The 137,347-nt window shown below is 48.9% G+C and overlaps 8 protein-coding genes across 22 annotated transcripts; 1 reads left to right on the top strand and 7 right to left on the bottom strand.

Annotated features, from left to right (window-relative positions):
• Nucleotides 1–15,009: 15,009 nt before the first annotated feature.
• On the bottom strand, nucleotides 15,010–19,242 carry TIMM17B (translocase of inner mitochondrial membrane 17B). The gene is made up of 6 exons (XM_019714351.3): nucleotides 19,087–19,242; nucleotides 18,150–18,249; nucleotides 16,643–16,706; nucleotides 15,693–15,821; nucleotides 15,500–15,610; nucleotides 15,010–15,383 (listed from the first exon to the last, which is right to left on the bottom strand). The coding sequence occupies exons 1-6, from the start codon at nucleotides 19,110–19,112 to the stop codon at nucleotides 15,295–15,297; spliced, it is 519 nt and encodes a 172-aa protein (XP_019569910.1). The 5' UTR covers nucleotides 19,113–19,242; the 3' UTR covers nucleotides 15,010–15,294.
• A 61-nt stretch (nucleotides 19,243–19,303) lies between these two features.
• Nucleotides 19,304–22,998, top strand: PQBP1 (polyglutamine binding protein 1). Of its 7 annotated transcripts, none has more exons than XM_019714349.3 (7): nucleotides 19,304–19,441; nucleotides 19,852–19,936; nucleotides 21,407–21,518; nucleotides 21,741–21,856; nucleotides 22,051–22,341; nucleotides 22,573–22,636; nucleotides 22,801–22,998. In XM_019714349.3, the coding sequence occupies exons 2-7, from the start codon at nucleotides 19,870–19,872 to the stop codon at nucleotides 22,955–22,957; spliced, it is 807 nt and encodes a 268-aa protein (XP_019569908.1). In that variant the 5' UTR covers nucleotides 19,304–19,441; nucleotides 19,852–19,869; the 3' UTR covers nucleotides 22,958–22,998. The 7 variants fall into 7 exon arrangements, with proteins under 7 accessions (XP_019569908.1, XP_019569909.1, XP_019569904.1 ...); XM_019714350.3 differs by having other exon boundaries at nucleotides 21,744–21,856; XM_019714345.3 differs by lacking the exon at nucleotides 19,304–19,441 and adding an exon at nucleotides 19,508–19,660.
• Nucleotides 22,999–23,050: 52 nt separating this feature from the next.
• On the bottom strand, nucleotides 23,051–30,804 carry SLC35A2 (solute carrier family 35 member A2). Of its 2 annotated transcripts, none has more exons than XM_019714356.3 (5): nucleotides 30,664–30,804; nucleotides 28,993–29,175; nucleotides 26,296–26,447; nucleotides 24,656–25,398; nucleotides 23,051–23,358 (listed from the first exon to the last, which is right to left on the bottom strand). In XM_019714356.3, the coding sequence occupies exons 1-5, from the start codon at nucleotides 30,758–30,760 to the stop codon at nucleotides 23,331–23,333; spliced, it is 1,203 nt and encodes a 400-aa protein (XP_019569915.1). In that variant the 5' UTR covers nucleotides 30,761–30,804; the 3' UTR covers nucleotides 23,051–23,330. The 2 variants fall into 2 exon arrangements, with proteins under 2 accessions (XP_019569915.1, XP_088651399.1); XM_088795273.1 differs by lacking the exon at nucleotides 23,051–23,358 and adding an exon at nucleotides 23,511–23,586.
• A 1,216-nt stretch (nucleotides 30,805–32,020) lies between these two features.
• Nucleotides 32,021–37,306, bottom strand: PIM2 (Pim-2 proto-oncogene, serine/threonine kinase). Of its 2 annotated transcripts, XM_019714268.3 has the most exons (6): nucleotides 37,041–37,276; nucleotides 36,798–36,907; nucleotides 36,055–36,105; nucleotides 33,864–34,236; nucleotides 33,190–33,366; nucleotides 32,021–33,094 (listed from the first exon to the last, which is right to left on the bottom strand). In XM_019714268.3, exons 1-6 carry the CDS (start codon nucleotides 37,099–37,101, stop codon nucleotides 32,931–32,933), a joined length of 936 nt encoding a protein of 311 aa, XP_019569827.1. In that variant the 5' UTR covers nucleotides 37,102–37,276; the 3' UTR covers nucleotides 32,021–32,930. The 2 variants fall into 2 exon arrangements, with proteins under 2 accessions (XP_019569827.1, XP_088651401.1); XM_088795275.1 differs by lacking the exon at nucleotides 36,055–36,105 and having other exon boundaries at nucleotides 37,041–37,306.
• A 3,166-nt stretch (nucleotides 37,307–40,472) lies between these two features.
• On the bottom strand, nucleotides 40,473–66,693 carry OTUD5 (OTU deubiquitinase 5). Of its 2 annotated transcripts, none has more exons than XM_019714285.3 (10): nucleotides 66,367–66,693; nucleotides 65,321–66,185; nucleotides 55,279–55,372; nucleotides 47,789–47,853; nucleotides 47,548–47,704; nucleotides 47,301–47,449; nucleotides 43,759–43,962; nucleotides 42,077–42,278; nucleotides 41,875–41,988; nucleotides 40,473–41,570 (listed from the first exon to the last, which is right to left on the bottom strand). In XM_019714285.3, exons 2-10 carry the CDS (start codon nucleotides 65,912–65,914, stop codon nucleotides 41,449–41,451), a joined length of 1,701 nt encoding a protein of 566 aa, XP_019569844.1. In that variant the 5' UTR covers nucleotides 65,915–66,185; nucleotides 66,367–66,693; the 3' UTR covers nucleotides 40,473–41,448. The 2 variants fall into 2 exon arrangements, with proteins under 2 accessions (XP_019569844.1, XP_019569843.1); XM_019714284.3 differs by having other exon boundaries at nucleotides 66,288–66,693.
• Nucleotides 66,694–71,742: 5,049 nt separating this feature from the next.
• On the bottom strand, nucleotides 71,743–77,549 carry KCND1 (potassium voltage-gated channel subfamily D member 1). The gene is made up of 6 exons (XM_019714359.3): nucleotides 76,138–77,549; nucleotides 74,263–74,425; nucleotides 74,073–74,156; nucleotides 73,887–73,985; nucleotides 73,361–73,611; nucleotides 71,743–72,111 (listed from the first exon to the last, which is right to left on the bottom strand). Exons 1-6 carry the CDS (start codon nucleotides 77,256–77,258, stop codon nucleotides 71,880–71,882), a joined length of 1,950 nt encoding a protein of 649 aa, XP_019569918.2. The 5' UTR covers nucleotides 77,259–77,549; the 3' UTR covers nucleotides 71,743–71,879.
• Nucleotides 77,550–80,817: 3,268 nt separating this feature from the next.
• On the bottom strand, nucleotides 80,818–101,702 carry GRIPAP1 (GRIP1 associated protein 1). Of its 2 annotated transcripts, XM_019714297.3 has the most exons (26): nucleotides 101,624–101,702; nucleotides 99,459–99,525; nucleotides 99,256–99,317; nucleotides 98,245–98,271; nucleotides 97,318–97,425; nucleotides 94,448–94,598; nucleotides 93,434–93,618; nucleotides 93,188–93,235; nucleotides 92,265–92,296; nucleotides 92,110–92,157; nucleotides 91,870–91,969; nucleotides 90,492–90,569; nucleotides 90,190–90,282; nucleotides 89,319–89,453; nucleotides 88,200–88,295; nucleotides 87,722–87,934; nucleotides 87,475–87,588; nucleotides 86,591–86,668; nucleotides 86,394–86,489; nucleotides 86,214–86,270; nucleotides 86,011–86,110; nucleotides 84,321–84,451; nucleotides 83,084–83,206; nucleotides 82,859–82,952; nucleotides 81,894–82,048; nucleotides 80,818–81,049 (listed from the first exon to the last, which is right to left on the bottom strand). In XM_019714297.3, exons 1-26 carry the CDS (start codon nucleotides 101,663–101,665, stop codon nucleotides 80,957–80,959), a joined length of 2,526 nt encoding a protein of 841 aa, XP_019569856.3. In that variant the 5' UTR covers nucleotides 101,666–101,702; the 3' UTR covers nucleotides 80,818–80,956. The 2 variants fall into 2 exon arrangements, 1 of the variants encoding a protein (XP_019569856.3); XR_016020095.1 differs by having other exon boundaries at nucleotides 81,894–82,952.
• A 17,495-nt stretch (nucleotides 101,703–119,197) lies between these two features.
• TFE3 (transcription factor binding to IGHM enhancer 3) lies at nucleotides 119,198–130,660 on the bottom strand. Of its 5 annotated transcripts, none has more exons than XM_074323831.2 (10): nucleotides 130,286–130,660; nucleotides 127,864–127,977; nucleotides 126,598–126,833; nucleotides 125,764–126,009; nucleotides 125,577–125,681; nucleotides 124,061–124,181; nucleotides 123,682–123,738; nucleotides 123,440–123,515; nucleotides 122,328–122,475; nucleotides 119,198–121,843 (listed from the first exon to the last, which is right to left on the bottom strand). In XM_074323831.2, the coding sequence occupies exons 3-10, from the start codon at nucleotides 126,811–126,813 to the stop codon at nucleotides 121,400–121,402; spliced, it is 1,413 nt and encodes a 470-aa protein (XP_074179932.2). In that variant the 5' UTR covers nucleotides 126,814–126,833; nucleotides 127,864–127,977; nucleotides 130,286–130,660; the 3' UTR covers nucleotides 119,198–121,399. The 5 variants fall into 5 exon arrangements, with proteins under 5 accessions (XP_074179932.2, XP_019569871.3, XP_019569872.3 ...); XM_019714312.3 differs by having other exon boundaries at nucleotides 126,598–126,898; XM_019714313.3 differs by having other exon boundaries at nucleotides 123,682–123,765; nucleotides 130,286–130,640.
• Nucleotides 130,661–137,347: the final 6,687 nt, after the last annotated feature.

Consider the following 137,347-nt stretch of genomic DNA (forward strand, 5'->3'; position numbering starts at 1 on the left):
GGCCCTGCCGCACTGGATTTATTTGTTTTGTTTGTTTTCCTGGGAATAAGTTTCCCCGGGGAATTTGATCATCTGATCAGATATGTATTATTACTTGGTAAAATTGTTTTCTAGCTTCCTACCACATGCTCCTATGGTCTGTCCATTTGTATAGTATGAGTCTTATATTTAGTTACAAAGTTGAGTGATATTTTGCAGCAAAAGGAAAAGTCTACGGGGAGAGAATGAGCATCGCGGTGATTCATTTATTCTGAGCTGGCCCTGGGGTCTGAGGAGTTCAGATGTTCTCCTCAGATCAACATCCTTTGGACAAACATGCGATGGCCCACCGTTAGAAAACCTTATGCGAAAGCAGGGTCTCAAAGAGACAGTGTTCATAGCAGCGTTCTTCACAATAGCTAAAATGTAGAAGCGATCCAAGTTGCCTATTAGCCGATGAATGAACAAGCAAAACGTGATATATACATATAATGAAATACTATTCAGCTTTGAAAGGAAGGAAATTCTGACACATGCTACATCATGGATGAACCTTGAGGATGTTATGCAAAATGAAATAAGCAAGTTACAAAAAGACATATACAGTTGGTCCTTGAACAACATGGCTTTGAACTGAATGGGTCCACTTATACACAGATGTTTTTCAATAAATACGTACAGTACTATAAATCTATTTTTCCTTATGATTTTGCTAACACTTTCTTTTCTCCAGACTATTTATTGTAAGAATACAGTATATAATACATGGAACATACAAAATATGTGTTAATCAACTGTTTATGTTATCAGTAAGGCTACAGGTCAACAGTAGGCTATTAGTAGTTAAGTTTGGGGGGGAGTCAAAAGTTACATGCAGATGTTTGACTGTGTGGGGGTTAGCTCACTTAACCCCCATGTTGTTTAAGGGTTAACTCTACTGTATGAATCCACTTATATGAGGTATGTAGAGTAGTCAAATTCATAGAGATAGAAAGTAGAATGGTGGGTGTCAGAGGCTGGGAGGAGGGGAGAATGGGGAGTTAATGTGAAGGAGAATATGTCTCTGTGAGTCCCCAAATGATGTAGGGCACTTGTGAGTGAGTGAGTGCCGGGATCCTGTCTCGTGAGATCGAAGAATGGAAACACGGACCCAGGAGAGGCAAAGAGTTTTACAAAGAGGATAGTTTATTGAAAGCAAAGGGTCAGAGCTCCCGAGAGGGAGGGGGTCTCGAATGGGGGTGCCCCATGACTGAGGCAAAAGCTCTTACTTTTTCATACCTTCCCTTGTCTGTTTGGGGAAGGGGAGCTGGCACCTTTTAATGAAATTCGTCTACCAGGTTTGTTCTGCTCGCCCATCCTAAAGGAATTAGCAAAGTAACCCACTCTTATCTATCAGATCTGCTCTGTTTGTCAGGCCAAAAGGAATTTTATGATTAACCTCAACGCATTGTTACATTTTGTCCTGGAGAGAAGAAGTGATTTGAAAACCTGGAGTTTCAGGATTTGGCTGTCTTTGTTTATTCCATCAGGGACCTCCCTGTCTACCCAACGACATGCTAGCTAACCTGTCTCAATTGTTTAATGAGTACTGAGTTTTAGTTTTACAAGGTGTAACAGTTTTGGGTGGTGGTGATAGTCGAACCACATTATGAATGTATTTAATACCACTGAACTGTACACTTACAAATGGTTAAGATGGTAAATTTTACGTTATGTGTATTTTGCCATAATAACATTGGAAAAAAAACATATGTGAATTTCTTCCTCAATCTTGTTTCTGTGTCCCTGAGAATTGCTGTTTCATTTCATCTGCCCAGAATCAGGAGGTTTTTTTATTTCTGGCCTACAGTCAGTGACAATTAGCCTTTGGACAAAATCTGAAGACAAAGTTACACAAGCAGCACCCTTAGAGGACACTGTAGTTCTCACGGGATCCTCTGTTTAAAACTGTGCCTCTTCCAGGCCAAGTACCCGCTCCCTTCATGTTTTCTCACTGTAATGGCAGCACATATGAGGTGTGACAATTAAGTTTGTGAATTCATCCTAGAAAAAGTGCTCCATACCTCATTGCTGAATATCACTATGGTCACCTTCGAAGTACTCCCCTTGGGAAGCTATGCACCCACACCAGTGCCTAGTCCACCCTTCAAAGCAATTTTGGATCTCTTTTTCTGGAATGGCCATCAGAGCTGTAGTCGTATTATCCTTGATGTCCTGAATGTCATCAAAATGTCTTCCTTTCAGTATTTTCTTTATTTCTGGGTAAAGAAAGAAGTCATTGGGGGCCAGATCAGGTGAGTAGGGAGGGTGTTCCAATACAGTTATTTGATTACTGGCTAAAAACTCCCTTACAGACAGTGCCGTGTGAGCTGGTGCATTATGGTGATGAGATAGCCATGAATTGTTGGTAAAAGGTTCAGATTGTCAACTTTTTCATGCAGGCTTTTCAGCACTTTCAAATAGTAAACTTGGTTAACTGTTCATCCAGTTTGTACAAATTCATAATGAATAATCCCTCTGATATAAAAAAAGGTTAGCAACATTGTTGCAACAAGTTCTTGAACTTAATTTTCAGACCTCATATGTTTATCTCTCTAACTGGTATAATTTCATCAGGGAAATTTTGGAATTGAAGTGACCACTTTGGAAAACATTTGCCATGGACAAGATGATTCATTTGAGAGATGCTTTAGAACAAAAAAGGGCAAGAATCCACATGAAAATGTTAGATAGGACAAGGGTCTCAAGGTCTGGGTGGTTCTTACTAAGTGCTATTCTTGCTAAATGTTAAAATGCAGCACGGTATTTTGCAGACTCTGCCGTAACAGGATGAGCTTGACCTGAATCCAACTGGGTAAGTATAGCCAAGAGCAACGAAGAAATCAACACGTAATTAACCAAATAGTGTATACAAGCAATGCAAAACCTCCCTTGAGGAGACAGAGCTTTGGATGTTAATCCTTTGTCTCCTTTACTTGCTGCAAGTAAATAAAACTACCTAATGAAACCACATCTAGTTCTTGAATAGAATTCTCCAGCAGGATCCCCTTCAGTTCTATAACAAATAGATTGTTTTATATATCTAAAAGGAAAAGATCATTTTGTTTAACAGAGACACCGTCCTCTTCATTTCTGTATTTGGGGATTAAGAAGTACTAACTTGTTAATAGTATACCTTGATAAAATTGTCAAGGGCCTGAATTATTGTTTAAATCAGCTATAATGACTCTCTTTTGAGTATGTTTATATCAAATTGTTTTCCTGCAGCCACAATTCTTTCCCTCTCCTTTCACAGGAAACATAACCAGACTTTTACAGTGGTAATTTCATGTTCATCTGAAGCCACTACAGAAACCCTTATCAAAATGGACAATAAATAAAGGAATTTCAATATAGTTTGCCATTACTTGAGCTAGTCATGAGAAGAGTGGAAATTAGCAAAAATGCTTCATGATATTAGCCACAATAGCAGAGATAAATTGGCCTCGATACTGAACCAACACTGATGGGGTAATTTTAAAGATCTTGCTGAGATGATCCTTGCATGTCATACCTCCAATGACACAATCATGGCAAAGACTGTAAAGGCAGGACGTGGACAGGGACCAAAGACTCAAGGCTTTTTTGAACACCTCCAAAGGGGCTATGAACACGTTCTGGTTGCGGCTTCTTTTTCAGGTGTGTTGAGTTTCTCCTGAACTGATACGAGAAATTGCTTGCTTGTGTATTCCTGACTGGGGTATCTCAACATATCTCTCCAGTAACAGGGACATGCCCTGCACTTACTTAAATAACTCTGTTATTTAAAGATTCTGTGAAGTTTTAACCCTCAGAAACTCTACAGACATTATCATCCATGATCTAGAGAAAAAGTAGAGAGACTAAATAGAATTCTAAAAGTAAAGTCCACAAACTTCTGAGAAACCCTCAAACTTCCAGGGACTAAGTGTTGCCATCAGCCTTAATGGCAAGCAGATCTAACCCCTCTGGGGACCACCTCTAGTTAGTTACTTCTGAGTTAATAACAGATGACTCCACGGTGTTTTGTAATTTCACTTTGAATCCTAGAGTCTACCGTTACAAGCTGATGTGATTTAATGCTACTGGAGACTCAGATGATTCCTCCAGCCATCTGCATTTCCAAAGTATCCACCTAAACAAAGTCTGCGTGATAAAAGGGAAAACCGCTCTGGGGTCGCAATAGAGAAGACCTTAACAGGCCTCCACCTGAGGATTCTTAGGAATTATCCAGAAGCTTATGACTGCAGAGGAGGACAACTTCTGCCCAAGACCGCCAAACAAGATTAATTTTCTGATAAAGTCAATAATATTGTAATAACTATGTATAGTGTCAGATGGGTACTAGACTCATGGGGGTGATCACTTTGTGAGGTGGATAAATGTCTAATCACTAAGTTGTACACCTGAAACCAATATAATATTGTATGTCAACTGTAATTGAAACATAAATTTAAAAATTAATTTTCTGATTCTGTAGCACCCCATTTTTCTTTGTATTTCATTATTAATTTCAACTATTCAACTACTTTGACATCCTCTAGTAACCAACTGAAATATCTCTCAGTAAGCTCTCCTTATTCTCACCCCATTACTTTTGATCTCCTATGGTCTCCATCTGTCATTTAAGAAAAAAAACCTCTCTTGAGTGTTTTCTCAGACCATGGCTATTACTGAATTTGATTGCTAAACCTCTCTCTCTCTCTCTCTCTCTCTCTCTCTCTCTCTCTCTCAACACACACCCCTACTTGAAACTGACAAAAATTTAATATAACTGTTTTTTCAAATACCTCAGAAGGTAGCTTTGTTTCTGTAGGTTCCTTCTGGTGCTTACATTTTCCTCATAAATTAATCCCAAACTTTGATCTTGTAAAAGTTGGACATTGGCCTTACAGACTGTTTTTGCTGAGGTCATTACAACTAAATCAGCATGACCTACCCCATCAGGAATGGGAGCTAACATTGGGGCAGTTTGCTGTCTCAGAGACACTCCAGCCTTTTTTGCTGCTACTCTTTAACTCCACTCAAGAAATATATCCTGGGCTGGCCTGGTGGCTCGGGTGGTTGGAACACCCTGCTCCTAACACAGAGGTCGCAGGTTCGATTCCCACATGGGCCAGTGAGCTGCGCTCTCTACAGTGAACAACAGCTCTCCCTGGAGCTGGGCTGCCGTGAGCAGCCGCAGCTGCCCTGGGTCTCAGCGAGAGCTGCCGCGGGAGGCGGAAGAAAGGAGGAAAAAATAATTAAATTAAAAAAAATATGTCCCCCTGTGGAATACAAAGTCTTTTTCATGCTGCGATAAATGACACATCTGGTCCCAATACAGTGTGTGCTCTCCGAGGGTACATGAGGCTTAACCTACCTGCTGTACCCTTACCCTGTGTATTCAGGATAATTGTTCCGGACATTCAGATATTTAAGACTAGGTTTCTCTTGTGGGTCATTTTCCCTGAGGATTTCCAGAGAACTCCAAAAATGAGACAAGCACAGGCTCCTGAAAAGAACTCCCAGTAGAGGTAGCTCTTATGTGAGCTGCAATTCCCACAGTGGGGATAATACAACTGGAAAGGTGGCCCCAAACTTGTCTCTGAGTTTAGTAGATGTCCCAAATAACAGCTTCTACTCTAGAAGTCCAACACACCAGTTTACATTTATATTCATTACATTTAAATTCATTAGAATTGTCATGAGCAACGTCATAACCCTTGATTGCTTTGGCCAGCCAAGGGGGAGTTTATGCTTTGGCAAACCCTTCGTGATGCAGTTATATAAATACTACAGGTCAAGTGGAACAATTTCTGATGAAGCTAAAAGAAAAAGCCATCTGGCTCTCTCCAAGAGACCAGTTGGACTTTGGGACGTTTCTATGGTCTGGGTTTGGTCATCTAGGCCCGTGTCTCCAGGGTTTATTAAAAAGACCAATCATCATCGTTTCTGGTAACTGCCTGTGGTGCATTTAAATGCCACTGCACAGCCCTTGTTACATCAGAGGAGTCAACAACTCACCCTGCAACAGAAGGAGCAGGAGAGACTAGCCCTCGTCCTATAACAGACAACTTTCTCTGAGCCACCTCCTGATTGGCAAAACCTCAGCAATGGCTGAGATCAGAATATGCAGATTCGCATCCCATGGTCTGACTTCATCTGACTATAATCAGGAGTCTGACTCCATTTTTTTCATGGTTGACTGGCGATAGCTTTTTTTTTTTTAAAGATTTTATTGGGGAAGGGGAACAGGACTTTATGGGGGAACAGTGTGTACTGTCAGGACTTTTTTCCAAGTCAAGTTGTTGTCCTTTCAGTCTTAGTTGTGGAGGGTGCCATTCAGCTCCAGGTCCAGTTGCCATTTTCTAGTTGCAGGGGGCACAGCCCACCATCCCTTGTGGGAGTCGAACCAGCAACCTTGTGGTTGAGAGGACGCGCTCCAACCAATTGAGCCATCCAGGAGCTCAGCGGCAGCTCAGCTCAAGGTGCCATGTTCAATCTCTTAGTTGCAGGGGGCGCTGCCCACCATCCCTTGCAGGACTCGAGGAATTGAACTGGCAACCTTGTGGTTGAGAGCCCACTGGCCCATGTGGGAATCGAACCGGCAGCTTTCGGAGTTAGGAGCATGGAGCTCTAACCGCCTGAGCCACTGGGCCGGCCCCTGGCCATAGCTTTTAAGCTTCGCCCCCTCCCTCTTACCCTCTCCCACACATCTGGGCAAACTGTAAGAAAGTCTGGGTTGCTCCCTCCTTTGGCACCAGCAGGAAGTTCAAACCACCCAGCTCTGGTTGTGTGTGGGACCCCTCACCCCAGCCCCACCCCCTAACCACAATAAAATCCCAAACCAGTCTCCTTTCCCTGCTATCTCCAGAAAGCCTCATTATATAATAAACCTTTTCATATCTTCTTGGTTGGCTGTGTGGCATCATCAGGCTTAACATCCGATCTAAATTTTGCATGTGGGGGATTCATTCGCCTCTGCAGGGTGATCTCAACACTGACCTTGGACAAAAGGGATACCGAGCAAGAGAAATGCAGTCCCTGACGTCCAAGAGCTGGCCTGCTGCTATGACCTTGGTGTTACATGGGGCTGGCTTGGCACTTCCAGTTGAACATGAACAATTCCACAAAAAAACAACATCAGACAAGGCCACTCTGACTGTGATGGATCAAGATGAAAACCAGACCACTCTGTCAAGTCTGGGCATAGACAAAATCATGAACATTGTCCAAACTATAAAATGACCAAACATCCCTCTGTCCTGTCTAACATGACTGATTGCTGCTTCCTTACTACTTACTGCTTCATTCCTTCTTCCTTCTAGAGATATAAATGACTGTGATACTCCATCATAGAATTACCCGCTTTCTGACAGCAGTCAGATCCAGAGCAAAGTTCTGCTTCTTTAACCCTCCGTGAGATCATCTAACACAAACTTACATCCTGTCGTGTCTTTTCTGAACCCCCTCTTACTGAGTGGTCCCAGGGTTCACCATGATGTGCTTTCTCCCTTGTTGCAATGAGCTAATAAATCCAACTTTGTTCAACTACTGCTGTGTTTCTGGTGGCCTTTGGCTGAAGCCCATTGACATTATTTATTTAGAAATCTCAAGAGAATCATATGAAAAACTTTTAGATCTAATAAGAGAAGCAAGCAACGTGACCCGAAATAAGATCTAATGAGGAATTGAATAGTCTTCCTTTATAGACACTTAAAATTCAAAAACATAATAGAAAAGTATATTGTTCATCATGGTAACAAAATTCATCAGCTTTCTGTGAATACATTGAGCAAGAAAAATACAAGCTCTATACATTTTTACAGAAGAAAAGAAAAAGTGACCTGAATAAATGGGGAGACATATAATGTTCCAGGCATGAAGAATCAACATTGGATAAATGTGTCCCCAAATTAATATATAAACTCAATTTAACACCAGCAGGATTCTTTTTATTCTTCTAAATTATGAAATATTTCAAACGCACAATAATCTGTAGAAGAGAATAATATAACGAACACCTGGGAACTCTTCTCCCAACAGATCTCAACATTTTGTCATTTGCCTCAAGTTTCTTCTTTAAGAAACAAAGTGTTTCAGCTCCAGCTGAAACCTACCAGACTCTATACTTCCTTCTTCTGACATAACTGAAATTCTGAATTTATTATCGATCATTCCCTTGCATGTTTTTGTGATTTTATTATGTAATTAGGAATCCATAAACTGCATGTGTTGTTTGCATGTTTTTAAAAACTTGTTTAAAACAAACATCACACTCTACATAGCAGTCCTCAACTTTCTTCTGTCTCAGCCTTGTAGATTTGGGGATTATCCATGTTGATACCCGTGGCTCTAATTCATATTGAAGTCCTTAGTGAGGTATGATTTACATACAGAAAAGTGCACGTCAGAAGGGTACAATCTAAATGTTTGCAAACTGAATACCCATGTAACCAGCAACCAGCTCAAGAAACAGAACATGACCAGTACGAGACCTAGTGTGCCTGCTTTGTGCCTTCCAGTCACTGCCCTCTGTCCCCCCCAGGGTAACCACCACCCTGACTTATAACAGCATAGTTTCATTTAGCCTGATTTCTATGATTTGTATGAAGACAATCATATAGTGTGCATCCTTACAGTGGGAAATTCATGCACATGGAATTATAGTTGTTCATCTTCAATGGTGTTAAGTCAGATCCTGAGGTTTTACCCTATGCACAAGCTAAGAAGTTAGCCTGCTGCAGTTTTACACACACACACGACACAAGACCCGTGTGTCAGAAAAACAGACCATTTATTATTCCTCATAGCAAACAACAGCAGCAGCCAGAGCAATACCTTGCATTGGTTCCTCATGCCCCATTTTGCATGAGGCCAGGTGTTTCTCTCACAGGCAGTGGGTTGTACTACGGGAGAGAAACCTGAAATTAGGAGGCTGAGCTTTTATGAAGATGCTGACACATCTGGCTGTCCTCCCCTCCATAGAGGATTACTAGGATTACTACTTACTCTGGAATGTAAACAATCTCCTGGTTGCGGGATGGGAGGACCATTTCTAGGTTTATTATCTCTAAATCTCTCTAGAGGGATACACTATCTCTAATTTCCAAAATTGCTTTTCAAACATGTCTTTTGCTCAGAAGGCCTGGACCATGCGGGAACATGAGAAATCTGTGGAAACCTATCTCTAACATATTGCTCTATAGTATTTCATCGTGTGACTACACCACAACTTATTGGTCCATTCTTTGGTTGGTGTGCATTTCGGTAGTTTTAAATTTGGGACTATTATGAATAAAACTGCTATAAACATTGCTGTACCTGTTTTTGGTTAATATTTGTACACATTTCTGTTAGGTACATAGCTAGAGATGGCATCATTGGGTGATAAATGTACATATATACAGCTTTAGTAGATACTGCCAAACAGTTCTCCAAAATGACTGTTGTCCCCATTACACTTCCATAAGCTGTGAATGAGCCAGTTTGTTTCTAGAATTCCTTAACAACACTTGGTATTATCAGATTTTTAAAAATTTGCCCATCTGATTGATATGAAATAGTATTTTGTTATCTTAATACACAGCTCCCTGACTTACCATAAACATATTTTCATCTATTATTGGCCATTTGGGTTTCCTATTTTGTAAAAAACATTTTCCTTATCCTTTACTCTTATTGTTTTGGGTTGCTTGTCTTTTTCTTATTGTTTTGTAGGAACTCTTTATAGATATATACTGTAGTTATTCACCATTTGTCAATTATATGTGTTTTGAGGCTATGTCTTTTGGGGTAGACATGTCTTTATGATGGTCTAGGAAGATAGGCCTCATAAAACCCTCAAGCTCCCATTATGGCTGGGGAGAGCAAGCAATAGTTCCTATTGCTCTGGAGGGCACAGATTTAACCAAGAGAGTCAGACCAGGAGGTAACATAGCCAACTTGAGGGATAAAGCAGGAGCATAAGGCATGGGTCAACACCTGAGGACCACACAGGACCTGGCACATCTCAGAAGACGCCTGTGTGAAGAAATGACCTCCCCAAGGACAGCCCATTCTCCCCATGTCTTATCTAAGTCCCCAGAAGTCAGACTCCAGCCTGGGGAAAACGGGTGTGCAGAGAGCCTGTGTGGACTGAAATTATTAAGGAAATGGTGTTCAGTGGTGTCCTAAAGGAATTGAGATTTCCTTTCCCCTCCTACTTTCGTCTCCCCCCCCACACACACACACTGTGGTATAAACTGTTGTTTCTCAGTCTGGTTGTATAGGACACAGCTCCATGGCCCATGCTGGTATTATGCACCTTGCGCTCCCCCTGGCCGAGGCAGTCGGTCGCCAGTCGTCCATGGGCCGCTCACAGCAGCTCATGGCAGCTCTCACCGGCTCCCAGCCGCTCACGATGGCTGCTGGCCAGCGGCCGCTCATGGCAGCGCACAGCAGCCCACAGCAGCTCATGCCAACCTCCTGGTACTCACGGCAGCCCAGCTCCAGGGAGAGCGGTTGTTCACAATCTTAGCTGTAGAGGGCGCAGCTCACTGCCTCATGTGGGAATCAAGCCGGAGATAGTATGGAGCTCCAACCACCTGAGACACCGGGCTGGCCCGAGATTTCCTTTTGTAGAAGGAAAACATGATAATTATTTCACTGAATTTAAAACAAGAAATCCTCTTTGGCCCCTATATTTCACATTTTGCAATAAAAATTTAGTTCCATAACCTAATTGTTTTTTTCTTTCTAATGCTCACTAAATAAAATTTCAGAGCTCAGCCTTGTAATTGCCTTCATAATTAACTAAAGGAATCTAATGAAGAAAGGAGATGCCCCCTCTCTGTGGGCTGTGGAGGGAGAGCTTCCGTTCTGCATCATAAAGATAGTTCATGGGGGGCAGTTTGCTCAGTGGTTAGAGCGTGGTGCTCATAACACCAAGGTGGCTGGTTCGAGTCCCACATGGGCCAGTGAGCTGCACCCTCTATAACTAGATTGAAAACAATGACTTGACTTGGAACTGAGCTGCGGCCTCCATAGCTAAATTGAAAAACAATGACTTGACATGGAACTGATGGGTCCTGGAAAAACACAGTTCCCCAATATTCCCTCTCCCCCAAAAAGATAGTTCACATCATCTAATTTGGTGAGGTATTCAAGTGAGAAACGTTGTCTTGATTTCCTGTAGAAACACGGAGCTCTGTGTGAATGCCCAGCATCACTGCCAACTTGATCTCCATTATGATAAATCCGTCCTTGAAATGATTACTTTAACAAAGGAATCTCAGACATTGGGGCTACAGCCTGTGAAAACTTCTCAATGATACCTGTAATCATGAAATTATGTTGCAAATGACATCTCTGCAACTCTAAGCACTATACATAAGGATATAAAGCCAAGCTTTGTCACTTTCAGGCAGTATAACCATGGGCAAGTTGCTTCACCTCTTTGTGCTTTTGGTTTCCTCATATATACAGAGGGTGACAAAAAAAAGTATACACATTTTAAGAAAGGAAAACTGTATTAAAATTATAACTCAATCTATACCGATAACAAAAGATGACTACAAGTCACATTTGACTTCTGCAATTACAAGAGGTGCTCCAAGTGGTTACCATCAGCGTCCAGACATTTCTGATGACAACGTACTGCTTGAGCAACATTGACCAAAGTGTCCACGTGTATACATTTTTTGGCACTCCCGTATAATGAGGGTAACAAAAGGAAGATTTCTCTGTCACCTCAGAAGTGATCATTGGCACATCCTCCCTCTTCCACCTGCTTGCAGGCAATCTGATGACCCTTCAGATTTCCCAGAGATGGCCCCCATTGGTCAGCTCTGGAGGTTGGCCCTAAATTTGCTCCTTGAGATGGTTCCAAGTACCCAACATCAGAGAATGGATCTCTGAAGGTGTATGTCCAGGGGAGGTGGCCCTCCCACCCACCTCGATGACCTGGGGTGGTAGGGGTGGGGATGTCAGAGCTGTCCTGCTCAGTCTCCAACTGCTACTAAGAGAACAGAGGACATAAAAACACTCAGATCAGCAACCTTCTGACTCAGGGTAAGGTGTATGCACCCAACTCTCTTTTCTCTTTCTCTCTCCCTGTCTCTGCTCGACTCTCATGTCTCTGTCTTTCTTTTCCCGTTTTTTTTCTTTTGCTATCTGCCTCTCTGACTCTCCCCATCTCCATCTCTATCTCCCCGCTTTCATTCTTTTCCCTTCTTTGTTTGTACTGCTTTTTCTCTTCCTTAGTATCTCTCTCTGCATCTCTCTCTTCTTTGATGTCATTGTAAACTCAGACTTCTTTCTTTTGACGTGTCTTTCTCTCTGCCTGTGTTTGATTTCCCCTCTCATCCTCTTAGGGCCTCTGCCTGAGGAAATGGATAGGGTTATTCCCTCACCCCACTGTCCGGGCTGGAGCCCCTGTTCTACCCTAATTCTGTCCACCTCTGTAACCCTCCTCATCCACCAAATATGCCCACCTCTCGCCACGTGGACAGGTGGATGGCAAAGCCAGAGGCCACAGGGAGAGCCACCAGCCGGGGAGATCAAAGGAGAGAAATGGAGAAGGACTGAGATCAAGACAGACTGAGGAGGCTCAGGCCAGGCAGAAGCAGGGAAGAAGACAGGAAGGGAGAAACTGAGAGCAGTTGAAATCCTTGTTGGAAGCAGATGGAATTAGAGATGAGAGTGAGAGTGAGAGAGGATGCAAGGATGCAGGTCGGCATCTCTTTGCCTGAGGCCTCTCAGCTGGTGTGTAAGTGGGCAGGCAGCCTGAGGAGGCCTGGCCTGACGGCCCTCAGGCAGTGCAGCCCGGCCAGCTCACAACTACACTGCCATCTCGCCTTCTCTACTGCGTCTGCCTCCATCTGACGCAATTCTTCTTGCATCCCTACCTGTATTTCTGACCCTCACACAGCATCTTGTTTCTTACTGTCTCTGCCCTGTCTCCTTGCCTCTGTGTCTCTTCATTTATCCTGTTTGTCTCTTTCTACGTCTCCATTAGTAGCTCTGTCTCCCTCTGTACATGTCTCTCAGTTTCCATTTCTCTCTTCATTTCTGTTTCTGCCTCACTCCTGCCTTCTCCCGGTCTCCGCAATCCCTGCCCCAGGAAACCACCCGGGGTCTGAGCCCGCATCCTCTCCTTTTGGTAAGAGAATAGAGCCCGCCCTTCGGTGAGGGGGCGGGGCCGGAGGACCAAGTTCCAGCGCGGGAGACCTGAACCACGCCGGGCGCCCCAGCCACCACTAGCAGCCGGGTGACCCCACAGACACCAGGCTTAACACGGAGCCTTACCCCATTGCTCGACACCTCTCACCGGAAGCCCAGAGCCTCGGGTTCTAAACCCAGTGTTGGCCGCGCCCTCCTCCCCTTGTCCCGCCGGTCAGAGGCCTTAGAAGTTAGAACGTAAGGACCTGCACATCACCATGAATCACTTCATGGTCCGGCGGGTTCAACCGTCTTCCAGACTTAGGATGCTGAACCGAGTTGCAGGGACAGGAGAGGAGCAGAACGCCTGGGGTTTGGAGGTACCTGAGGGGCGGAGCCTGAACCTAGGAAAGGGCGGTGCCTGAAGATGCAAAGAGGTCTAATGGCTACTGAGGGAGGTGAGGCTGCAGAGCTAAGGGACCTGTGCAGGTGGAGCCCATTTAGAGGGGAGCAGGGAGATAAAGTAGGGCCTATGGGCCTCTGAGGAACTGGGTCGATACAGTATAACGGAGGCAGGGCCTGCAGAAGTCTTAATGGGAAGGGCTGAGGGGCGGAGCCTGAAGGCGCTAGTGTCTGGGAATCACAGCAGCCTGAAGCGGGTGGAGCCTGTGGACTATTGGAAGGGAAAGACTTGGAGGAGCCAAACGGAACGGTGTTTGACAGGAGCAGGGTGGGATCTGGAAATTCGGGGGGAGGGGGGATGAGGCCTGGAGGTTAGGAAGGGTGGGCCTTAGATGTACAGAAGGGACTGGACCCAAGGAAGTGGCCCAGAAACACAAGGGTTGCAGCTTGGGATACCCTGGGACAGGCCTGGGTGTGGAGCGGAGTTTGAGGCTGGAGTCCTGCAAAGGCATTGAGAGCTGTGTGCACGGTGTCTGCTACCCCCACCCTGTCCTTCCCAGAGCCTTCACTCGGGTCGTTGGGCTCCACCTGGCATTGAGTCAATCCAGCAGGCAGTGTTGCTGTTCTGCTACCTCTGAGGACCACCAGATCCCGCTGAAGTCTTGGGAGGCCCTGGGACTCAGCATTTGCACCCCCCAGAAAGCGACTTTGTGTAAGAGAGGGCATTTCCACCTCTGTGCCATAGCTTGCACAAAAGGGCCAGTTTTTGTCTCCCATGAGGCCATTTGCACTGGAGCACTTGCACCCAGTGGAGACAATGTTTGCCCCATACATGTAGGGGTCCACACGGAAGAGAGAGCATTTGAGGCCGATGTCCATCCACAAAAATCACTTTCCCGTAATTCCCCCACCCCAGAATGAAAACTCATTTCTGGTTATTTTGTGGTTGCCCTTAAAAAAATACAATGCTGAACATCACAGAGGAGAAGTATCTCTGTGGTGCAGGAGACTGATGCAGGGCACCTTCTTCAAAGAAGCCTGGTCTCCCTGACCCCTACTTTCATCCCAGGTCCATGGGGAGGCCACACGGAGGAGGATTATCTTCATACCAGTAGAGTGACCGGTATCCAGAATGAGAGAGTGCATTCTGAGGTCAGATTTCCTAGCGTTGGCAATGGGGACTTTGGGGGAGGAATCAGGGGTGCGACATGCAGAACCACCCTGTCCACCCCAACAATCCTGTGTTCCCCCATTTCTTTCCCAAGCCTGTGCCTCTGTCTGCTTATGATTCATCACTTGGCCCTCAGACACACTTATTCATGTACCTATTCTCATCCTGATTCATTCCCTTTCCTGCTCATTCATCCCACATTACTAGATCCCACTCTCTGTGGGACTCCAAATCCTAGGTTTCTGAGTCCCTGATGCGGGCTCTGCCCCTTGTCTTAAGGAGAGGCTCCCATAGCTGGCTCAAGGAGTACATCCATAGGCATTTCAAAACTGGCTTTAAATACTCATCAGGGTGCCAAAGGAAGGGGCTGGGGTGAGATACATATGAATGTGGGGCTGGGGTGCCCTGAGAGAAGGGGACCCGTCCATCAGGGCAGCTGGGGTGCCCCACGCCCACCCTGGGACAAGGGAGCAGAGAGAGAAGAGAGGCCCTCTCCGGGGGGTCCCAGGGCCAACTGGGAGCCAGCCCTCCCTTCGAGGTAGATCATCGGGGAGGGAACCTAGGAGGCGCTCCCATGGTGGTGGCGACAGGCGGTCACTTCCTCAGTGATACTGCTGATAGCTGGGGTAGCCTGGGGCCTGGGTACTCTCCTTAGGGGGCAGCTGGCTGGGGTCCTCCAGGAACGGGGGTGCTGAAAAGGAAAGAATCAGGTACAGGTAAGCAGAGGTGGCTAGGCAGAGGATTTCCCTTGTCCCTGACCAGTGTCGCCAGGTACTCACTGCCAGGTACTCACTGCCAGGTACTCACCGTTGCGGAACTGCTGGGCAGTGTAGCGAGTGAGGAGGATGCCAACACCCTCGATGAGCGCCAACAGGATGCCCCCCATCATTGCTGAGCCCACCATGGCCAATGGGCCACCTGGAAGAGTGAGGAGGCAGGGAGAGGTGAGGGCCGGCAGAACAGGGTGGAGGGGGCTAGGGCCAGGGCTGGGGGTACTCACTGCGGGCAGCCAGCACAGCCCCAGTCAACGCTCCACTGGTGATGGAGTTCCAGGGATCTTCCTTGCCCCGCAGCCGCACCAGGCCGCAGTCGATGGTGGAGAACAGGCCCCCCCACACCGCAAAGCTACCTACAGGGGGACAGAGGCCTAATTAGTGTCCTAGGGAAATCCCAAGAATCCACAGCTCAGAGACTGGGGACTCCCAAGTCCTGAAGGCTATGGCAAAAAGGAAAAAAAAAAAGGGAGAAAACCCAGATACAAAGGGAGAGAGCAAACTCCTAGGGGATATTCCCCACATCTGTCCCTATGGTAGCTCCTCTTCAAGCTGTCTCTTCTTCTTAGGGAGGTGAAAGTGTTTACACTCCCTTCTTCTTCATAGGAAGGTGACAAGTGTTTATAAGCACATTTACCTTCCATATGGCTTTTAACTTTGATCTTCATAACTACCACATAGAGTTGGAGTTCTGATCTTGGTTTCAGCAAGAAGGTAACAGGTTAGGAAAGCCAGTTAACAATGATAGTTAAAATGTTTACTGAGGCCTTACTTATTGTGTGCCAGGACCTGACCTAGGCACTGCTTGTTATTTGACTTCTGAAATTTTAAATTAGTTAGTATTATTAAAGTGCTTAGCAGAGCAACCGGCACTCAGTAAGTGCTACGTAAATTACATACATTACAAAATGACTGGGGTGGTTACTACTATCGTCATTCCCGTTACAGATGAGGTTCGGAGAGATTAGAGTCCAAGGTCACAAATCAGGGAAGAGCCCGAGTCTAGACTTAAAACTCCAGAACTCGGCCATATTAAATTGTTGGGAAACATTACTCCCCGAGGAAGTCCCAGGCAGAGTTGGGGCTCAAACCTGGACCCCCAACTTGTGGTCTAGACCCAAAGGAGTGACCACTGCCAACTTTGCCATCACATCTCCTGTCTCCCCAAGCTTCTCACCTCCAATCTGGGGGGCTCGGATCCTCACAGCGTTGACACTACCTCTCAATCGGTGCTGAATCCCCTAGGGAACGTGAGGAGGAAGGGTGTCAGAGGAGGGCTGAGGCCACTGGCAGACAGGGCCTTTAGCTTTGCAGAGGAAAGGGGGTGGGAGTCCTGTTAGGAGTATCAGAGGTAGAGATGTAGAGCAGTGGCCAAGAACTAGGGAGCTGGTTATTATCCCAACCTAGGTGTTCTCAGAGCTGGGTTGAGTTTCCATCCATCAAAGACTGAGCCCCTATGGGCCAGGTACCATGCTGCATGCAGGGACACAGCAGTGAACAAGGTAGACCTGGCCCCTGCCCTCTCAGAGTTCCCATTACAGTGGGAGAGACAGATCCTGAGTAAGGGTACAGATAAACAAGACAACTTCAGACAGCAATACATACCCTAGAGGAAATAGGATGAAGAGATATGATAGCAGCTGAGGGGTAAGGAAAGATCTCTTTAATGAGGGGTCATTTGTGCTGAGACCTTGAGGATGAGAGAAACTTGGGCAAAGATACAGGAAAGAGTGGTAGGAGTTGAGGGGAGGGACAGGGCCAGATATATAAATTGCAGAGACCCTGGCAAATGGGTGGCATTCAAAATGACACTTGCTGAGCTCTCCCAGGAGGGGGTGTCAGAGAAGGAGACAGAACTGATTATGTTAAATTAAAAGCATTTTCTTAACTTTAAGGCTGTCCTGCTTCTGCCAGTTAAACTGTTACTTCCCTCTATCCAGGTTTCTGACCCAGAATCTGCCTGTAGGTAAAATTCATCTAGCTTTACACACACATATATGACTTGGTGATATGGATGGAAAGGGAGCTCTGAAATAAATCTAATGGAACGTAACCTCAATGGGTGATCTCACTGATCAGGGCTGTAGCTTCCCTAGTAAAAGGTTATCTCTGCATTAAGCAAGCACTGTCCGTTGTTTATCTAGGATAACACACCTTTGAAATGTCTCTTTTTCAGACCCCTGAGGAAGTGTAACCACCCACAAGAGAATAATCTTGTTAACTATCCTGTAATCCAATCATAGAGATTTCCCTGCCTTGCTTTCTCCCACATTCATGTAATCTTTATATTCCCCACTAACTCCAAATGTATAAAATTGAAAACTGTCATTCTGGGAAGCATTTTTCTGTCTGTTGAGATCTTGCTTCCAGACGTATTCTCTGTTGGGCTCAAATAAACTCTCATACATTTTTTTCTACGGGTTTGGACGTTCTTATGTCGACAGTGATGACTGTTTTCACAGCACAGCATTTCCAGAGGCACTCCAGTTGAGGGGTGAGGGACAGTGGACATGTTTGCAGTTCCCCAAAACCCCAGATCCGGGAGCCAGGCCAGGCACACAGTAAGTGAGCAGGCACCAGAATGATTAAGTGTATGTGACTGGCAGCTCCCAGCAGTTTTCAGAGCAGTACCCTGTGCTGGCAGGGCAGGATCCCCACACCACCCAGAGAAGGCCAGGACTCACGACGGGGGCATTTCTGAAGCCCTTGATGGCCTGGAAGACTCCACCACCGATGACACCCATAGTGAAGGCTCCACCGCAGTCATCGACAATTCGCCATGGGCTGCAAGTGTGAAGGGGAGGATGGGGTTAATGTGAGCCCTCCTATGCTATGTCACGTGGATTCTTTCAACTGGGAGGAACCACGTCACCCAAATGGGAAGTAGCACTTCAGAGAATAGATTATCCCCCCCCATTTAAGCAAGAAATAGTGCAAAAAGGGGAAAATTAGTCTTTGCCCTCTCCGCCCCTTCCCTCTGCAGCCAACCAAGGAATCAGTCAACACTTTACTATCAAAGATTAAATGAATCGATGCACGCAGAGTTGGCACTTTATAATAATCCCTCATAAGTGTTAACTGTGTTAACTAGCTAGTATTATTAAAGCAGGACGGGTCGCACCCCGCTTCTCCGACAACGAACACGTCGAAGCAAGCCCCGCCCGCTTCCCTCTCTTTTAACCACGCACAACTGGGAAAAACCAAGAGCAGACTGTGGGGAGGATCCAGCACCTCCTCCTTGCTCACAATAGGCTCATCCAGGCCCCGCCCCCCTCACTAAAGGGAGCTGGGAAAAACCACGCATGGTAGCTCTGGGGATTTCCGCTCAACACCTCATCACCCCCCCGGCGGAAATGGATTCGACCAGTGTGTCTATTTTCGTTAACAAAGGCGCTGAGAGATACGGACACGGGAAACGTGGAGTTGTTCTCCAGGCACACGGTTGTGGTCCCTTTTAACGGAGCCCAAGTGGGAGGGAACAAATGGAGGAGAGAAGGAGACAACTAAACGTCTCCCGATTCTGGGCTGTGGCGCTCTGGGGCCGGTGCCTCCCCCGCCCGCCTCCCACAGCTGGCCGTGATGCCGCAGCGACACTCCCGAGGCCTGTGCCCATCGCCGTACCAGGGCTCCCGAGCGTACTCCTCCATGGCGCCAGCGTCCGGCCCGTGCAATCTGCCTAAACCCAGGCTAGGCCACGCCCACACCGTAAACGCACACAGAGCCGAGCTTTACACCTATCCCAGAACTAGATTGGGTTGCTGCGCCGTAGGTCAGGCCAATGACGCACTCTCATTGGCTACCCAGGTTGCGTCATCTGTTCACCGCGGCGTACTCTCCCAGTTAGTTCAAGTCTCAGGGAGAGAGTAGCTGTTTCTGTTCTTTGGGAGAAGAGAATAGTGACATCCTGGTGATCGTAGCAGCGAGGACAGTGAGGCGGCCAGTCTGACAGCCTTCTGCTACCCGCGTGACTGTATTGGTAATGTCCGGGAGCATGCATTTTTTGGAGCTGAGGGAGGTGCTCCACTGTTCACCCCCATCCCAGCGCTTTGGTTCCGCCCACCCAGCAGTCTTTGGGGGATGTTGGGTGCACCCATTTCTGGGGCGCAGGGAAGTCGCTTTCGGCTCCTTCAGCAGTAGTTGGAATCTGGGCCTGGGAGAGGAACTGGGTGGTGGAGCATCGGTCCTGGAGAGGAGGGTTGGTGAGGGTTTGGGTGATTTTTCTACCTATCTCTTCCACCTTTTAGCGCAGCTTCCTTCTGCCCAGCTACTGATGGAGGTGGAGAGGTGGGAGTCCAGATGAGTACATGCTGCCGGGACGCGCTTGGTTATAGGATCCAGATTCGAATTTTCACCTGAGTTGTTCTGGTCTTGTCCTTCTGTCCCTAGGTCTGTTTGTTACTCACTATGCCGCTGCCCGTTGCGCTGCAGACCCGGTTGGCCAAGAGAGGCATTCTCAAACATCTGGAGCCCGGTGAGAGAGCTAAAGAGCAGATGCCAGGCTTGACAGACACTTTGTTGTTGATACTGCCACTTGATAGCCAGCATGGGCCCACTGTGCACCAAGCAGTGGAGTGGGGGGAGGGGCCGCAGGGGAGATAGACATCTCATCCTTAATATTGACAAGTAGGCCCCACATACCTATTTGGGCCTACTGTATGCCAGGTTCAATCTATCCATCAATCCATGAAGTGATTACAAAGTGTCTAATAGTAAGGATAGCTGTCACCTACTACAGTCTTCTGTGCACTGAGGACAGTGGCGGATGTCAATAATGTATTATTTACCATACGGATAGATAACATTTTTCAGACCTACTGTGGTGCCAGGTATTATGCTGGTGATGTATATGTTATTGTTCACCATATCGATAGCTGGCATGTATTTTGGCGTACACATTATGGTTAACAGTGTAAAATAATGATAGGATCTATCATTTAGGCCTACTTGCTGCTGCTGCTGCTATTTATACTTTATTGTCAATGATAGTAAAAGCAGGCATCTATTTGGGGCTATAGTGTGCCAGGAAAATACATCTTATTTCTACCTTAATGAAAAGTGACATTATAAGCCTAATGTATGCTGGGCAGAAATCTTGTGGTTAATGTTACTAATGATTATTGATATTTAAGCCTATTGGGTGCTAGGCCCTGTGCTGATGGTATTTATTTTATTAACAATACCAATGAATTTGTACGCTTGCAATCTATGTAACTTTACTAACAATTGTCACCCCAATAAACTTTAATAAAAAAAACACAACATACCGATGATTATAGCTGACCTCTTTGGGGCCTACAGTATGACTGCTGTTGCTGACATATAAATTTCAGTGTTAGTTATATCCACAGCTGAAATCTGTGATAGGCCTACTGAGAGGGCCGGGTACTGAGCTGACAATATATACCTTTTTTGTTCTATTGATATTAACCGACAACTGTATGCATCAGGCCTCGGGAACTGAATAGATTCAGAGCAGTGTTGGGATAAATTCCTTGCTATCCAAATTCTTGTTACTCAAAATACAGGAGTCCGAAATCCCACATTTGCCAAGCTTGGGAGCTTCCGGACTTATTTCAGATAAACCCCTTGCTGTTGAAACTCATTTTATCCAAATAGATTTGGATAGTGTGCTGTTACGTACTCCCTGAACTCAGAAACTGAATGACTATGGATACATGTTTTGATGAATCCCTATCTAAACCCTTCAACTAGATAGACTTGGGTAACAGTATCTCTTATCTGAACCCAGGAACGGGACAGATTTAGGTGCACATTAAGTCTACTGTTCAGATGCTTGGAGTTGGAGTATGAGCAATATGTGCCACGGCCAGTGAGATCTGGCACACACACGTGTGTCCGTGTGAATGCACGTCTTTCCAGACGAGAACAGTAGGATGAGAATCCCTGACCCTTACTGCTCTCCTCCTCCCCGTCCTGGCAGAACCGGAGGAAGAGATCATTGCCGAGGACTATGACGACGATCCGGTGGACTACGAGGCCACCCGGTTGGAGGGCCTGCCACCAAGCTGGTATAAGGTGTTCGACCCTTCCTGGTGAGCTTGGGGACCTGGGGGAGAGGAGAAGCTAACTGCTGACTTCACCTTTCCTGTGCTGTCTCTGGCACTGGGGTGAATGGAGGGGCATGGGAAGATATCTGGGGGTTCTCCCTGGGGGATGCTGACATGGGGCAGATATAGGTAGAGATTGGGGAGCAGGAGTTGAGGAGACCAGGAGAGGATATCTGTGCTGACACTCCTTCCTTCCTCACTGCCAAGCAGCGGGCTCCCTTACTACTGGAATGTGGACACAGACCTCGTGTCCTGGCTCTCCCCACATGATCCCAACTCCGTCGTTACCAAATCTTCCAAGAAGCTCAGGAGCAGTAATGCAGGTGAGTGGGCAGGTCCAAGGATGCCTCGAGTGCTTCCAGCAGTTCTCAGAGAGGGCTCAGTAAATGACAGTGGTTCCAGAGGGGCAGGTGAGACTGTCAGGCCCAGCCCCAAGCAGGAGAGGCTGTCAAAAGCAGAAGCTACTGGGTTCAGGGGTGGGAGGAGGAAGGTCACTTCAAGGTTCTTATGTCCCCAGACACTGAGGAGAAGTTGGACCGGAGCCATGAGAAATTGGACAGGAGCCACGAGAAATTGGACAGGAGCCACGAGAAGTCGGACCGGGGCCACGAGAAGTCGGACCGGGTCCATGAGAAGTCGGACAGAGACCGAGAGCGTGGCTATGACAAGGTGGACAGAGAGCGAGAGCGAGAGCGGGACCGGGAGCGGGACCGAGACCGTGGGTATGACAAGGTGGACCGGGAAGAGGGCAAAGATCGGCGCCACCATCGCCGGGAGGAGCTGGCTCCCTACCCCAAGAGCAAGAAGGGTAAGCTGAGCAGAGTCGGGACTGGGGTGAGGCAGTAAGGCGCGGGGGGCGCATGGTATACGGAAGCCCTCACTTCCTTTTATGCAAGTGCCTGAATCTGCATGGCCTGGTGGAAGGTGCTGTGGCCGTGGCAGCTGTGGGCTCCATATCTTCCTGGGGTGGGGGAAGCTCGGTGGTCAGGGGCTCGTTGTGCCTCCATTGAAGACCTTGTTCTGCCACCTCCCTCCACAGTTGCAAGCCGGAAGGATGATGAGTTAGATCCCATGGACCCCAGCTCATACTCGGATGCACCCCGGTAAGTGACACACTCCCTCGCAAGCCCTTTTCTTTCCTCGACTCACTGCACCAGTGACCATTCCTTTCTTCCCATCCCTTTCCCCCGCTTGTCAGTTGTTTGCTGGGTGGGGGGTACCTACCACATCCTACATTCCCACCCCCTGACTCTCTGTCACCCCCCAGGGGCACGTGGTCAACAGGACTCCCCAAGCGGAATGAGGCGAAGACTGGTGCCGACACGACAGCTGCAGGACCCCTCTTCCAGCAGCGCCCCTACCCATCCCCAGGGGCTGTGCTCCGGGCCAATGCTGAGGCTTCCCGAACCAAGCAGCAAGACTGAACCCCTGTGCGTTTCTAATAAAAGATTCTCGTGGATCTCAAGGCCAGAGTGCTTCCTTCTTTCACAGTTTTGAGGTTTCCCAACCCAAGGCGGCAAGATGCAAAACACATTTTATTTGCAAAAACTCACCTAAGAAATACTGTGAGGGCGGCAGGGACCTGGGGGCGGCACGGGCTGGAGGCCGAGGTGGGTCCTTGATGGGGCCCTCCTTACCAGAGTTTAGTCTTGTCAGCCCTGTGGGGGGTGGGGGGTGGGGACAGGTGGGTCGGTGTCTGCCTCCCCCCACCCCTAATACTGATCAGAGAGTTTGGTCCTGGCTGGGCCAGGGCAAGAAGGGAGAACGAGGCCAGGCCAGCGTCTTCAATCCCAGCGGCTACGAACCCTTCACCTTGGTGAGCAACCTGTGGTAGGAATGGGGAGGAAAGAAAAACACAGAAAGCTGGGGTGGGCTGGCAGGTGGGTGTCCTGAGCAAGTGAAGGCAACAGTAGTGAGGCTGGCAGTCTTGGGGTTAGTAACAGAGCCCATGCAGAGAGGGCGGGTCCTCTGGGTCAGAAAGCTACACGTGGACTAAATAAATACAACATCTTTATTTGGCATTGGGTATCCTGACATTTGTTCATTACAGTTCCTTAGAAAACAAACCCAAAAGTCAGAACACATTGATCAAAAATAAAGATCCAATGGCCCTATTTACACAAAGAGCCCAGGCATTTCCCATGTGCATGTGCGCACACACGCGTGCACACACCCTGGGAGACAGTTAAGGGGTTAATAAGCTTTGGGAGGTACAAGGGGGCAGGATCCATATTTCAGCAACTTTAAGACACCCACCCTCATGAAGTAAGGGTCCCTCATTTAGCTAGTGGGGCAGCAAGAGTGTGATTGGCAGCTTTATTTTTCCCTTCAGGATGTCTCAGGAAAGAACCCTTCACCTGGCAACTGACATTGTCTTAGATTCAGTGAGATACAGCCACTTCAAGGACCTCTCTCCCTGCTTTTCCCACACCCTGGATCACAAATTATCCGAATACACCACAAATGCCCAAACCACTAAAAAACCAAATAGTCCCTGCTTCTGGAAAGGGCTGATGCAAAAATGTCAGCTCTCGACCCCTGCTCCCTCCCTGGGTGCTCACAAGAGGCCCATTTTTCAAGGGTCTTAGTGTCAGGGAAGCTGCCTGAAGGCCACAAAAAGACCGAGCTGCTAACGTGATCCAGTGTGATTGTGAGGGAGAAGGCCTCGAGCTATGGCAAACAGAACCCCACAGGTAGGCATCAGTCACTACTAAAAGAGTTGTAGGATTTTTGTCCACTTTGTCCTTACAAAGCTGGAGGGATTTCTGGGAGGGATTCTCCCAGGCATGACGACCTCTCCGGCTGAGGGGGGGCAGACAGAAAGGCTTTGAATGACAATACCCGTAACCTGGTCCTCAAAGGGGTTAGACTGGGGCAGAGGAGGCAGCTCTAAAAACCCCTCCAGGGGAGGGGGGACCAGCCTACAAGGAAGGGTTCATGTGATGCCCGCCCAGCTCCATGCCCTTCCAGAAGTCTCAATGACCTGGGAGAAAAGACTTCCAACCCCCAGAGGAGCCAGGCCCCAGTGGCAACTTGGGTCCTCCAGATGCCCAACACCCTCCATCCAGCCCCCCACCCTGTCTCCCCCCACCGCCGCCAGCCCTCACTTCACCAGCACTGACTTTGGCAGAAAGGGCTCCGTGCTGAGGTCTCCACGGTGGGAAGACAGCTGTGGCGGCGGCGGCTGCCCCGGAGGCTGCTGGTGAGTGCAGGGCCCGGAGGTGGAGGCAGAGGTGGAAGCAGAGGCTATGGCTTTGGCTGTACCTCGGGGAAGGCTGTAGAGGTAGACGGCACCGATGACCAGCCCAGCACCAAGGGCAAACAACGGGTCCACATGAAAGCCGAAGAGGCGGATGGAGGCAACAGTGGACAGCACGATGGACAGGGAGGTGGCAAAGCCCTTGAGGATGTTGTCGGCGTACTTGACAACCACAGCCACCAGTAACCCACCAAAGGCCTGGTTGAGCACCACACCCCAGACAGCAGGCGTGTACCCGAAAAAGAAGCCGCGGCGGGCCACAGCGGTGCCCTCAGCCCACCAGAGCCCCGCCAGGCCCAGTGCCGTGCCGAAGAGGCCCAGCTGCAGGTTGCGCAGCCACACGGAGCCTGAACTGCCCTTTAGGATCTTCTCAAAGTAGACACCTGCAAAGCCTGAAGAGAGGCAGGAGGCCACGACAGCCGCCAGGCCCGCCCCGGGGTTCTGATCCAGCGGCCGTGGGCCCCCGCCACCGGCTTGCTGTGCCTGGACAATGGCGACGCCCATGAAGAGTAGCAGCAGGGAGGCCCACTGCAGCCGGGAAAGGCTTCGGTTCAGCATGAGCACGGAGAACAGGGCTGTGGTCAGGATCTTCAGCTGGTACGTCACCTGCGAGTGGCATGTGGAAGGCACTGAGGGCTGCCCTTGACCCCCAACATGTGCGCATGGGGGACAGGGTGGGGTAGATGACAATAAAAACAGCAAAAATATCCAGCCACTGGCCACTGACTGAGATGCAGTTAAACAGCTCTGAGGTTGCCTCCCAGAAGGTACACAGGAGGGTGGCTGGGCCACACCTAAGCTCACATCCCAACCCCATTTCCTGGCTGTGTGATGAAGGGAGAAGCACTTCCCTGTCTGAGCCCGACATCATCTGCCCTAAACTATGGCTGGTGTGTGTGAGACACCTCACACAGTAGGGGATGAATGAATGGCAGACATCATGAGGAGGGAGGTCTTGATCAACACTCGTTGATACGAATAAGTCAGCCATACAATGTGAGCAAACACGTACACAGCACTTACTATGTACCAGGTGTGGTCTAAGCACTTCACATGAATTCGTTCTTTTAATCCTCATGTATGAAGTGGGCACTACTGTAAAATGCAATTTAAAGATGAGACACTAAGGCACAGAGAGATTAAGTAACTTGCCCAATATCACACAGCTGGAAAGTAGCAGAGCTGGGATAAACCCAGGCAGCCGGGCCCCAGAATCCAGGCTCTTTAACCATTTCACAAGGCTGTCTGCAAATAGCCTAAAGCTTATCTATAGCCAAGCAAGGGCTCTTCCCTGGCGTTATGTCTTTTAATCATTCCAGCACCTCAGTGAGTAGCTATGACCATTTCCATTCCCATTTCCCACAGATGAGGAAAAAAAGGTTGGGGAGCTCCAAGGACATTCCAAAGGTGACACAGCTCCTGCTCTCTGCGCCCCGCCCCCCACATCCTACACCCCCCCATCCCAGCCAGTTCCTCCAGGGCTATGCCGGGCTTGGGGCTCACCTGGAAAGTGGCAGCTGGCAGGTTAGAGATGGCAACATACTGGAGGTTATTCTGTAAGGTGTAGATGAGAGAGGGCACTGCAAGCTTGAGTGTGTCCACATACTGCACCAGGACGGCCTCGTGGAGGAAGAGGACCAGATGCTTCACGTTACCTTGGTGGGGGGAGGAGAGCCCTTCTTAGCACCGACTACCAAAGATGGGGATCCTCTGAGGACCAGGACTGGGCCTGGTTCTGTGTCTCCCCCACTACAATCTGACTCCGAGGGCTAGAATGAGGTCTGTGCTCTCAGTTTCCCTGAAGTACAAGCACATCTCCGGTAGGCCTTTCAGATACTCAGTTGAGCGGACACAGAAGTCCATTAACACTGGACTTCACACCATGTCTGAGAATCACAGACCATATCTCATTCATCTGAGAGCCTACCATCCTGGCACAGAGCACCATTTAGGGCAAGCACTCGGTACACATTTGTACAATGAACTCCTCAGCATTACCTAGGAGCTTGTGAAGTAGAAGCCCTAGGAGTGAGGGTGGAAGGCTGTTTACAAAACAGACGGGAACTTTTAGACTGACCTGTAGACTTATCCTAGCTCCTTACTGGCCCACAAACTGCTCAAGGGGCCTCTCCCACTTGACTGCATCTTCCTGTCAGCCCTACACACACTAAGCAGTTGCCCCTGCCACATGGAAGAATACAGGCTTGATTATTAAGCAGCAAGTCTAGTTAGGACCTGCTCCAATCAATAAACGAGAATACGTTCCTACATAATAAGGCATTTGCAAAGCCCACCCCACTTTTTTTGAAGTTCAGTGTCGCTCCTCAGGGAAAACCCCACACCCATTGCACAAGATTATGGCAGGAATTCCTGCTGATGCTCATTCACAAAACCGTCCTTGCCCTTCATGATATTAATCCCAGGAGTAATTATCAACGTCTGCCCCTCTGCCCAAGTTCACCGGGCCCAGGGGTTTGGGTGTTGAAAAATTTCCAGGTGTTAGAAAGGTAACATGGTATATATACTATATATTTCACATAACACACCCCACATACATGGGGCTACACACCATAATCAAGCACATTCATATTCCCACCAAAGGAGAAAAAAAGACAAAACACAAATATACAAATACCCCCACATCGGATCAGCCCAAGTTTTACCAGCAAACTAACTCAGGAAAAAGAAACACGGAGGTGGGGTTGAAATTGTAGAGAAGAGATGAAAGCCTGTGATTAAATGTGCAGCTATTTGTTTCTCCCCATCTAAAATATCAGCCCTATGAGGGCAAAACACATGTCTGCACTGCCAACATGCCCACCTGCACAGCCAAAGCAGGGCTGGCCATGCAGTGTTCACTCAAAAGTATCTCAGAAACAGTCAGGAACAGAGCAGGTGGGGTCCCTAAACTGCTGCCTCCTGGAGCCCTGGAACTATTGAGTGGGTAAGAACGTCTTGTTCAATGTAAGTGCTGAGGGTACAGCCACATGCAAGGCCTTTATAGAGAAACACACGCTAAGGCAGCATTTTAAAGGCCTTCACTAGGCAGCATTTTAAAGGCCTTCAGGGCCTTTACATTAGTAGATAAACCCAACCTACAGGGAATACAGACGACAGAAGAACATGTTAAATAATACTACAGGGAGGCAGACAGCAAAATCCAGGTTACCCCAAGTCTGTAAGACAAAGGACCTGCTTTCTTGAACAAATTAACTAGAGGAAAAAAGAGTTGGAGGGAAACCTAGAGGTGGACAGACCCAGAAGACATCAACCAGTTACAAACACTGACCTTGATGTAAACTCAATTCAGACAAATTTTTAAAAATGTTTATGACATTTGAGAAATCACTACAAAATTTGGACATTAACTGGATATTTGGTTATGTTGTTAACTTTTAAAATTATTGTTAATTTTTTTGATGTATAATTTTTAGTTATTGCAGTTTTTTTAATATACCAAAATACATATTCAAGATAATAAGGGTGGATTTACTTCAAAATAATACTTCACACAGGACATAGGTCAGGTCCCTGAGTACCATGTTTCATTCAATGTTGTTGCTTTATAATGTTGATGAGATGCCTAGAAACTTAACTCTCATTTGTATGAATTAGCCTATGGTAAAACTGGTTTTGTTTAATGTTTCATTTAAAGTCTCATTACTTATTGATGATTGATGACATTAATGGAGGGCTTACTGTACTTCAGCATCGTAAGGTGGGGGGATAATAGGCAGACATAGATTGGCAGAGTGGATAATCACTGACGAAGTTTAATGGCAGAGTGGCCATGAGTTGATAATTGTTGGATCGGGGTAATAGGGACATGGGTATTTTACTATTTTATTATTTTCTCCGATTTTGTGTTTGAAATTCTTCATAATGAAAAGTTTTTAAAGAGAAATACATAAATCACCATGTAAGGGTCACCTGCTACTTATGGGCACAGACTGTCTCCCTTGTACAGTCCCCTCAGGCCAGCTCCCAGGGTGGTTGGGGTGTAAAAGTGTGGGTGCAGCTACTCAGAGCTGGAGGGACAAAGCAGCTTAGCTGCGCTTACATACTCCCCAGGCCGTTTCACAGACAGAGATACTCCAACAGCAAACCCTCCATGTGGATTCGGGTACACACACACACACACACACACCACGCAGAGTCCCACCCACCGACTCCAGTGCAGCACCCTTCCCTGGCTCGTACCCCTCTTCTGTGCGAAGAGCAGCAGCAGGCAGGTGAGACCTTTGAGCACTTCGGCCATGACCACAGCAGTGGTGGCAAAGAAGCGGTCCCCAGGCAGCGTGCGGGTGTAGCGGATGCTAAGGATGAGGGAGGCATTCTGGACCACCAGCACGGCCAGGGATATGTATTTGAGGCGCCGGTGAGCTGTGGGGAATGGAAGGAGCAAGGGGGAAGAGGGTCAGAAGCTGTCGGGGTACAGCCACACCACCACCTTCCCCTCTTTTCTCAAGCAGGATCCGCCTAACCACCACAGCTTCCTCCGTCTGTCTGTCCAGCCTGTCCCAAACAGGGTCTGACTCCTCCTGCTTCCACCGCCTCAGTCAGAGGAAGAAGAGCCGGAAAGAGAGAAGTAGGCGGGGCCCATACCTGGAATCCTTGCTGATGTGTCAGGAAATGGCTGGAGAAGGCCCTGTCTCCCGGGGACAGAATATCAACTACATTCTTATTGAGTGCTTACTATGTGCCAATCGCTGGGCTCAGGGATTTATATGGATTACCTCAATAGACCCTAACATCTCTCTCATCTCCTAAGGAACTATAAGGATTCCCATTTTATGGAAGAGCAAATCGAAGATTTAGATGAAATGTTGCTTCTATTTAATGAGGGGTTGTCCCATGTGAAGTATGATACCCCAATACAGGGAATGAGAGCACTGTATAGGGCACGTCCACCCCCTAAGAAACGGTCTTTCCCCCACTTCCCCCCACCTAAATTATTCCATTCCCTCACACTCAGAATGGTCTCTCCAACCTCTCCTTCCTATGATGACTGATTCCTTCTGACCCCAAACGACCTAGCAAATATAAGAAATGATTCCCACACTTTCCCAAGGACTGAACCACATGTCAGCAGTGGTTACTTCACCAAGAGTGGCCTAGTTCCCTCAATGATATAAGGAGGTATTTCCCTACACTACACATGGTCCAGTACTCCAACCATCGCATCCTACCTGCAGCCAAGGAACTACTACTACTTGTTCTACTCACACAGTGAACTCTCCTGGTAAGGAAGGGCGGCACCCTCAGAACGTCCCTTCTCCCACTCCCACATACAATGAACTATACCTCCATTTGGAGGGGACACCCAGGACGGTCTTTTCCCCATGTAATGAAGGACATCCTTATCCTCAATGGACTGAGTCATATAAGGAAGGACCCGCCTCACCCTAACTCGCAATAGCCCGCCCGTTTACAAGAAAGAAACCACCACCCTTAGAACAGCCTCTCCCTTCTATAAAGAACTCTTCCACACTCAGAATGACTTCTTTCTTCTGTAAAGAGAAACTCTACCACCCTCGGAATGGTCTCTCCCTTCTATAAGGAAAGACACCCCTCCCCCCAGAATGGTCTTAGTGATCCTAGCCTCCCCAAAAGGAATTATCCCCCTAAACTCAGAATGGTCTCTAGTCTCCATGAGAGACCTCCCATCACCCTCAGAATGGTCTTTTCCCCACCAACACACTCACAATGGTCTGTTCCGTCCTTCCCTCATCCTCACCCCCAACCCGGCCACCCCCACATAGGTCGGTCCATATGGATGCTCCCTCTCGCCTCAGTGAGGAACCTTCCGGACCCCCTCAGCGATCCTGACTAGCTCCCCGCCGCCGACCGCTCGGCCATAGCCTGTCTCACCCGCACTCACGGTCCCAGGCTCCAACGCCCCCGCCCCCGCGGAGACCGCCCCTGGCCCGGCCGCCGCGGTGGAACCGCTAGACCCAACCGCTGCCATGTTGGCATCTGCCGGGCCCGTCCCCTCGGCAACAGCAGGTCACTTCCGTGTCCATCACTTCCGCTTCCGGGGTGAGGTAGGGTGAGGGATGGGCTAACCAGAGCGATGGCTTTCCCTGTGCTTTCCAGAACGCGTTATGTCACCAGCCTCGGGACTTCCAAATTTCTTCTGGATAAAAAGATCGGGCACGCGGCTGGCTCAGCCTTCCGCCGTCTCTGCACAGCCTGTTTAGCCCATTCCTGTTACTAGACCCGCCCCCATCTTCATCGATCGTTTTCCAAATCACCCGCCCATGCTGTTTCCTTGTCTCATTGGTTCGGTTGCCCGGCTGTTTCTGCACCCTCTTCTGATGGCACCGCCCTTTCCGCATCAAAACTCGTCTTTCCAGGTTGGACTGACGTTTCTTTCCTCTATCCCGGTGAGGCCCCGCCCCCTGGAGAGCCTGCGGGCATCTGGGAGGGAAGTGAGACTGAGGGAGCGTGGCAGGTGTAAGGTCAGGCAGGTAAGCTAGCGATAAAATCAGGGCAGTTTAGGATATACAAGTGAAAAGTCACTGGCGAGTTCAAAAGGCGAAGGGAGGACAAGTGAGTCACCATTGAGGATGGAAAAGTGAGAAGCAGACAGGTAAGCTAACAGCTGAGAGGCTTAGGTTAGCTTTTGAAGACAGGCCAAGAGTACAGCTGAGGTTTGGACAAGTGAAACCAAGATAGTATAGGGCAGGGCAGGTAAGTCAAGAGTTAAGGAAGGAGAGATGAATGAGCAGGTAAGACAAGGGAGAAGCAAAAAGGGCAAAACAGGTGACTTACACCCTAGGTTATTAGAAATCAAGGGGCTGGGGGGATTTCCTGTCTGCACTCTACCCTGGCCCCACCCTCCCCAGTGCCATGAAAGGGCTTTTCTTCTCCCATGGGGAAGAGATTTATTCTCTTCCTGGGGTTGGGGAAAAGGAGTTTTTTCTGGCCCTGAGCTAACCATCTGTAACTGTGGATGTGTCCCAAACATTTTCAATGTCCATCTCCAATGGAGCCCTTCTGCACATACCGGGCACTACAGGAGAGCAGGTGTGTGTGTGTGTGTGTGTGTGGGGGGGGGTTGTCAAGTTTTTCTTTGTGGTCTTGCTTAAATGAACCCATAAAAGATCTTTAGGACAGCACCACAAGACAGTCTTCCTGAGGGTAGAAGTGAAATCCAGTCCATCTCCCTCGTCTCACATGCAGTAGATGTTCCATAAATGCCCCACAACTACAAATGGCCAGTCACTTGTGATTCTATTATGTTTATTAAATAGTGGGATTCCGCACATGGCTTTTTAAATAATCCAGGCAGGGGGAGAAGGGAGAGGATGACACATTTGGAGCTCCCTTCCCCCAATACATTAAGTATTTACATTTCAGCAACTGGACAATCCTGGCTCAGAAGGAGGCAGCAAGAATCCAAAAAAGATAGGGGAGGCCCCAGGTGAACAAACAACAAGACTTATTTCCCCTACCCCATTTACCCCCAAACACACACCCCTCCACCCTAGTGGACTTTAGTGGTATCCATCTCCCATTCCTTCCCAAATTATGGAAGTAGGGTTCTCACCAGAATAAGAGCACTTAGAATAACACAGTAGGGTCCCCCTCACCAAAAAATAAAATAAAATAAAAAAAAAATCGTAAGCCCTGGGGTATCAATAGGGCATTACCTCCCCCAGAGTAAGCAACCTTGGGCTGAGGTAGGCAGGCAGCTTGACTGAATATGGGACCCTAGGCTAGAGGAAAGGGTCCCTTTACTAAAATAAAAGCTGCTGGGGAATTGAAGGAAAGCACCCTTGCCCAAGTTAGAGCATTTGAACTAAGTTTGTGTGGTGGTAGCAGGAGGTGCCCATGTAAAGGTTGTAACAAATCAGAATAAGAGTCCTGGGACTCCGAAGGGAAGTAACTTCAACCAAGTAAACATCCTTAGCAAAATGAGAAGCAAGAAGTCCTCCCCTCCAGATAAGAAACCGTAAATTCTGGGAGGGCTCCTTAGCAGAACTGGGATGGGGGCTGGGCAGACTTGTTTTATGTCTTCTGACCCCTGATCCCCAAACTGACCCTAATTAACACTGGATTTTTGATGGCCTGTAAAACCAGGTCAACAGATGTCCTTCTGTCCCTTTGGCATGGCCATGGGATGGCCATCCCAACTAGGGCAGCAGGGACCAGGCCAAAGAAGTGGGACCCCCCTGAGGGGTGCTGGAGGGTGCATCCTCGGCTGGTATCTGCATCCAGGGGTCCAGCTGGATCTCCTCCAGTGAGGGTCGGGCAGAGGGTTTGGGGGCCAGGCACCGGCGGATTAGGGCACAACAGTCTGCAGGTCACAAATACACAGATTAGCAGTGAGTTGTGGACACCAGTCCCTGGGAGGGATGGAGCCCACTGGGTTGGGGCCAGCGAGGGCCTCACCTGGGGAGACATGGGCAGGAAAGTGAAGCTCAGCCTGCAGAATCTCCTGGTCCCTCTCGAAGGGAATGTCCCCACACACCATGTCATAGAGAAGGATACCCAGTGACCAGACAGTGGCTGGGAGTGCATGGTACTGGTGACGAGAGATCCACTCTGGGGGGCTGTAAACCCTTGTCCCTGCACGCAAGCCAGAGGTTAGACTACTCTCTGATAATGCCCTTCTCCCACCCCACCCTCCCCTGGAAGTATGGTCCCCACACCACAATCGGAGTTCTTTAACTATAATAGTAGGGTCTCATCACCGGAATAAGAGCAGTTAAGATAACGGCAGAATCCCCTCACAGAACAAAAACACTTAAAAGTTAACAGTAAGATCCCCTTGAGACATGCTAACTATCCTGTCTCACCCTTACCAGGAAAAGAACACTTAGGATAATAACAGGATCCCCTCACCAACATAAGAGCCCAGAACAAGGAAGGTCAGGGCACTGTGAGAAGATGTGCTTTAACAGAGGGCAAGGCTTGAGAGTCCCCCGTATTAAAAATCAAGAACCTTATAAAGGTACAATATAGATCAAGGGTTACAGGATACCCCAGCACTGAAGGTTAAAGGTCAAGGGACCATAAAGATGAAAGGTAAACAATCGCCCCACCGAGTTTTAGTGAAGCCTTACCATCAAAGTCAGTGTAGGGTTTATCGTGAAGCAGCGCACCAGAACCAAAATCAATGAGTTTGATACAGTCCCGGCGGAGGTCTATCAGGATGTTCTCATCCTTGATGTCACGATGGACAACGCCTCGGGCATGGCAGTGCCGAACCGCTGCCACTACCTGGGCAAAGAGGCAGCGGCTTCGGTCTTCACCCAACGGGCCCTGCTCTGTGATGTAGTCAAAGAGATCCTGGGAAGGCAGAGGCCGCTCGAGGACCAGCATGTAGCCCTCTGGTGTCTTAAACCAGTCAAGCAGGCGGATCACACCAGGGTGTCCACCACCTGCCCCCACCTTCCATAGCAGTTCCACTTCCAGTGGGCACGTGACTGAGTCTGACTGTGGGGGGAAACAAAGAGAGGAAAGGAAACACAGACATCAGGTCAGCGGCTCAGAGGCTGACTTCTCACCTGAACTTACATCGTGGCCCCTCAGCCTCCTGACTACGTGGCCTTGAGCAAACCACTTCCTTCCATGGGTCTCAGTTTCCTCATCTTAAGGGCTCAAACTCACACAGCCATTGGGAAGGTGATTCAAACCAAAAGCCTATGCACATCTGGCACATAATAGCTCAGTAAATATTTGAAGAATAAAAGTGGTTCTTAATGTAAGCCACTATTATATGTTAACTATTTTGTTCACTGACATCTCCAGAGTTTATGATGAGAAGGGGGATTGTAACAGTGGCACTAGACCTGCTATTTTGAGATTTGGATCTCTGGTGTAATTTGATTTAACAAGTGTAATTTAGCTTGGGACTTTTTGAAAGCTTTCTTTTCTTTCTTCGCTTCCTTTCCGCCAAATGCTAAAGATTCTGCTTCCTATACATTTACTATGCAGGTTTCAATGGTTCTGTTTACTTTGGCCCAAGCAGGCCCTGTGACTTAGGCAAGGTTTTGCATTTGTATGGGATCCACTCCAGGCTCCAACTTAAATCTACATAACGTATGCAAAGGTTGTGATAAACAGCTTAACTGCACCTTCCCCCACCCCGAGGGACAAAGCCGAACTGAATAGAAAATTCCATTACAGGGCAAAGCAATTTACATCCTGGTGAGAAAATTTAAAACTTCAGACAAGACTCAACACAATAGTTTGCAGTAGTTTCCAGAGGACTCTGCCCAACAGACTCTACTCTTAGTCTTCCTTCTGTATTTCTACCTGACTCATGAATTCTTTCACGACCAACAGACGAGTAGCCACAACAGTTTAGAACAGTACCTTATGCACAGTAGGTGCTCAATAAATGTTCGTTAAATAGATGAAAGGGCTTTATATAGCATGGCATCTGGCGCAGTTAGTACTCAATACTGTGTAATGGATTTTGTTCACTGACATAGTTCAAGCTATGCCTAGTAACAGGGTAGGGCTCAATACATAGGTATTAAATAAGTGAAAGCAATTAGTATAATAGAAAAGGATCTAGCACCAATCGAGCCCAATAAATATATTTTGCTAAGTGCTCAGAACCATATGAATGAAAGTAATTAGTGGGACTTGGAACACAGTAAGCTTTTATAATGAAGCAAAGCCTGAGGCCTACAGTTGGAGTTCAATAGAAGACATACATGTTACCAGGTCACAAAAGCCGCTCCACTCTAGAAGCCCCACGTGGGCACGCGGACTTCCACAAGCAGCCCTCCTACCGAAGGTGGGGCCCTCTGCTGGCCACTCCACTGACTTTGCACTGCTGCACAGGTTTTCTCACGGCGGTGAAAATTCCTATTGCGCAGGCGCAGTCTTCCCAGATCCCGCCAGGGGGCGCTCCCGCCTCTACAACTGGCCCAGACCCACCCTGCCGTCCGTTAGCACGCTACAGCGGAGAAGTAGCCACCGTCACCATGGCAACCACTGACCTCTGCCCCCCTTTCCCCACCAGCATGCCCTGCGGGCAGCCCCTGAAGTACTGTTTGGAGGGAGGAGGAGAAAGAGGGTTAGAGGGGAGAATCCAGGGCTCTAGGGGAACTGGGGTGAGTCAGAACTGTGTGGAGGTGTGGATGTCACCGCAAGAGAGTAAACGGGCTGGGAGGCGTGATCTCGCCGTTACAGGGCTCGGGGATGCACACAAACTGTAGAAAGGCAAGGGGGCGAGTGAATGAGTGAGCCCATAGTTAGCCATGGCGCCGCCAGGTCAGGAAGGGCTCCGAAGATACTCACCACGGAGGACCAGCCCAACACGCGATTCCGGGGAATCATTTTGATGGCCACCTGGAGAAGCGAGCTGGGGTGAGAGGGCCGGCAGATGACCCCCAGAGCCCTCCCAGTGCTGAGCCTCACCCAAGTCTTTGTGGCCCCAACCACACCACACCACGACCCCCAACGAGCCGGGGCTTCTCCCCGGCCCTCAAGTCCCGGGACCAACTTCACCTCTCCCATCGCCCTCAGCCCTGGGATCTCCCTTCTCAGGAGCCCACACTCGAGGTCCTGAGTTCCGAATTTCCTCACACCCCAAGCGCTCCATCTTCCCATGCAGGCCCAGGACGCCCCAACTCTGTCCCGGGGTCCTGGCCCTCACGACTTCATACTGGACACCTTACCCCCCAAATCCCACAAATCTCAGTTCTGGGTCCCCACCTTCGCACACATATACCCATCCTCTGGATCCCAGGGTCTAGAGTCCTCAGGACCCCCGTTCATTGCTCTCACTTACTGGCCCTCCGGAATTCCTGCCCCTCCCCCACACGCCCCTCCCCCAAAAGCCCACCTGAGTCGTTCCCCCTCACACACATACAAGCACATGAGGGCGCGCGCACTCCAACGCCCCCAGCAATCGGGGCCAGGTTCCCAGGACCCTACCACACACATTGTGGGCTCATTCCCGGTCAATCCGTTGCCTAGTCCCGGCCTCTCGCCTCAGCCACAGGAACACCTGACCCTCCCCAGACCCTTGTGGCGGATACCTGGAGTCGGTCTGTGATGCGATGTCCTGCGAAGACCGTGCCAAAGCCCCCCTTACCCAGGAGGGGGCCAAGTCGGTACTGGGCCTCGAACGCTTCCCGATCCTTGCCTCCTACGCAGGCGGAGGCGAGGAAGTCAGGGTGGCCGCGTGCAGAGACCCGCCACGACCCCTACCCCCTCTCCCCGCGCCGCCCTCCATCGCCTCAGCCCTCCCGGCCTGGTAGCGGCAGGGAAGCCTAGCTCACCTGGCGGCGGCGTGGGGGTCACGGGGGCCACAGCGAGCCCCTGAAGAGGTTTGCTCAACATGGAGGAGGCGCTGCGCAGATTGAGCCCGCTGAGCCCGCAGGGCGTGGACGCCTGGGGCAGCGAGGCCGGGGATCCAGGACTAGGAGGCGCCAGGGTGGAAGACAGGGAAACTGCTGGCCCAGAAGCGCCCACAAACGGTACACCGGTAAGATTTGCCGAGCGCGCCAGCCCCAACGCTACTGAACCGGGGCACGCGCCTCCGGAGAGAGTCGCCCTGAGCAACAGCCCCGCCCACTTGGCTTTGATCAATCCGGACGCGGCACCTGCTGTACCCCAGCCAATCGGAGCCAGTCCTTATTTGCATACACCCTCAATGTTTCAAGTACTTCTTATGCAAATACGTGCCCGGATCTTCCGTGGGGGTAGGGCCTGTATGCAAATGAAGGGGGCGCGCGAAGATGAAACCGGTTCTGGGAATCCCTCTGCAGCTACCGCATGTTTTGGTTGTTGCACGGGTTATATATATATATATATATATATATATATATATATATATATATATATATATATATATATATATATATGCGTGTATGTGTATATATAGATATAAACTTAAAAAAATAACTGCACCCCCTCCTTTCCTAGGAAGTTGGTTTGCCACTGCTGCCTCGAGATTAGCACGGAGATAATGCCAGGCCTGGCTTCTAAGAATCCCGGCCTGAGGCTATCCAGGATCTTCTCCGAAGGGTGCTTCTCACAAAGGACAAGGGCCCTCTAGGCGACCGAAGGCTTCCGCCCTGAAACTGAAGCCGGGGATCCTGGAAGAACCTGTCCAGCTGCCTGGGAAGGGTAACCCCCTGACCACCACCGCGGGGAACGCGCTGGTCAAAGGGCAGCATCCCCGAAGCGGCGGCCCATGGAGTGTTTTTGGAGCCCTTAACATAGACATGGCCGTGAGCCCAGTCAGCAGGTCCAGAATGTGGAATGGCAGGGGGAGTGGTTCTTGAGGAGTGGGAGCAAGCCAGAGAGGTGGTGGCTTAGGGGTGTGCTTCCAGATGAGACAGGGACTGAGAACTCGGAGAGGTGATAAAATACCCTTAGTCACAAATTTGGGAAAAATAGGCCTTATGCTACAGGCAGACAGACATGCACTCCAGAGACACACAGATGTATCCTGTGAGATATACACAAACACATACCATCACATTCATGTAAACTTGTCCTAGACACACATGCAGACATGCACTGTCACAAAGACAGTGACATCCACTGTCAGGCAGGCATGCTGCCAGAGAGACTTATGTCCCAGAATGACACAGAGATACAGTTACAGAAAGACAGGCACTCCAGAGATTCACGTAGACCTACATTGCCATGTGACAGTGACACAGAAATGTCCTGTCAAACACACCGCCAGAACTTGTTACAAAAACACTGGCACCATCAACCATGCATTGTCAGACTTATATTATCCCAGAAATGAGAGACCCAGAGTCTGTCACAGGAAGCCACACAGACACTCCACAGACACACATGCATTACTGCAAAGGCAGACATATACTTATGTGACAGAGCCACATACAGAGGGTGCCAAAAAAATGTATACACATTTTAAGGAAAACTGTGAAAATTGTAATAATATATACCGATAACAAAACATGAACACAAGTCACGCTTGACTTCTGCAATTACAAGAGGTGCTCAAAGTGGTTACCATCAGCGTCCAGACACTTGATTACGGGAACTACTGCTTGAGCAACGTTGACCAAAGTGTCCACTTGTATACATTTTTTTGGCATCCCCCAGTAGACAGGCAACATCACAAAAACATAAGTGGATAGACCCAGTCACAGACACATACACTCACAGGCATGCAGCAGTCACTGACACTGTTCAGAAACTGCTATCCAAAATCCATCTCAGGAATACAAGTGGACATCCACCCCATCAGAAAGAACACAGATGCACTGTCACAGACAGACCCACAGAGACATGCACTCATCTCAGAAACAGACACAAACTGTCAGAGACAGAGTCCCACACTCAGTAACCATCTGACACACCTGGAAACAAGCCCTCGTCACACATGACTAGAAACATTCTGTGAGATGCTCATAAAGACTTATACTCACCAGTTACACACACAGACAACACCCAAAAAGCAAATACACACATGTACTCTCCCTTATTCATACATTTATTATGGGTCTACTGTAAGCCTGCCAGGCCTCTGGTGGGGGTGCAGATATTAGAGATACATAGAGAAGTCAGACATTATAGCCCCTGCCCAAGAAGTTGATAGTAGAGTTACTGGGAAAGGAGTAAAGACATGTTTGTATAGAGGCCAGAATGTGGATGGGATCACACAGGGCTTCTCAAAAGGTGACCCTCAAGACATCTTGAAAGACATGATGGGGGGCTCGGGCCAGGGAAGAGCAAATTCCAGGAGGAGGCCAAGGAAATTGGACAGAGTGGCAAGAAGTAGGCAGGGGCCAAATGGTGCATAAACTTCAACAGGATAGTAAATATTTGCTAACATTCGAGCTCTCAGAATGTACCAGGCGCTGTGCCATCATTCATCGTGTTGACCATATGCACAACTCTCAATGCTCACAACCAGCGAGAGCATGAGGTAGTAGACCTTAATTACCGTCGTACACATGGGCCACTTGAAACTGACAGCCTGTGATTTGACCAAGGCCACACAACTAGAAAAAGCTGAGGAACATTTCAAAACAACTCTCCAGCATACACATGCTTGACCGGTGGATTCCACAGACACCCCGCGGACAACCACTCTGCCAACCATGCCCTCACCTGCAGAGCTGGAATGCATCCTTCCACAGGGGCCCCATTATTGAGGCACAGCAAGAAAGACACTTGACAAAACACAGGGGCCAGCCATCCTTCTCTGCCTTGGCTTTCCCCCTAGGAAGGTCGGTGACACAGAAACGTGAGGACTGGGGGACATGAACAACATAACAGGGTTTAAGCCGTTCCTCAGCTTCTGAAACCCGATGGGGGAGGCCCCTCTGGTCATTTCCACTACACGCATGTTGTTATGAAGCATCCCTTGTACCTTTCCAAAGCATTTCCTCATCAAACGATCACAAGTAAAGAGCAAACATTTATGGCAAGAGGCAAGCAGAGAAGCTGGAAGTTCAGTCCCTGCCCTCAAGCTCAGTCCTCTGCTCCCATTACACCCCAGGAAATAAGGCAGGCAGGCTACAGCCTGTGCCAGTGTTGAGGCGGGGGCAACAGGCAAAAATGGAGCTTTCTTGGTGGCAACAGTGAATCAAATGTGAAGAAACTCTTGGCCCCCCGACAGACCCTACTGGTGAGCACAGCCCTCAGAGGCCAAGCCAAGGCCTGTGCCCTTGCCACCTGTGACCAGAGGCCCACACACCCACACAGAACAGAGGCGCTCCGGGGAAACTGATATTTGGTTTTATTGTGCCAAGGACATCACAGATGGTGGATCTTGTCAACACCTGCAGGACACGGGTGCCCCATCTGCCAAGGCTGCTCCCACACCCCGCACTCAAATCCTGGGTGGCGGTCATGATCCTCAAAAGTGCCCCCCACCCCAAGATTCCAGAGAGACTGGTGGTGGTGGTGGTGGTGGTGGTAGTGGTGGTGGAAGCAAAAGGAATGCAGCGAGGTCAGGGTCTCATTGTCCAAAGCCCACGTGACACTTGCCCCCTGGCCCCCCTCCCTGGCCCTGGCTCATATTCTAAGCCCTGCCCACCTCCACGGAACGGGAGGCCAGAAACAGCAACAACATCTTTGTACCCCCTCCGTACCCCATGGCCTGCCTGCCCCCAAACCAGAGAGATGCCACCTTCATAGAGCCAATGCTGTTGTCTGTCGTTTTTGAATGGTTGACTTGATAAAAGTACATTTTAATAAAGAAAAAATCCAACATTGAAGGCTCAGACATTCTTGGGGTACTGGGAAGGGGAATTCCCCACTTCTTCCTCCCACCTCCCTGGCAATGTTGTGGAGGTGGGGTGACAAGTTTTTCTGATCTTGGAAGGAACGGGGATCAGGGAGGCTTTCCTCTGTCTGAACGTCTCATCCTCAGGGGTGGCCTGGCTGCCGGTTCGTCTGTCTCTGTGTGCCTCTCGCCTACCTTCGGCACCTTTGCCCAAGTCCCCCACAGGGATGGTGCTGTGCAAGGGGCAACAGGGCACATCAGTTGGCGAAGAGACAGGTGATGGTGGTGGTGGCAGCGATGAGACAGGGCACAGGGATGGGCCAGCAAGAGGGAAGTAGGGAGGAGAATAAGGATGGGAGAGAGGGAAGGAGGAAGAAGGCAAGAGGGAAGAAAGCCAAAGAAGGTGGGGTGGCACTGGAGGGCAGGAGTGGCAGGGGTTGGGAGATGGTCTCCAAGTCTCTGGGTCGCCATCAACTCTTGTCTGGGGGTGGATCTCTGTGCACTTTATTTTTCTTCATACTGTCTAGGTATTCCTGTTGGGACACTGCCAGCACCGACGCCAGGATCTCATCGTCATCCCAGTCATTCAGACCTGCGTGGGCAAAGGAAGGGAAAAAGGATGACGGCGCCCCCTCAGCCTGCCCGCTCCTCACCCTTCGCTGAGCCCTGGCTCTAGAAAGATGCCATTTAGGCCCCTCTTACTCCTGTGGCTAAGGAGGCTCCTGAGCCTAGGAAACCCCTCAGAACCCCTCAGGGGCAGATCCCTTGGGCCTGAAAGATTCCCTTTTCTTGGGGAGATGGCCATAGGCTCCAGAGGTCCCCCTCTCAGGACTTACTGATTCTTCAGTCTCTCCCTAACTCCCAGCTGGCCTGACTTCTAGACAGAGGAGGCTTACCGAAGGCGGAGGGGGACATCTGCTGAATGAGGGCCCGGCACTCCAGAGCAGGGTAGAGGGACACGAGGGGGGAAGTCGCCTGGTCGGCCCCGGTCGGAAACTGGCTGCTTGTACCTGTGGTGGACGGACAGTCAGAGGCAGGGCCCAGGGCCTGGGTGGCATCCCCTCAGCCCTGCCTGCTTACCGTCACTAAGTCACTGACCTGGCGCACTGGGCGAAGGAGGTTTGGCAAGAGCTAAGACAGTGCCTGGGGAGGGGGGCGTGATGCCCAGCTCGGCGTGCAGCTCAGGGTGCTCGGGTGACGATGCTGAACTTCGCTGCCGTGGGGACCGGCTAGTCCACTCCTCCAGGCCACTAGAGGCTGCGGCTGTGGCGGAGCTGCACGTGGCGCTGGCTTTCCGGGGCTGCGGCAGGGAAGGAGGAGGTGGTAAGGACCTGAAATCGTCGTGACCCTCCTCTGCCCCGTCCTTGAGGGCTCGCTCCCTCCCAGAATCCTGGCTGTGACACAGCTTCTACACAGGCCACCACCACTCCCAGTCACACAATGGGCCCCAGGACGAAAGTAAGCTACTTACCCGCCTCATACCCTCACAGCCAACCTGACAGGAAACCTGTTGCCTCCACCTTCGAAACAGACCCGGAATCCCCCCACACCCACACCCCCACCACTCCCTCTCCTTGGCCTGTGCCATTAGCACTGGCCCGGACTACTGAGCCTCCTCCTGGCTGGTCCCCTTGTACTCGTGACTCCCCTGACTCTGTTCTGCACTCCGCAGCCAGGGGAACCTTGTTAAATCCTAAGTCAGATCCCATCCCTCCTCTGCTCACAACCCTCCATGGCTTCTGCCTCACTCAGAGGAGAAGCCAAAGTCCACGCCATGGCCCACAGGCCCCTCTCAAGCTGGCCCCACCGCCTCGTTGACTTCACACACCCTGTATTCTGTGCAGTCACACTGGCCTCCGGCTACTCCCAAATCCCCGGCAGTGCGCGCTGCCTCAGGGCCTCTGCCCGCCCGGTGCACACACTTCGCCGCCTCCCTCACCTTTGGCAAGCTTTCGCTCCAATCTCACCTGTTCGGAAGCTTACCCGGCCCATGTTATTTAATACTGTGAACTCCCAGCCCCACTCAGCCTTACTTCTCCCCTTTACCATGCTCCACATGTTTTCCATCCATACGTACCACTTCTCAACTAATGTATTCATTATGTTTATTGTTAATTGTGTTCCACACTGCAAAAACGTAAGCACCCCAAGGACAGGGATCTGGGCCCGCCCGGCTCACCAATATGCCTCGTACACCCAGAACAGTGCAGGCCACAGACCTACAATAAATATTTATTGAACAAGGTACTCAGCTCTTGCCAACATCTACAATCACTCTAAACTCCTTGTGATTCCTCAAACGTCTGTATATGCTGCCCACTCCCTGCCCTAAAATATTTCAAACTTCCAGTGTGAAGACTAACCAGAGCCCCCCATCTCCACTGGTCTCCGAGCCAGGGTCAAGGGCCCCACTGACACGTCTAACTCAATAGACAGGGGACTACTGAGGGCAGAGCGGGCTGGATCTGATTTTACACCCTCAGCACAGGGCCTGGCATACAAGCACAATCAACAAAGCTGGTCCCTCTGAAACTATCCATCAATCCCGTACGTCACCACCAATGATGCCTTCTCTTACTCCTTAAGGGCTTGTTCTACACAAGTATTGAGAGTTCTAAGGAACAACGCCAAGACTAAGGCCAAGATGAGGTACAAACAGGGTTGGGAGCTTCCTCCTTTCCCAGATGTCAAAACCGCTTAATTTTTTCCTGCCTGTTTGGGGGCAGAGCATGGGAAGTAATGGGTTCTTGGCCAGACCAGTGACAGAGCCCAGGACCCACCTGGCTGGTGCCGCGGACCTGGCGGGCCTGTTTTTCCTGATCCCGCAGCCACTGCAGGTAGGATTCCCGAGCCACTTGCTCCTCAATGGCCTCATTCGTGGCCTCCCAGTCTGTGGCCCTCTTCTTGTCTTCCAGCATCTGCTGTTCAATCCATGACTCCTCTGATGTTTTTATGGCATTCTTCATCAGGGACTGCTCTGCAAACTGCAAAGGGGGGAGGAACAGGGATGTGGGGTGACACTCTGAACTGTCGCCAAGAGCCAGAACTGGCTCAGGGAGGTGGACCCAGAGGCCCAGACGAGGAGACAGGAAGGCAGGTACCCTTACTAAGCACCCCCTGGACAGGCTGCCTATTCATCAGGGACGGGGGGCAAGGCAGGCTTGGGTGGTGGGACTAGTCCAAATGCCTACACTCAGAAGCCCTGCTCCCAACCCCAGGACTCCTCATCTAAAGTACTAAGTCTGGGGCAGTCAGCTGCCTTCCAGCCTAGGCCAGAATTTAAAGACGTCTCACTCGGTGACGACTGGGTTTCATAATGCTGAGGCCTTCCTCACCTACGCCCAGATGGGACAAGGAGAAAAGACCACCTGACAAGTGAGCTGTGTGTGCATAGAGTGCAAGGAGTAGTCAGGTATTTAAGGGACGAGGGGATAGTATCAGCATGATCTGAGGTGCTATGAATTGTGGGACACTATATGAGACTGCTCTCTGTCAGGCTGTGAGATACAACAGCATTTTAAAAAACAAAATAATAAAAAATATAAGAGCATGTCCCAAGGAACAAATGTTAAGTATTGTTCAATGAAACGCTAACATTTTAATGCACATATACACACTGCACACCAATGTGTGTGCATGAAGTAATGATATAAAGTGTAACTTTTTACCTATGGCTAATAGTCCAAAAAGTATGCAAAATGCTATGTTAGAACCAGACAATTTAAAAATGTGCAAAAAAAATCTAAACACACAATTTCATCAGAGAAGATATACAGATGCCAAATATGCATTTGAAAAGAGGCTCAACACTGTTTGTCATTAGAAAATTGTATATTAAAACAACAAGGCAATACCTATCAGCTGGAGATATTAAGAATTGTAGCTTCACATAAATACAGATGGTTACATATAGAAATATTTCTAGGTACAGTGGTACCTTGGTTTTCGGTTTTTACTTCTGGGTTTACGGCATTTGTAAACCAAATGTTCGTCAACGGAGACATTCGAAAACCGAGGTACTACTGTATGTGTATATACTCATGTTAGCATATACACACATATCTCCTTACCCTGTCAGCTGAAAGGGCCTAGAAGCAAGGACACCCCTGTAGCAAACAGCACACTCAGCACCCCGATCTTGGTTTCTAATAATGTTCTCCAATAAACGGAACCAGGGCTCCTTGGAGAAATGGCTGGTTCTGGGACCAGGGTAGGAAATATACAAGATGAGTCTGGAGCACCTTTAGTGCCGGAAAGTAAAGAAGTTCTCAAAAAAACAGTAACAAGAAACAAAACAAAAATTTTGGGGAAAAAACAAAACACACCACCACTATGGGGGCATATCAAAGAGACGCAGGAACCAACTAAGAGAGCTTCCAATAGCCAAAAACAAAACAATTTGAGCATCAAAAAAAAAAAAATAGCGCTGGATTATAACCCAAAGTATAAAATAAATATCTGTGAGTCCATATTGATATAAATAAATGACTGAATAAATGGGGGATAAGAGACAAATTTCCCTTGCAGGAAGAATTCCAAACAATTTATGTAGGTATTCTGCCCTCAAGGAAATGGAGAATAACCTCCAATTAAGTGTGGGCTGTATATGATGTCTTCCTTCCAATATGGAGAAGGGGGTGAGGGAAAAGAATGATTTTATAGTGGAGAAAACCTGACAAGCACTACTTCTGCCAGGTCGTCAAGGTCAACAGCAGTCACGAATCATGTTCACAGTATATTATCTACTGCTGATATGATGTGATGAGAATGGCACATAACCACTGGGATCTTCCTCCCTACAACCCATAACCCCAGTTTAATCATGAGAAAAACAGACAAATCCCAAAAGAGAAACATCCTACAGTATACCTGACCAATACTCCTCAAAACTGTCAAGGTCATCATAAACATGAAAGTGTGAGAAACCATCAGACAAGGGAGCCTAAAGAGACATGATGACTTTAGTTAATAATGATATATCAGTATTGGTTCATATATTGTAACAAATGTATCATGATAATCTGATATGTTAATAAGAGAGAAACTGAGTGGGGGGGAGGAGGCTATATGGGAACTTTGTACTATCTTTCCAATTTCTCTGCAAACCTAAGAATGTTCTAAACAATTAAGTCTATAAATAAAAAATAAAAAATAAACAGGAAAAAAAGAAAAACCCCAAAAAACCAAGGCATTCAGTTTTTTAAAAAAAGGAAAAAATAGAAATGAGTGATGGAAGCACAAAAAGTCATAGATGAATCTTAAATGTTCAGTGCTATGTGAAAGAAGCCATTCTGAAAAAAATACATACTGTACGATTCCAATTATATGACATTCTAGAAAAAGTAAAACTAATATAGAGTCTATAAACAGAAACAAGAAAATTGTCACAGCCAAGAGGAGCCTAGAGAGACATGACTAAATGTAATATGGTCCTGGATGGGATCCTGGAACAGGTGAGATCATTAGGGAAAAACTGAGATAATTTGAATAAAGTCTGGTCTTTAGTTACTATATCAGTATTGGCTCCTTAATTGTGACCAATGTACTATGCTAATGAGACGTCAATCATAGTGGGTTATATGGGAATTCTCTAAGCACAATAAATCTGTAAATCTAAAAGTATTCTAAAGTTAAAAGTTTATTTAAAGAACAAAATTAAAAAGAACCCTATGTTGGAGGGTGTGTTGGTGTTAGGGTGTGTGTTTCCTAAAATGAGGCAGGAGCACTTTCTGTTTGTAGGAAGTGAAACCTGAATAGAAGATATCAAAACCCCCTGCAGACAACTGTTTGTGAGAAAGAATGAGAACCGGCCAGAGTATGCTGGGAAAGCGTACTGCCACCTTCTGAGCACCTACTAGGTGCCAGGCCCAGGAGCTTTCTGTACCAGCCAAGCTGCCAGCCCAGATTCCTTATGTGTACTGCCCCAGGTCCCACAGCCAGTAAGTCTGGGGCCAGGCCTGCACCCCAAGTCTCTGAGCACAGCTGTGTTAAGTGCTGAGTTGCAGAGGAGGACCCACATAGGTGCCAAGACACCCAGACTGAGCCCTGGCTCATGGTTCCCACATGTGACTCCATATCCCAAAATACCAGCCCTCAACAGGCACAAAAATGGGTGAGCCAGCTCAGACAGGCAAACTGAGACCACAGAAAGAGCCCTGAGAGAGCATGTTGGGTGACTCCCTAATTTTACAGAGGTGAGACCTCAGGGGCAACTCAGAGAAGGGACAGGCCATTTCTGTGGGCTACAGGCCGAACTGAGACCCCAACAGAGGTTTCTGGCCTCTAAATCCAACAGTGATCTTGGGCGTGGGGACCCACTTACCCCCGGTTTGAATGATGGCAGGCCCAGGCCCACACCAATGGTGGCCTTGTTGGGATTCACCACTGAATTGTAGTGGATATTCCGATGGTAGCTGACACGGATGGGTTCATCCTCATTTTGATGGATCCCATGGAATGTGTTGATGGGTTCTACAGAGAAAGAGAAGGAGCGAGCATCCACAGTGGGCTGGGCAAGGCAGGCTCGGACCAGGCACGACTGGTTGCTCACCGACCCACCACACAAGTACCTGTGCTGTACTGGTACACCTCCACAGGCCTGTTGTACATCTCTGCCATGGCCTGCATCTCAATGTGGTTGCCATGGCAGTTGTTTTTCCGTTTCCGGTTGATGTAGGTGGTGAAGTCCTCTGTGACATAGTTGGAGAAGTAGTCGGCATTCTTCATCTGCAGAACAGATCAGAGGGTCATGGTCCGCGCAGGGAGAGTTCCTCCCACGCTGCCCCCACTCCACGCTCTCTGCTGCCTCACCAGGTAGTCCATGCAGTGCTTCCGGACAACTTCGTGCATGTCCTGGTCTCCGTACACCTGGTCAGCTGTGGGGACAGAAGAAAGGAGAGGCTGGGATCAGAGCTGCCACCAGAGACGAGTTCCGAGCCACGGAACATGGGGGTGGGAAGGGCTGGGGGCCAGGGAAACTTCCTTTTCTACCCTGGCCTCGTGGGCTGGAATGGGGTCATGGAAAAAGGGGCAGGCTGGGACAGTCTTTAACAACAAGAGAGTGCAGGTGAAAGGGATACACCCCCTGCAATCTTCACATGAGGAAACAGGCTCAGGGCCAGTTTGTGGCTTGACCAAGTTCACACAGAAGGTCAGTCTGTGACAAATTCAACTCTAGAACGTAGTTTCCCTGATTTCCCTGAGTCAGCATGGTCTCTGTAGGTTAAAAAAAGGAAAAAAAAAAAAGAAGATAAAAGCAACCAGCTGGGCTCTAAGCCCAGTTCTGCCAGATGCTAGTGAGCTAAATGACCAGAGGCAAGCGACCCAAGCAGTCTCAGCCTCACCTGCCGCCGTGTAAAACGCGAACAAGCTGGATAACTCCCCGGCAGGCCTGCTTGTGAGATTAACGAGATAACGGGTGTAATGTGACCAGCACTGGCCTTGGGACAGAACAGTCACTCAGTAAATCAAAGTCGCCTTCCCTGTAGTGGGGCCCGAATGGAGGATACGGCGAAGATGACAGAGGTGGAGTACAATCCTGCCCCAGCACACCAGTGGCATAGTGCAGTAGGAGAGATCAGACACATATGCACCTAACCAAGCTTAATTCAGGAAGGGCAGCCTGCGGCCCACATGGCCTGGGAATCATAGAGTTTTGGTCAAATTAAGAAGCAGGCTCCCTCTGCCTGGCCTGAGGATCTTCACAAATGCCTTCCGTCTCTTCTTTTCAGGAGGTTCCTTCCATTCTCCTCGGCTGCCTACCTGTCAAACACCAGTTTGCTCTTTCATGCAGTTCGCCACCCTCCCAGGCACCTCTATGACCAGATTTGGCAAAGGTGTGTACAGACTTCATCTACCGGATCGCACCGGGCTCCCACTGAGGACGGAGGCCAGTTCACACCCAAGTCCACCCCCAGCTCAGGGCCCAACACCGTGCAGGGAATCGGTTTGCTGAGCGGACTGACAGGCTGGGGTAGCCAGGGAGCCTCCTCCCTGGGAAGTGGAGGTGGGCCCGACGGTGAGGCAAGCCTGCCATCCACGGGCGAAGCCCACGAGGGAATTTCCCTTTGTAGCCCTGGAAGACCGCTGCTCTGATGCGACCTTCCTGGGGCACTGGGGCAGGGGCAGGTCCTGCAGGGGACACTGCACGCAGAGTTCCTCCAGGACAGCCGATGGGCCTCTGTGAAGAATTGCCAAAAGAACACCTTCATTGCCCCCCCACCTTCCCTCCCTGGAGGGTTGCAGGAGATGAGGAGGAAAAGGCTGCTCTGAGATAGAAAATGGGGCCCATGCCTGTCCTCAAGTCCTCTGGGAGGTGCAGGGCTGTGAGGGGGAAGGGCAGTGGGGGTTGTGAAGGCGGGAAGGGGTAGCCCCGTCCCCGATGTAAACAAGGATGTGGGTTCTGCGGCCACACCCCCCACACCCCCAGCGGCACTTCCAGCAAGTCACATGCACTGTGCACAGGCTGGGGCCCCGCTGCTGCCTTTCTTAGAAGCCAGGACCGCAGAGCCCGTTGCGGCTGCCCGCCCGCCAGAGCTGCTTGACGAGCTATTTCTGTAGAACGGGCTTGAGTGCCGAGGAGGCAATGCTGTGGGCAGCTGCAGAAAACAGGAACTGAGATGGGAGCGAACAGGTTAAACAGGGGATGGCCTGCCCGGCTCAGGGAGGCGCGGAGCTGTTCCTAGGGAAGGACCAACCAGCATTTCCAGGCCTAAGTGACAGATCTCCCTGGGCTAGATGCTGGATGCAAGAAAACAAGAGGGGAGGAAAATGAAAAAGACAGACAAAAGGAAAACGGAGAAAAGAGGGAGACTGGGGGACAGGGAGGGGAGCTGGGGGAGAACCCAAGGTCCCCCATTTCCCTTTGCCTGGCAGAAAGGCTCTGCTGCCTCCTGGCTGTGTGGCACTGGACAAGGCCCTTAACCTGGCTGGGCTGCACTGTCCTAATCCATACGGTGGAGAAAAGCTCGCCTCTTCCTCTCATAGGGCTCTGTCAAGACGGGCCAGTCTGCCAAACACCAGCATACTAGGTGTTCAAGACACAGGGCTCCATTTGTCATGCGGAAGATGATGACTCCTCCTGCAGGTAGCCTGCCACCCACAAGTCAGCCAGAATGTCATTGGAACCACTGATGAAGCCGTTCCTCATTTCTGTTGTACTTCCTCAGCTAGAGGAAAGCCCCAAACCTGGAGTCGAGACTGTCCCTCGTGCAGGCAGGACCAGCTCTCCACCTTTACTGCCGCCAAAGGGCCACAGATGTACCTTCTGGGCCCCTACTGCAAATCTTTACAACCAGATTCATGTTAAATCAATACCACAACGCAGGGTCCTTACGGGTGGGTAAGGTATGACCTTCTTACTTATCTGTGAAATATATCACCTTCTCTCCTCAGTTCTAGGTGCCCTGATGGGTGGTATGGTGCACATATTTAATCACAACGGGGGGGGGCAGGCACCTCACTGATCATAAGATACACCCTAGTTTGGGGATCATGAATGAGGAAGAAATGTGCTCCTCAGAACTGAGGATACAGAGCAGTAGTACCTCCCCAACAAGGGGGAGTAGAAGGATCTTTGCCCGCTCTAAGGCAGGCTGAGGACACAGGAAGCCCTCACTGAGGAGGTGCTTGCCTCACTTTGCTAGCCCCGCCTGTCCTCCAGAAAGCCTTCCTCCTCCCAGAAAGCACAGGGGCTAGGGGCCTGGCTGGTCTTCCCTGTGGGGGCCGAGGTGGGGGAAAGGGCCCAATGGACCTGTACAGGTAGGGGAATTCAGAGAACTTGTTTTGATAGAAACTGAAACTCCTCCTCTTGCTGACGCTGCACTTGTGGGCAATCTGCACCTGCTCTCCCCTCCCAGAGTCCAGCTGGAAGAGGGTCCCCCACTACCTCATCTCTGTCCCCAACCCAAAAAGGCCTCGGAAATCCTCAGAACAATACTACAACTGGTTCCCCCAAGGCCTTTTTACATTCCAACTCATTCCATCCGCACCCCAAAAAAAACCAACTTTGCACAGGAGGGATACTGAGGTACAGAAATGCGGCACAGCTGGCCCAAGGCCACACATTTGGGAGGATGAAGGGGGGCGGCAGGCTCTTAAGGAATAAATGGTGACTTCAAGCACTGATGCCCCAGGTGATATTACCCCCCCCCAATTCAGCTATCACCAAAGCCACCTGACTCCCTGGGGCCAGGCCTGATCCTGTCTACCTCACTTTCCCCCCCCAGCACAATCAGGAATCTGCTGGAAAGGCCTGGGAGTGGGCAGAGAATAGAGCTATCAGGGGCTATACCCCCTACTAGGACCACAGAGATCAGGATGAACATTACCTCCCCGGACCCCATTTCTGTCCTTTCTCTGAGCACAGAGACACCAGCACAGAAATGCATGTGTGCACACACAGCCAGCACATCTGACAAAGGTGTTCCCTGAGGCCAAGCTCCCACACGGCAATCCTCACAACTATAGACCACGATCACATTCACCAAGCAGACGCCCTTGCCACCAACCAGGAAAGACCAACGGCTGAACAAGACGCTGGACAAGACGCAAGGCTGTGCAGAGGACCAACCCCTCCTCCTTCCTAGCCTTCGCCAGGGGTTGGTGGGAGGTGGGAAGAGCCAACATCGCTGAACAGACTTGCTTACCCTCTGCTGCTGCCTGGGGGAAGGTCCCCAAAACCTCTATAATTCTTCCTCCTCAAGTTCCCTAAAGTGTAGTCACTATTTGCCGAAGAGTTATGTGGAGAAGCAAGACAGGAGAGTCTGGACTACCCTGTTTCCCCGAAAATAAGACGTAGCCAGACAATCAGCTCTAATGCGTCTTTTGGAGCAAAAATTAATATAAGACCCGATATTATATTGTATTATGTTATATTACATTATATATTATCTTATGTTATACTATATTATATTATATAAGACTGGGTCTTATAGTAAAACAAGACCAGTCTTATACTAATTTTTGCTCCAAAAGATGTATTAGAGCTGATGGTCCGACTACATCTTATTTTCGGGGAAACACGGTATGTAAAGGAGTTTAAGAACAGAGCCCTACCATTTGTTTTAGCGGCACCTGAGAGCTGCCTGACCCAGGCTGCTGCCTGTCTGCTAGGAGAGTGACAGCAAGTTCCACTGAGGACAGAAAAGGCAGCTTGGTGTTTGCAGGGAAGTGGGCACACATGGTGGCCCACGGAGATCTTCTCCTTCTGGCCCGCTTCGACCTTGAACACTGATGTTCTGACACTGGCCCGTGTCACCTAGTTAATCGGGTCCTGGCTTTCTCTTGAGGTCTCAGGTTCCCCATTTATGAAACAGTCAAACTGATCAAAGATCCATCACTCCAATGCAGATGGTCCACATTCTAAGAAGCAAAGGCCGAAGGACCGGGCATGGCTAATGTTTTGGGGCCCCATCTCTGTAACACGCACCTCCCCGGCTGCTTCTCCACGGCCCACGCAGACACACACACACATGTGGCCCCCACTTTGCTCACAGAGGGCAGGGCCAGAGGTATTTGCTGAGTCAGAGCCATATGGGGAGAGGGAAGGTGGAGAGATGCAGACTCACATTTCCAGGAGGAGGTTATCTGAGCACAGCAAGCGCAGGGTGGACCACAGGGCACCTCTGGGAATCAGGCTCCCACTTCCACTCCACCCAAGCCTTTGCTGATGTTCACGAGTCCCCAGCAGGGCTTGGTGGGAGAGAATGGGGCACAAGCAGCGGATAGTGGCTCCAAGGCAAAACGGAGGGTAGAAAGCCACCTGCCTCAGGATTCCCAACAGAAGAGGGTCACAGGCTGGCTCCTCACTGGAGAATGGAGAAGTCCGGCCCGGAGAGGTCAAGGAACACAGCTGAGGGCACCCTGCCAGGTGACAGCCAAGCTAAGAAGCTAGGGCTTTCCTAGGGCCATAGAAAGACCGTGTCCTATGGACACCTCTGGGTCCCCATACCAGCTTTGCTACTGATGACACTGAGCATGTCATTTCCCTGCCCTGGGCCTCAACCTTCTCACCTGTCTCACATGATGATGACCCGTTTTGCAGGTGAACCTGAAGCACGCAGCTGAATGCCTAGCAAAAACTTGGGGTCAAAGAACAACAGGGTGGCCCCTCTATCTGCAATCCCCCCTCCAACTCCAAACCCTCAATGATGTGCTCTTTCCACTGTTCAATGTGTGGTGGGAAGGTAGAGCCTGTAACCTGTCCAGCGCCTAGGGCGACTACCACGTCTCCCTATCCAAGCCAGACCGGAAGCAGAGGGGCAGCACAGAGCAGGAGGACAAAGTCCCCTTTCCAGGCACATGTCCTGCGCACTCTGCCCCAGGGAAAACTCCAGATGAGCCTGAGGATCCCAGGGGCCATGCACGTCTGGGGAGAGACCAGGGGGCTTCTGGGGTTTTATGGAGAAAAGCCAAGGGCTGTTCAGTCAGGCAAAATGCGCAGCCATTGTGCTGATAAGGAAAGGCCTTCAGCCTGCGGCACTGAGCTCTTCCTGGAAGCTCGGGCCCCTTACTGGAAGGCCCCGGTGGGGGAAAGGGTCAGAGGACGTTTGGGGAAAACAGCTGGATAGACACACGTGTCAATACTGCCCTTGCTATGGGTTACTGCAAAAGCTAGGTCCTCACAAGCCCCAAGGTCAGCCTCAAAGGCCACTCAAGGCCCAGACGCCCAGCTGCGTTCTCCAACCTTCACTCCACCAGCCACCGTGCGTACCCTACAACCAGCCTGAGGGCTGAGCTCAGGGCCTGCCACCGAACAGACCCCCACCTGATCTTTCTTTATCCTCCTTTGATCCAAGAGGGCCCCAAACCCAGCATTTTCTCTAGGAAACATTGCAGGGAGAACATGGACTTAAGCCAGTGGTAGGAGGGTGGGAATTTTCCCAGTTCAGCCGAGTCCAGGGCCTGCACCGCGCCTGCGCGGTACAGCAGGAGAGGCAATCACTCACCCCACTTAACCTTTATTTCATCCATTCGAAAAACATTTGTGGCTCTGAGGCGCCGCTGAGAACAGCACTGAGGCTTTACCAACGCTATTGCTCCAGGAGGGCCTACTGCGTGTCAGGCCCTAAAGATATTTACTGAAGTCATGTCATTTAACTGTAACAACACTGGGTCTTTTAGCCACACGTTACAGAAGGAAAACAGGCACAGGATAAAAAAGCTGCTTGCCCAAGGTCACACCCAGTATCAGTGGCACAGCCCGAAGTGGAGCCTGGCTCAGTCCAGCCCACCAGCAGACATGGGGGACGTGTACCCACAGACTGAGAATGGACCCAGAAGGGATTCAAGAAGCCCTTCAGAAACCACCACCGCTTCGGTGATGGGACAGAAGTTAGGAGTGAGGGCCAGCACACGACGGGCTTCTGACTCCCAGCTCAAATCCTATCAGAAGGCATTTTTTCTACGGTAGACACCAGGGCCCCCAACGAAGGATCAGATCACACTCCTAGGTCCCCCGGACACTAGCACAGGATCTCACGACTGCTTGTTGTCACAGATTCAGAGCCAGAGGGGCCTCAAAGATCTAGCTCAGACTGGACAGCAGCTGGTATAAAGGAATTACTAATTTTGTTAGGGATGATAATGACATTTTGGTTATGTTGAGAGAGAGAGAGAAAGGAAGAGAAGAGAGAAACCTGTTAGAGAAGCATATAGAAATATTTACAAATGAAATGACCCAATGTTGGAGTTTTAAAAATACTCCTTTCGAGAGAGTGAGAAAGAGTGGGCAGGGTAGTGACGAAGTAGGGCCGGCCATGTGCTGATGACTATTTGGAAGATGAGTGATAGGTACATGAGGGTCCACTACTCTCTCTACTTTTGTGTAAGTTTAAAAACAGGTCTATAATCCCAGGCGAGAGTAGTGTGCTGTGGTTAGGAGCCCAGGCCTCAGACCAGCGTGACCCACACTCCGACCCCCAGCTCTACTCCGTGCTAGCTGACCTTGGGCAAGCCACTCCCCATCTCTGGGCTCCTCTGCTCATCTGACAAATGGAAGCAACAGTCCCGGCACTTACCCAGCTTGGGGGAGAACTTCAAGGGTTACTGGCAGTGCCTGACAGAGTGAGCTGTCCCCAAGAATGTTAGTTTCTTTATCACCGTTATTGCTGTTACTATTTCACACCCCCACACTGCCTCATGCCCGGGGGCCTGAGGCCAGATACGAACCTGAGGCTGGGGCGTGCAGTCCCTAAAAGACCAGCTCGCTCTGCCCCCGACCCTGCCTGAGGGGTTACTCCTGAAAACTGGGACACAGCTCAGGGGCAGACCGAGGCCCCTGAAGGCTAAGGCAGACTCACCTACAGCCCGGAAGAGACAGGCGCCGTCCTCCTTCATCTGCTTGATGATGAAGCCCTTCTTGTCTCGCAGGGCCTTTTCAAACCAGTGCTCTTGCTGGAGGGAAGAGGTGGGGGTCAGCAACAGGAAAGGCCTGTACCCCCTCCCCAGGGCCCTGCCCTTGAGCTCCTGAGGGGCCCAACTGATTGGCTGAGAGGATCCTGGGCAGGGTCAAGTTCTCAGCCCCGTTTGACCACTCCATGCATGTGGAGTAGGAGACCCTCTCTTTTAGGGGAATCAGTCATGCGTAAGAAGAAGACCTGCTCCCAGAGGGGCACCAACCGCTCTGAGAGCAGAGGCCCCCCGCTGTACACTGCCCCCTGCTGACCATGCTGGAAATGCAGTGCTAGGCCTTCCCCCAGATGGCCAGAGGCCCAGAGTTGGCAAGTACCTGGGACGGTGGGGAGAACCTGGCTCTACCTCAAGGCGTTTCACCTGGGGGCCCCCTCTGGCCACTTAGCTAGGACAGATGTTGAGAAGGGCGTGGCTGGCAAGGCACTGAGCCCTACAAGTTGCTACGGAACGCCAAGATCTTGTGTAAGGCAAAATACACGGTGCAAAGCAAAATGTACGCAAAATATGATCTTACTTGTGACTGAACACATTTAACAAATATATGCATACGCATATGTAAACAAACACCTATGCACACAAAGTTGGGAAGGCTATACAACAGAATGTTATCCCTAAGTGTTGGTATCACAGGTGACTTTACTTCCCCTCCTTCTTTGTAAGAGCTTTATACAATCCCTCGTCCAAAATTTCAAAACTCAAAAAACTTTGGAAACCAAAAGTCTTTATCTAACTCATTTGGCATCATAACCTGACCTGAGCTGATGAGAAGCTATTTATCTCACTTGAAAGTGAATATTCAAACATTTCCATTCAGAAACACTGGGATGTTTAATTATGAGGTGCGGCCACAGACCCCACTGGAGGTGTTACAGAACACACAGCACACGAGGTCCGGTCAGACAATTAAGTTCGCGAACTTTTGTTGCAGTGATATTGCTAACCTTTTTTTGATATCCAAGGGATTATTCATTATGAATCTGTACCAACTGGACAAACAGTTAACCACGTTTACTATTAGAAGGTGCTGAAAAGGCTGCGTGAGAAAGTTGACCTGAACTTTTCACCAATCACGACAATGCACCAGCTCACACAGCACTGTCTGTGAGGGAGTTATTAGCCAGTAAACAAATAACTGCATTGGAACACCCTCCCTACTCACCTGATCTGGCCCCCAATGGCTTCTTTCTTTACCCGAAGATAAAGGAAATACTGAAAGTAAGACATTTTGATGACATTCAGAACATCAAGGATAATACGACGACAGCTCTGATGGCCACTCCAGAAAGAGTTCCAAAATTGCTCTGGAGGGTGGACTAGGCGCTGGCGTCAGTGCATAGCTTCCCAAGGGGAGTACTTCGAAGGTGACCGTAGTGATGCTCAGCAATGAGGTATGTAGCACTTTTTCTAGGATGAGTTTGTGAACTTAATTGCCCAACTTCATACAAGGTGATTTTTCTAAATTCTGAAATTTTTCTAAATGCCAAAGCACACCTGGCCCCAAAGGTTCGAGTAAAGTGAACCTGTACAAATGTGTGTTTTTCAGATGTGTTTCTCAAAAATAATGTAGAGATGAGTAGACATAACAGAGGATTTGGGGGGCAGTGAAATGACTCTGTATGATAATATAATGGTGGATACACATCATTTTGTATTTGTCCAAACCAACAGAATGTAGAACACCAAGAGGGAACCCCAATGTAAACTACGGGCTTTGGGTGATGGTTACGTGTCAGTGTAGGTCCATCACTTTTAACAAATGCATCACTTTGGTGAGGGATGCTGGTAAAGGGGGAGGCCATGCATGTGTGGGGGCAGAAAGTATATGGGACTCCCTGTACCTTCTGCTCAACTTTGCTGTGAACCTAAAACTGCTCTAAAAAATAAGTCTATTAAAAACGTAACGTCCACGGGTCACTTCTAACATTTACACTTGAAAACAAAACAAACCAGAATTAGCAAACCTTTCCCAGGCCCCTGACGCCCTCTGCCGGCCACCGGAAGGAAGCCAGCCTGATCCGGCATCAGGGCTAGGGACCAGAAATCCCAAGACTGCTCCTTGGGGACAGCCCCCTGCCCGGGGATTTATAGGATCCAGGCTAACGCCAACCAGAGGGAATCACCTCTCTGCAGGCCATTTCCCCCCCAGCTCAGGTGACAGAAATTCCTGGCCAAGTAGAAAGCACAAGGTTTGAAGGTCAGAAGCTCTGGGTTCCAACCCCAGCTCTGTCACTTGCTGCATGACTTTGGGTGAGCTAAGCTGCATGACTTTGGGTGAGCTAAGTGAACTCTCCAAGCCTCCGTTTCCAATCAAACGGGATATGTGATCTACCTGACAGACCTGTCAAGAGGCTCAGAGGAGAGTCAGGACCAGAAAAGGCATGTAAATAACATACCGTGTACTGGTGAAGTGGGCACAGTCACAGAAGGGGTGAGAGCAGCTCAGCGATAATGGACAACTGGGAGTGCCTGAGTGGCCGGACATGAGGGGTTGAAGAGGGGGGTGACGGGAATACCCAGCAGCCCCCCCATCAGGACCCACTCCCCGAGAAGGGATGGCTGGCCTGCCAGAGATGCCAAAGGCACTGGGAAGCCCTGAATGGGCTTCCCCGGGCAGCACGAAGACTCTCCTTTGTGCACAGCATTCCAAGTGCCCCTCCTGCCCCAAAGGCTGTGGGCTAGCATCCTCCAGCCAGTTCTCCCAGGTCCATCCTGGCCCCGCAGGCTCAGCCATCTCCCAGCACCACGGCCCCTGCCCTCGCCAGGGGTCTCCAGCAGGGAAGCTGCAACTGCGGCTACAGCCTCAGACTGAACAGAAGTAGTTCTAAGAAAAAAAGGCACATAGCAACCTCCTGCTCCCCTCAAGTGTAGGGGGAAAGGAGATCAAGAGAGGAAAGACAATAAAAGCGGATAAGAAGCCTCCTACTCATTCATCCAACAAAGGTTTGCAAGGCAGCTACTAAGTCAGAGCCTGGGCTGGCAATGAGGCCAGAGAAATGAACCAGACTCACTCTCTATCCTTGATAAACTCCCAGACTGCTAGAGGGGTGGGGAAACAGGCAATGACTACACGCAAACGTGAGCAGGGCTGTGAAAGATGAACACAGGCGTGTCAGGAAACAGAGGCAGGGACCTGGCCATTCATTAAGGCTGGCGCCTGAGAGGAGGTTCCACCTGAGCAAAGGATTAAAACAGCAAGACCTCCAGAAAAGTTCGTGAATTAGGTAAGAAATCATTTCTGCCACAAAGCACCAGGGATGCCGGATGCCAGCAATGAGTTCAGCAGAGCTAAAGTCCTGGGTAGGACTAGGAAGGTAAGCAGGGCAAGGCCAGGAAGAAAGACAGACTCCTATTAGCCAAATGCCTGCCCTGTGCCAGGTACCAGATGCAAAAGGTGATCTCAGTTCATTCTTACCACAGCACAGATGGCAGGAAGCATTATCCTCATTTTACAAAGGCAGAAAGGAGCTGGGGTTTGGGCACCAGCAAGGCCTGGTGTGGAAGCGACAGGGGAGGCCTGATGAACCACAGCACGGTGACATACCTGGCAGGCCATCCTGGGAAAATCCTGGTTTGTTACTGAAAGTGACGGATGCCTGAGCGTACTCTTCATACAAGCAGGACTTTGGTCCTGGGGCCACCAGAGTGGCATCTGGGCCTGGATCTGGACACCAGGCCACGAGCCACCCACTAGCTTTGGAACCCATAGCCGTAAGAGCCTGGGCTCTGGCTGAAACCCCTCCTCTTTCTCCCTTTGGGAAGAGAAAACAAGGAGATCCTGATACTGCGTTCCAGAAAGAGTTTAGACAGTCCCAGGAGTTCCTAGCACAGTCTCTTCCATCCCCCAGCTGGACAAGAACCTGCAAGAAAGGTGCCAACTTGGAAGTTAAGAAAATGGCCCATGAAGGAAGAGCTGCTGGGAGCAAGGGGTGAGGCCTGGCCCGGCCACAGAGAAGTTCAGGCTGCATCAGTGCTCTGGCCTGAGAAAGTCCAGACCCTCAATCTTGCAATCCCACTATCGAGCCTGAAGGCAATCCCTCCACACCTTTGAGCCTCCACAAAGCACTGATTAAAGCTCTCTGACACCAGGGGATCCCGGGCACAAGACTGCAACCTACTAGTCCCCAGGTCCAAGAAGCAGGCTGTGTGACCCAACTGACTTAGGCTCCCATCCAGCTCCAGTTATTCGCCATGTGATGACCTGCTAACCAGTTTTCCAATCTGTGAAATGGGAAGACAAGTCTTCCAATAATAGGGATACTGGACAGACTCAAACATTACAGGGCTCTGCCCAGTAGGAGAGCACTGAATGAGTTCCCTTCCCATCCCTGGAAGGCAAACAAGCACACCCCTATAGTAGGCTGAATAATGACCACCCACGCCTATCACGCCCTAATCCCTGGAACCTGTAAATGTTACTTTGTAAGGAAAAGGGATCTTTGCAGGTGTGATGAAAGTTAAGGATTTTGAGATACAGTGATTACCTTGGAGTATCTGGATGGGACCTAAATGCAATCACATGTGTCCTTCGAACAGTAGAGGAAGATCTGATACAAACAGAAGAGGAGTCAACATATACACAGAGAATAAGATGTGAAGACAAGTGGAGGCTGAAGTGATCTGCTCACAAACTAAGGAATGTGGGCAGCCCCAGAAGCAGGAGGGCTGGGTTCTCCTCTAGAGCCTCAGGAAGGAGTGCGGCCCTGCCAACACCTTGCTTTGGGACCAGTGAAACTGAGTCCGGACTTCCGGCCTCCAGAACTGTGCGAGAATCCTTGTCTGTTGTTCCAAACCAGCCAGTTGGTGGTTAATTTGCCACAGCAGCCACAGGAAAATGATATAAGCCCCTTGTAGCATTCCTGTGTGAGCTATGAGGCAACGTCACATGGCTCTCGCCCCACAGGACCCACCTCTCCATCACCCACCCCTTGCAGGGAGTTAGAATTAAGGCAGCAGGAGCCCGGGCTCCCCCACAGCCTGGGAAGCTGCTGACCCTGCCCATCCATGAATGAGCTGTCACGGAAGGGGGGTGGGGGAACGGTAAGATGGCAGAAGCAGTGGCAGCTCATGGACAGATGTCTTCCCAGAGACCACGGCCAAGAGGTATTTAGTATTCTGAGCTTCACAGCTCCGTCCCAGCAAGCCTGGTGCCAAGACCACTCCTCTCTCCCCCTAAACACCCAGGAACACTGGCTCAGCTCACAGGCAAAACACAGGCAACCCATCCCGTGAGAAACACAGACAGATGCACTGCTCTCTAAGGACCAACACAAGCTCTCCAGGGCAGAGAAACGGGAAAAGAGCACGGCCCCAAAACCTAATGCCAGGCCACTGGGAGGAGAGGATTAAAAAAAAACTTAAGATTCTGTTATTCTGCAATAAAAAGGAATGAAGTACTGATGCACGCTACAATATGGGTGAGCCTTGAAAACACTATGCTGAGAGCAGCAAGTCACAAAGGACTCCATATTGTATGATTCCATTTACATGGAACATCCAGAAAAGACAAATCAAGACAAAAAGTAGATTAGTGGTTGCCAGGGGCTGGGAGGGGATGAGGGGACTGGGGGATGATCATTCTGCAGGGTTTGTTTCTGAGGTGATGAACACGTTCTAAACTTGACTGACCGTGGTGACAGATACTGAATCGTACACTTTAAATTGGTGAATTGTACGGTGTGTGAATTATGTCTCAACAAAGCTGTAAAAATGAAGAAAAACATCCCAAGGACCTACAGCACCTGGCAAGAGAGAATGAAATGGAACACTGCTTGAAACGTCATAGCATACCCCCAAAAGCCAAGGGACCCCACGCAAAACTTTCACAATGGGTGGGGGGAAGTGGGGAACAGGGAATTAGAGAAGAGATTACAACTACCTTCAGAACACTGAGTCCAACCTCCCTCTTCAGCACTACCCATTTTATGGATGGAGAAACTGAGACCAGAAAAGGGAAATGCCTAAAGATAATAGGACTCAAAGCCAGAATACCCAGGCAGGGACCACTTCCTGCTATGCCCCACTTCTGCCTCCCCACTAGAGGAATCAGCTGGTTCCCAGATGCCAAATGAAGGATCTTTGCTAACAAAGATTGGTTGTTACAAAGAGTCCTAGGAAGAACCCAGGTGATCCTGGGGAAACTGCAAGAAAAGAATCAGCCTGACTTGGGCCAGGTCGGGTATTTACACACTTGATCACCTGAACATGTGCAGACTTTTGGGGAAAAAAAAAAAAGAGAAGAGAAGAGAAAAGAAAAAAGAGCAACTGAGTGTTTGCCTAAAGCTGTAAGGCAGCTAAGCAGGAGACCCTGGAGATTACACGTTAGGCCCGCCCAGTTCCAAAGCCCAAACTCTTTCCACACACAACCCTATCTCCACACCATCCAACAGGCCCCCTGGCAGGCAACCTCTGAGCTTATTCACAACAGCAAAGATGGCCAAAAATGTCACTGTCCACCAATCCCGAGCCTCACACCAATGGGGCCACTTGTCCTGCACACCAAGCTTGGATGCCTGGGAGGGATCAGAGGGGCAGGAGTGGGAGCAGAACCCAGTTCTCTCCCCAAAGACACCCACCCTTCTGTCACCTCCAGGTCGAGAGGGCTTTGGTGTGAGAGCCCTAAAATCCTTTGGGAGCTAGGTGACACCCCACCAGCTCCCTACTTGCCCAGTGAAGAAAGAGACCTGGAGAGCACCGGCAGAACTATTCTGGTTCATGCAGCAAAGCCCCGCAGAGCAGGAGTAGGAACCGAGTACCCTGGCTACGATGCCAGGTCCAGCTTCTCCCACCCCCTCGGCACGCACACCCCCTTCTCAGAACGCTCTGTGGGGTCCTCAGGCTAAGGACGCTTTCACACCATTCTTTTCATATGGCAGACTCTTAGCAAGGCAGCCTCGTAAAGGAAACCCCTGACCTGCAGGTGCCAAAAGGCTCCTGTAGGCAGTAGAGGTACAGTGACACCATCAGCACAGACAAGAAGTCTGAGGAGTCAGAACAAGGACGAGATGCACCAAGCGTGCTCCCTCTCAACAACTCCCCTCTTTTCCAAGGGATCTAATGGGCCTCCAGGCTACCAATGTCCCCAGTGACATTCAGGACCAAGGCTGAGGCAGCAGGAGGAATCTCTCCTCTTCTCATCCCCAGAAGGTCCCAAGTTGGACCAGGTGAAACAGGGAGAAGCATCTTCTTCCTCCTTTTGTCTTAAGACATGGAGGACAGGAAGCCTCTCCTCTGTCGTTGGGAAGGGGAGACACCATGCAACCACAGAGCTTTACTTCCACGTTCTCATGGGGACAAGTATGAGAGAGAAATTCCCAGCTCAGGAGATGCAAAGGGAGTGTGAGGAGGTATCTTTTTAGTCACCCTAGCATCACATGACTTTGTTCCTGTCTATCCCTGGGACCAGGGACGTATCACTCCCTGTTACTGTAAAGAAGGAAAAGCAGACTTTACCCTAAACAGGGAGACAACAAACAACTCCTGGCCCTGACCCTGTGGGTCCACAGGATTTATCCTGCCTGGAGTAATAACGGGTGGAAAAGCTACAAGGACGAGGGCTCCAGACAAGGCCCTGGCCCCTGTGAAGTACGGCAACATTTACCTGAGCAAAGGGGGAGAGGGACACGGGTGGAGAATTTCCCTGGAGTGGGGATGTCCCAAACCCCTTTCCTGTCTCTGGGGAGAAAAAACATTGTTGAAAGAAATTCAGGAAGCTCAGAATAGTTCCCTGATGCTGAAAATGAGAAGCAAGTAGAGCTGAGTCAGGGGGAGTCTCTGAGTATCTCCTGGTTCTTGAGGGAAGGCCTCAGTCGTCACGTCCCCAGGACCTGACAACCTTCTCATAGAGAGGAGGAGGAGCTGCCTGGCCTGATAAGGGTTTCTTAGGACTGTGAAGAGCACCCAGGTCCTTCTGCCCAATGGGGGAGGCGCTAGGCCACACTGGGGAGGAACTCATATTCCTTTCCCTGGTGATAAAGGATTGCCAGGTTGGGGAGCAAGCCTCATACCCAAGGAGGACAGGACTCAGCCCCCTCCCTACAGTGAAGAACATCTTGTGCCTGAGGGGAAGCTTAGACCCTTGGGAAGAAACCCAGAACTCTTTCATCAGAATCCCACCTTACCTGTGTCTCCAAGGGGAGTGGGTAGTTATCAGGACTTAGTTGACAAGTGGAGGGTGGTCTAAGGCTCAGGTCCCCAAGGCAGGAAATCTTATGTCCCTAAATGGCCCCTACGACTCAGGTAGACATATGCTACCTGAAATAAGGTGAAAGTCAGTATTCTAAGTGCAGGCTCAGGTCTCCGGTCCTACGATAAGGAGAGCTGTCTCACATGCCTGAAGGGAAGTTTAAACTTTTGCAGGGAAAAGACTTAGTGCCCTTTCCCACAGGGACTCTGTATCCATGCCCCAAAGGGAAGGGTCTCGGGAATCAATTCTGGGGGAGGGAGTCCTGCTCCTAAGGGGTACCTTCAATTCCTTTAGGGGAAAGCTCAGACCTCATCTATAGAGACACAGCAAGTCACTGGGGTACGTATGGGTCTCTTGTCCTTGAGGGAAAGCTCCAGTGTCCTTGGCACAGTGGGTCTCAGGCCCTTGAAGACAGGCTTAGATCCATGGGGAGCCCTCAGATTCCACCTCTGGGACTCCATGCTGCCCATGTCCCTGAAGAATGGTCTCAGGCTCAAGTTCCCAAGGCAGAAATCTTACGTCCCTGACGAGCTCAGGCACTTGCCGGGGGGGAAGAAGGGGACAGTGCTCAGATCTATTTCAAGGGGCTACTATGTCCCCAAGATGTGTTTCAGTCCTTCATAAATTGGGGAAGAAGGGCCTCATACCCGAGTGTGTGTGTGTGGGGGTGTCTCAGACCCCCCCCCAAGGAGAACACTCAGGCACCAGTCCCTGAAGAAAAAAGTCTCCTAAAGACTTCACCTGGCCTGAGACCTCTGTGGGGGGTATCAGACCCAGTCTCTGACAGCCCCAGTCCTTAAGCAGGGGAATCTTAGGCTCCACCATCCAAAAACAGTGAGCCTCATTTTCTTGAAGAAAGGCTCAGGCCTGCTGGTGGTGGTGGTGTTGGGTGGGGTGAGGGAGAGGGGCCAAAGGTCTATCACTTAAAAGAAGATTAAGCTCTGGGAGATTCAAACTCTTGTCAGCAAGGAGCTCTCAGACTACTGAGAGGAAGCACAGACCCTCGTCACTTACAGAATGAGTCTCATATACCCTAGTCGAGTTTCTGGTCCCTGGATATCTTTGGTCCTTGCCTCAAGGGGAAGAGAATCTTACCTCCTCAAGATAAGTCTTACATCCCTGGAGAAAAGCTCAGAAGATCTCTCTCTACAGGGGATGTGTATGTGTGTGTCAGGCCCTTGATTCTAGAAGTGTCAGACCCCACTGCTGAATGGTCCTGTGCTGTGTCCCCCTGAGGAGGTGGAAGGGTTGTCCTCTGCAGAGTATCTCAGACCCCTAAAAGAGTTTGGTATCTTGGGAACACTGAGATATCTGAGGTCTCCATCTTACTTGTGTTCCCTGGAGGGGGACTCTTAGATTCTTATGTCAGAAGAAAAGAAATCTCAAGCCACTGAACACAGACTCTCTCTTGGACAGTCATGAGACTCCCCTCTCAGGAGGCATGCCATTCTGCCTGTGTCTCCTGGGGGGTTCCCACCTACTGGACCTACAAGATGAGGACTGGAAAAGACCACAGAGTCCATCTTCAAGTCCTTCGTCTTATCTGGGGCCTGTAACCTCAAGTCCTCGGGGAAAAGGAGTGGAGAAAGAGGGTGTCGCACACCCCTACCAGCAGAAAAAAGTGTGTCAAGATCCAGGAGACGGCATTTAGGTCCCTTGGGGAGATCTTAAACAGCCTTTCTTGGATCCCTACCCAGTCTGGGGATCCCACCCACCATACCCGCTCACCTGTCGCCCCCAGCTCATACCTGCTCGACAGTGGCAGGGTCCATAGCCTCGATGCGTGCTGCAGCCGCTTCATACTCGTCCTCACTGTTGTAACCTGCGCCGACCTCCTCGCGCTCAGGACTGCCACCGCCAACCGCGCCAACCCCGGGGGCTTGACGCCGCCGCTTGCTGTGGCCGGGTCCTGAGCAGCAGCTGCCCACGCCCACCGCGCCGCCCACGGCAACCACCACGCCCGCCGCACCCACACCTGCAGCCGATGCACCCAGCGCGTCGCCCGGACCGCCGCCAGGACCGCCGGGGCCCCCACAAGGAGGAGGAGAGGCCTGCTGTGGCCGGGGGCCCGCCACGGCGCCGGGCGGCACAGCCAATGCCCAGCGGTGCAGTGCACCCGGTGGCCCCGGTAGCGGGCCCTGAGGCGGCGGTGAGGCCCGCGGACGGGCCCCCACGACGCCCGAGTCACGGTCACGATCGCCGCCGCCCACGCCCGTGCCGCCGCCGCCCACGCCCACACCCCCGCCACGGCGCGGCGCCGGGGGCAGAGGCCCGGGCGGCGACGGCTCGTTGGCGGGGTCGGCGTCGGGAGGCGGCGGTTTCTTTTTGGGGAGAATAGTCATGGCGGCACCGACAAGTACCCCTCAGCAAACGCGGCGCGAGGCACGCCGGGATAGAACCCGGATGAGGGGGCTACTGTGGTGCGCGAAGCACGACGGGATCGCCGGGACCCGGATAAAGAGATTGAAACACGGGTTCAAGAATCGTCGGCGGCGCGCGGGTCACGCGACAGGAAAACCCGGATATGAAGTCCAAGGTGAAGGCAGCGCGGTGAGTTCGTCGTCGCCTTCTCTCCGAATTCGGCAAGTTGATTGTTACGCTCGTTCCGGCCTTCTGCTTCAAAGGAAACAGAACCAAAACAAGCACCTCTTCGCCCCGCCCCCTCGCAGGTTCTTGAACTACCGGGTGGGGCCCTGGGGCACCGCGCACGCGCACCAGAGCACAGCCCTGCCTCTCGCTCGGAAGTACGTGGGCAAAAATCTTCACCGCCGCCACAACAATTACAGGCACCAACCAATCGAAGCGGCTGCGTGGGTCCTCGCTGACGTCCACGGGCCAATCAGAAGAGAGTAATCGCCCTCCTGCGCCCTCCTCCGTCTCGGATTTCAGTCAAAGTCAGCACCCTGGTTCCTGGCCTTCTCCTCCGCGTCGTCCTGATCTTGAATTCTGTCCCCGAGGCTCTGACTCGCAGGCGGAGGTGCTGCGACAGGACAGCGTGGCCTGCCTTGTGCAGGACAGTTTTAAAAGCACCTCCCTCCCAGGCTCCCAATTTGGCCGCTGTCAGTGCGTCTGACAGGAAAATAACACTCCCAGAGCCCAGAAATCCTCTGAAGCGTCAGTTCCGGTCCCACCCACCTGCAAATCCACATCAGTGGAGAGGCGGGCTCCACTTCACCCTGGCAACAGGCCGAGTGCTGCGGTGATTGGTTAAGAGATGCCCTCACTCGCGTCGGACGGACGAACCTTGGGGCAGACAGGCACCGTGAGGACAGGGGGTGTTTGGGAAGCAGACACGCCCTCTTTGGCAGCACGGCACTCTCGCCCTCCCGTTGACCTCCCCGCCCTGTGGCTAGTGCGCAGGCGTGGCACAGCCTTTTCCTCCCTTCAAAATAACTTTACCTGGATCCAGCGAAAACTTTATAAACCTAGGCAGCTGGATAGCCCAGTTGGTTAGAGTGTGAGTTTTGAATACGGTTGCGGGTTTGATTCCCACATGGGCCAGTGAGCTGCACCCACCACACCTAGATTGAAGGCAACGAGCTGCCGCTGAGCTTCCAGAGGGGTGGCAGGATGGCTCAGTTGGTTGGAGCGCGCGCTCTCGACAACAAGGTTGCCGGTTCAATTCCCACATGGGATGGTGGGCTGTGCCCGCTGCAACTAAAGATTGAAAACGGCGACTGGACTTAGAGCTGAGCTGCACCTGTCACAACTAAGTTTGAAGGATAACAACTTGGAGCTCAGGGGCGCTGGAGAAACACACTGTTCCCCAATATTCCCCAATAAAAAATATTTTAAAAAAACACACCACTTTACGAACCAGCTTTGTCAGCAGCAAGCATCTCACAATGGTAAAATCCCTGCCACTCAGCAGCTGGAGAGAGCTACTAGCTAATCCTAGCTCTGCCTCTCCTTGTCTGAATGCTCTCTGGCAAGTCATTTAACATCCACCTCATCCTCAATTTCTACTTCTCTGTAAAATGGCCATGATTACTCCATTGTAAGGATCAGAGATTCATGCTTGTAAAGGGCCTGGTGCTGTTCCTGGCACATAGTAAGTGCCCAGTAAATTAGTCGGCATGGCAGTGCAACGGAACGGATCCCAGGCTTTGGAGTCAGGAAGATCTCAGTTCCATGCACAGATGGACCATTACCAACTGTAGGACCTTGAGGATATCACTGTGTCCCAAATTTGAGGTTACCCATGTGTAAGACGAGAATAATCCCTGCCCAGTGTAGTCACACAACAGCGTAGCCAACTGTCCCCGTGTCTTTCCTTAAGGAAAGAAGAGTCTGTGAGACTGCGCCTTTCTGGGACTCTGTTCCATCCTTGTGTTTACACCTTATGTCTCTCTGTCTGGTCCCCAAAAGAAGGTTTGCAGCCAAAGACGGGTAAAATATCTCACGGGAGATACAACCTAAGCCAGGCGGAACCGAGTGGGGACCCCCAATGAGCTGCCTTAGAAAAATATGGGAAGGGGCCTTGCCTCCCCTTTCCCCTGCCTGGGAAAAGCTGTTGCCGGCTCTGCCTTTTCCCTGGCACCTGTTTGTGAGAGAAATCATGAGGACAGTAAAGATCAGTTCTCTCCACTTATCTCAACGGAACTGTTACAAAATAAGAGACTTGACCCTGAGAAGGTACATACCTTAGTTAAGACAATGTGGGACCCTGTGCTTCAGCTGTTGACTGACAAAGGGGGATTGAGATAAATATTTTTCTGTTATGATGTGTGAGTTTCAGAGACCATGTAGGAAACAATGCTGCGTTCTCTTGTTTTTGCATACCTATTCAATCAAAACCCTCCGTCGGCCTTATTCTGGGCTCCAGTCCTCTGAGACTGAGAGACCACTGGCCTTCGGAGAGATTTAACTGCATTAAGTCTCTGTTTGTTTCTTTCTAAAAAACTTAACCCAAACCGCCCCTTCTCGCACCCTCACTGCCCATGTTGCGCTGGACGCGACAGCCCAGGCTACCTCAGGGAGTAGTTATGAGGTTCTGAAAAGCTAATGAACCAATGTGTTGTGAGAGGTGAGGGTTCCCTACGTCTTAGGAGCCAAGACGTTACAACCAGTGGACTGAAAGAGAGCCCTTCAGAAAGCTCTTCTGAGTGCCACCTAACCTCCCTTCAGATGCCAACCCTAGTTGAAGTCTTCCCTGAAGGGTGTCAGTAATAAATTAACTATTGTGTTTTCTGTTTATGAGACCTATGTAATGGGAGAGGACTCACATTAACTGCGCCTGTTTTGTTCAGGGCATTGTGCCCAATGCCTGTGCATGTTATCACATTGGATCTTTTCATGACCATTTCACTCAACCCACATACCCCCCTCCCTACTAGATATTTGTCCAGCACCACACATCTAAAACTGAACTTATGGGTGGCTGGTTAGCTCAGTTGGTTAGAGCATGCTGCTGGTAGCACCAAGGTTGCCAGTTCGATCCCCGTATGGGCCACTGTGAACTGCGCCCTCCTTAAAAAAAAAAACTTATGATAATAATTGTAACTCATCGTCACTAGTACTTGCTGTGTGCCTGGCACTGTGATGTTCCCTTTGACAGTGAATGGCACCCCCACTCAGCTTTTGCCCAAATCAGAAACCTAGGAGTTAGCCTTGACTACTCCCTCTTCTTCAACTTCCAGATGCTTGTCAGTCCCAAGCCCTGCCGATTCTACCTCTCAAATCTCGAGTCTCCAACTCTTATTGCCACTACCTTGTCCAAGCCACCATCACCTACCAACTAGACCACTGTAAAAGCCTCCTCACTGTGCTTCCTCCCTGCAGGACTATTTCTCTAGAATCCACTCTCCACAGCCAGAATGATCCTTCTGAAACACAAACATGATGATGACTTTCCTGTTTATAAGCCTTAGGAGGTCCCATTATCTGTAGGATGCAATCCAAAATCTGTATCCTACCTTCAAAGGCCTTTTGTGACCTGGCTCACCTCTGCATCCTTACCCTAATCACAGCCTCACACTCTCCTCTGCAGCTCTGCTCAACTAATTTCAATTCCCCAAAGGCCCCAAGTTCACTCTCTAACCTCCGGATCATTTGTACATGCTGTCGCCTCTGCCTGAAACATTTTCATCCTTTCATCTTTTGCCTGGCCAACTCCAGCTCATTCTTTGTGCGACATTCTCCTGCTTCTGTGATGCATAAATATTATAAATTTGTTACCAGTACGGAAAATTTCTTGTGCCTTGTATCTGTTCCTTGTGTTTTGTAATTATTTGTTACATAAAATTTCTTGTACCACAATATGCTAAAGAATAAATGCTAGGGGGTGGCCGGTTATCTCGGTTAGAGCGCAGTGCTGATAACACCAAGGTTGCCGGTTTGATATCCGCATGGGCCACTGTGAGCTGTGCCCGCCTTAAAAAAAAAAAAAACCAAAGAACTAAAATTCCTGTATAATACAAAAAAAACAAGTACCCAAATGTAAACAAATAAAAATTTGAATTAAAAAAATAAAACGAAAGATTCTTTTTTCCCCTGAAAGTTTGGGCCAAAAACGTGGGTGCACCTTATACATGGAGTGCACTATACATGGCAAAATATGGTAATTCTCTCTCCCAGGGATTGGAACCCAGGTCGACCTGAATCCAAGATCTGTCTTCTTGGTGCTCTACACAGCTCATTCCCACACTAGCCTAGTGTACTCAGTATCCCAGAAGACGACATATAGGGGACGTCCACAAGGAAGGGTAATTTGCCACATTGAGAGATGCTTTTCACCAGGGTTCAGTTTAGAACAGTTTGCTGTCAAGAAGCCTGGGTTTAAGTCTCCCCTAGCCAAGCATGTGCTGCTCTGGGTCTCAGTTTCCCCATTTATGAGTGAGGGAGTTGGAACAGATGATGTCTAAGGGGACATGTCTCAGGACCTTCTAACCTGCCTCACTGGCTGGAGATTCAACTCTTCAACCCCTCGCCCCTTTTTCATTTCTCCTAGATCCCCATCTTCCAGAACATGTCACCAGCCACCCAGCTCCCATGCCTTTACCCACACCAGCCCTTCTAATAGTTGAAATCAGCCCAACCCAGCCCCCAAACACATAGAGCCAGGAGGTGCTCATCCCCAGCTCTCCTCTCAGATTTTATTGACTGATGGAAACTACATTTTGTCAGCCACCAGCTCCACAGGGACAGTGTTGAGGACAGGGAACCTGAGATGATGCCAGATATCAGCCTGAGAGCAAACACAGAGTTCCGGAAGGTGACCCAAGGGGGAGAAGAGAGAGGGATGTGTGAAAAGGCATTGTGGGGGAGGAGGAAGAGGACGAGGAGGAGGAGGAGGAGAGGAAGGAGAAGGAGGAGGAGGAGATCAAGAAGCTCCCCCTGCCTCCTACAACTCCCAGAGTTCAAGAACAACACAGACTTCAGCGTTCTGGACTCCTGCCCAAGAACATGGAATCAGCCCATGATCTCCAAACCCAGCCCAGCCCTTGCTGGCTGCCAGGTGCTTATCTCACCCAGTCCAGACTCCAGCCCAACCCAGGAAGGAAGCAAACCAGAGGAGCAGAGACAAGGAGGAGTATTAGAGGTGGCCCCTCTGATTAGGGCAGACGTAAATACTGCAGCAAACTGGGCAGAGGCTTTGCATAATGTCATGGCAGCAGCTGCTATTGCTAGAGTTTGCTGGGGGCCCAGCAGAGGACAGGGTTGCGGGGACCCATTTCCAGCAGCCAGGGAAGGGGGTAGTGTTTGTGCTATCTTTGTGTGTGTTAGGAGAGGCAACCTGACCCCTGGGCCAAGACCTGGGGGTGGCAGGTCACTGCTGAGTCCACAGCCCATGAAGCCTGTGGTTGCATTCCAAGCTTCAGAATCTGGGAGTTGCTGGGCGTGGTGAAGGGTGGGGACCTCTCCTAGGGACCAGATCAGAGGTGATGTTTCTCTTCTCTGAACCCCCAAATCGCCACAGCCCAGCCAGAGAGAAGAGGAAGTCTCACCTCTTCTTCTCAGGCCAGAGCTCAGATGTCAGGTGGGAGCCTGAGTGCCCGAGGGGAGGAGCATGCAGAAGGCCCCCTGGGAGAGAGGGCCTGGTCCTAGTGTGTTGCGGCAAGGAGGCCAGCAGCCTGAGGAAGCCCAGTGAGTCAGCTCCCTCCAGGAAAACTGTCTGAGGTGTGGAAGTGCCCCATTCCCTGGCTACGTCCCCACCAGGTGGGTGATTCCATGAAACTCCATTGCATAGTTCTCAGGTGGGGGGCAGAAGGGGTCCCCAGGCCTGTTGCTGTCTGCCTCCCCAAAATATGGCTTTGGAAAGGAGCCCTCAAGAATCAAGAGGGCCCTCTGGATGGGCAGGTCCACCCCTCACAGGGAAGAGATCTTGACAGTCTCAGGGAGGAAGCAAGAGGTACCCAGGCTGGAGTTCCTGAGGGTGCTGCTGGCCCCGCCACCACCACTGCCACCAGGGGAGGAAGGTTGGCTCTCATCTGGGGTGTTGGCAGGAGGGGTGGGTATACTGATGATGGCAGCCACGAAGTCCCGGCTGTCGCAGTTCAGGTCAAGGCTGCCATGGGGCTTGGCATTGAGGCTTGAACGGCTGTGGATAAGGATGGGAAAATGGAAGGTTCTTAGAAAGTCATCTTAACACTTGCCACAGCAATCATGACATCTATTAAGTGCTTACTGGGTCGCTGGCACTGTGCTAAATGTTTCTCCTGCACCCTCAATTATGGTGGTGCAGGGTAAGGGCTCTGGAGTCAGAGAGTCCTGGGTTCAAATCCTCGTCCCACTCTTACCACTCTAAATCTCTCTTTTCTCTCATCTGTAGCATGGGAATAACAATACGGTAGGTCCTCACTTAACAGGGTCAATATGTTCTGTGATTTTTAATTGAAATGACATATAAGAAAACCAGTTTTACAGAGGCTAATTGACATAAACAAGGGTTATGTTCCTAGGCATTTTATTACCAACATGATAAAAAATGACGTTATTTAAGGACCTGCTACATTTCCTATGTCATAGGGTTCTTGTGGAGATTAAATGACATAACAGATGATACAAAGTGCTCAGAATAGTGCCTGGAACGTAAAAAGCGCACACACCAAAAAAATGTTGTTACTCCTGACAATTCAAAGTCCTCACAATAGTCGACAGTAAGAGCTACACAATCTAGTCCCTGTTCCTTTCTGATTTTACCTCCTACCATTCTGTCCCTCATTCATTCCACTCTACTCATAGTAGCTTCTTGGCTGTGTGTCTTGTTAGATACATACAGACCCATTCCTGCCTCAGGGCCTTTGCACAGGCTTTTGCTCTGCCTGGAAAGCTCTTTCTCTAGATATCTACATGGCTCACTCCCTAGCTTACTTCAGGTCTTGGCTCAGATGTCACTTCAGCAAAGCCTTCCCTGACAACACAAAACTACATCATGCCCTGTTCTACACTCTCTATCCCCCAATCCTGATTTATTTTCCTCTTTGGCATTTAACACACTACATCATCTGTGTATTTGTTTGTTTATTAATGGTCACACCCTACTAGAATATAAGTTCCAGAAGGTCAGGGATTGCTGCGTGTTCTATTCACTGCCTAAGGTGAATGAAATTCCTAAACTCCTAAACTGAATTCCAAAGTGCCTAAAACTGTGCCTGGCATATAGTAGGTGCTCAATAAACGTTTGTTGAAAGAACAAATTAAGAACGAGGAGCTCCAGACAAGACAAGCCCAAGCTTCCAGGATGGGAGAGTCTGGTGACTTGCTAGGCCTGGAGTCATTAAATCTTTGACCCTCTGGTCCAAGTTCTGAGCTTCCCCAGGGGTGGCCAGCTGGTGGGGAGTGCTTACCTCTGAGGCACAGGGCTCCTCCGCAGCCCTGCCAGTGTGTCCAGCTCCTGCATGCTGCCACGGCTGACCGAGGCAGTGGAGTTGGCAAGGCGGATGGCACGGCGCTTGGCCCTGCGGGGGCAGCAAGAGGCTAACAGGCTGCCAGCCCCCACTGGCTGGGAGGAGACAGAGGTGCTGCGGCTGGTGCGGCCACCCAACGAGACAGCACCCAGGGCCTCGCTGAAGGTTAGCTCGTCTGTGAACTCATGGCACTATGGGAAGAAGGGAGGCATGGTCACAAGTCACTACAAAGGAGCTGCCCCTACCCGCAGGCCTTTGCTTAGACCATTCCTTCCTTTCTGGAAGTCGTTCTCTCTTCCCTTCCCTTGTCTACCCTTCAAGGTTCAGCTCTGCTGGGGCCCCTTCTAGGAAGGAAACAGATTCCCACAATTAGTAGTGAGCCTCTCTTCCCCGGGAGGGAGCTGGCTTGGAGGAAGGCGGCCCCACCCCACTTCATTCTGCCACCCCACCTCTCCTGGGGCCTCACCGTTGTCTTCTCTAGACAGTGCAGCAAGTGGTGATGCTGCTGCTCAAAAGCAGAACGGTTCCTGACACACAGCGCCTGTTCCTCCCCACTGCCACTGTCCTGGAGTAGACGGAGCAGAGAGATGAAGTCAGCACCTTCCGCCTCCCATCACTGCTCACGCCCAACCCCAATCTGGGCCCTACCCACCTCAAGGCCCCCGTTCTGCTTGTACTGCAAGAAGGCATTTGTGGTACCACTTTTTGCCAACCGGATCCTTGCCAAGCGTACCTTCTACAGAGAGAGGAGGACAGAAAAGGTCAGGTGGGTAAACACAAGAGGTGATGGACTGGCTGGGGGTCGGAGGACCGGGAGGTGCTCAGATGGAAGGAGCAGCTACCTGCTGTGCTCGGCGCTTGTCAGCACGCTGGTTCTGGTGGTAGATGCGGCTGAAGTTGGACACAATGACCGGCACAGGCAAGGCAATGACCAAGACACCACTGAGTGAGCAGATGGATCCAAAAATCTTGCCAGCAATGGTGCTGGGTACCATGTCTCCATAGCTGGGGCAGAGGAGGTAAGCCAAGGTCAAGAAGAGTGCCCACCCATCCCTCAGTCCCCCACTCTGTGACCCTGGCCAGGCACTCCAACTCTCTGAACCTGTTTCTTGCTCTGCAAAACGTGAGAAATGACCTTTCTGGCCACCAGTGGGGGTCAAATGAGAAACGGGCCCTCAGCCCCTACAATCTGCTGCCCCTATCTGAGCTACACACCAGGCATCTGAGTCACCTGGAAATATATTAATACCAAGCATCGGGGAGAAGGCGGAAATCACAGGCAGTAAACAGCCTCTCGGGGAGAGAGTTCCACCACCACAAGCCAGATGAGGGGCTCTGTCCTGGGAGCAATGCTCTGTTGGTTTTGCTTGTGTCTGTCCTACTTTCTCTAGGTAGGACCCATTCTTATTCTCCCAGGGGAAGCCTTGAAACTGTCCTCAAATGAAAAAATAGTGGGGAGCCTTGAAACTCCCCCTTCTCTTTCTCTACGCCAACCCCCCTCCTATGGAGATGGATCAGAGCCAATCTTACTACCTTATTTCACAGAGGTGGTGAAAACCAAAGCTCAGGAAGGTTCCATAACTGACTTGCTCAAGATCACACAGCATACTTTTGTCCTAAACATAGGACCAATCAGATCCCCTCCACAAAAGTTCAGCCTCTGTAGTCTTAAGTCTCCAGGCTTTTGCTCAAGCTGCGCCTCCCTCCTCCCCAGGATGGGATGGCTGTTTCTTCTTTCTTTTTTTTTAAACTCATTTAAAAGTCTCTCCAACTTGGCTGTTTCTGGCTCTGTGATGTGTCATCTCAGACTATCCTCAACGAGGAGACACAGGCAGCTACCCGCCCTCCCAGGGTTGCTGTGAAGATTGAATACGGTAAAAGGCATCAAAATACCCAGTTCCAAACCATTCTCAGGCTCAATATTTGTTTGTCGACTGAATCCTGAACCTCCAACCAGAATTAATTTCTACCCCTTAGACACCTCAAATCAATTTTTCTGTACCTCTAGTAAGGAATAGAGAAAACCCAATTCATCCACTCAACAGATACTGAAAAGCAACTGTATACCTATTCCCAGTGATGGAAATTTAGAAAAGGACTATAGTCTCGGCCCTAGGCAGTGTCTTTAAGAACAACCTGAGTTTGGTGACTCCATTTGCTGCTTTTATCCCAACCATTTCTTCTCAAGGACTGGAATTTAAAAGAATGATGCTGAAAATATCTTGTTCTGGGGAACACCAAGGAATCACAAAGCCACAGAGGTAGTGACCCTAGAGGGTTGAGAGCAGACAATTCTAGAGGGTTGAGAGCCGTAGGTCCTCAAGATGGAAAAGGGGGTGATAGAAAGCCAGTACCTATTTATCCTGCACCACAAACTTTCAGAGAACTTTTCCAGCCACAATGTCACTGAAGCCCTCAAAAGGGATCATCATTTCTTATTTTACAGAGGGGAAAACAGGCCCCGAGAAAACAGGGTCAACAAAAAAGAGTACAGCTAAGACAATCCTTGAACCCAAGTCTCTTGACCTAGAAAATCAAGGCACTGTCAGAGCTGGGCAGGATTTGAAGCTTAGTCCAACTCCCTCAGCTTTTACAGAAGAGCAATCTGAAGCTCGTATAGAGAAGGAAAGAGATCATTACCTCACCTTCTTATGTTTACAGGAAAGGGAAGTGTTACGATTGACTGGGGCAGCTCCTGACACAGGGTCTGCACTCACCCCAGTGTGGTCATGGTGACGATGGTATACCAGAAGGCCGCAGGGATGCTAGTGAAGTTGGTCTTGTTTGTGCTCTTCTCAGCATAAAACATGACAGTGGCAAAGATGATGATAGCCATGGTAAGGGAAAAGAGGAGAAAGCCCAGCTCAGAGGCACAGCTCTTGAGTGTGTAGCCCAGAATCCGCAAGCCCTGTGAGTGCCGGGAGAACTTGAAGATACGGAACACCCGGAACACACGCAGGGTGACAAAGGCGCCTGAGACATCGTCGCCCTTGGCCACGAAAAGCCCAATGTAGTAGGGCATGATGGCCACCACGTCTATGAGACTCATTACACTCCTCAGAAAGCGGCAGCGGCTGGGAGCGGCAAACAGCCTCAGGAGGTATTCACCAGTGAATATGAGCACACAGGCCGTGTCCATGCAGAAAAAGGCCATCGGGAAGCGGTCGCCACAGGGCACCTCCTTGGAAGGCAGACGCGCGGAGCCGCGGCATGGGATGGTCTCCACCACGTTAGCGATGACCGACACAGCGATGAAAAAGCCGGTCACGTAGTAGAAGACCAGGGCCGCGGTGCTCGTGTGTGGGTTCTCGAAGGCCCGCCAGAGCTGCTGGCGCAAGGAGCTACCGGCCGGCAAGGCTGGCCCTTCCCCAGCCTGCTCGGCCTCCTCGTCTTCCGCCAGGCGCTCAGCGTTCTCCTTCTTGCGGTCCCGGTACTCTTCAAGGCAGCAGTCGCCGACAAGCTCAGGCACCAGGCCGTAGAAGGCCAGCTCTTCGTCGAAGGCTTGGATGCACTCCTGCCGCGGGCAGTGCAGGCGGCCCGTGCGGTAGAAATTGAGCACATGCCGGAACATGTCCGGGTCGCGATCGAAAAAGTACTCGCCAGAGTCTGCATCGTAGAAGAATTCCTTCTCTGAACTGCCCAGCAGTGTGTCTGGGTAGCGGTCCAACGTGTTCTTCCAGGTCTCAAAGCGCCGTCCGCTCACATTTACCACCAGAACCTCATCTGCTCGAGAAGCCTTCACCCCCGGCGCTGGGGGCAGGGGCTGCTGGGCCAGGGGCAGCCAGCCCACCGCGGCTGCCCGTGCAAAAGGCAGCCACGTGGCCACGCCTGCCGCCATCCTGCCGGGAGCCCCAGGCCCTTGGAGACTTGGGGGGTGGCCTTTAGGAGAATGTGGCTGTCTCCAGGATGGTGGGGGCTTGGAGAGGCCCTGGGCCACTCGCACAAGGAAACTGGGGGAGTCTAGAGAGGCCAAGAGGAACCTGGAGGAGGAACTAGAGACAGGCGCAGGGGCTTGGGAGGCATCTAGAGGGTCTGGGAGGGACCTGGCCGATGTCTTGAGGAACTGAGAAGGGGCTAGGGGACATGGAGAGGAGCAGAAAAGGGGCTTCCAGAGGGGCCGAGAAGGATCTCACGGAGTGTTTAGAGACTAAGAAGATTCTAGAGGGGTCAGCATGTGCCTGAGAGATGTCTGGGGGGGTTGTCAAGTGGGGGCAAAAAACACTGGGGCACGGTCCACACTCTTGAGAGTTCTAAGGGAAGGAAGAAGGTACTAGAACCCCTTAGCGGGGTTGGAGAGGGGATTGGGGAAGCAGAGGGATAGAAATGGGACCAGAGGTGTTTGAAAGAAGCTGAGGGTGTCTGGTGGGGGGTTCTAGAGGGGCGGAGAAAGGTGAGGAGGGTTGTCCACACCCTCTAGACTTTTGGGGAAAAGATAAGGGGGTTGGAGTCCCTTCAGGGACCTAGGAAAGGGGTGTGATAGAGCCAGGAGGTTGTAAAGAGGCTGAGAGGTGTCTTGGGAGTGCCTCGAGCTGCCAAGAATAGCCTGAGGGGGGGTGTCTACATTCTACAGTAGTTCTGGGGAAGGAAGGAGGTGGGGCCGCTAGTGCAGCTGGAGAAGGCAATGGGGTATCTATAGGGGTAGATATGGGGCTAGGTTATTTTTCAGGGACTGAGAGGTGTCTGGGGAGAGGGATAGCTAGGGGGGCTGAGAAAGCTTGGTCTGCCCTCTCAAGAGTTCCAGGGACAGGAAAGGGGCTGGGGAGTTTTGCGGGGCTAGGGCTCAATTGGAAGGAAGTTGGGCACAGACCGAGTACCCAAAGGATAAAATACGACTAAGATAAGAGGAAGAGGGTGTTCTCCCCAAAATGGGTTGGAGAGCGGGGTGGGGTGTTGGGAGTTGGGTGTGTCTCCAGGAAGGGGGGCTGCTGGGCCTTGCAAGAGGCTGGGGGGGCGGATAAGGCTGTGTCCCACTGCTGGGGGCTGGTCTGGGGAAACCACACCCCGAGGGGCTGGTGGTATGTGCTAGGCAGCGGCCGCAGCGGCAGCGCAGCGGCAGCAGGATTAGAAAGAGAAGCAGCTACAGCCAGGCCTGGGAGAGAAGGCAGCACAGGCAGGGAAGGGGGCTGGGTCTCTGGAAGGAGGCTCTGAAATGACAAGGTCCAGCAGGACCCTGGGGCACTGTCCCCAGGATGGGATAGGGCGTAGGGGCTGGACCAGGGAAGGGCAAGGACAGCGATGTTGGTGGACCCCTCCCACTCCCCACAGGGCCAACCTCACCTGTGTCCCCACTGCAGCAGCGGCAACAGCGGTGGGGCTGGGGGTACCAAACACCGGAGCTCCTGCCCCCCTCTGCAGAGCTGCCAGAGCTCTATTCCTCCTCTGGCTCTCTCCCCGCCCCTCAGAGCTTGCCGGGAGTTGGAGAGAGAGGCAGGGAGGGGCCTCGTGGCTCCCAGAGCCCCCTCCCCTAGGACCGCCAGAGAGGGACCCTGGGGAGACTCCGCCTCCTACAAAGCTGGTTGGGCCTCAGTAGCGTCATCTGGAAAATGGGGGTGGTAGGGAGCTTTGCCAGTTCTGCCCACCTCCTTCCTGGACTCCCCCCTCTTCCTGCCCAGCTTCTACCCCCTCTGCCCCTAGGGGCCCCCACCCCCACCCGTCTGAATCAGCAGCACTTAGCAGATGCGATCGATGGGGAGGCGTCTGTTAATGGCCCTAGAGCGGAGTGCCACGGGGAATGATGCAGCGCTGTGTCCCCTCCCTGCCCCCCAAGGCTAGAGAAGGCAGGGGTGGGGGGAATTGGTGGGGGGCATTTCTCCAGATGGCCCGGCCCCAAAGCTGCTCCCTGGGGTGTGTGGGTTAGAGCCCAGCTCTAACCAAGCCTGCTGCTGTGGGACTGGAGCACCATCCTCCTGTGTTTGCATGTGAAATGGGGGGGGGGTAAAAGGAGTGCAGAGGAGGACACGACAGGCCCCACCCTCACCCCAGGTTCTCTCCCAGGCAGGCCCTACTCTGGGGCAGTGTCACTCATCTGTCCACATCCACGGGCCTCAGATCATGCCTCCTCTCCTAGAGGGCTCTGCTCCAGGTGGCAAGCGCACGGGGTACCAAGTGCCTCCGGCATGGATGGATTCAAACCCGAGCTTTGCCACCAACTTGCCTTGCCACGTCCTTGAGCAAGTGACTTGCACTGTTTCCTCAGTTGTCAGATGGAGAGTTACCCCAACTTGATGGTGTCATTGGGAGCATTAACTGGAGTGATTTGAAAGGGGATGGCACAGGGTATGGCACACAGAGGCCTTGTCTTTAGTAATTAAAGGTGTGTGGCACTGGGGAACGTGATGCAGGGCCAACTTTAGCCTTTCAATGGATTTACCTCCATGTAATCCTCCATTCACTCGCTCATCACACTCCTGGTTTGTCCATTTCTCCATCCCTCCACCCACCCACCTACCAATCCGTTCTGCCACCCACACAACCAATTACTCTACCCATCCGTCCATCTAGTCATTAATCCACCTACCCACTCACTCATCCATTTGTATATTCACCCCATCCATCTAACTATTCACCAGTTTATCTATATGTATCCCTCTGTGTATCCATCCATAGCCCCTCCCATCATTTATTCACCTACTCTTCCCATTCATTAGCTCATCCATCCATCTGCCCACTCATCCATCTAGACAAGCCCCTGGACATCCACCACCTACCAATCCATCCATTCATTCACCCAATCACCTATCCATCTATCTGTCCATTTATTCCCCAACCTATCCATCCAGCCATGCAACCTTCAACTTATTTATCCACCCATCCATCCAACCACTTATCTATCCTTCCATCTGTCCACTCATCCAAACCCACAACTCATTCACATCCACCCACATACGTATCTGCAGATATTTCTGCTCCACTCAGTTTGAGGGGCTAGTCAACAGTAACGAGACAGGCTAGGCGAGGGTGGCGGAAGGAGAGTCAAGTTGCAGCCAGGGACCTCCCTCCCCATCCAATGGTGTGACCTCACCACCCCCAGCATATCCCTCCTGGTTGCAAAGAATGAGAGCAGTCAGTCAGTGGGTGGGCCCATTTGGCCAGATGGTATTGTGGCTGCACAGCCTTCACACACACACACACACACATACACACACACGTTGCCAGAACGCTAAACACGGACTGCGCCACACCCAAAATCTCCAATCCCAAATGCAGAGTAGACAGGCTTCCAGACATAAATTAACAAATAAAATAAAAACGAGTTGGTCCCTGGACGGGAGAGCTCATGCAGAGATGAAGGCAAAGGGCTCTGAGAACCAGGAGGAGAAAAAACCCCTGCCCCTCCCCTCAGGGCCCTCACTCCCCCAGGGACCACTGCTCTAATACAGGGTTATTAACAACAGCCATCAGGCCTTCAACCTCTTTAATGTCCAGTCTCCCAACCTATTAAACTTTGGCCGCCGGCCCCCATTTCCCCACCACAGCCCAAGGGAATGGTATGCTGGGGGGTGAGGAGGAGAGGGAGTGGGTTCAGCCTGCAGGTCTTTAGCTGGTTTCTCCTGGTTCCAGGTCTGGGTCAGAGGACCCCACGCACTCCTTGCTGAGCCGCACAATTTCTTGGGACAGAACTTCCATGTCCTAAGAAAAAAACGAACCAGAGAAGGTGGCAGGGTAGCTCCCTCACCAAGCCTTGGGTATCAACCTTCTGACCCTATTAATCAACGCCCAGTTCCATCTAGCCTTGGAAAGTAAGGTATTTGGAGAAGTTCACAGCACCCCCGGCAGTAAGCTGAACTTGGGAAAGATGCGAGCATGAGGGAGTGGGAGCCTCTGGAGCTAGGGATAGAAATAAGGGCGTGGATAACCTACTACGCATGGCGTGCTGCAGAATATGACCCCCACCCTTGCCACCTTCTTTCTACTAAATGGTGAGCTCACTTCTCAGAAGGGCCGGGTCTGCATCCTTTCTGACTCCCCCAGAGATGGGGGGAATATTTGGGCAGCAGCATGGGCAAGTGGATGTGTGGGTGGATGCATGGGGGATCCACGGTAGGCAAATAGGTGGACAAATGAACTGTTCAGAGGACAGATGGAGGATAATGGGTAAGCAGGCAGGTCACTGGACAGGTGGGTAAAAGCTAAGATAAGCGGTGATTGAAGAGAGAGCGGTAGGTTGGGAAACAGGTGGAGACATGGGCAGATGATTAGATGGGTAGAGGGCAGATGGGCAAATAGTAGGGTGGGTTGATGGGAGAGTTGGGTGGATGTGTGTATGAATGGATGAGTGAGGTGGATGCAAGGACAGAGTGAAGAGCGAATGACTAAAGTGACAACAGTAAGTTAACGGGAGGATGGGAAGACAGGATGAAGGAGCGGCTGGTGAATGGGGGGTAGGGGGGGCTGGCAGATGACCCAAGGGCTGTGTGGCTGGGGAGGCAGGTGGCTGGATGGACAGGTGGGAGGGCTGGGAGGCCACACTCACCTTGTGCAGGTGCATATTCTTGGTGAGCTGCTCCTCCAGCATGTTCTGTAGCTTCTTGTTCATCTCCCGAAGGTTCTCGTCACCTGGCTTCACTAGGTCTCTCAGGACACTGCCCAGCCCGCTGCGGTCAGTGTGGCCTGCTGCCACAGACACATCTGCAAGGGCCCAGGCTGAGAGCCACCCCCTCGGCAAAGCCAGAGGAGAGACAGCCAGAGACAGAGCGGAAAAGAGGGCAACAGAGTGGGGGAGAAAAGTGGGGGGACAAGCCGTGTCATGAAAGGAGCAGAGGCTGAGCCATGTGAACCCTGGTTGTCACCAGCTGTGAGACCCTGAGAAATGGGGATAATAACTAACTCAGAGCTGGAAAGACGTATATGACTGCATGTGAAGGACAGAGCACTTCGTCAGCTCTCAGCACGTGTCAGTTAGTGTTGTTCTGATTCATAAGGAAAAGGGGAAATGAAAAGGTTTGAAAGAAAGGAGCAAAAGAAACAAAGACAGGGAGGGGGCAAGAAAAAGGAGAGGAGAGGAGAGGGGAGGGAGAAAGGTAAGGAAGAGATAAGGACCCCAAAGGGATATGCATACAGTGAAGGAAAATTTCTAGAGATGGAACAATATAGACAGGAATTGTGAGACAAGACGAAGGGGAGATGGGCGAGAAAGAGGAGGCAGGGAGAAGAGAAGAGGAAGAGACACAGGGAGAAGAAAGGAGAAAGAGGACGGAGAGATACGCCAGAGAAAGGAGAGTGGAGAGACGGCAGAGACCCAGAGAGGAGGGAGCAGCCGAGTTAAGAGACAGAACAAAGACACACGGGTATGGGTCTGTCCTGCTCTCCCTTCTGCCAGCTGTGGTCTTGGCAGTAACTTTGCAAGAGGAGAGGAGAGAATCTGCAGCACTGGAAAGTGGAAGGAGGCAGGAGGTGAGAGGCTGGCTGAGGGGTGAGGGCTGGGGAGACGGCACTGACCGATCCGGCTGTCCATGACGTAGGTCTCGATGATGGCACTCTTCCGGCAGAGGTCCTCCGCCATGGAGGCACTGCTCACCTCCAGGTGCTTCACCTGTGGGGTGGCCCAGCCTACCTCAGACCCCTCCACTGCACATATTCCCACATGAGGAGAGGTTGGCTGAATATCAACGCCCCCACCCCGGCCTCCTCGCCAAGGGCACACCAAGTAGGGAGAAGCAGCACCTTCTCCTCCAGCATCCATTTCTCCTGCTGTGTCTCTGCCAGGCGCTGAAAAAGCTCAGCCACTTCCTCATCTGACAGCTCTGCTGGCCGCGGGGGCTGGGACTGAGGGCTGCTGGATAAAGACTGCAGGGAAGAGGAGGGGAGAGGGCAGCCCGGGCTCAGTACCAATACCCCAGACAGGATCAGGGCTAAGAAGAAGAACCAGGCTGGGGGTGGCGGGGAGGGTGGGCTTTGCACCTGGAGTTGTAGGCAAATCTTGGCACCCTCAGAGACTCTGGATCCCCCTTTGCCTAAAGGGGGAGATACGAACCACCACATCATAGCCTTATGGCAAAGATAAAGAGAGAACCCACAGTACATGTGACCTAACCTCTAGTTGACAAGAAAACTAGGGGAGAAAGCAGCTAAAGGGTATCACCAGGAAGCCAGCAGGAAAATCCGAAAGGGGGGACACTTTCTATAGGTCAACAGATTGGTGTCTTGAAAAAAGGGAGCACACTAGGTTCAAAAGACTTAAGAAACATGAACCGACCAGATGCAACATGTGCTCTGAAACTGAAGGCTGGTTTTCAGAAAACCAGCCATAAAGGACATTTTGGGGCCAGCTAGAGAAATCTGATTAAAGTCAAAGTATTAGATGAGATGAAAATTTACCAAATAGGGAGGGTAGCGATCAGCTGAGCAAAAACAGGCTACTTATAATCTCCTTTAGGCTTAAAAAAGGACAGAGACGCCTGGAAGGGTATGAATTGAGGATTTATAGTGGTGATATCTGGGTGAAGATGTGATTTCTTTGGATTTTTAAACACATTTTTGCTCATCTGTGTTTTTTTAATTTTTTCTACAATGAACACATATGAAATAAAAAAAAAAAGTCATTTCCAAATAAAAGTAGCTGGCAAGGAAGCTGACATGATAAGATGACAGTAACAAGTAATAATTATGAGTTCGGAAAAAAAGACCTCCTACATGGATGATGTATCTACTATGAGCCACATTCTTTTATGGCACCAGGAAAGGTGGAATTAGCCCACAGATGATGAAACAGAGGGTCCGAGAGAATAATTTGCCCATCCCCCATTTAGCAATGGGAATCTAAGTTGGTGAGCTTGGGGTAAAGTTGACAAGGAAGTATATGTGCTGGGCCCAGAGTAAGAGATGGTTGCGAGGTGGGGAAAGAGGGCTCCAGAATTTGGGTAGGAAAAGCTGGGGCTGTAGGCTCTTCCTTGCCCCTTACCCTGGCTGGGATGGTGGAACTCTCCTTCTCCCGCAAGATTTCCCGGTAGCTGAAGGAGGAAACACTACTGCTGTCCCCAGTCTGTGTCCGGCTCGGTGAGTTCATCTCTGAGAGCACCAGCTCCTCAAGGCCTGGGCAGAGAGGGAAGAGAAACCTGAGCCCCAATCCCCCAGGGTCCCAGGGCAGCGACTGGCAGGAAGAGGCAGAAATAGATTTGACAGAGATGGAAAGAGGCAAAACGACACTCGAGCAGACAAGAGGATAGGGGAGAGGAAGAAACAGAAAAAGGAGCTGCCTCTCTAGGCAAACCCACACACACCAGGAGAGAAACAAAAGTGAGGGGATGGGGAGAAAGATGGCGATGGGAATGTACACGGGCATAAAGTGGCATTCACACTCAGACTCAGGGCACAGACAGCTGGAGAGGGCACAGGCACAACCACATGCAAAGAGAAAGCCCCAGAGAGACAGCAAGCTGGAGTAGATGATAGAGGCAGAGACCCTGAATGAGGACACGAGTCAGAGAAGAGACAGAGGAAAAGATGGAGACAGACTCTCGTAGCCATGCACCTAAAGCTGAATTTCATGTAATGGACAAGGAGAATGTATGGCACACAATTAGAATGTGTTTGTTGATTCCTACATTAATCTGTAGCAAAAGAGAAACCAAACCCCTACTTTATAAAGAGAGGTTACTTCAGGAGACACAGTGCGTCGGAGATTGATTTGGTGAGAGATACATTTGTTTTTGCCATGTCACCTAAAATATGGCCACTGTGCTCAGGCCTCTGCTCATGCAGCTGCTTTGGGGTGTCAGGGAGGGGGGCTGACACCACACCCCAAGGATCTCCAGCAAGAGCAGGATGGCTGTGGGGGGAGGGCGGCAGGAAGCAAGTCTTCTCTGAGCCTGTGACGTGGGAGATGCACCAGAGCCATCACCGCACCTTATTTATTTAAACATATTTATAGGCCATTTCTCTCTAAAAAAACAGTCCGAAGCAACTCAAGTTTTCGTTGTTCTTGTATCTTCTGGCTTAAGTGGCAGAAATAACATGGACTTTAGCTGCATATGATCAGACCACAGTGTTGCTGCCTGATTGTAAGTCTCCCTAGGTCAACTGTCTCCCTAGGTCAACTGGGAGCTCCTGGAGGACTGAGACTCAGGGGCTTTCCCATCAGGGACCCTGGAATGAGCGTGGGGGCTCAGTCCATATTGATAGAAGGAAAGAATGATTGGAAGAGATGTAGAGACACTGGGTGAGGCACAGGAGTGTGCATGAGGGGGTAGTGGGGTGACTGAGAAAGACATAAACAGACAAAAGATGGAGAGAAGAGACAGAGGTAGAAGCGAGACAGAGATAAAGGGACAAATAAAAAGGCAAAAGAAAAGGAAAGAACTAGAAAAAGAAAGGGAGAGAAAGGCAGATACAGAGAGAGAGAGGACATGAGGAGGCAGAGTGAGACAGAAACAGAAGAGACACAACAAAAAGCAGAAAGACCGGGATAGAGAAAGCGATCATGCAGAGAGAGATAAAAACAGAGGAATAGTTGCAGTGAAAAGGGAAATGACAAAGTTCAAAAGGGACAGAAGATTCGAGAGAGCTGCCGGAGTGAGGCAGAGGACACAGCTGTGGCATTCAGTCCAAACCGGCCTCCCGGGCCTCAGCATCCCGAGCTCCGCGGGCCTCACCGGAGCGGCTCTTGCTGTTAGTGAGAATGTCCTGCAGCCGCTCCTGCAGCTTATCGGCCCGTTTCCGCTCCAGATGCAGCTGCCGCTTGAGGTCCTTGAGCTTTGGGGGGACAGGAAGAAAGATGTGGGCTGAGGCCCAGTGGGCCCACAGGTAGGGGGCTGCAGGGCAGGAGGGGCTGTGCTGGGACACCTCCCCATCATACCGCGGCACTGCCCTTCTTCTCCAGGATGCGCTGCCCATCCACGGTGTCCTTCACCTCCTGTAAGAGAGAAAGCATGGCTGGCGGGTGGCAGCACGGCTTCATACACTGCACTCTGGCCCTGCCCCGTTCCTTCAGGCTGAGGCCTGGGGTGTGTCTGGGGACCCTGGAGGAACCAGTGACCTGCTTCAGGCTGCTGATGGTCTTCAGGTGGCCGTCCCGCTCCTCCTGGGCCTGCTGGAGCTCATCCCGAACGCCCTGTAGCTCTTCCTCCTTGTGCTGCAAAGCAGAGGGCAGCTCAGGCCTCCGCTGGGGGAAGCTCAGGCCTCCCGACAGAGCCTGTTCCTCCCCGGAGAGTGACGCCACCACACAATAGGCACCTTCAGCTCGCTGGCGTGCTGGTCCCGACACTGCTGCAGGGCTTCCTCCTGTTCCTGCTGCTGCTGCTGCAGAGATTCCTACAAGACAAAGCTGGGGTCTGGCCACAGCCCCCCAGAGGACATCACCTGCCCCCAGAGGACATCACGGCCAGTTAGGGGTGTGAGAGACTGCCGCAGTGCAGAGAAAACACTCCTGCAGGGAACACTGTGTGCCGTTAGGCGGTACACACAAGTAGCACATCTAGGGCTGCACCATGCACATGAAAGACTGACGTTTGCATTTCCATTTTGTTTTATTTAATAAACCATAACACAGCACTTACTGCAGGCCAGGAAGCTGTAAGGATTTTATATATATTACCTCATTTTACAGATTCCCCATAATACCTAGAGAGCAGGTATTATTGTTATCCCTTTTTTACTGATGATGAAAACAGGTCACAAAGAGAAGTCAGGTAACCTGCTCAAGGTTACACAGCTAGAAAGTGGCCCGGCCGGGACTCAAACCCAGGCAAATGACTGGCTCCAGTACCTACGCTCCTCATGGCTATGTGACACTGCCACTCATATCTTTTCAGGGATTGCCCAGAAAATGGCAGTGAAAGTTTTTGTTTGAATACAATTAGTATATTATAATAATTTCCTGACAGAAGTCCTGTTCAAAAGGAAGAGGTGCTTTTTCAAATTTGCAGATCTGACACTGTGCAGTACGGATGGCCATCCTCTGATCGCCTTCACCAGGCTGCTTATTGAGCCTGGGGGTCTGTGGGGATACCCAAGTCCAGGACATCTCAGAAAGTTCCAGGCCCTGACCGCTCCCAGTCCCCTGATTTGGCATGGGTGACCCCTGACTAGGCTCTGCGCCTCACCAGACAACAACTCACCTCGGCCTCCTTCAAGCGCCGTTCAAACCAGCCCTTGGCTCCATCCATAGAGTGTACCTGAGCTTGAAGTTCTTCCACTGTCTGTTGGAGAGTCTCCAGCTCCCGTGTTCGGGCCTGCGTGAGGGGAGACCGTCAGGAGGCAGGCAGGTGGAGGAATGGGCACCTCACCCACGCCACGCCCAGGCCCATCAGTAGTGCTAGACTCCTCCAGTCAGAGGCGGAAGTGCCTCACCATCTACCCACCCACCTTCTCCTCTCGGATCTGCCCACGGAGCTCCTCCTCCTGCCGCTTCTTGTCTTCATGCAGCTCACGAAGCTCACGCTCATAGCGGGCGCGTACCCCCAGCACCTCCTTCTCATGCCGAAGTCGGACGGTCCCCAGCTCCTCCTTGTGCTGGGTCTTCTCCTGTAGCGCCTCCATTGCTAGCTCATCCAGCATGGCCTTCCGCTTCTCAGCACTCTGGGGGCCAGGAGAGTGGGGCAGGAAGATGTCAGTCAATGTTTTCTCCCAACACCAACAAGGCCCAGCACCTTCTTCCAAGGCCCAAGGAACGAGCCAAACTCCACCTCCACCCCACCCCCACAAAACTGGCCATCACTCACCCGTCCCCATGGAACTGGTCGCTTTCCATCCGTATCTATTCCCATGGCTTTGGCCACGTCACCTGCCCCATCCCCGTGGGCCAAGCCAATGCTCCCCTTGAAGCCTCCCCAGTACTGCCCACCTTCCGAGCCTCCAGTAGCTCCTGCATTAATTGTTCCTTCTCCTGCCCAATTTCTTGAAGTTGTTCCAGCAGCCGACTATTGGCCCGTAACGACTCCTAAAGCAGGAACCAAGGGAGTGAGGTTAATAAAGAACTCCCAGGAGCTGCCAGTCACCCAGGACACTTCTGGTAAACCATCATCCTAAACCCAGGGAAGTGGGTGTTGTCCTCTCCATTTCTAGGTGAGAAACATGGCAGCGACTGCTAGCTGCTCTCCAGTATTCATTTTCTCCTCTTTCCCTAGCAACAGACTCTATGGTTGCGTAGGTGGTCATCTCGCTGACATTTCCCCACCTTCCTTGCCCTTAGGTGCGGCCACAGGATTAATTTCCGCAGACGTGTTAAGTATAATATAGGTTATGCTCTTGTAAAGGAAAGGGGCATGCTGGGCCTTTCTCCCTTTCCTCCTTTCTTCCAGATGGAACATAAACATGATGGTAGGGGAGACAGAGCAAGCATCTTGGATGCCAAGATAGTCCTATGTTGAAGGTGGCAGACTAGCAATGCAGAAAGAATCTGGACCATTGGTGATCGGAAAGCCATTGTCCCACCCCTGGACAACCTATGTAGACTCTTACACGAGACAGAACTAAACTTCTATCTTATTTACTAGAAAGCACTATTATTCTACTGTCTACAGAGGGTGCCAAAAAATGTATATACATTTTAAGAAAGGAAAACTGTATTAAAATTGTAATACTCCATCTATACTGATAACAAAAGATGAACACAAGTCACGTTTGACTTTTGCAATTGCAAGAAAGAGGTGCCCAACGTGGTTACCATCAGCGTCCAGACACCTCTGATTACAGCAAACTACTGCTTGAGCAAAGTAGACCCAAGTGTCCACTTGTATACATGTTTTTGGCACCCCCAGGGTTATGGAATCAGAATGGCTCTCCTAATGAACTGAAGAGGTTCTGTCTCAGAGAAGTGACACGACTTGGTCTAGGATACACACAGGCTAATACGTTAGGGAGTCAGACTGGAACCCAGGTCCTCCTGACTCCATGGTCCTCCAACTCCCCTGAGCCAGCACCAGGGAACTAGGAGGAGACAGGTCAGAGCCAGAGGTGTTACCTGGAGCTGGGAGTTGAGGTCATCTTTCTGTCCCATGAGATCCTCATACTCAGTCTGCCGCTGCTGCAACTCAGCTGTCAGCTCAGCGGTCTGTTCCCGGAGCATATTCAGATCTTGGGTCTTTGCTGTTTGGATCTGGAGAAAACGCTCGTGATGAGAAGTTGAGTGGAAGGGGCCCAAGGGCCAGTCACGGGATGTGAGCCTCCCAGTTCCAGGGAGACAAGTTGAGAAGTGGAAAGAGAGCCAGGAGGAAGGAGAAGGAATTTCAAACAGAAAAACAGTGGGAGAAAGGTCAACAGGAGAATGGATAAATGCGGCATAGTCACACAATGGGACACTACAGAGACAGAACAGAAGAGTACTACATATGGATAAACCTCACACATGTAATACTTCAGGAAAGAAGCCAGATGCAAAAATGGGTGTCTGATTCCATTTACATGAAGTTAAATGACAGGCAAAACTAATCTATGTTGCTAGAGGTTAAAGGGGTGGTTACTTTGGGGGAAGTATGGGTTGGGATGGGGGTGAAAAGGACCTTCTGGGCTATAGGAAATGCTGTGTGTCTTGATCTGGGTGGTGGTTACATGGAGTTAAATCGATAGATAGACAGACATGATTCACAGAGTGTACACATAAGACTGGTCCACTTCTTGCACTTTACTGGAGAGAATCTAGAATGCAAGAGAAGTCGAGATGGATGGCCAAAAAGAAGAGGGGTGGAAGCCAACAGAAAGAAGCTGAGGATGAAACAGAAACAGAAGTTGGAGAACAGCATGCGGTCCAGACTACACTGCCCCACTGTGGCTCAGAAGCAGAGGGAGATGGAGAACCAGGGAGAGACCAGCGAGGTCTCCCAAGTGTGCTGTACCTGCTCCAGGGCAGCCAGGCTAGTCCTCAAAGCAGTATTCTCAGCCAAAAGTCCTTCTACTTGTTCCTGTGCATCTGCACTCTGGATGGACACCTGGCCCCACCCCCACAATGGGTGAGAGTGGGTCCAGAACAGGGAGACAGCCAAGAACAAAAGGACATATGGACGCGCGTGTGCGCACACACACACGGACCACAGCCAGGGAAAGCAGGACTTCTGAGGCCTTGCCTGCCTGTACGATACCCACTTGTACTGCCCGACCCTCGCCCCCCATCTTCCTGAGCGCCCCCAGTACCATGTACCTGATCTTGTAGGGCTCGCAGAGCTGCTGCATGCTCCAACTGCTCCCCCTGCCGCTGATCTCTCAGTTCTGCTAAGCTCTGTGGGGACCAGGTCAGGGGAGCTCATTCTAGACCTCAGCCCCCTCTGGGATACACAGAACCATATAGACTCCCTCTTTGACCACCTGACTTCATGTCCCCAGAACTTGAGGGTCTCGGAACATCCAGCCATCAGAGATCTCAGGTTCACCCAAAACTCTAGGTCATTACCGCAGGGGCCTCAGACACTCTGAGGTCCCAGCTCCAAGCACCTCAGAAAACACCTAGGCTCCCGGTGATTTCAAACTCACTCAGCCCCCCATTCATAAGACATCTCACACTCACCCAGATTCCAGCTTTGAGGCCCCAGGATTCTCGGACACATTCAGCCCCCAGGGACTACAGCTTCACCCAGACTCTGGTCCCCCACCCCCAAGGGTTTCGGCCACACTCAACCCCCACAGCCCTAGCTCCCAAGGGTCGCGGACTCACCCACACTCATAGCCCCAGACCCTCCTAGTTTCCAGCTCCGGGTGAGCTCTCAGATTGATGCCCCCACCTGCCACTCCTGTGCTGTCTCCAGGGATCTTCAGACTCAGCTAAGCGAACACCCAGCTTTACCCAGACTTTTGTTGCCAGCTTCTAGGGGCCTTAGACCCACAAGTCAGCATATCCCCCAATCCATGGGACTTCAGACTCACCGACTCTAGGGAGAGGCCTGGAGGCTTTAACGTCACCCAGCCCCCAACCCTCAGAAGCTCAAACCCACCTAGACTTTGGTTCTAGTCTCCGCATGTCTCAGATTCACCAGGTTTCTATTCACAGATCCCAGGGATCGCAGGACCACCCAGCCCACCGGATCCACTTCCTAGGTGTCTCAGACTCAAACCAGCCTTCCTACCCTGAGGGTCTCAAATGCACTCAGCCTCTAGGCCCAACTGTTTCACCCTTGAAGTCTTGTATCCGCTCAGTCCCCATAGGTCTCAAAGTTACCCAACCTCCAGGGAGTCCAGACTCACTCCAACTCCTAATCCCAGTCCCCGGGGGACCACGGGTTTCCCCAGATTCCTGTCTCCAATCCCCCAGGGTTGCAGATTCATTCAAACTGGTGGCACAGCACCCCAAGCCCTCAGTCCCCTGAGATCTCTAATTCATTCAGATTCCGAGTCCAATGCCAAGGGCTCTCGGAGCTCCCCACTTCCCATTTCCGTAGCTCCCCTAAGGAGCTAGGACCTATCTAGTCCCTGTATTTTCAACACAAGAAATCTCAGACTCTCCACATAGTCTCTGTGGACCTCGGAGCTCCCTAGACTCCCAGCCCGGGTCCTGAACCCTGTGACCTCAGCGCCCCGCTCCTCACCTGATTGGCAGCCTCAAGTTCCTGCTGCAGCTTCTGCGTTCGAGCCAACTGGGCTTTGAGATCAGCTTCCTTCCGCTGCTGTAACTCCTCAATCTTGTTCCTGGGGGCGACGGGGCGGGGCGGGGTGCTCACTGACCATAGCCTGAGGCTTAGTCTACCAACTCTGCCCCTGGGGTCTTCAGTTAGTTCTGCTGGGCACTGTTCCTTTTGTCCACCAATCACCCCAACCCTGGTAGTTACCGGCTGTCATTGAATAGCGTCTCCTTTTCTGTCTGCAGACGACAAAAACTGGGCACAGAAAGACAGACACCGACGGGTCAGTTCCACAAGCCAATCCCCTCCTTAGTCCCCCCCGCCCCCGAATCCTCTCCTCCACTTCTGGAAAAAAAAATTACCTTTCTTGTTTCTTTTTCAGTTTCTCGGAGAGCTGGGGTGGGGGAGGGGGGTACAGACAAGTGATAACAAGGAGAATAATATTAGTAAAGACAAAAACAAACTTAGTATTTACAGACACTTCTTACTAAGGCCTTTTTGGAAGCTGAATTTAGTTTTTTTTTCAGTTAAAGTTTATTGGGATGACAATTGTTAGTAAAGTTACATAGATTTCAGGTGTACAATTCTGTATTACATCACCTATAAATCCCATTGTGTGTTCACCACCCAGAGTCAGTTCTCCTTCCATCACCATATATTTGATCCCCTTTACCCTCATCTACCACCCCCTCCCCCCTTACCCTCTGGTAACGAATTTACTTTTGTTATCTCGTGGAATCCTCCAAACAGTCCCGAGAAGTGAGTATTATGGGTTTTACAAATGGGGAAACTGAGTCTCAGAAGGGTTCAGTCATTTGGTTGCCCAGCTGGTCAGCAGCAACCACATGCTCTCCACCCAGCTCCCTCAGGCTCCAAAGCCTAGCATTTATGTCCCCAACATATCAACTGATGGTTACAGCATAAATGATGAGGCTGGGAGGCTGGAAAGCAGGACCATGATTGGCTGCCACACCACTGGGTCTCTAGTTCCTAAGATAAGAACCAGCAGTCTATAAGTTCTTGGGTTGATGGATGGAGGGATGAACAAGCAGAGCTGGGAGGACACAGAAGAAAGGAATGAGGACCATCATGCACAAGACATAGTGAGACCACATTAGCCCATTCCATATTGAAAGCAACTCTGACAAGTGTGAGTTTCTCCATTTCACAAATGACGAAACCGAGGCTACGAGGAGGTACTCTGCCAGCTTCTGCCTTGCTGGGGGGAGCATGACAGGTGGGAAGTGGGGTGGGGCAAAGGCCAGGGAAGGCTTGACAGCCCTACCTTAGCAAGTTCCTCCTGTAGCCTGGATGTTTCGGCCTGCTTCAAGCTCTGCAGGAAAAGATAGGGGAAGGGGTTGTTAACAGCAAAGGGAGAGGTAAGGCGTGTGCCTTTCCCTGCCCTACGGCCTCCCTAATCATCAGGCCATAAGATGGTGACGTCACAGCCATCTCCCTCCGTGGGACCACAGGCAGAGGTAGGGCACCTGCCTGCCACCGGGCACCCCAGCCCCAATGGACCCAGATTTACCTCCAAGCCTTGCAGTTGCTCCCAGAGCAATTTCTTTTCCTCCTTTTCCATTTCCCATTTCAGTTCCACTTCTGCCAATGGCATGGGGGACAGGACAGTGGGGGCTTGGTCCCCTGGGAGCTCTCCTTGGCCTTCACTGGCAACTGAGGACTTCCCAGTCTCTTTCCCATAGCGTTCCTGCAGGGCTGGTGGGTAGAACAGAGCTATATGTTGGATGAAGTGGTCTCCAAAGACCCTTGCCATGTGTCAAACGGAGGAAGAATTGGTCTTCAAACCCTCAGGTAGCAGAGACCCTGCCCCAAATGACTACAAGCCTACAAAACGAAGGCTCACTCCATCCACACCAATCACAAATCTTTTAAGCCCCACCAACCACTGAAATCCTCACTACCATCAAATTATACCAAGCTTGTTTCCCAAGCCCCACCTACAGCCCTCCAAGGTCATGCCCACCATCCTCCAGTTCCTACTTACAGCGAAATCCTTCCTATAACCCCCTGATCCCCAGCCACATTCTATAAAATCTCCCTGATGATCACCAAACTACCACGCACCATCCCACCAGCCCCCGCAGCTATTCAAAAGTCCACACGTCAGGACCCTCCCACACTCTGCCAAGCTTTCTTTCAGGTTTCATCCAGACCCCACTAACAATCTGGCTCAGAATCTTCCCAATGCTCCTTCACTCCCCTTCTCTGTGTAGCAAACATCTCCTCCTAATGTTCAATCTACTAATCTGTAACACTTGCTAAGTCCCAGGCACTGAACTAAACTCAGAAAGATACCATCTCTTATTTCTACTACAATCTTCCAGGTGGTGGACATCACTACGCATACTCTGTAGATAAAGAAGCTTGGGCTCAGAGAGGTGACATGGTTTGTCCAAAGTCATACACTGGGATTCAGGAAGGGCTAAGCTGAGCTAGATTCTGACACCTTTCTACCTTTCCCCGGGAGGACAACCCGCTACTCAAGCCCTGAGGTCTAGCCATCCCCAGGAGGGCGTCCATGCACCTGCCACGTTCTTCTGCAAGGCTGTGTTTTCCGCCTGCAGTCTCAGCAGCTCCCCATCCACAAGGCTCCCAGCTTGGGCAGCCCCTGCCCTGGCAGCCCCATCCTTCAGTTGCTGGTTCTCCAGCTCCAGTTGTTCCATCTGGCTACAGAGCTGAGCAGGGGAAGAACAAGGTAGCAGCAGAACAGCAGAGAATCAGAACAAGATTCACTGATATACACATAGCACTTGGCCCATGCACTTTACAATTCACTTCATTCCCGGAACACCCCTGCAACGTAGATGTTCTCTTTATTCATCATCTCCACTTCCCAGATAAGAACACTGAGGCGGAGATGTTAAACGACCTCAATTTCCCACCTCTGTTAAGTGGCAGTCACAGAGGATTGAGAACACTGAGAGTGATTTTTCTGTTTGCCCATGCCAACCTCACAGTTGTAATATCCCAGACCTCAGGCTCTTCCAGACGTTGCTGGTCGAAGATGTCAGCGTCACGGAGCCCCAACACCAGCCCTCTTCTGTAGAGGGGTCTGTAGCGGGGAGTCTAGGCTTTCAGGGCATGTCCAGGGACAGCAATGCCCACAGCTCCCTACCATCAGCCCTTGCCTTGGAGAGGTGTACAGTGCTAAACCTAAGCCAGCCTCTTGCTCGACCCCTGGTTAAAACATAGTTCTCACAGCAGACCTGACAAGATCCTTTGTCCCATTTTCAGATGAGAATACTGAGGCCCACAGAGAATTCTTATTTCATATCCTGGGATACTTTCTACCCAGAACAATATTCCTTTCATACAGTTCTTCTCATAACTGGCTTCTTTGCATCCTTCAGTGCTCTGCTCCAATGTCACCTTTTAAGTAGTATCCCCCCAACACAGAAATTCCAATACTCTCTGCCACAGGACTCTGTTCCTTTCTTCTTACCTCGCACTAATCACAATTACATTTCACTAATATGTTTTTCACTTCTTAAAGCTCTGAAAAATTATGGATCGTAAATTGTGATTGACAATTAAACTTTGTTGTGTAACACAGGGTCACAAGCACAGAGTCTGAAACCAGACTGCTTGGATATGAATTTTTACTCTGGATTTACTAGTCCTGTGACCTTGGGACAAACTACTTCATCTCTCTGGGGCTCAGTTTTCCTCATATGCTATTAATATCTCATCGGCTTGCTGTGAGTATTAAATGAGTGAATACTGTAAAGCATATCACACAGGACCTGACACACAGTAAATGCAGGTATCAGTACTATTGTTATTTGTTTACTATGTTATCATTGCTCTCCCTGTCCCACCCCCAGAATGTAAGCTCCCCAAGACTAAGGACAATTTTGTGCTGCTCACAACTATTTCCAGAATACAGAGCACATAGCGGGTGCTCAATAACTATTTGTTGAAGGAACAACTGAGCTGAAATATCTTAGCAAATAAGCGGTGGAGGCAGGCCTTGAACCCAGGTCTCTCTGTGAGCACTTCTCGCTCCAGAACAAAGACGGGAGTGTGAAAGAGGTTCTATACCTGGCCCAGTTGCCTAGCCCAGGGCAGGTGCTGGGGAACACAAGCTGGATTTATGGAGGAACGCCTGCCCCTACCTCAACCACCCACAGGAACCATGATACCACTGAGTCTGGAAGCAGTGAAGAGTGAGGTGATGGCAGCTGTTATGTGAGCACCAGGGGCTCTGATCTGTAGAGGACAAGGACCCATTGGGAGGTATTGTTTGAAGGAGTTATGTAGTAAGACCTACAGGTCAGGACCACCTCTAGGGCTTGGTGTGGTAGAAGAAGCTAGAAGTGAGAAGACCAGTAAGGCGGCTGTAGGAACAGAGCAAGTGAGAGGTGGAAAGGTCCACAGGATAGATGTAAAACTTTTAAATGGTTAAGAAATATTTATTTTAGAAGGAGAACGAATTAATAAAAGGACACCATTAGTAGCTAACATCTACAGAGCTGATACTATGTGCTAGGTTCTGTTCTAAGTGGTTTACAGACATTTACCCATTTAATCCTCACAGAAGCCCTGCAAGGCAGGTACTGTCGTTATGATCATTTCCGTTTGAAACATTTGGGAACCAAGAAACAGGCAGGTCTGGTGACACGCTCAAGATTATAGTTAGCAAAAGGTAGAGCCAAGTTAAATCTAGGCATCCTAGCTCTTAACTACTACTTGCTGAATCGCCTCTCCTGGTAGTATACCTGCTTGAAGGTTAGTTTTTGTATTTTTATTTTGTTTAGTTTTGTTTTTAAGGTCTTAAGCACTATATTCTCACGAGGAGCTTTGGAAATACTATTTTTGTTGCCGTAAGACTTTTGCCTTAAAACACATGAAAAACTTAGGAAATTAGTGAGCACGGATAAAAAAGAGAGCTATGGGAACGAAAGACAATGTCTCCAACTGCCCAGTAGGTTTAGAAACAGGCAGGACACTAAAATCAATGAGGAGATAGAATGATCAAATCCAGGATGAAACATGTACAACTAGAACCCCAGGCTCATGTCAGATGAAGGGCAGGAAGAGAAAAGAGAAGCAGCGCCATGTTGAACATAAGAACTTTACCTAAGACCCACCAACGTCCTGGGGCTCCATAGCATCAGCCCCAAAATATACACTACACAGAAGACTTGAAGCTCAGAGAAAAGGACTGACTTGGTCAGGCGCCAGCTGACCTCAGGGCTTCCAGGCTTCCAATCCCAGCACAGTGGGTAGCCCCATCTGTCAAATCGCAGCCCCCCAGAGAGCGAGGACCTGTTTCAGCACCATGGACAGTGATCCAGGGCCAGCCTCTGTCCAACCATCCTCAGCTGCCCTCCAGCTTCAGCCCGGGTGGCCCCAACCCCTTGGATTCCCCTCCGCTATCCCGGGCACCAGCACCTTGCTGAACTCGGCCATAAGTGTGCTGTTCTGCAAACGGAAGTCCTCTTCCTGGCTGTGCAGCTTTGCCTGCAGCATCTCATTTTCACTCAATAGCCCTTCGACTTCCTGCAGTGGCAGACATGGGACAGGGGCAGAAAAGATGGGGCAATAAGGCAAAGGAACAAAGAAAGAGAAAAAATTACATGGGTAGGGAGAACACAGGGTCCAGAGAATGAGACACGTGAAATCGGGAGACACGGGGAGAGAGATGCAGGGAGGGATAAAAGAGGAGACAGGGAGGGAGAAAGACATGGCGGTAGAGAGAAGGGAAAATGGGGAGGCAGAGAGGGATGTCGGGGGAGAAAGTAGGGAGAAAGAGGGGGTAGATAGAAATAGGGGAGAGAGGAGGTAGAGAGAGATGGGGAAAGGGGGGTAGGTAGGGAAGAAGAGAGCGATGGAGAGGGAGAGAGGAAAAAAGGCAGAAATACAGAGATAGGAACAGAGAAAGAGAGGGCGTCGGGGAAAAAAAATGAGTGAGGAAGAGAGGAACGGCGGAGAGAGGAACAAGGAGTCAGAAAGAGATAAATGAAGGAAAAGAAGAAAAGATAAATGATGGCAGCGATAGTAACAGGTAGGGGAAAGAAAAAGAGAAGGTTGGGGAGAGAAACAAGAGTCAGAGAGAGAGGAACCGGAAGTCAGAGATGGAGAGAGTCAGAGAGAAGGATAAAGAGAGAGAAAGGGAGAAGGAAAGACAGAGAGAGAGGCACCGAGTGAGAGATGAATACAGGAAAACAGACAGACACAGAAACACAGGGCAGTGAGGTAGTCACAGATCCAAGTGCACACACAGAGAAAGAAAGGTCAGTAATAGGAGATCCCAGCACAGAACTAGCCCTGCCAAGACACAGTCTCCCAGACACATTCACCCACCATGGGTCCCCTTACCTGAGCTTTCTTGCTCTTGCTCAGTGCCTAAAGGTGAGGGGATGGGAAAAGAGAAAATGTGAACAGAGAGGGACACTCTCACTAGAGTATGGAGACATTGTGGCAAGTGTCAAGAGGGGACAAAGATGACAGGGGTTGGGGATGGGAGAACCTTCAACCACAGAACTTGCATGACAATTTGTAACCCATAGGAATAATGGAGCGAGTGCGTGAGTGGCATCCTGCTTACATCCTTTCTTCTAAGCTCTTGAGGCTGTTCATGGGTCTTAGTATTTAACCCTTCAATGGATGGGGTCTCCAGACTCAGACATTGTGGCTTCCTTGCTACATCTCTTCAAACACATCCATTGGGATCCCTTCTATGCATCGTGGAAACTGCCATTCCTCTACTGAGCAGCCTAGGGCATTGTCAGGTTGGGGAATCAGCACCATACCAAAGAGAAGCCCAGCTTCCGGAATACAGGACTTTCTGCATTCTGTATTCCTTCATCTAACAAATATTTATGGAGCACCACACTATATAACATTGTGCTAGGCATGGCGACAGGGCAGTAAAGAAAGAAACAAAGGAAGGCCTCGAATGCCTTGCCGGTCACTATAGCTGATATGCTATCTCATCTTCAGAGGATAAGAGAGGTAGTTTCAGTCTCACTTTACCAACAGGACCAGGACAGGGATGGGAAGTAGGAGCACAGGGCAGGAGAGGGGAGGAGAGGCGGCGGATTCAAGGCAGATTTACTGCTCGATTTGACTCTTTAGTTAAAAGGTAGTGAATGAGAATGAGTAACTAATTGAAATAAAAAATGAATGAAGCATAAACTGAAGTTTATCAATAAATCAAGCAGAATTAGATGAAATTAGGAAACTGAAGAGACTTCCATGAGAATTTTTTGAATGATTCATGACAGCATGTAACATTAGGTCTGGTTCATGGTAGGTGCTCACTGGCTCGATGAATGAGTCAGATGGCTACAGGGAAGCATGGGTGGGTGAGTGGGTGGAAGGAAGTACCTTCTGAGCTTTGCTGAACTCCTTATCCAGGTAGGCGACCTTTTGTCGAAGACTGGTGAGTTCTGGTGTGGGGAAAGCAGGGAGTCTCAGCCTCAGTCAGTGGCCAGGAGATGAAAGGTCTTCCCACCAGGCCTCTGCGGTCTTTTCCCTGGGACTCTGTCCCCCAAAGCCACCCCCCATCTAATGAGACCCTCTTGGCTCACCAACACCATTCTTGCGTAGTTCATCTGAAAGCTGATAGTTGTTTGTCCGAAGTTCCAGGAGCTGAGCCTTTGGGGGAAGCAGGGAAGGGAAATGATTTAGTGAGGTCTGTGCTCCTATCCTTACCATGAGTGCAACAATCCCTAGTCCCACAGACCCTGCTGCCTCTGCGGGTCCCTTTGTCACTCCTTAAGACCTGTGCATGCTGCATCCTATATGAGCTTCCAGGACCTCAGCTCCTACCCCACCTTCTCCAGTTCAACTTCTGACCACAGCCAGCCTCACCTTTCCATCTCCCTGCTGCCTCCATCTCCTCCCTTCCAATCCATTATGCACTCAGGCCACGGCAGAGCACGGACCCAGGCAGGCTCTTGCCCATGTGTGTTCTATGGCTCGCATGCCCACAAGATAAAGTTCCTCCTACTCCTACTCCTGGCTGACCTCGTCACACAATAAACACTGTTCTGTCTTTTTGTCAGGGGTGAGTGTTATCTACCCTCTTGGCCAGAGCAGGAGGTAGGGGCTTGCCTTCCTTCGTCTTTCCCAAGCGAAGAGGGCCTGGTAGTCTACTGACCAATTTCACCAAGTAAACAGGCTGCCTGGGGTCCCCACCCCCAAGGCTCTCCAAACATGTTCAAACCCCTTTCAAAAACTGCGGGAAAGTGAAGTATGGACCATGCCAAACAGCATCTCCTACCTACCATCCCTGTGGTGCTCTGAGGCCAGTTCTTCCTAGAGCCACCGTTCCTCACCCCACCAGGACCTTTCTCTCCCATGGCACCAGCCTCCACCCCCTGGTGTTATGCTAAAGGTCAGAGGGCTTGGCCTCTACAGAATCCTTCCTGTCTGTCCTCTCCCAGGCCCAGCGATCTATCTCCCACGGTCTTGATGCAATTGGCATAACCCTGGCACCCATCTAGAGTTCTTATCTATCAGAGCCCAATTGTTTTTCCCTCACTCACGGCCCAAAGGAATCAATCTTCCTCACTCAGGGGTCCCCACACCCCTCAAGATCTCCCCAGTCATGATCCAATGGGATGGCGCTACATATTTCAGCGTCTTTCCTCACAAGGCCTTGGGTGGGCCAGTTGGATTACTCTTACTCAGAACCCCCTGCACAAGTGGGGCCTTTCATAGCCCCCTTTAATGAGCTCACCTTTCTACCCTCAGGGTCCCTCACACAGGGACAACCAGTTTACCTCATTCAAGAACCAATGGATTCTGTCCTCACTGGACGTTCTTCCTCTCCTCCCACAAGACCCTACTCAGGGTTTTCCCCTTTCAGTCTCCCCACACACAAAATCCAATGGTCTTTCCCAGTAAGGAACTCTCTCAACAAGGGCCCACTCTGGCCTTTCATCCCATCTCAGTCATCCCCCTGCCCCCCCAACCCCCCCACACACACACACACAAAGAATCAAGTGGTCAGAGTACCCAGTCAGGGTACCTCCCCAAAGCCCGGTGATCTCTGCTCCGTGCAGTCCAAGGTATCACTCTTTCACTTCCTTTGCTCTGCATTCCAACAGGCATTCACTGCATCACCCATTCGGGAACTTCTTCAGCCCAGGCCTAATGTGGTCATCCCCCCTAATCATCCAATGGTACCCGCCCCTCTTAGGATCCACTACCACCACTCACAGGATCTCCCTCTCTCAGGAACAATGACAGCATGTGGTGTCTTTCCCCAATTCCCTGTCACAGTGGTATCTCCCACAAAAATGTCCACCTCCCATTGGGATGGTATTGCCCTCTCAAGGGCTCCCCGCACCATGACGCAAATGGCCCAATGCCCACTTCCTTCCTCTCCAGACAAAATGGTTTCTCCCTCTCCGAATCTCCTTCCCTTGGAGCCTAACGTTATCATCACCCACCCATGGTGTCTCCCGCACAGGCCGAAAGGTCTCGTCCCCTCCAGGTCTGTGTAAGGTATCCCCCACTCCAGGACTCTCTCCTTCGCCCACAAGGCTCACAGAATCCAACCCTTCTGAGCCCAGGAGTATCTCGAATCCAAGTCTCACTACTCAGAGCCTCAGTTTCCCTTCTCCGGAGCAAACCCCTACACTAAAGGTCTATCCCAACCACCCGCTTCTCAGAGCCCGTGGCACGACCTCTCTTTACTCCGCCCTCCTATTGCCCAGCCCAGTGGTCTTTTTCCAGAGAACAGCACCTGCATCCGCTGAAACTCCTCCTCAGATAGAGCTTGCGCCATGTTACTCCCCCCCCATCCCCCCCGACAGGTTTCTGCGCAGACGCAGCGCGTCCCTCCTGTCAGTATGCGGGTCGGACCAAACCACAGGTCAGGAATCCAGGGAGAGAAGTCTACTCCGGTAGTTCAGCGTTTTGGAGACTGAGAGATGAGAATAAAACTGACAGGTCAGGTGAATTGCACTTTATTGTTTTACCAGAATCGACGTAATCTGATCTGGCTTTTGTGCTCTCATAGACTACCCATTGTGATGTAATATTATTCCATCCCTGTGTCATGGGTGGACTCGTCGTTAGGGAAGTGTTTGCCGACAGAAAATCACCCCTCTACGGTTCTCCTTTAATGAGACTGGTTGACTTATGAAATGAAAGCGGAAGCTCTGCGCGGGTCTTGATCCCGCCCTTCTCCGGGTGACTCTAAAGGGGAATCCCGCCTCTTGTGAAGCCCTTGGTCTTTCTTTTTTTTTTTTTTAACGTTTGACGCTGGTTTTCTTTCATGATGCTGTACATCATGTTAGGTAAAGGGTTTCGCCGCCAATAATTTAAAAATATCTCAGATGAAAGAATGGCAGTTAACCAAACGAAAAAGCTTCATTAAAAAACAAAAACAGGGTAGCGAAACACCAAGAACATTCAAATAAATATTAAAGTGCATTATGCATCATGCCTCTCTTGTGCTTTCTGGCCCTCTCTGCAAACCCCGCCACCCAAGCAGTAGTTTTTATTCGGGAAAGAAAAAAAAATAGCATGTTCAGCGACAACATATCAGTCCTAGGATACTCCCTATTTGTTTAATCTTTGGGTGGGACTTAATTTTGGTATTTTAAATGTACAGAAAAGCAAGAATGGTACAAGGAAATTCCGTGTGCCCTTTACCCAGATCCATCATTGTTTACAGTTTGCCGCCTTTTCTGTATCATTCTCTCACTATATATAAAATTTTTGAACCTTTGGCTTCAGCATCCATTGATGATTTTATAACACCAACATTTCTTTGATATTTATTAGTTGCTGTTCTATTGTAAGGAAGGGCTTTCTCTTCTCCCCCACTTATGTATGTATGCATATCTGTACAGACTCAGGTTATTATTTTAGTCAATGAATTATAATCAGTCACTATCATTATTTCCTTTGACGCTCAAATTGTCCCAGATTTGGCCAGTGGGAGCTCTTCAAGTTGACTTCTGTGTCCCTTTGACATGCCCCTATCACTTTTTTTCTGGCACTACAGGATGCTCCAGACTCACATTCTTTTTCAGCCCCAGGGTTCATTGCTACAAGAATGTAATTGCTTCTAGGCCCTCTCAGTGTACAGAGCTAGGAAATATATGTGTGCACTCTAATCCACGTGTACACACATCTATGTCTAGTTTTATGTCTTGCTATGGGTATATATATTTTAAGAACATAAATTCATTACTAATACCTTCCATTTCAACCTAACAATATAAGGTTCATTCTAATTTTCTCACTTTCCATAGCGTTTGCAAATCCCTTCTCCAACAGAAACCTGGCTCCCATTATCCACAATAAATGTACTTATTTGTGTAAACGCATAATACACATCAACTAACCAGAATTGCTAACCCATAAGACTGTGAAAAACAAATCTACCAGCTAGAGGGCAATATAGTTTCTTCTGTCTTTAGGCTCATGGTGGTCTATATTCAAATACTGTGTTTAACAAGCCTACTATAGCTTCATTATTTGATGAAGTTCCTTTTGTCTTTAATATGATGGTAGTCAAAATACTATGTTCAAAATTACATGGATTAGTTCTCCCCCTCCCTGTCCCCTTCAATGAGGCTGTATGCTTCATCTGAAATATAGTTAGGTTCCTCTGTGTCTGTTTGAACTCCGTTTTGCCCTTCCCACCCTCGTTGAGGTAACCTATCTACTTTCTGGTTTATCCTTTCTGCATTTCTTTGTGCAAATGAGCAGCTATGTGTATATTGTCTTATTTACCCTCCGTGAAGAATAGCATACTTTGCATTTTCCATTGCATATCTCCTCTCTCTCTCTGTCTCTCTGTCTCTCTGTCTCTCTGTCTCTCTCTCTCTCTCTCTCTCTCTCTCTCTCTCTCTCCGTCCCTCCCTCTCTCCCTCTCTTAGGTTGTGTCATACGTTTCTAACACAGATAGATTATGTTATCACAGTCTTCATTCCATACTGGGATTCTCTGATCTCCTGGTTGATTTTTCAAATTTTTCATACATTAAGATGCATTTTTTGTGTGTGTGTGTATTGTAAAGATCGCTGGGTTTTAACAAGTACATTTCTAAATTTTTCTCACAGATCTTTTTTCACATTTCTTGTTAGGTTCCTTCTTAAGGTATATTATCTTCTTTGTTGCTATTGTAAATGAGGATTTCTCTGTTATATCCTCTAACTGGTTGTTATTTGTATATATATAAAGGCCATTGATTTCTCTATATTAATTTTATATCCTTCCACTTTGCTGACTACTTTTCTTGTTAGAGTTAGTTTTACCATTGATTCTCTAGAGTTTGCCAGGTACAAAATCAAATCATCTACAAAGAGATATCTTTATTCTTTTCTAATTCATGTGCCTCTAATTTATTTCTCTTGTCTAATTGCCACTTTCCACTAACAGGAACAAGGGCTTCTTGTTGACATGTCTGATTCCAGGGCTGGGGCAGGGAAAGTACAAGATGAGCCTGGAGCATCTTGTTTTACTCTCCACTGAATGAATTTGAATTTACAAAGAGTCCATGAGTCCAATCTGATTTAATAAATAAATGGAGGACACAGGGAAACTTTTCCTTAAAGAGGAACACCAACTACTAATAAATATAGAAGGGACGATGGACTTAGAAAATCACATTTGACAACCACCTCTGTAATAATTATTTCAGGGGGTGGCCAGATGGCTCAGTTGGTTAGAGCACGAGCTAAGAACAACAGGATTACCGGTTCAATTCCCACATGGGCCAATGAGCTGCGCCCTCCACAACTAGATTGAAGACAACCAGCTACAGCTGAGCTGCCCAAGGGGTGGCCGGATTGCTCAGTTGGTTAGAGCACAAGCTCTCAACAAGGTTGCCGGTTCAATCCCACATGGGATGGTGGGCTGTGCCCCCTGCAACTAAGATTGAAAACGGCGACTGGACTTGGAGTTGAGCTGTGCCCTCCACAACTAGATTGAAGAACAACGATTTGACTTGAAGCTGATGGGCCCTGGAAAAACACACCATTCCCCAACATTCCCCAATAAATTTTGTTTTTTAAAAAAGAATACCATTCCCAACAACTGCAAAACATATACGAAAAAAATTATTATTATTATTGTTATTTCAAGCAAAAATCAGCAATGGGTACTAAAATCAATGGGTGAAAGTGTGATGAAGAACACCATATTTACATAGTATCAAAGGGTCTCCCCACAAATTACTTTTTAATTATAATGGGCAAAAGGGTAACTTTACAGTGGAGAAATCTGGTAGACACCATCTTAACCAATTAGACAACATTAACACCAACAATACAGGGGAAAAAATGGTATTTCTTGCCTCCTGATGTGATGGACTGATAAGGATACAACATCACTTCTGTGGTGTTTCTGCCAAAAATTCATAACCTGAATCTAATCATGAGAAAACATCAGACAAATCCCAACTGAGGGACCTTTTACAAAATAAAAGGTTTATGCTGTTCAAAAACCTCAAGGTCATAAAAACAAGACAAAGAAAAACAGAGGAAGTGATCCCGTTTTAAGGAGACTCAATGCAACATATGATCCTGGATTCAATCCTGTATCAGAAAAAGAGTTTTAAATTTTGTTACTGTGTTTCCCCCAAAATAAGACCTAGCCGGACGATCAGCTCTAATGTGTCTTTTGGAGCAAAAATTAATAAAGACTGGTGTGGGGGCAGAGCCCCAGAAAGTAGTTTCCAGGCTCTCGGCCTCACATAGAAAGGTGTTGGCTCAGGTAGTAAATGGCTAACTGTGATTGTATGGCCATCAGCTGTGGCTAGTTGGCCGTCAGCTGTAACCAGTGAGCCATTGGCCACTAATATAACTGCTGTGGCTATGCTAGCAGAGAGGGAGGAAGAGAGAGAAGAAAATGGGAGCTAGCAAGAAGATGGCGGCTGGGCTGGCAAGCGTGGATGGCGGTTTGCGGACAGTGTGGATCCAGCCTCCAGTGAGACTGTAGTGCCGCCAGCGAGAATATAGTGGTATGACTCCCCCATCTATGGCTCCGTGGGTGTTCCTTTTTGGCCTCACCATATCTTGCGTTCTTATGTGGGGAGTGGGAGCAGAGACCCCGCAGGCCTCCCAGCATGACAAATGGCGCAGCGAGCAGGGTCCCCCGCACAACAACTGGGTATTATATTATATTATATTATATTATACCCGGTCTTATAGTAAAATAAGACCGGGTCTTATATTAATTTTTGTTTCAAAAGACGCATTAGAGCTGATTGTCCGACTAGGTCTTATTTTCGTGGAAACACGGTATAAAGGATGTCCGTGGGACAATTGGCAAACTTTGAATAATGTCTGTAAAATAGATAATAGGAATGTATCAGTACTAATTTCCTGATTTTGATAATGATACTGTCGTTATATAAGGGAATGCCTTTCTCTTATATGCCTTTGTACAGGAAAGAGTTAACAGAGTAGGCCTGAGACTGCCTAGCCTTAGAAAGACCTGATTGCAAGGTTGGCCCTTGACTAGCATCTGGAAACTTGGCTGGTAAACAGTTCCCTACACTGATATAACACACCTTTTCTAAATTATAAGAACAGTTCACTGGGCCTAAACTGTTTGTACAAAACAATGTGATTTATGCTGAGCAGTGCATTCCTTCAGGGAGTCTGGAATTTTGAAACATGCTAGGTAGAAGGTAACTCATGACCAACTCTCAGTGAAAACCTTGGGCACTGAGTTTCTAATGAGCTTCCCGGATAGACAACACATCACACATGGTGTCACAACGCATTGCTGGAGGAATCAAATTCATCTTGTGTGACTACACTGGGAGAAGACTCCTGGAAGCTTGTATCTGGTTTCCTCTGGACTTTGTTCCATGTGCCTTTTGGACTTCGCACTGCCTTTGCACCTCTTTCAAAAATCAATTGACCATATATGTGTGGTTCTATTTCTGGAGTTTCTATTTTCTTTCATTGATGTATTTGGCTGTCTTATTTTTCCAGTTTTATTGATGTATGATTGACATACACTACTGTATAAGTTTAAGGTATACAGTATATGACTTGACTTACATAGATTGTGAAATGATTACAGTAAGTTTAGTTAACATCCATCATCTCATATAGACATACCAAAAAAAAAGGTATTTTTCCTTGTTGATGAGAACTTAGAATCTACTCTCTTAACAACTTTCAAATATACCATATAGCAGTGTTAAATATAGTCATCCTGCTGTATATTACATCCCCGGTACTTATTTATCTTCCAACTGGAAGTTTGTACCTTTTGACCACCTTCATCTGATTCTCCCACCCCCCACCCCCAATTTGGCTGTCTTGACATCAACACCACAATGTCTTGATTATATTCTAGCTTTGCAATAAGTCTTGAAAACTCAGGAACTGTAAGGCCTCCAAATTTGTTCTTGCTTTTCAAAGTTGTTTTGGTCCTTTGCATTTCCATATGAATTTTAGAATCTGCTTATCAATTATATAAAAACAAAACTAAAACAAACAAAAACCCCAGACCTGCTGGGGTTGTTGAATCTATAGATCAATCTTGGGAAAATTGACATCTTAATAATATTGAGTCTTCTGATCCATGTATAACATGGTGTATTTCTCCATTTGTTTAGATATTTAATTTCTCTCAGCAAAATATTGTACTCAATGTACAGGTATTGCACATATATGTTCACATTTTTGATCCTAGTATGAATGATATTTTAAAATTTCAATTTCCAATGGGTTATACTAGTATATGAAATACAACTAAATATAGGATTTTGATCTTATATCCTGCAATCTTGCTAAGCTCGGTTATTATTTCTAGTAGCATTTTTTGTAGATTCTACATGATTTTCTACATAGATGATCATGTCATCTCCCAATAAAGACAGCTTCATTTTCTCTTTTCCAATCTGTATGCCTTTTACTTCTTTCTTGCTTTATTGCATGAGTGAGAACCTGCAATACAATGTTGAATTGAAGTGATGAGAGTGGCCAACCTTGCTTTGTAGTTGGTCTTAGGCGGAAGGGCATTCAAATCTTTCACAATTAAGTTTGATGTTACTATAGGGTATTTTTGTAAATGCTCTTTATTATGTTGAGGAGATATTACCTGTTATTTCTAAGTTTCCAAGAGTTTTTTTAAAATCAGGAATGGATGGTAGATTTTGTGAAATGCTTTTTCTGCATCTGTTGAGATGATCATATAGTTTTTCTTACACTCCTGGAGTAAATTCAACTGTGTCTTGATAGATTATCTTTTGTATATTATATAGTTAGATTTCATTTAAGAAAATGTTAAAGAACTTTTACATCTTTGTTCATGAAGGATAGTTGTGCATAGTTTTCTTTTTATTTTATTTTATTGGGGGAATATTGGAGAACAGTGTGTTCCTCCAGGGCCCATCAGCTCCAAGTCGTTGTCCTTCAATCTAGTTGTGCAGGGCGCAGCTCAGCTCCAAGTCCAGTTGCCATTTTCAATCTTTAGTTGCAAGGGGTGCAGCCCACCATCCCATGCAGGAATTGAACCCGCAACTTTGTTGTTGAGAGCTCGCGCTCTAACCAACTGAGCCATCCTGCCGCCCTGGCATAGTCTTCTTACTATAATGACATTTTCTGGTTTAGTATCAGAGTAATGCTGGTCTCATAGAATGAGTTGGAAAGTATCCTCTCTTCCATCTTCTGAAAGAGTCTGTGTAGAATTGATAGTATTTCTTTTTTTTTTTTAAGTTAAAGTTTATTGGGGTGACAATTGTTAGTAAAATTACATAGATTTCAGGTGTCAATTCTGTAATACATCATCTATATATATCACATTGTGTGTTCACCACTCAGAGTCAGTTCTCCTTCCATCACCATATATTTGATCCCTTTTACCCTCATCTACCACCCCTCTCTCTCGTTACCCTCTGGTAATCACTAAACTATTGTCTGTGTCTATGAGTTTTTGTTTCTTCATTTGTTTGTCTTGTTCCTTTATTGTTTTTAATGGATAGTATTTCTTCCTTAAATATTTGGTAGAATTTCCCAAGGAAGCCATCTGGGCCTGGAATTCCCTTTGTGGGAAGATGTTTTATTACAAATCCAATTTCTTTAATAGATACGTGGCTATACAAGGCTGCCGGTCTGATTCCCACATGGACCAGTGAGAAGCAACGACTTCAGCTTGGAGCTGAGCCGCCGCTGCGCAGCCATGGGGCAGCCAGTTGGCTCAATGGTTAGAGCGAGGTGCTCTAGTCGAAGGTCGCCAGTTCGAGTCCCACATGGACCAGTGAGCTGCGCGCTCCACAACTAGATTGAAAACAACGACCTGACTTGGAGCTGAGCTGCTCGTTCCACAACTAGATTGAAAAAACAGATTGAAAAACAACTTTACATCCTGGAAAAACACACTGTTCCCCAATATTCCCCAATTAAAAAAAAATAGATACATGGTTATAGACGTTATCTATTTCTTTCTAAGTGGGTATTGGTATTTTGTGTCTTTCAAGGAATTTGTTTGCTGGAATTATTGTCATTAAAATGTTCATAATATTTCCCTATTATTCCTTTTTTTAAAAAATGTGGCAAAATATACATAAAATAAACTCTAACCATTTTAAGTGTACAATTCAGTAGCACTACATACATTCACAATGTTGTATAATCATCTCCACTGTGTATTTCCAGAACTTATTCTTCATCCCAAACAGAAACCCCGTACCTCCCCATTCTCCCCACCTCCCAACCCCCAGAAACCTCTATTCTACTTTCTGTCTCTGGGAATTTGCCTATTCTAGATACCTCATAAAAATTGAATTATACAATATTTATCCTTTTTTGTCTGGCTTATTTTACTTGGCATAGTGTCCTCAAGGTTCATCCATGTAGTATGTATCAGAATTCCTTTTTATGGCTGAATAATATTCCATTATATGTATATACCACATTTTCTTTATACATTCATCTGTTGATGGACACTTGTGTTGTCGCCACCTTTTAGCTATTGTGAATAATGCTGTTATGGACCTTGGTGTACAACTATCCCCTATTATCCTTTTAATATCCGTAGAACCTGTGGTGATGTCACGTCTCTCATTCCTGATATTCGTCATTTGTGTCTTCTCTCTTTTTTTTCCTGATCAGTCTGGCTAGAAGTTTATCAATCGTATTGATCTCAGTAGTATTGGTTTCATTGATTTTCTTTACTGTTTTTCTGTCTTCCATGTAACTGATTTCTACTCTGTTTTTTTATTTTTTTTATTATTATTATTATTATTATTATTATTATTATTTGTTGATTTTTCTCTTATTTTTCTAGTTCCCCACTACTAAGGCAAGACCCTTCCTTAGTACTTTACCCAATGATCCATAAATTATGAGGTTTTCCTCTCCAGCTTTTGAAGAGGCATTATTTCCTGCCCTGTGTGAATTACAGGCATTGTTCCCTTTAATCTTTTTGTGTATTTTCCTCTAGCCTTGGGTAATTCCCTCACAAGCCTGTGCTGATTAACACGCAACTGAATACCAATGGAACCCCCCTGAAGGTCTCTGGAGTTATCTCCCTGTGGATCCATCTACACTCTGATACTCTGCCCTGCTAACTCTCACTGCCTTGGCTTTCACCAGATTCTCAGCTCTGTCTGCTCAGCTAAGGCAGACTTCTAGGTTTTTCCTGAGTTAGTCCTCTGTCTCCAGGCAATAAGCTGGGCAGTCATTTAAGGCTCACCTTGTTTATTTCCCACCTCTCAGGGATCACTTTCCTTCATTGCCTGATGTCCAATATCTTGAGATTTGTTGCTTCCTATATTTTGTCTAGATTTTTATTTGTTTCAGACAGGAAGGTAAGTTTGGTCCCCATTACTCTAGCTTGGTTGGAAGTGGAAATCGCCTTATGGTTTTACTAACCTTGTAATTCTATCCACTACTAAACCAGGGCTTTTAAAATCTCTGATCACGTTTGTGGATTTGTGGATTTCTCCTTTTATTTCTGTTGGATTTGTGTCATGTATTTGGAAATTCGGTTATTAGGTGTCTTATAAATTTTTGATGTTTTGTCTTCCTGATAAATTCACCCTTATATCATTATGAAATGTCTCTCTTTATCTCTGGTACTGCTCACAGTCTTCACGTATATTTTGTCTGTTATTAATATTGCCATTCCACCTTTCTTAAGTTTAGTGTTTGCACAGTATAAATTTTTCTATGCTTTAACATTTGAACTATCTGTGTCCTTTTACCTAACGTGTTTCTCCTGTAGACAGCATATAGTTGAGTCTAGTGCCACGTCAAACTATATTGGAGCCTGAGGGAAAGGAAAACTGTGCCCCTATACATTTGTAATGTAATTTTTATAGAAGCAAACTCACTAATATTTTCAAAATGTACTTCTTTGCTTATCTTATTTTCAGTTGAGAGAATTGCTATATTTGACAATTTCTCTTGAGGAAGTGACAATCTGAAATAATTTTTAATCACCTTCAGCTTACAGAAACTTATTTTGCAGGACACCACTATGACCGGTATTGTTAAAATAGTCTCAAGGCCACTTCCAAATTTGGATAAGATTGCACAAAGAAAAATTGGTAAATTAGTTTTAGACAATCCAAACACATTGCTGAATTTATATTACAAATTATTGATAGTGTATGCTGCTTAAACCTATTTCACATAAATTTCTGCAGGATTTAAGTCAGAATATTTAAGAGCTAAGTCAATGGCTGCCTTTTGTAAATCAGATGCATTTGTAGAAAGTAACTTATCTCTGGTTAAAAATCCAAAATCTGAAGACAGTTTAATTTTTCATATGTGCATTTTAATGTGAAATTAGAGTATCTATGATTTCCTTAATTTCTGCTTGATTTGCATTTTTTCGATAATAAGTGATACTTTCAAACACTGATTCATACATTTCTAGTTTCTGTACTATCCTTTATAGTTTATTTAAATTGTGATAAATATATTCATATCTTGTGCTAAAGTTGTATATTTAGCAAAATTTCTTTCAAATTTACATTCTCTTGGGGCTGGTCCAGTGGCTCAGGCGGTTGGAGCTCCGTGCTCCTAATGCTGAAGGCTGCCGGTTGGATTCCCACATGGGCCAGTGGGCTCTCAATCACAAGGCCCACTTTGTTTGATTCCTCGACTCCCGCAAGGTATGGTGGGCTCCATCCCCTGCAACTAATATTGAACATGGCACCTTGAGCTGAGTTGCCACTGAGCTCCCGGATAGCTCAGTTGGTTGGAGAATGGGTTCTCAAACACAAGGTTGCTGGGTTCGACTCCCGCAAGGGATGGTGGGCAACTAACAATGGCAACTGGACCTGGAGCTGAGCTGCGCCCTCCACAACTAAGGTTGAAAAGATAACAACTTGACTTGGAAAAAGTCCTGGAAGTACACACTGTTCCCCAATAAAGTCCTGTTCCCCTTTCACAATAAAATCTTAAAAAGAAAAACTTTACATTCTCTTATTTATTGTAAGCAGTGGGATAGGCCTTCTATTAAGCAAGCAGCTTTTAATATAGTCATGTTTTTTTTTTTTTATTGTAGAGCTTTATTAACTTCTCCTACTTGGTTCAAAATATCACCCCACACAGATAAGTTGCATACAAATTTGTAATCTTTTTGTAAAAATGTGCTTTTTACCAAGATGCTTTCGATTTCAGAATAATGTATTTTGTCATTTCATATTATATATTTTAGCATATGATAAACATTTTTTATTTCTGAGCAAAATGCTTTGATTGTATTTGCTCTTGGTGCCCATTGAGTATCTGTACATATTTTAGTGTAGTTTTTAGAGCAGACATATGCACATCCCATCTGCTAGTCTGTTCTAGAATTTCACAATCATTTCACACTATATACGTACCGTATTTTGCCATGTATAATGCACACCCATATTTTTGGCCCAAATTTTCAGGGGAAAAAATCTTTTGTTTTAATTTTTTAATTCAAATTTTTATTTGTTCACATTTAGGTACTTTGGCATTTATTTTTTAACATATTATGGTACAAGAAATTTTATGTAATAAATAAATACAAAACACAAGAACAGATACAAGGTATAATAAATTTTATGTACCAGTAACAAATTTACAATATTTATGCATCATAAAAGGCCAAGAACTCTTCGTCACTGCAAGTTTGTTGTAAGTTCAACAAAACGGATTATAGAATTCCAGGGTATTATTTTGCATATGGATATTGTTATTGATTTCTAGAGTTACACTTTTAACTCATAAGCATAAATAAAAGAATTAAAAACTTTTATATAGACATGGAATTAGTACTACCCATGTATAATGTGCTTTTCCCTCACAAATTTGGGCCAAAAAGTGCGCATTATACACAGCAAAATACGATATGTCAAATCATCATGCTGTACACCTTAAACTTACAGTGTTACATGTCAATTATATCTCAATAAAGCTAGAAAAAATTAAAATTAAAAAATAAACTTGATCATTTTCAGTAGTTGCAATACTGGGGTTTATAGCAAAAATTGTACTTCTCCCTATAATTTTGATTCATTTCCACACATATTTTTCTTTTTTCCTGAACATTGCACCACTTGGCTTTTTAGATGACATAGTTGTCTAGATGATAATCAAATTTAATATAAATTTAAAATACATTTATTTTTAATTAATGTAATATTTAATTAGAGTAAATATGCATAATATGTACTTAATTAGGATTCATATAAATTATGATATTCAATAATAAAATAGGTGTGCATAACAATTTGTATCAAAAGTACAAAAATCAATCATTACAAACAGCAGAAAACTATGCAGTCGATTTCCAAGCAAATCTGGTGAAAAACAAATTGTGAAAATAATTTATTCTTTTTTTTAAAGATTTGTATTGGGGAAGGGGAACAGGACTTTATTGGTGGAACAGTGTGTACTTCCAGGACTTTTTTTTTTCCAAGTCAAGTTGTCCTTTCAATCTTAGTTGTGGAGGGCGCAGCTCAGCTCCCGGTCCAGTTGCCGTTGCTAGTTGCGGGAGTCGAACCGGCCACCTTGTGGTTGAGAGGACGCACTCCAACCAACTGAGCCATTGGGGAGACAGCTCAGTTCAAGGTGCTGTGTTCAATCTTAGTTACAGGGGGCGCAGCCCACCATCCCTTGTGGACTCGAGGAGATGAACCGGCATCCTTGTGGTTGAGAGCCCACTGGCCCATGTGGGAATCCAACCGGCAGCCTTCGGAGTTAGGAGCATGGAGCTCCAACCGCCTGAGCCACCCAGCCGGCCCCGAAAATAATTTTTTTATAGAATTTAAAGCAGTGAACTATTTATTAGTTTTAAGTGAATAAAGTTTAAATGTTTCCTGGTTGACTTTTTTTTTCATGGTAAAAAAATAGTTCAGAAAATGATATTTGATTAGATTTCATTTATGAAATGTCTAATATATTAACACACGTAAATAAAATTTGTATTACTTAAGTGTTGTTAATATTTAAAAATCACACATATATTGTAACAAAATGAAACTTTCCCTTTTACCTTGCAACACTGTACATTGCAGCTATAAACAATGGAGAAAAACTTGTGGACTTCCCTCAGGATGGAACAATGACCTTCAAAAGAAATTGCAAGTGTGAGAGATTTTATGTCATTGACCCTGCCCACTCCCTTCCCCACCACACGATTTACATAATTCTCGGGGTAGTCCAAGTACAGGATGGAATGCTGTCATGATATAAAATGTTGATATTTTGGGAATCATGGCTTGCTTTGCTATTTTTTTTTATTTTTCTGCCTTTTTCCTCCTCCCCCCACCCTCCAGTTCAAGCCGGTGTTCCCCAGTCTAGTTGTGTAAGACACAGCTCCCTGACCCATGCTAGTGTTATGAGCCTTGCACTCCCCCCCAGCTGAGACAGGCGGTCACCTGTGGTCGGTGGGTGGCTCACAGCAGCTCACGGCAGCTCACGGCAGCTGGCCATTCACGCTGGCTGCCAGCCACTCACAATGGCTGACAGCCACTCACGCTGGCCACCGGCCACTCCTGGCAGCACACAGTAGCCCACATTAGCACACAGCAGCCTGCGGCAGCCCATGGCAGCTCACATGGACCTCCAGCTGTTCACCGGAGCCCAGCTCCGGGGAGAGAGGTTGTTCACAATCTTAGCTGTAGAGGGCGCAGCTCACTGGCTTATGTAGGAATCGAACCAGCGACCTCGCGTTAGGAGCACGGCACTCCCACTGTCTGAGCCACTGGGCTGGCCCCGCATTTTTACTTTTTTCGATATTGCATTAAAACATTTATTTATTCCTATTACTGAGTTTTGGCATCCCTTTAAATTTTGTACCCAAGGCACGTGCCTCACTTGCCTTACTCTAATCCCAGCTCTGGTTGGGTCTTTTTTTCCTCTTTTCTATTTTTTCTGGTCTTAAAATCCTTGCCTTTAATAGGAGCTTTTAGTTCATTTATATTTTATGGAATTATTTATATGGCAAGATTAAGCTCTATCATAATGTTATGGTTTTTGTTGTTGTTCCTTTTGGTTTTTGATCCTATGTTCCTCCTTTCCCACCTTCTTTTGAGTTAACCAACTATGTTTTAATATTTGTTTTTTTCATCTGTACCTGTTTTCATTATTTTCTTCAGAGGTTGCCCTGGTGATTACAAAATCCATCCTTAATTTATCACAGTCAACTTAATACTGTACCATTTCACGAGATGGAAAAAACTTGCAACAATATAGTTTCATTCCCCAAATCCTGTCCTTTGTGTTATTGTTATGTATATTACATGTACATACATTCTAAATCCCACAATTCCTCTTGATTATTTTAAGGCATGTTTTAGGTATTTTAGAGAGGATCTCTAGCTATTCTAGGGCTGAGGTGGCCGAACTCTTAAGGCAAGGCCTTTCTGGCATGTCGATTTCTCAGTGAAGTACTGGGTGAGGACTCTCCAGTCAGGCTAGTCAAAATACCTGTCTCTCAGAACTGTGCAGGGATCCATTCAGTTCACGGAAACCCAGGACTGCTCTCTGCTTGGCCTCACAGTATCTCACTCTAAGTCTGCACTGCCTAGTACTTGGCCAAATACCTAAAACACCTATGGTGATTTCTGGAAGTCCGCCTCTACACAGCTCCTTTTTCTCCGGTACCATGCCTGCTAAACTCAGTCCCGAAATCTGATCTCTCCCCCACCAGCTCAGCTATACAGCTATTCTCTGCCTAGGCTCCACTTCCCTACAGGGGATCTTGAAACTGACCCAGGCAGAAAGAACCTTCACTGTGTGCTTCCCTGCTCTCAGGCAACGCACTTCACCCAGTGGAGTATAGGATACCAGGGAGCCTTGATACAGGTATCTATAGAATGACACCAGTTTCAGTCTCACTCCGTGAAAAAAAAAGCTGGATTGACAGATGGAGACAAAAACGACTGTGTTTGCATATGCACACAGCCCATCTTTCCTTGCCTTTTGTGATCTTGATACTTTTGAAGAATATTAGTCAAGTAGTGTGCAGGATGTCCTTCAATTGGGGTGTCTCTATTTCCTCATGATTACACTGGGGTTATAGGGCTTGGGGGAAGAATACTATAAAAGTGAAATATCCTTCTCATTGCATCACATCAGGGAGTACATGACAGCCATCTTATCACCAGTGTTAACATTCATCTCTTGGATAAGGTGTTGTCTGCCAGGATCCTCCACTGTAAGTTACTGTGGCACATTTCATACTCTTGTCATTTCTAGAGGCAACTCACTGATTCCAGCTCATATTCAAGAGGGAGGAGAATCAAATTCAGGCATACCTCATCTTACTGCATTGTGTTTTATTGGCTTTGTTTGTTTTACAAATTGAAAGCAAGACCCTCCACCAGCAAATAGATTCCGATTCACTTTATTGCATTGGTCTGGAGCCAACCCCGTTATATCTCTGATGTATGCCTGTATTTAATAAATGTTCTGGAGGTGATACTTCAAGGCTGTGCAACTATTGTGTTCACCTTAAAGTTTTGCTCATTAATTTTAGCATTTAGTGAATCAGGTTTGCAGCTATTATTACTGTGGTATTCTAATGATAATTTTCTATTTCCTTCATTCCTTCTATGTTTATTTATTTTATTATTTTTTAAAAAATTTTTATTGGGGAATATTAGGGAACAGTGTGCTTCTCCAGGGCCCATCAGCTCCAAGTCATTGTCGTTCAATCTAGCTGTGGAGGGCTCAGTTCAGCTCCAAGTCCAGTCACCGGTTCAAATCTTAGTTGCAAGGGGCACAGCCCACCATCCCATGCGGGAATTGAACCGGCAACCTTGTTGAGAGCTCACGCTGTAACCAACTGAGCCATCGGGCCGCCCCTCTGGAAGCTCAGCAGCAGATTGTTGTCTTCAATCTAGTTGTGGAGGGTGCAGCTCACTGGCCCATGTGGAAATTGAACCGGCAACCCTGTTTTTAAGAGCTCAGCTCTAACCAATTGAGCCATCCGGCCACCCCCTCCTTCTATATTTATTATGTGGAATTCTTACATAAGGCAGTTATCCCATTTCCAGCATTTATTCAATCACATCATTTATATATCATGGAAATTTATTTTACTTTTGGGCTATAATCCAATACTATCATTTTTTTGTTGTAGCTCAAATTATTCCAACTTTAGCCATTGGGAGCTCTTTCGTGTTGGCTCCTGTACCCTTCATATATACCGTTTCCCTTAAAATAAGACCTAGCCGGACAATCAGCTCTAACGTGTCTTTTGGAGCAAAAGTTAATATAAGACCCGGTATTATATTATATTATACCCGGTCTTATAGTAAAATAACACCAGGTCTTACATTAATTTTTGCTCCAAAAGACGCATTAGAGCTGATTGTCTGGCTAGGTCTTATTTTTGGGGAAGCACGTTATATATATAATTTGGTACTCCCTTTCTGGTACTACACAACGTTCCAGGTTCATCTTGTATTTCCCTACCCTGATCTTAAAATCAGCCATTTCTCCAAGGAGTCCTGGCTTCTTTTATTAGAGAATAGCATTTAGAAACCAAGATTTGGATACTAGCTGTGCTTGTTGCTTCTGGAATAGCACAATGTCTAGGCCTTCTCAGTGGACAAATTGAGAAACTCTCAGAAACCAAGATATGTCAGCTAAATGCAACGTGGTATCTGTGGTAGGGAGCTTTTAAGATGGTCCCTCAGTGGTCCCTGCCTACTAATATTCACGGTCCTTTGTAATCCCCTCCCCTTGATTCTAACGAACAGAATGCCTGGACACTGAGGGATGACACCTCCCTTAGATTGCAACAGATGGTAACTTCTATTTTGCTAGCCGTGTCTCACTTGCTGGGTTTGATAAAGCAAATTACATGCTGTGAGATGCCTCATGGAAGGAAAGGCACAGATGGCGAAGACTGAGGACACCTCAAGTTGACAGCCAGCAAGGAATCGAGGCCCACTGGTCAACAGGCCGCAGAGAACTGAATCCTGCCAATAACTACAGCAGCTCAGAGCAGCTCCTTCCCCAGTCCCACTTTCAGATGATTCCTCAATCCCACCCAACATCTTCTGATTGCACCCTGGCAAGAGTCACTGGAGTAGTGGATACAGCTAAGCCACCCTGAGTTCTTGACCCGCAAAAACTGAGATATAATGAACGCCATGTTTTTTTGTGTGTTTTTTTAAGCCATTAAGATTGTGATAACTAGTTACACAGAAAGAGATCACAAATACAGTATGCTTACTTGGATCCTAGGACAGAAAAAAAGACATTCGTGGAAAAAACTGAAATCCAAATAAAGTCTGGAGTTCCTTAGTACTGTGCCAATGCTATTTCCTTTGCACTGTCAAATGTCATGGCTATGTTAACACATTAACACTAGAGGGAGCTAGGTGAGGAGTAAGGAAACTCCTAATGCCTTTGCAACTCTTCTGTAAATCTAATTATTTCAGAATGAAAACTAAAAAAAAAGGCCGCCGGTTGGCTCAGTTGGTTAGAGTGCAGGGCTCATAACACCCAAATCATGGGTTCAATTCCCACATGGGCCAGGGAGGTGCGCCCTCTACAGCTAAGATTGTGAATAACAGTTCTCTCTGGAGCTGGGCTGCCGTTCAGTAGCTGGTTGGCATAAGTTGCTGTGTGCTGCTGAGGGGCTACCATGTGCTGCCATGAGTGAGCAGCTGACTGGCGACGGCTGCCTCAGCCTATGGGAGCACAAAGCTCATAATACCAGCTTGGGCCAGGGAGCAGAGTCCTACACAACTAGACTGAGAAACAATGGCTTGAACCGGAGTGTGGGGGGGGAGGCGGAAGAAGACGAAAATGAAAAAAAAAACACCCGGCTTAACTTGGAGCTGATGGGTCTTGGAAAAAGTTCCCCAATAAAAATAAAATAAAAAAACAACAACAAACACTTCCAGGTATTACATATTATCTTTATAAAGAGAATATGGCAAATTTGCAGAGAAAAAAATAAAGTTATTAGGGAGCGACCAGTCTAGTAGTAGATTCAACAACCAGGGGTCAGTGTGATGACAGGCTAGAAAGGAGTAGCAAGTTTTGTGCTCAGTCGGCTGGGAGAGACACAGGACCAGACCAGGTCCCAGTACTTTGGGGTTGTCTGCTGGGGAAGATACATGTCCAGGCCTGATGCCTGTCCTGGGAGTGCAGAGTATGGTGGAGCAATTCCAGGAATATTTTTTCCCAGCCTTCAAGATACTTCTGTTCACCTCTATAAAGTTCCCCCAGAATGTCAACATCTGTTCCAAAATGGAGTTGCTTGCCTATTCCTGACCTTTACCATTTCTTTGCCCTTTCTCCCACCTGGACCGCCTTCACTCTCTGCCAGCAGGTAATGTTCCTGCACTTCCTTATCAATTTGAAAAGTGTAAGAAAATCTTTGACCCCTCTGCCCTCAGTGACATTTTTCAAACTACAGCCCTCACTTGTCTACCATTTAGCTCTTCATCCATTTACCAGCTGTATATCTTCAGATTAAATTCTATTCCTTGGTTTCTTCAAACATGAAACAGGAATAAGAAATCAGTACTTCCTTGATGAATATTCCTTAGAATAATAAATTAGGTGAATAATTTGCAACAGTCAGGAAGGTGCCTGGCAGGTAGTTAAGGACTGATTGCTTTTGTTGGCAGGTTATTTTCCTCCAGCCCCTTTCTAGCTAAATTATTTTATCCATCCCTCTTAAATCTGTTTCTTCCAAGAACCTTCCTTCCTCCTGGCCTGCATGAGCCATGCTCACTGCATAGTCAAAAGGACAGGAGACTCTTTGCCAAAGTTAAAAGCGCATCAAACACGCTTAGCATTTATTTTAATGACAAACCTACAGACCCTTCAGTGCACCCTTCTTGGGGCTTGGCTTCAACAACCCAAAGCTGACAATCTTGGGTGTATGTGGTAGGAGGGGTGGGGAGTGTCCATGGGTAACTCTGAAATGAGGATGGGGAAGAGTCCTCCAAATGGAGAGCTGGGTGGAGGCCAGAGGTTGGGGGGGTGACCTAGCTTAAGTAGGGGGTCAGTAAAAAAATCAGATAAACAAAAGAGGAGTACACGTTTTTGCAACCTTTCCTCCAAGCCTCTGCCTTGTTGGGACAAGCTTCTACTTTTTCCTGGGCTGGGGAAATCCCCAGAAGGGCCCCTTCCTTCATCCTGTTCCTCTACATGTTGAAAAAAAGTAATGGGGTGCTGGCTCTGGGAACCTGGACTCAGTACCCTCTATTCCCCATCACCTCCTGAAATTGCCCTTCAAGGAAGGAGACAGGACTCTGCCCAAGGGTAGGGGTCTCTCACTCGTGATCTAGGTTTGGAATGTCAACCCACAAGATTTCGAGATCTGCCCCCTTCCCCAAGGTCAAAGTTAGCTGAGAGCCCTCCTGGGTTAAGTCACCTTGGTCCCTGGTTAAGGCGGGGAGCTGAAGTACCACTCCTCCCTTCAGTGGAATGCTTGGATGGGATGTTGCTGAGGGACAAGGGCTGTCATCTCCACATAGTGGCTTAATCTTGCAGACTCCTCCAAGCCTGAAATACCCTCTCTGGGCTGTTTCTACAGGGAAGGGGCGGGGCCTGGCTCCTTTTATTGCTGGAAGACTGAGTTCCCAGGTGAAGGGTCTGGCTCTCATCCTCAGTTCTGTTCCTGGCCTAGGCAGGACAGGGGTCATGGGGAAAAGGTAGGGCTTAAACCCCCAGGGTGGAAACTCCATCATTTTGACTCCCCTGCCTTGCCAGAATGGACTAGCCTGGCAGCTCTAAGACGGGATGGAGCAGCGTCCTGACACCTCCTTATCCCAGGAGACCTGGTTAGGACAGTCCCCAGGGAACAGGGATGGACCTCATCCTGTCTCCTTCCCTCACCTGGGCAAGGGTGGGTCTCATGGGGCAGGGATGAGGCAGTGATCTCTGGGGGATAGGCCCTGATCTCACCACTGGCTGGGCCTGTGAGGGAAGGGGCAGGGTGTCACCTGATTCCTCCTCTCATCTCTTCCCCCAGAACACCTGGGCTGGGCAGTCTCATGGGAGGGTGAGGGAAAAGGAAGAGGGCCTCATCCTAACTTGTCCTCCTTTCCTGGGTGGGGAAACCCCAGGGGAGGGGTGAGACCTGATCAGGACTCCTCCTCCATGCTGAAGCTGCTGCGGCGGCTGCTGGCCTTGGAGACAGCGGGGGACACCGAAGAGAGTAGTGGGTCAGAGGCAGCCCGCAGGGGGGATAGGGCACCCCCTGACAGTCCCGCCCCCACCCCCTCTTCCTCCTCCATCAGAATGTCCGTCAGGCCCAGGTGGAAAGGGTCCCCCAGATCCCCCAGGTGGTCACTGGGAAAGTGCAGGTCCAGAAGGGCATCCGAGGGTGGCACTGGGGGCTGCTGATGGGGAGTACCCTGAGCAGGCCCCTCCCCTGCATGAAACGTCGCTGTGCCTGGCCTCCCCTCCTCCTCAACATCCAGCTGCTCTGGCTTGAGGCTGTCAGAGGCTGAAGTTGTGGCCAGGGAGAGCAGCCCTGGGGTGGGAGGGACCGGCAAACCATGGATCTGAGCCTGCAGTTCCAGCTCCTGCAAAAAGTAGGGGGTGGGTGTGGGATAAGATGGAGTTCAGAGCCCCTCAGAGGCAAAGGAGTGTAACAGTTAAAGGGCAAGTTGTCCTGGTTTGCATTCAGCCTCTGTCACTCACTAGTTGCATAACTTCAGACAAGTTGTTTAAGGGTTCTGAGCCTCAGAGTCCCAATCTGTAAAATGGGTATAATAATGGTCCCGGTTTCATAGGGTTGTTGTGATGATTAACTTAGAAAATAGAAAATGGAGACAAGGCTCTTGTCACAGTGCGTGGTACAAGATAAACACAATATACACTAGCCAATATTCATGATTATTTTTGTTAATGTGTTATGATTGCTATTTATCACCATCATCATCATGGGAGTTGGGAAGCCCCAGAATCCCCCAAGTATGCCAGGAGGGGAAATCCTGGCCTGTCCTTCCCCTGCCTCTGCCTGCAGGAAACCCTCCTCACCCCTGCCACCACCTCCTCCTTCCAGACCTGAATCCGGAGCTGTAGGCTGCGGTTGGCTTGCTCCAGGGACCGCTGCCGGCTCTCTAGGTCCTTGGAGCGCTGCTGCTCCTTCTGCAACTTGCGGATATAATCCACAGAGGCTTTCAGGATGGTGCCCTTATTCCAGCGCATCTCCCTGTGAGGCAGGGGAGAGAAGAAAGAACGGAGTGCTGCATATGGAATCCCTTGGGAGATGGGGTTGCATCAGGTAGATGGAGCACCCCGTTCCATGCCTAGAACCTAGGGTAGGGGGTACATCAAGTGTATGGAATGCACACCCCCTTACTGGAACCTTTCAACACTACCCCACCCAAAGCCAGGAAGCCCTCTCTGACCTGACCTCGTAATACTCCTCACCTCAGACCCTGATTCATCTCACTACCGCCACAATGGCTTCTCAATGCTCCCAGAACAGGGAAAACTATTCACACCAAAGAGCTTCCAACCCAGCTACACCCTCCACCTTGAACATTCTTTCCCCAGATACCCATACCTTCCCTCCTGCCTTCCCTCCTTAGGCTGTTAACGCAAATGTTTCCTTGTTCATCGAGGTCTGTTCTGTCCCCACCGTCCTCACCCCAAATTGCAACCCTCCCCAGCATTCCCCCATCTTCCTCCTATTCTTTATTCTTGTCCACAACACTCATAATTACATGGATTTTAGTTATTTATCTTGTTTGCTGTCTGTCTGACCCCACTAAAATATTAATTCCGTGAGGTCAGGGATTTTTGTCTATTGTGTTCCCTCTAGTCGCCTCAGGACCTAGCACAGTACCTGGCACAAAGCACAAGCTCAGTATGTTTCCTGAATTAATAAAGGAAGCATGAAATGAACAGAAAACTAAGTGCCTATGTCCTGCAGGGACCAGATGAGGCACATGGACCATAATGTCGTGAACCTAAAATTTCAGGTGATGACACGGTGAGGGGCTGCGACCCTACTCAGGGTGAGGAAAGCTGGGTGTGAAGGGGCCATAGAAAAGCAGACATGTTGGGTGGTTCCCACCAAGGTTGGAACTCCCTGAGAACAACTTTAAGGGAGTGGGGTCCCCACCCCACCTTCCCTCAGCCAGGGGTTCCAGGCCCAGGCCCAGACTCACGGGTCACTGGACTTGGGGATGAGGGTGCCCAGCTCCTTGATCCTGTCGTTAATGTTGAATCGCCTGCGACGTTCAACTACGGAGGCAGGAGAGAGAAAGAGCTGTCAACAGGCCAAGGAGGAAAGAGGAGAAACTGGGGTGTTGGGAAGCTGTTGCAGTGAAAGCCGTCCCCCCGCCAAGGTAGGTTGGGGCACAGAGTGAGGCAGGGCTGCATAAACGCTGACGAGAGCATGCATTCTTACTTAGGTTGTGATTGTCCTTCTTCTGCCGTTCCTTCAGAAGAGCCTTAGCCTCCGTCTCTGGAAGAGAGTGGGGGTGGTCAGGGTCTGTGGGCACAGGAAAGATGCACGGCAGCATGTGCTGTTGAAGTAGGCTTTGGTGGGCACAGGCAGGGAGTGACTTTTTTAAAAAGTGCCACTCTTTTTTACTGTTTTTCAAGAAGCCATGGTTACAGGCCATTTGTTAAACCCAAGATGAGAGGCAGTGGGGTGAAAACAAGACCACGGATCATGTGGAAAAAGAGGGCAATGAGTCCTCCAGTTTCTGTCTGCTTAATCCCCTTCCCCCAGCACCAGGCCCACCCCTGGGGCTGATAGACATGGGGCTGACCCTGGCCCTTACCAGAGATCTCCCGTTTGATGTTGGGCAGCTCAGCTGGGCAGGAGTTGCTGACAGTGATGGTGGGCGTGGCCACGCCCTGACTACTACTGTATACATCCAGCAGGTTCCCTGACACAGGCAGCTGGAGGAAGAGAAAGGATAGTTGCAAACAGACCCCAGGCTCAGCCCCATCTCAAAATGAGGCTCCCGAGCCCCCCCCCCCCCAATGCAAGCATAGACTGACTGAGTATGGGAATCCTTCCTTCTCCTTCAAGGGAATTTCACATGGTGACTCAACAAGGGAGGACAGGATCAAGTGGACCTACCGTGCTTTGCTGGGGGACGATAGCCTGCCTGGCTTGTTCATCATGCCGCCGCAGCCCCTCAAATCCCTTAGTGACCGCTGAAGCCTATCTCCCAAACCCTGGAGCTGGCTATAAGAAATGCTGCAAAACCACCCTTCTCTGGTCTTTGTTGGCTCCTATGCAACATTTCAGTCCGTTGCCCCTCACCCTCCAGCACAACATTCCAATTCAGCATTCTTGGAACACTCCAACCCAATCTTCTCAGACCTCGGGAAACTGTCATGGCAACGTTGCCACCCCAAATCTGATCTTCTGGAGAGTTCCAGCCCAATCTCCAGTCTTTTGCTGTGACTGTTGCAGCACCATACGTATATGGTCTCCAGCAGCCATGCACCAAGGTCCTGACTCTAGTATCTTCTTACACATTCTGATCTCCCAAGATTTCTTGTCCAACCAACTACATAACTAGCACTGCTTTTATGTCTGCCTAGATTGTTTTCTCTCCTTTGAATTCTCCTGGATATACTCCCGGGCATCATACTAATCCAAAAATAAGCAGTCCCACCTATTGATGATTTCATCTCTTGAAACCCCGAGGTTCCAATCTGTGTCCCAATCAATAAAAAGTTCTGATAAACCACTACCGTTTTTATATATGCTTCTATCCTCTTGATAAGTTGGAAAGAAGCAAAGCTACAGCCACAGGGTATGTCTCAAAGCAAGTTATGGGACTCTGGGAAAGTTCCAGAAGCAGAATGTTACAATTTATTGGTATATCTCTTGCTCTAGCAAGTTTTATCCACTCTCTACAGGTCTCAGCCTATTGGCACAGCTCACTGCGAGAGACATGGTACACTGTAATCACTTCAAGGTCCATCCATACCAAGTTTTGCAATTTTTAGCGTGTCCCAATCTCTGGGCACATTCAAAATGCTACAAGAGTCCCATCTCTCAGTGCATCCCACAGTGAAGCTCAAGCATCTTGGTATGCCCTAATATCTTCATGAAATTCCCACCCTGTATGTATCAAAATCTACAAGGCCCACATCTCCATGCAATCCAACATCAGGCCCCAGGGCACTGAGATGCCCCATTCTCATCATACAGCCTCCCCCTCTATCTCAATATAATCCAAGGCAAGGGTCTCTTCTACACATAGCCAGCTTGGGTGTAGTGTCAGGGATAGAGGCATGTGCTAATTGTCAGAACAACTTTCCATCTTAGGGCCTCACCGTGCTGGGGAGCTGCAGCCCCGCAGGGCCTCCAGGCAGATAGCTGAGCATCTCATCGTTGTAACTGGACTCCAGGCTAATGATCTCATCAATGACATCATCAATCTGGGGGAATAAGTCAATATGGAAGAGGGTTTAGAAGAAGGTGGAGCAGGGAACATAAGGAGGGTTTTCTACAGCCACGTACCTCCTTCTCTGAGCTGGACCCGATGGTGAGTAGTGCCATGGGGCTGTTAGGGGCGCTGCCTGTGGGGCCAGTAGCATGGGCAGCCTCGGGAGCAGGGAGCGGCTGGGCACTAGCAGCCGCCGGTGGTGGGGTGAGGGCCTGGGAAGCCAGCTTGGGCCCAAGTGTGGTGGACAGGTACTGTTTCACCTGCTGCCGGCGCGCCTGCTGTAGGTGGTAGCGTGTTGGGTTCTCCAGGTGGGTCTGTACCTGTGGGATAAGGGGGAGGAAGTACAGGAGGGGACAAGGTAGAACAGGGCTCAGAGGGGTGACTGACTCTGAGCCCCAGTCCCATCCTCAGAAGTCATCTGTTCCTAGGCTCAGGCCTATGAACCGGGCCCAGAATCTGAGAACCACCCCACAATACTGGTAAGTCTCCCCAGCCTCCAAATTTCCTTTCTCAGAAATCCCTCACAGCCTCCAGGACCCACCCATGGCTGGCAGCATCCCTCAGCTATTCCCAAGATTCTTCCCAAGAACTACGCATGGCTTCCGAAGATACCCCAAAAGCCAAAGAACTCCTAATGTGTTACACATACATGAGGCTCTACTAAAGCCACTCCGTAGACCCCAGGGCCCACTTGGGGCACTCACGACCCTCCATGGTCCAAGACAGCCTGTGGCCCCCAAGTACCCCTCACAACTTCACAAGAATACACTGGAAACCATAAACACAATGGGACACTAGCACAGCCTACTTTAACAGTACCTGTGACCTTGCTTAGAGCCCCAGGACCTCACCCAAAGTCCACCAGGACCCATCAGCGGGAGCCCCCTCCCAGGGCCTCTGGACCTTACCTTGAGCACCTCCCTGGGCACCTGAGCAGGGGGAGGACGGCCCAATGTGTGGCCCCCAGCAGAGACGCCGACCACAGATATGGCAGGAGAGGCAGGCGCAGGACCGGGGAAGGGAGAGGCTGCAGCCTGTTCCCGACGTTCACGCCTCTCCTGCTCCTGGGCCTGGGCCCGCATTAGCTGCTGCCGCAGCAAGATACGTGATGAAGATGACGACATGGCAGGGGTCCGGGAGCCCCCTGCAGAAGATGATGCAGACAGGGTAGCTGGGGTGGCCGGTGTGGCCTGCAGTGATATTGGGAGGCTGTGGAATGGGAAATATGGGGCCACAGGTAAGCTAAAAGTCTCAACCCAAACCTAAGGAGTCACAGTGTGAGAGAGTAATGACAGGAACCAGGCCTGGTAGCAGCCCTCAGAAGTCAGTCTGGTGGGGGAATTTTAGCGCTCAGTCCTCATAGCGAAGCCTGGATTTGGGCCAGTTCATATATTGAGCAGGGATGCTACTGCTTGGCTCTGGGAGAGGGGCTTTATCCTATTTAAAGGAAAATGGAAGGAAGCAGAATTGAGGCTGTAGTAATAGATGTGGATACAGAGGGCTCACAAGCTCAATTTAAGGCTGGAGATGCTTTGCTCCCTGAGCTCCTGGGGGTGGGCAACAGGCTACAGGGGTAATCACAGGCCCTTCTTCTCCTGCCTGGGCGTCTAGTTCCAGGAGCTAGTCAGTCTTGAAAATCTAAGAAATTTCACAATCCTCTCTTCCTGCCCCTCTTCCAGGTCCCCTCCCCTCTCTTAGAGCCCAGGCCCATGACTCAGCACATTTAGACTTCCCAGCTTGGAGAAAGAAAAGACCTGCAGGGTTCCTCAAGGGCTGGGGGTGGGTGGGGGGTGGGTGAGTTTGTTGAATGGGGGAGGGAGAGAGCAGGGGTAGTGGGTATGGCTCCGCCCCCTTGGTCTCAGCTTGAGAAGGCCAAGCCTGGTCAGTGGGCTCTCTAGGCAAGCTGCAGGCCATATTTGTGAATGAATGGGTTTGCAGGTGGGGTGGGGAAAGGCTCAGGAGGTCTAGGGAGGTCTAGTCCGAGTTACTGGAATCCTAGTTTTCGCTTGGCCACCTGCTTTTCTGTAATATGCTCTTTCTGGCCCCTCATTTTACTATCTGGACTATACAGGGTGCTGGAAAGAATGGGTTGGGCTGGCACTGAGGGCCTCAGCCCACCAAGAGTGGATGGAGGGGCCTGGAGAATTGAGAAGGGGAGTCAGATAGAGAGATACCTGGAGCGTAGTGGTAGGGGCTGGCTTTTGAGCTCGTAGAAGCTGTCAGGATCAAGGACGTTTTCTAATTCGATGTCAGCAACAATCCCGGATTCCGGAAGCAAGGAGTTCAGGCTGAGGGTGCGGGGGAGGTAGGGGTGGTGGTCAGTTTTTGGATGGAGACTTTACTCCCCTCAAAGAAAGAGAAAGCGAGATAGAGAAAGGGCTGGGGAGATGGAGGGCAAGTGTTCTGAATGTATCTAACACTCAGCCACTCTGCTGGGTACCACCACCATGAATTCCCATGTCTTCTCCCCTCCTCACACCCCTCTCCCCTCCCCATCCTCTTTTGCTGTGTTACTCATAGTCTCTTAAGATTCAAAATAATAAAAGCAAAATAAGAAGAGTTCCTGGATCCCAACTCCTAGCTCTAATACTCACGTGTAACCACAACCTGGTTTTGGAGGAAAATGGAAATGAAGAGTTTAGGAAGGACGATTTAAATTGCAGGCTTCCGGACTTTGCATTCAAAGCCCTCCCAACCCCCACACCCCCTACTGTTTTCCTGGCTGCTGAATGTGAGCTCACGTTTATCTACATACAAACAGCATGATAGAGCCATCACTCAGCTTTAACACCCCATTGACAGAGGCATCCCTCAGCATAACAGCCCATTGTAACACAGATCGAATGCATCACAAAGAACTGGGGTCCAAGATTGACTTTACAGAAAGATCCATCACTTGGCAAATAAGTCCGTACTCTCAGGCCGCCCCAGCCAGAGTTTCTGGGATGCCAATACAAACCCAAATACAAAATGGAAATATCAAAGTCTCCCCTCGGTCCAACAATCTGGATTTACAAGAGGGAGAATTTGGGTGGAAGATACGATTTATGCAAGCTTTCTTTTCTTGGCTGGATGAGCTTGCCCAGCGCTCTCTTGTTTTTTGGATAGATCAAAAATGCACACACCTCCAATACCAACACCCACTCACACAAAAGAAGCCATATACACCCCTCCCTTTCATCTATTTCCACTACTGGGATGATCTAGGTTGTTATAAAGGCATTAGAAGATGGTGAATCGATACACGGAAAGTCTCCTGCTCAACCCTCCACGCTCGGTACAAGACCCCAGTGTGTAGGGGACATGAACACGCATGGAGAGGGACATGCACCCTTCAGTTTAGTCAAAGATTTAGAATCCTGAGAGATGAAGTGACTTCACTTAACAAGAATTCTCTCCCCTCCCCAAGGACGTCTTCCTTTCCTCACCCTCAGATGGGGCCCTAAAACCACCCAGGAAGTCGGGAAGAGGAAGCTCAAGGAGCTGCTGAGCTCAGCACAATCCCAGACAGAAGGCAAGGCCCCCTCCCATCTCACACACCCATACCACAGAAGTTGGAGCGAAGGGGCTGGGGCTTCCCAGGCCGCCGATGGAAGTGAGGATAAGAGGCCAAGCAGGACCCACCCGGGCAGGGATGGTGCAACTGGTGCTCATTCCAGCTCTAGCGACAGATTCAAGATTATCTCCAGGGTCTGAGAGACAAACTTGGAGGGTGAGATAAAAAGAACATGTGTGTGTAGGGGGTGAGCAGGGAGTGGCTTGCTGAGAGGTTAGGGCAGGTGGCAGCAGGAACAAGACCCTCCTCTGGATTCCCAAATAAGGTCTGAGGCCTTCTCTGAGCTAAGTAAGAGGTACCAACCACCATCTCCATCACCTCTGTATGCCGGTCTGTCCCATTCAAGCCCAGACCAGGGTGTGAGAAGAGGGTTTTTCCACTATCCCGGGGATCTGACCCAGCTGGGTGGGTGGGCAGGGGTGAACGTGTTAGTCTATTCAAGTCTTGATGAATGTTGCTTCTCATGCTCGCTCACACTCACAAGTCTGGTCCCATGCAGTATATCTGAGATACCCCCAAATCCCTCCAGATTCACATTATCCCCAAACACAGCCTCCAGCAACCAGCCACGGGGAATCACCAAGCTCCCAAGACGGCACTTCTGTCCCCCAGGACCCTTTCTCTGACACTGAGGGAAAATGTCCCTTAAAATCAATGCCTCACCTACCGAGTGCCCCCTCAAATTCATCTCCCTCGTGCCTGACTCAAGGACCCCAAATTCAGCCTCTAATCAGTCTGTCCCCCAAGTTCAGCTACCCTAGACCAGTTTCTGAATACAACACAATATGTCCCTCTATACCCAGTCAAGGGTCCCCCCAAATCTGAACCAGGCCTCCCTTAATGCACTTCCATGACTTCTTTAAGCCTCAGTCCAAGCAGGCCACCGCTGGATTCCTGAGGTGCCCCCCCACCAAGACGGGCGCCCCGACGTCCTCCAAGCCTAGGCCGAGGGCCTCCAATTCTAGTCCGGGCCCCCGCTGCCCACAGATCAGGCTCCTGGGAACCCCAGTCAGCACTACCGGCCCCAGGCGGCCCCGCACCTGAGCAGCTGGGCCGAGTCCGCCGGCCTGCGCTCTTCCAACACCACGAACACGGCTCGAGGGCCCTCCGCGCTGGCCTCTACGCCGTCCCGAGCTGGCTCGGCTGCATGAGACATGACGCCCGGCCCCGGGCGAGCCCTGCCAGGCCGGTCGGGCTTCGGCCCGGTCCCCCTAACAAAATAAGAGTCCCCCACCCCCCTGCTCGCCACCGCCTCCTCCGCTAAGCCATGGAGCGAGCTCTGCGCGGGCGGGCGGCGTCGGGGAGATGGGATGGGCTGTGAGTCATCCCCCGCCGTGAACGGACCAACACCCCCGAACCTAACCCCGGACGACCGCCCTCCTCCCTCTCATCCTCTTCCCCCTCCTCCCTGGGCTGGGGAAACTCCACAGGAAGTGACCGCACGGAGGATGGACGGTTCGCTGGTCCCCGCCCTCGGAGTGAGGCGACCAATTGTCGTGGGCTGGTTAAAGGACCCGCCCTAAACTACGCCTCCGACAGGGAGGGAAAACTAGATTGGCCGACCCTCATTCCGAGAAGGAGGATACTAGGCCACGCCCTCAGATTCAGAGGCAAATCAGCGAGAGGTAATTTGTTTAAGTCACGCCTCCTCGTCTCAAATTAACCTTCCGAAAGATACTAAACCACTCCTTGGGTCCTTTGCGCCTGCGCACCGGTGGCCAGTCGCCGCTCAGAGGATCTTCAGGCCACGCTTCTAGCTGCGGAACCGTGCCCCCTCTCGGCCAATATTCGTAATATCGGTTTCTTGGACCACGCTCCAACCTCAATTTAGCCAAAGCCATAACTGGGAGGCGTAGGCAGCTACATTCCCTGGAGGTGCGCACGAGAAACCTCGCTCTTTCGGTACAGTCCAGCCGCCCAGCTGGTCTTCCCCGGAGCGCCCCACCTACTCTGTGTCTTCTAGAGCGCCTGTTGTACTAGGTCGTTGTGCTACACAATGTTTAATAAATCCTTGATAGATGGATGAATGAGTGTAAGGGTAGAATTTAGATCTTTTCCTTTCAATGAATGACTTTTGGAAACATGAAGACCAGGGTTTGGCTATGGAAAAGAGACTTCCCTTCTCTGAGCTTCAGCTTTCCTGACCTGTTATGTCGGGGTCCAAAGTACCTGCCTGGCAGGGTTGTTTTAAGGATTAGAGACAATTTATGAAAAGTACAAAACAAAAACATCTCATGATCATCTTAACAGATGCAGAAATGCATTCAGTAAAATTAAAAATCTATCATAAGAAAAATTGACTAAACTAGGAAAAAAAAAAAAAAAGAAAAGTACTAGCAGGTTTTTTGGCATACAATAAACTCTCCAAAAATTAATTGATTCATTCATGTGTGCACTGATTCAACAAACATTTATTGAGCTGTGTGTACCAGATACATGCAAGCCGGCTTGCCCCCAGTGGAGGGTCCCACCCATACCTGCAGGAGCACAGTCAGCTCACAAAACATGGGGACCTACAACCTCCTCTTCCACCTTCCCAATATCCCAAGACTCTGCCCATCAGCTGGACCTCTGGGCACTTCACTGACCTCCTATTTGTTTTGCACCTTCCTGTATTGGCACCCTTATTTCCCAAGTTGGTTTGGTAAACATGCACATCCCCACATGCTCGGACACAACCATTATCCACACAATACAGATAACAATTCCTCTGCAAATTAACCTTTGAAAAATCAATACATTACCAATAAAAATTCCAAAATAGAACTTGTAAACCTGGTGTTAAAATTCCTATGATGTGGGCCTGCCTGGTGGCTCAGGCGGTTGGAGCTCCGTGCTCCTAACGCCACCGAAGTCTGCCGGTTCGATTCCCACATGGGCCAGTGGGCTCTCAACCATAAGGTTGCCGGTTCCACTCCTCGACTCCCGCAAGGGATGGTGGGCTGTGCCCCCTGCAACTAACAACGGCAACTGGACCTGGAGCTGAGCTGTGCCCTCCACAACTGCCATTGAAAGGACAACAACTTGACTTGGAAAAAAATCCTGGAAGTACACATTGTTCCCCAATAAAGTCCAGTTCCCCTTCCCCAATAAAATCTTAAAAAATAAAACAAAAAATAAACCCAATATGATTTTTTAAAAATTCCTATGATGCCTTAAATATGTAAGAATATCTAATTTTGTAAAAGAGGAAGAAAAAAGCAGGCATTGTCTAGCCAGATTCAAAACACATTACAAAGCTCTAGTAATTAAAACTGATATGGGAGTAGGAACAGAAAACTACATCAATGGTACAGAAAAAAGAATCCAAAAATCAACCTAGGTGTTTGTGGGAATTAGTAAATGATAAAATGACATTTCAAGTCACTGGGAGAGAGATGGGCTATTTACTAAAATGGTTTGGGGAGAAAGGACAATCTTTTTTTGGGGGGATTAGATTCCTAATTTACACAATTCAGAAAAATTAACTCCAAATTGGCTACAGACCTAAACATTTTTTAAAAATCATAACAAATATCAGAACAAAATATTTTTTGAGAACACGTTTAAGACTTTGGCAAAAAGAAGTCCTTCTTAAACAAGAAACAAAAAGCAAAACATACAAAGAAAAGTAAAAATAAGCAACATTTATTGGTCTTTCTTGGCACTTTATCTGCCTTTTAATCCTCACAACAGACTTCTGAGGAGGTTTCCATTTATTGTCCCAACCTATAGATCAAGAAATCAAGATACAACAATGTTGTCACTTGATCTAGATCACCCTAGTTTATAAAATCTGGGATTGGAACCCAGGCACTTTATATAACCATGCTCTACCATCTCTCCAGTTTGACCACATCAAAATATAAAATGATAATCTGATGAAAGATGCTACAAACAAAGTTAAAGATTTGCAATGGAGTGGGAGAAAAAAATTTACAACATTAGACCCACACCCCAATCCTACAAACACCAACTTCATACACACATCCCAAATATCTCCATAAGTGCTTCCTCATCACATACCCTGCACAATAAACCCGTCCTCCATCTCTTTCAGTCACTCTCTCTTAATATCTTGCTTAAAATTTCACAACTTTGTTCAACACAGATCTCTCTCTCTCTCTCTCTCTCTCTCTCTCTCTCTCTCTCTGCTGCGGTTTCATTGAGATAAAACTTCAAGGTGGGGTGAATAGGAGGTACAGAGGGAGGAAAGAGGGCAGTTGGATTGTAAAGTTGGGGATATTTACGGATATATGACAGTGGTGATTGAGGGTGGCTTGCTTGGGGTGAGGTTAGGGTCTACTACAGGACAGTTTGCATACAATTAAATGGTCTTGTGAAGGTCTTCAGGAGGAATGGGGCTGCTAGAGGACAGTTTAAGGGTGCCGATGGCCATTGTTGAAGGGTAAATTGAGAATAGAATTGGGGGTTGGAAGATGGTTTGGGGTTCAGTTGGAGGAACTATGAAGATAGTGAATGTTTAGAGACAGAGTTTTGTCTTCTGTAAGGTAGTTTAAGGAGTAGAGCTGTTAACTGTCATAGGATGGTGTGGTAGCCTGACTAATAGCCCCCCAAAAGATGTCCATGTCCAAATCCCTGGAACCTCTGAATTTTACCTTATATGCAAAGAAAGGTGTGATTGAATTAAGGATATGGGATGGGGGTACTATCCTGGATTATCTGAATAGAACCTAAGAGCAATCACAAGTTACTTTATAAGAGGAAGGCAAAGGCAGATATGACAGACAGAAAAGGAGAAGGCAGTGTGACCATAGGGACAGAGATTGCAGTGATGTAGCCACAAGCCAAGGAATGCCAGCTGCCAGCAGAAGCTGGAAGAGGCAACAGATTCTCCCCTAGAGTCTCCAAGGAGAATGCTCAGAAGGAAATGAGGAACATGTTGTTGGAAACTGTAGAAAAGAAGATCCTTATTATAGAGAGGCAGAAAACTTAGTTGAATTGTGTCCTACCATTGTGTGGAAAGCAGAACTTGTAAGCGATGGACTTAGGTATTTAGCTGAGATCTCCAAAGCAAGTGTTGAAGGTATTGACTGGTTTCTTATTGCTGCTTATAATAAAATGTGAAAGGAAAGAGATAAATTGAGGGAAGAACTGCCAAGCAAAATGGATCCAGGATTTGAAGATTTGGAAATTCTTAGGCTGTCTTGATTGCAAAAGACACAAAATTCAGGTTCACTGTCAAGAAAGTATGCTCTGGAGAGGAAGCCAAGAGTGTGGCTGGACAGCCTCTTGTTAGTATTAAAGAGATTAGGTGTGTGACTTGCAGATCCTCTCAATCATCTCAGCAGAAGCCAGGAATATAGATGGATTATCCACAAAAGATTTGTGGCGGATCCTCTTGTCTAATGGTGTGGATTCCTGTGACTTTCATGGGAGACCCACAAAGGTTTTGAGAATGTTATACTGCCAGAAACACTGCCTGATTGGCTTAAAAGAAACAGAGGCAGGATGAAATGAAGAAAAGATGTTGGACTCCCAAAATTCTACTGGAAGGATACAGGCTAAAACTACTCATTTGGGGCCGGCCCGGTGGCTGAGGTGGTTGGAGCGCTGTGCTCCTAACACAGAGATTGCTAGTTTGATTCCTACATGGGCCAGTGAGCTGCGCCCTCTACAGCTAAGATTGTAAACAACATTGTGAACGACATTGTGAGCTGCGCTGCCGTGAGCAGTTTATGCCGTGAGATTGGCATAAGCTGCCATGAGCTGCCATGGGGTGCTGAGTGCTGCCACCAGCTACCATGCGCCACTGTGAACTGCCGGTGGCCAGTGTGAGTGAATGGCACCCAGCGTGAGTGGCCAGCAGCCAGCAAGAGCTGCTGTGAGCTGCTATTAGCAGCCGACCCTCGACTGGCTACTGACTGCATGGGGCTGGGGGTGGGCCCCCGCAAGGCTCATAATACCAGCATAGGCCAGGGAGCTGTGTCCTACACAATTAGACTGAGAAACAATGGCTTGAACCGGAGTGTGGGAGGGGGGAGGCAGAAGAAGGGAGGAAAGGGAAAAAAAACCTACTCAGTAGCAAACATGTGCTACTCTTCAAGAGAAAGGAAGAACGACTTTGAGGGCAGAGCTGTGGGCCCAGCGAGGGAGCCTCAAGCCACAATAGATTCTTCCCAGCCCTTGAAACCTAATGCCCTGCTGGATTTAAAAATTGCTTGGGACCAATGACACCTTTTTTTTTAGTCCATTTTTCCCTTTTGGAATAGGAATATCTCTAACTCTTGTCCTATGCCTGTCCTGCCATTGTATTTTGGAAACAGATAACTTGTTTTCTAGTTCCACAGGTCCAGAGATGGAGAGAAATTTTGCCTCAGGGTGGATCATACTCAGAGTCTCACTCATACCTGATTTAGATTATTTAAATGATGAGATTTGGAACTTTTGAGCTGAGAATATTAAAGTGAGATTTTTGAACTTGAGTTGATGCTGTAATAGTTTGAAACTATTGGGGGTACTGGGGTAAAGTACATTAGGGTTTTGCACATGGGTGGATGTGTAATTTGTGGGCCAAAGTGCACTGTTATAGGCTGAATCATCCTCCCCCCAAAAAAATATGCACATCCTAATTCCTGGAACCTGTGAATATATGTACCTTAGATGGCAAGATGAAGGAGAAGGAGAGAAAAAGAAAAAGAAAAAGGACTTTGCAGTGTGCAGTTGTGATTAAGGTAAGGATTTTGAGATGGGGAGATTATCTTGGATTATCCAGGGAACCCTAATTATAATCACACGTACCTTTATAAGAGGGATGCAGAGGCAGATTTGACAGACAAAAGGAGAAGGCAATGAGACCATGGAAGCAGAGACTGTAGTAATGCAGCCATAAGCCAAGGAATGCTGACAGCCACCAAAAGAGAAAGAGGCAACAAACAGATTCTCCCCTAGGGCCTCTGGAGGGAGTATGGCTCTGCTGGCAACTTGATTTTGGTCTTCTGACCCCCAGAACTGTGAGAGAATAAATTTCTCATGTCTTAAGCCATCAAGTTTGTGGTAATTCATTACAGCAGCCAGAGGTTTGGACATATAGTTTGGGGCTGCAACTGTGGGACCAAGGGAAGGTAAAGGAGTATTTAGAGGCAGCGTTGGGGGGCTCTTGGAAGGGAAATTTTCGGGGTGAGGTTTGTAATTGTTGGAGAGTAGTTTGGGGGTAGAGTTGGGTATCATTGAAAGGGCACTTTGGGGGATATTCTTGGAAGTTAGAGAGCAATTTGACGGTAGAGTAGGGGCTGTTGGAAGGAGGCTCAGGCTTGAAGAGGCTTTGGGAGGATAATTTAGTGATGAAGTATAAGGATCAATATCGTGGTTTGGGGATATAGTTGAGGGTTGGTGGGTACAGTCTGGGATGCAGTTTGGGGGTTTGTTTTGAGGTCTGGATGTTGGAGGGCTATCGTAAATTGTAGCTGGGTAGCTATTAGTGGGTGATTTAGGGAGCAGTTAAAGAGTATTGGATGGAATATTGTTCAGCAATAAAAGAAACAAACTGCTGATACATGCTACAATACAAACCTCAAAAATATTACTCTAAGTAAAAGAAGCCAAACGCCAAAAATCCACATATCGCATTTATATGAAATGTCCAGAAAAGGCAAATCTGTAGAGATAAAAAGTAGATTAGTGGTTGCCTGGGACTGGGACTGGGAATGGGGTTAACTACATGTGGGATCTTATTGGGATGATGAAAATACTCAAAAACTGGGTTATGCTGATTGTTGTACACTTCAGTAAATTTATTATGATAATTGAATTGCACGCTTAAAGTGGGTGACTTTTATGGTATGTAAATTATAACTCAATTGTTTTAAGAAAAGATCACAGGAGGGTGCTTTGTAATATGTGTGGGTCACTGAAGTATGATTTGGGGGTCCAATTGGGTAACTACAGAAAGAAGGTTGGCAGTTATTTGGGGTGTAGTTAAGGATTGCTGGAGAGTGCTTTGGGGGTGGAGTTTGGATCAGTGGAATGCAGTTGGAATGGAGAGGGTGTTGGAGGGTAGTTTGAAGTGCAATTGGAGGATGACATTGAGTAGTTGGGAGTATATGGGACAGTGATGGGGCTGTTTTGCAGGGGATGGGGTTGGTCAATGGAAAGTTTGGTGG

The sequence above is a fragment of the Rhinolophus sinicus genome, chromosome 18 (genome assembly GCF_057876585.1).
Source record: "Rhinolophus sinicus isolate RSI-liver-muscle chromosome 18, RSI-T2T, whole genome shotgun sequence".
NCBI lineage: Eukaryota > Metazoa > Chordata > Mammalia > Chiroptera > Rhinolophidae > Rhinolophus > Rhinolophus sinicus.

Coding starts and splice junctions, on each gene's coding strand:
- TIMM17B (XM_019714351.3), bottom strand. CDS start 19,112: ATGGAGGAGTACGCTCGGGAGCCCTG. Junction 18,250..19,086: donor GAGTACGCTCGGGAGCCCTG/GTACGGCGATGG, acceptor TCACACTTGCAG/CCCATGGCGAATTGTCGATG. Junction 15,822..16,642: donor CCGAGCCCCCCAGATTGGAG/GTGAGAAGCTTG, acceptor GTCCCCCTGTAG/GTAGCTTTGCGGTGTGGGGG.
- PQBP1 (XM_019714349.3), top strand. CDS start 19,870: ATGCCGCTGCCCGTTGCGCTGCAGACCCGGTTGGCCAAGAGAGGCATT. Junction 21,519..21,740: donor AAGGTGTTCGACCCTTCCTG/GTGAGCTTGGGG, acceptor CTCACTGCCAAG/CAGCGGGCTCCCTTACTACT. Junction 22,637..22,800: donor TCATACTCGGATGCACCCCG/GTAAGTGACACA, acceptor GTCACCCCCCAG/GGGCACGTGGTCAACAGGAC.
- SLC35A2 (XM_088795273.1), bottom strand. CDS start 30,760: ATGGCAGCGGTTGGGTCTAGCGGTTCCACCGCGGCGGCCGGGCCAGGG. Junction 29,176..30,663: donor GCCTGGGACCGTGAGTGCGG/GTGAGACAGGCT, acceptor CATTCCCCACAG/CTCACCGGCGCCTCAAATAC. Junction 23,587..24,655: donor ACGGAGCCCTTTCTGCCAAA/GTCAGTGCTGGT, acceptor TTGTTTTCTAAG/GAACTGTAATGAACAAATGT.
- PIM2 (XM_019714268.3), bottom strand. CDS start 37,101: ATGTTGAGCAAACCTCTTCAGGGGCTCGCTGTGGCCCCCGTGACCCCC. Junction 36,908..37,040: donor GACCCCCACGCCGCCGCCAG/GTGAGCTAGGCT, acceptor CCGCCTGCGTAG/GAGGCAAGGATCGGGAAGCG. Junction 33,095..33,189: donor TCCTGCCCATGTCTCCCCAG/GTGAGGCCCTCG, acceptor TGTGACCTGCAG/ACTGTTGTGCCCTAATCCGC.
- OTUD5 (XM_019714285.3), bottom strand. CDS start 65,914: ATGACTATTCTCCCCAAAAAGAAACCGCCGCCTCCCGACGCCGACCCC. Junction 47,450..47,547: donor GGTGTACCAGTACAGCACAG/GTACTTGTGTGG, acceptor CTTTCTCTGTAG/AACCCATCAACACATTCCAT. Junction 42,279..43,758: donor AGGTCCGCGGCACCAGCCAG/GTGGGTCCTGGG, acceptor TCCCTGCCGCAG/CCCCGGAAAGCCAGCGCCAC.
- KCND1 (XM_019714359.3), bottom strand. CDS start 77,258: ATGGCGGCAGGCGTGGCCACGTGGCTGCCTTTTGCACGGGCAGCCGCG. Junction 74,157..74,262: donor ACAAGCGCCGAGCACAGCAG/GTAGCTGCTCCT, acceptor CTCTCTCTGTAG/AAGGTACGCTTGGCAAGGAT. Junction 72,112..73,360: donor AGGAGCCCTGTGCCTCAGAG/GTAAGCACTCCC, acceptor CCTTATCCACAG/CCGTTCAAGCCTCAATGCCA.
- GRIPAP1 (XM_019714297.3), bottom strand. CDS start 101,665: ATGGCGCAAGCTCTATCTGAGGAGGAGTTTCAGCGGATGCAG. Junction 92,297..93,187: donor TACAGGAGGAACTTGCTAAG/GTAGGGCTGTCA, acceptor CCCCCACCCCAG/CTCTCCGAGAAACTGAAAAA. Junction 89,454..90,189: donor GCCTGGCTGCCCTGGAGCAG/GTACAGCACACT, acceptor CGTTTTCTCCAG/ATCCAAACAGCAAAGACCCA.
- TFE3 (XM_019714311.3), bottom strand. CDS start 130,401: ATGTCTCATGCAGCCGAGCCAGCTCGGGACGGCGTAGAGGCCAGCGCG. Junction 125,682..125,763: donor GGTCCAGCTCAGAGAAGGAG/GTACGTGGCTGT, acceptor TTATTCCCCCAG/ATTGATGATGTCATTGATGA. Junction 121,844..122,327: donor GCCTACAGCTCCGGATTCAG/GTCTGGAAGGAG, acceptor TACTTTTTGCAG/GAGCTGGAACTGCAGGCTCA.